The 144,179-nt window shown below is 48.0% G+C and overlaps 6 protein-coding genes and 4 long non-coding RNA genes across 12 annotated transcripts in view; 5 read left to right on the top strand and 5 right to left on the bottom strand.

Moving 5' to 3' along the window:
• dhx36 (DEAH (Asp-Glu-Ala-His) box polypeptide 36) overlaps nt 1–138 on the top strand; it is a 10,536-nt gene extending 10,398 nt beyond the window's left edge. The window contains exon 25 of the mRNA XM_048980215.1: nt 1–138. This exon is cut by the window's left edge and continues 362 nt beyond it. The gene's annotated coding sequence lies outside the window, so the exon portion shown is untranslated.
• On the bottom strand, nt 87–15,512 carry LOC125711384 (rho guanine nucleotide exchange factor 26-like). 2 transcript variants are annotated; one of them, XM_048980218.1, is made up of 15 exons: nt 15,199–15,512; nt 13,655–14,939; nt 13,311–13,362; nt 12,815–12,960; nt 11,865–11,921; nt 11,325–11,485; nt 8,489–8,641; nt 8,260–8,389; nt 7,532–7,606; nt 7,205–7,294; nt 4,894–5,048; nt 4,073–4,282; nt 2,071–2,141; nt 1,165–1,269; nt 87–862 (listed from the first exon to the last, which is right to left on the bottom strand). In XM_048980218.1, exons 2-15 carry the CDS (start codon nt 14,789–14,791, stop codon nt 720–722), a joined length of 2,685 nt encoding a protein of 894 aa, XP_048836175.1. In that variant the 5' UTR covers nt 14,792–14,939; nt 15,199–15,512; the 3' UTR covers nt 87–719. The 2 variants fall into 2 exon arrangements, with proteins under 2 accessions (XP_048836175.1, XP_048836173.1); XM_048980216.1 differs by having other exon boundaries at nt 13,655–15,512.
• A 19,598-nt stretch (nt 15,513–35,110) lies between these two features.
• LOC125711539 (ras-related protein Rap-2b) lies at nt 35,111–40,749 on the bottom strand. The gene has a single exon (XM_048980529.1). It carries the CDS (start codon nt 40,473–40,475, stop codon nt 39,924–39,926), a length of 552 nt encoding a protein of 183 aa, XP_048836486.1. The 5' UTR covers nt 40,476–40,749; the 3' UTR covers nt 35,111–39,923.
• A 1,930-nt stretch (nt 40,750–42,679) lies between these two features.
• Nucleotides 42,680–49,268, top strand: LOC125711540 (uncharacterized). Of its 2 annotated transcripts, XR_007383033.1 has the most exons (4): nt 42,680–45,895; nt 46,932–47,050; nt 47,444–48,058; nt 48,473–49,268. It is a non-coding gene; the product is annotated as an uncharacterized LOC125711540 (long non-coding RNA). The 2 variants fall into 2 exon arrangements; XR_007383032.1 differs by having other exon boundaries at nt 42,680–47,050; nt 48,473–49,266.
• Nucleotides 49,269–55,158: 5,890 nt separating this feature from the next.
• Nucleotides 55,159–57,046, bottom strand: p2ry1 (purinergic receptor P2Y1). Its single transcript, XM_048980528.1, has one exon. It carries the CDS (start codon nt 56,811–56,813, stop codon nt 55,761–55,763), a length of 1,053 nt encoding a protein of 350 aa, XP_048836485.1. The 5' UTR covers nt 56,814–57,046; the 3' UTR covers nt 55,159–55,760.
• Nucleotides 57,047–57,157: 111 nt separating this feature from the next.
• Nucleotides 57,158–65,093, top strand: LOC125711541 (uncharacterized). Its single transcript, XR_007383034.1, has 4 exons — nt 57,158–57,231; nt 61,753–61,807; nt 62,788–62,895; nt 63,561–65,093. It is a non-coding gene; the product is annotated as an uncharacterized LOC125711541 (long non-coding RNA).
• A 2,277-nt stretch (nt 65,094–67,370) lies between these two features.
• On the bottom strand, nt 67,371–100,146 carry LOC125711482 (muscleblind-like protein 1). The gene is given in 12 exon segments (XM_048980389.1): nt 67,371–70,639; nt 70,801–70,873; nt 71,848–71,939; nt 72,632–72,667; nt 73,441–73,594; nt 74,561–74,614; nt 75,267–75,506; nt 77,814–77,920; nt 77,923–78,016; nt 79,811–79,981; nt 93,206–94,003; nt 99,909–100,146. Coding segments are annotated over 10 exon segments (1,179 nt in total). The 5' UTR covers nt 93,380–94,003; nt 99,909–100,146; the 3' UTR covers nt 67,371–70,639; nt 70,801–70,816.
• A 15,511-nt stretch (nt 100,147–115,657) lies between these two features.
• On the top strand, nt 115,658–117,544 carry LOC125711490 (uncharacterized). The gene is made up of 3 exons (XR_007383027.1): nt 115,658–116,024; nt 116,692–116,811; nt 117,058–117,544. It is a non-coding gene; the product is annotated as an uncharacterized LOC125711490 (long non-coding RNA).
• Nucleotides 117,545–118,311: 767 nt separating this feature from the next.
• On the bottom strand, nt 118,312–124,729 carry aadac (arylacetamide deacetylase). The gene is made up of 5 exons (XM_048980388.1): nt 124,499–124,729; nt 122,234–122,462; nt 121,860–121,929; nt 119,928–120,099; nt 118,312–119,770 (listed from the first exon to the last, which is right to left on the bottom strand). The coding sequence occupies exons 1-5, from the start codon at nt 124,631–124,633 to the stop codon at nt 119,162–119,164; spliced, it is 1,215 nt and encodes a 404-aa protein (XP_048836345.1). The 5' UTR covers nt 124,634–124,729; the 3' UTR covers nt 118,312–119,161.
• LOC125711489 (uncharacterized) lies at nt 123,059–125,446 on the top strand. The gene is made up of 4 exons (XR_007383026.1): nt 123,059–123,445; nt 123,586–123,754; nt 124,493–124,572; nt 124,824–125,446. It is a non-coding gene; the product is annotated as an uncharacterized LOC125711489 (long non-coding RNA).
• The last annotated feature ends 18,733 nt before the right edge of the window (nt 125,447–144,179 follow it).

The raw sequence follows: 144,179 nt of genomic DNA, 5'->3' as shown, positions 1-144,179 counted from the left end.
CCCAGTGGGAGAGTCTCTCTCTCCATGCATGAGCAATCGGTAGGATTATTAATTTCTTTTTTTGTACAGACTGTTTGTCTTGTGAGCCACCATCCCCCCCCCCCCCTCCAATTAAAGCTGCACATTATCTTAACCAGATTAGAAGAGAGCTGGCTTCCTGTCCAGAGTGGTTATGGTTTACGCAGCAGTCCAGTGCGGCCTGACATCATCCTCTTCCGTGATGGTGGTCTGAGGAATCGTACTTGGGCGTGTTGCTGTTTGAGAAACACTAGAGTCAACGCTGTTTAAATGCGCCCGTCAAATCTGTAGGTTTAAAACACATTGCCGGGTTTACAGTAATGATACATATTTCTCCCTGAGTAAATACGACCTTAAAGCCAGATTGCCGTGGTAAATGGTCAGTCCTTCCTTCTCAATATGACCCGTTGTGTTGGTTAAATAACAGCCTTCAGTTTTTTTTTGATTGGTTGATTAAAGATTCACTCTTTAGGGGGCTTCAAGGTTGACCAGAAAAACACACAAAACTGCAAAACGTTGCCTCGCATATCAGCAACCATGAGGGAAACTTCATATGGTTGTATCCTTCTTGAGAGCCGACAGAGGGGGAAGCCCCCTATGTGGCGACCATAGCTACAGGTGTTCCTGTAGACAAAGCAGAGTCTGGCAGCCGGGGTGGTGGTCTTGGCGTCAGCCCAGACCCCCACCCCTAGTCGCTAGCTTCACACGTTGGTCTCCAGCCGCTGCAGGCGGTCCATTCGCTGCACGTTGCGCTGGATGGTGGCCTGACAGGTGATGACCTCCGCGCACTCCGCTGGGAACCAGCCGCACTCCCCATCGCGGAGCCGCTGGCCTTCGTACCAACCTGGGGGGGGGGGGCACACACTGGGCATCATACACACACACCGTCACAACAGGAAGCGGCAAGTAAAAGTGGCTCCATGGGAATAACTTAAGTGAGGCCCACAGCGTGTTCAACTCCCTTCTCTCCAGAAGCTTCTAAGCGGACCGTGCGCTCGGCTCTGTTGTATTTTTAATGGCCCATACAGGACCGAGAGGCCTTTTGATTGGCTATTCTGGTGGCGCTGGCCTTTCCACAGGAAGCGAAGGCCTCTCCCCACGCATGGGGGGGGGGGGGGGGGGCGGAGTCTCCTCGCGGTCTCTCACCGTCGTCCACAGTCTGCCACAGCAGCACCACGTCGGCCACCTGCAGCGAGAGCTCGTCGGGCTGCTTGGCCGTGTACGTCCTCGTCACCTCCACCTGGGCCAGCTCTGGGGGGCAGACAGACACACAGACGGTCAGACACACACAGACGGTCAGACACACAGACAGACACACAGACGGTCAGACACACACAGACGGTCAGACACACAGACAGACACACACACACAGACGGTCAGACACACACACACAGACGGTCAGACACACACACACAGACGGTCAGACACACACACAGACAGACACACAGACGGTCGGCTCTTTCACTCCAAATGCAGACGTTGGATTATAGGCAAAAAAAAAAACTAAGCAAGGATTGTGTAGAGATGCAGGGTTAATAAGCTGCTCAGTATTTTTTTACAAAGAGTGAAAACCCTAATAGTAGTAAAGATGCTACAAGACACATTGTTACCCCCATTTTAACCCCTCCCCCCCCCCCCAAAGGGAAAACAGTAATTAAATTAAATTAATGTACTTTTATATTTAGGCAGCTAGTCGAGCTGAAGGTTCGTGGAGTCATGAGCGCTGTTGTGCTTGTGGTTTGGCTGTTTTTGCTTGGTGGCAGTAGCACAGGACAGGTGATGATGTAATGCTGAAAGCTCGGTACAGCAGTTTGCTCTGTGTGCATCTGTGTGAACTAAAGGCCCTATTTTCAGCATCTTGCACGTTACTGTAATTACATTTTTCACAATTTCCACTCCATCCTAGATGCAGGTGAGCCTTGCTGAAAATGCTGAACATACTGTCCTGTGTAGTAGGAATGAAGTCTGGGGCTCATTTTAAGGTGCGACTGTGCTGTGTGGCCAGTAGGGGGCAGCATGTCGCCAAATATAATCACAGTCGACTGCACTCACCGGTTTTATCCATGTTCTTCCTGTCATTGGTGCTTTGTCCGAGGGCAGTGACCCAGCGGGCTCGCTCATTCCTATTACGAACAATGAGGGCAACACACACACAAAGCTGTCAGCGGGCCAGTCGGCATGGAGGACAAAGCCACAGGTGTGAAAGCACTGCCCCCAGTAGGCCCCATGAAGAGGGCTGCCCCCAGGAACGGGGAAAAATTCTAGGTGGGGTTGTGAAGCACCACAATCTCCTCTCTCAGAGGTGCCCACTCTCCAGAGACACCTCCCTCCTCAGGTATGGTTTCCGTGGAAGCTGATCCCAGAGATACAAACCCTTTCATGGAAAGGAAACCTTGTTGTGTCGGTTTTTCTGAATTCCTCCTTTGTTTCACTTTTTGCTGGGTAACATGCTTGGCGGTCAGGAAATCCTACAAGCCTACAGCCATGTATTTCTTTTTCACTAATCGGCTGGCACTGTCGTCGGATACTTACGGACGCGCGGCCATCCTTCTTACGGTCAGGTGTCCGCCTCACTGTCACTAGCAGGATTTGGTGAAGGACTTTTGCTGTTGTTCAGCCTCTGAACAGATTGTGCAAATCATGCTCAGTAACTGGAGACTGAAGACCGGGGCTCCGGTTTCACGGCCCAATGAAAGCCAATCGGCTCCAGCAAGCGCAAAGAATAGCAAAATACCAGAGTGTTCCAGGCGGCGGAGGCCAGCCGCTTCCTCCAAACGAAATACCTTAAATACTGCGCATTCAAAACCATTTCCCAAGCCACTGAAGTAATCCTGTAGCAGTGATAGCAGTAATACCACACTGTGCAGCAGAAACCAGCTCAGACTCTCGAGTCGGAAAAACACCGTAAGCCTCAGTACACCAAAGTGACACCATATCAGATGAATGCATCAAAGGCGGCATTCTGCTAATGCAAAACAAGGGTCACAACCGGCTACTCGATGAGAGCCGCCTCCATCTGGCCTACAGATAAACTCGGTGAAAGTTCCTAAGAGTGTCAGTTACGCAGAGAGGAGTTTCAGAGAAAGTGTGGAGCGGGTGGATATTGTGATAGCGTCACCGCCCGTCTCATTGAGCTGGAGAATGTCCGGCTCACAGACAGGGCAGAATCCCTCGTGTCCCGATTCACACGCAGGAAAATTCCTGCAATAACGACGGGCCCACAGGGTTCCAGCCAGCGGGATGACGGATCTTTATCACGCTGATCTGACGTCCCATGATATTTAAATAGCTGCAGTCTTGTTGACTTCCTGATTGTCTTTGAGGGAGGAGTCATGAACCTGTATATTTAGACTGGAGCAAAACCCAGAGGATAAATTCTGGGCCTGGACCCAGCAAGTTAAAAACCGCAGACCACCTTCCATGGCATGTAAACAAACAGGGCATCACACTGATGCAGACTGACAGAATCCCTGTGACTGAGAGGCTACAGGCTGGGCCTAGACAGCACACAAGGGACCATGACCCAGCCGAGAGATGAACCCCGATTTCAACAGCCTTTGCAACCACCCAGCCTCACCCCCCCACTGACTAGAAAGATGTACTGCTCCAATTAACAGGAGGTTGCCTAGCAACAGACAAATAAACCTGCTCCCTACCAAAGAGGTCTGTAGCAGGGAGTGCTTGTTTTTGGGTGCAGGGAGGGAGTCTGGATCTATGACAAGAATCACAGAACTGTAAATTGTGCGCAGGGCTTCGCGTTGGTGGGATTTTCAATTACAGTGGTGTTTTATGAGAGAGAACAATACTGCATGGCATGAAGAGACCAAGCACTGCATCCCCAAAGAGTCACTGCACCCAAGCCCCTGCAGGCGCACAGGCACTGGAAAGGGTACCCCCCCCTAACCCCACAGGGTGAGATCGAGCACAGAACCAGCTGCACAGACGCCCACAATCGTGTCCCACCACATTGACACCGACTCGTTTCTCACAGCTACCCCACATACTGTCAAACATTCAGAGTACACTCTGGGGGCCTCTCCCATTGGTTACTCACAGTTGCTCCGCCCCCAGCACTCTGGACACCATCTCCTGCGAGTGGTTGCTGCAGAATCGCATTTTGAACAGGTGGCAGGCGACCGGCTGGCGGGACGTCAGCATGGAGGTCGGCGATCGCACGGGGGACAGGTTCAGCTCGTCCGCTTGGCACAACTCCACCTTTATCTGGTCCCGCAGGGCGTAGTCCATCACGGTGTAACTCTCCTCACTGCAGGCAGCAGGAGGTGCACAGCGGTTAGGGGAGGCTGGACTCGCAACCAATGATAAGCAGCAGACAGTAACTGGACTGTAAGGGTCACGCACGCAAATCCGATGTCAGAGGAGGAAGATTTACTCACACCCACAGTCTCGTAGGACCTGAAATCTTAGAGGACCTCGTGCTCTAAGGCAGTGTTTTCCAATCCAGTCCTTGTGGAGCCCCAGACGATAAATACTTTTGCTCCCTACTCGAGGCCCAGTATGAGAAAGACTGCTCTAAGGTTGGGGAGTGAGGCTCTCAAACAAAAGTGGGGGGGGGGGAGCTTATCCAAGAACAACAGCTTATTACTCATCTTATATAACTGCCCCCAACTCAGGAAATGCAGCAGAAAGAACGTCATTATTTTCTCCAAGATGCCGAAGAGAGAATGAGCTTCCAGGCACAGAGTGGGAGACTCTGAATGAGGGATACTGTCCTACAACCACATCGCTTCTGCTAAACAGTCTCAACAAACCATCAAACACATTTTGGGGTCTGTCCCCGTACCTCCACTCAAGAAGAGGGGGAACAGAGACCAAAGCCCCCCAACGGAAAGCAGAACGGGCCAGACACACACCCACCTCTTCTTGCGGGTGACTATGAGGACGTCATTGAAGAGGAAGAGGTACACAGGCAGCCGGGACACCCGCTTTATGAACCGGCTGTTGTCTTCCACAACGGTGGTGAGTTCTCCACGTTTCACTAGCCAGCGGGATGAGGAGACCAGCGGGAAGGGCTGGGGGGGCACCAAGCAACAGATTTAGGGTCAGTCCTCACAGACTCCAAAGCTGGTACATCTCACAGTATCGACACCCATCCCTGTATGGGGCGTCATGTCAGGGAACAGCCCCTCCTGCCATAAAGGAATCAATGGAGCCACAAAACTTAGCACCAGTGTCACAGTCTAGAGGGACATTCAGACACCATATTTAGCTTAATGCAGTAAGTCAACAATCCTCCACTCGCAGGAGATGGTGTCCAGAGTGCTGGGGGCGGAGCAACTGTGAGTAACCAATGGGAGAGCCTCCAGAGTGTACTCTGGTCTCCCTCAGTGCCTGCCTGCTGGAGTACTTCCGCGTTAACTCCCACCTTGCATTTCCTCAGCTGTGGTATGTGTGTTTGTGCGTGGGGGGGGGGGCTATCTATATATTACATTTATGATGTTTGGTCCCCACCATGTCATAAAATCCTGTTATTTTGATGTTGCAGGGACTATTTTTTGGTCCCCATAAGGGCAAACTCAATTTTCTAAAAATCTGTGACTGCGGTCAAAAAACTAAAAATGCCAAAACTCTTGTATTTTGTTTGGTTATTTATGATTGAGGTTAGGGCTGGGTAGGGGTTAGGGTCATCATTGCTGGGATTAGGGTTTTTCCCATAGAAATGAATCCCCACAAAGATATGAATACAAACATTCTTTTGTCTGTGTGTGTGTGTAATCTCACTATGCTCCAACTGCCCTATAAAGACGCGGACCCATGCACACAGCACAGGCAGAAGAAGCATTTCAGCAGGTCCTGCTCTGAGCTCCTCCCTTGTTGATATAATTCCACTGCTGCTCTGTGTGTGTTTGCGAGGGAGCGAGAGGTGGGGGTGGGGGGGGGGGGGCACTAGTGCCAGCTCATTCAGGGCGTAGAGCACTAATCCCACGCTCAGTGTTACCCTCCCTGGTACTGACACACAGCCCGGGTTCACAGGGTGGCCTCACCCCTGCAGACACCGTTACTGCCCTGAACTCCAGCTCTCGGGAACCCGGCCGAGGACACAGCCCAAGATCTGTGTGGTAGCTGGCACTGGGTAACAAAGGCGGCATTAACAGAACTTACTGCCTACTGCTCAGAACCATGTCTTTGGGTCTGAAGGAACAGATAATTAGACCCATATTGCAGGTGAACAGGTGCGTCAGCAGACTAGATAATCCATTTGAAGCTAAGCAGGATTGGGCCTGGCCAGTGCCTGGATGGGAGACCAACTAGGAAAGCAGGCTTGCTGCTGGTGTGGCCAACAGGTTAGCCCACCCTGCTGTCTGTCTGAATCCCAGTGCAGTGATGGGGACACTGTGCTGTAGAAATGGTGCTGTCCTTCTGGATGACGTGTAAACCCGAGGTCCTGACTCTCTAAGACCCCTGTGCGTCTTTAGAAGGCGTAAGGCTGGTACCCTGATGTTCTGGCTAAAACCACCCACTGTGGCCATTTCAAATCCAGCCCCCTAATCATGCCCTGTATCTCATTGGTGAGTTCTCTCCTGCCCTTTCTCCACCTTAGCTACTGTGTGGTGAGTGTACTGGTGCAGAATGGCTGCCGCTGCATCATCCAGGTGGGGGCTGCACAGTGGTGGGGGCTGAAGTGGCTCCCCATTGGTTCTGTGAAGGACTTTGGGTATCTTGAAAAGTGCTATATAATTGCAACATACATTCATTCAGAATTCCATGCCAAATCTTGCACAACCACCCTGTATTTTAATTGTCTATGCCTTGATATCATGTTTAAATAAATATAAATATTGAGATGTATACTTTTCATTTACACTGTGACCACCAGAATATTATTTCGCCTTAATGTATATCCCACGCACCATAAAAATACAAAGACGACAAAGGTATTTTAACTTTGACTTGAGAAGCCACTTTGGAGGACAATGACGAAAAAGTTTGGGCATGTTGTAGTGAGATCATACCCAGGACAGGACACATTTCACAAGAGAAACCAGCTGTAGTTTGAGGAAAAATCCTCCTTTCTCTGCCTTCCTCTAACCATCACGTGAAGCACAGGAAGGACGGCAGCTTCAGAAGCTTCAGAGAGCAAACAGCTCCATGTGACACAAGAAGCACGGCGAGACCTGCACGTGCTCAGACGGGCAGAGACGTCAGCATGGGCGCCCGAGGTCCTCACCTTGATCTTGAAGCCCAGCTGAGAGTTGATGGTGTACATCATCTCAGTCCTCTCCATGCGTCTGGCTCCCTCATTACACTGACGCACAAGCTGGTCACACACAGAGGAAACAGCTGTTAGGATCTGACACACACGGGTAAGGTTTTGGTCTCCAGCAGTTTCCCAACGCGGCCCTCGAGGACCTACAGACAGTCCACATCTTTGCTCCCTCCCAGCTCCCTGTAACAAAAATGCGGACTGTCTGCGGGTCCCCAGGGACCGGACTGGGTAACACTGGTCTCCAGGACCAGCTCTCAGGGCCCCTGAGCGTGAAGGCAGGTCTCTCACCTTGCTGACTGCTTGCAGGGCTTTCTTACACGTGCTGTAACAGGCAGAGTCCTGGGCCGTCTTCTGACAGATGGTCTGCAGGGGAAGCAGCGTAGCCATCGAGAGTCAGATCCCTACACAGCACACGCAGACGCGCAATACATGCACGCACGCAATACATGCACGCACGCAATACATACACGCACGCACTACACGCACGCACGCGGGCAGATAGCATTTGGTGCCATAAAAAAAAATAAAAAAAAAAAAGTCTGCTGTGGGAGCCAAGAGGTGGAGAAGCAACCAGGAGAGGGGGGAATTTCTCAGGATCTGACGTGCTTCCCAACATAGCCGGAAGCCTTAGCAAGCCTCCAGGGGGCCAGCGCAGGCGTGCATGTGTGTGCGTGACAGCGAGATGTGCATGTGTGTGCGTGACAGCGAGATGTGCACGCCGGTGTGGTGTCGCCTGAAAAACCGCACGGACTCCCAACTCCTCAACAGCTGTGGGGAAATAACGGAGAAGGCGGAGACAAGGAGAAAGAAAGAGGAACACAGGAACAGGATCGCTGGCAGACGACCGACGGATAAGGTCATGTGACCGAGGTGCTGTTTGTGTGGGAGAGGGCAACAGGCACTTATGTAACCGTTATTTTCCACTCGTAACCAACAGGATGAGAACATTACTGCTTTTTTTATTGCCTGTGTGTAACAGAAGCCGACCGGCGATCGGAAAGCAGGCAGATGCTCACGTCCAACAGCAGGGGGAGCCGTGTAACTCGCTGCATGGGCAGGATGAGGAAGGAGTGCATGGGCAGGTTCCGGCAGTCCTGGTGGGCCTCAATGCCGGACAGAACCTCCTTGAAAGTGGGGTTCTTGGTGCTGCACAGGCGGTAAAGTTAAATGACACAGGAGATTCAAATGCTGCCCGAATGGCCCTGTGTGTTTGTGTACCTCCTGGACAAACGGCACGAGACTCACAGGAGCTTCTGCAGCGTGCGCTGCTGGTAAACCTCGTTGGAGCAGTAAGTCACGTAGGGGTCAAAGGTGTAGCGGGCGTGCTTCTCCACGATGTCGCTGATGTCGTCCATGACAAAGTTCTGCTGGTGCCGGTCCTCGAGCTCCTTGAAGAACCTGTCAGGGGAGTGGGGCTGAATCACATTCACGATGACGGGTCGTGACCAGCAAGCTGCTCTGCTGCAGAATAACACAGATGTACGGGTAGCTAATGGAGGCTCAACACTGGTCCATCACCTCCCTTCGCTATTTGAACACGGACAAAGAGAGGCCTGATCTCAAGTCAAATCTACTCCTGGAAACTCCCTTGTCACCACTTGAGTCATCAGGCGTCAGTGCATTGCTGAAGGTGCTGAGAGCCCGTTTAATCGGTTAATCTGTCAACACACACCACACTGCTTTCATCCACACGCAGAAATTAGTACATAAAGCCAAGTCGGCTTACCACTTTTATTTTCTGGAATATAAATGCTAAGGATTGCTAATCTCTGTGAAGCAGAAGACCAAACAAAATATGTTTAGCTTTCTTCGGGAGAAAAAAAAAGATCAAGGATTAAACAATGAACCCATCTCTGAACACAAGAACAAACTTGCTGGCTGTAATTGCACAACATAAAGCGTTTCCCAACACTATCCAACGGCTACAGAGAATAAACGTGCATGGGGTGGGAGGTGCTCCTGTGCCTATAGGTGGATTTTTCCTTGAAATGGTGTTACGAGGACAGACTGAAAACAGGGATTAAATGCTCCCACACCACACCCGTGACCTTGTGGGCATCGCAGCAGAGCGCAGGCTGTAAAAAAAACCGTGCAAACGATCTCCACAAAGCGATCACTAAAAACATCCCATCTGCTACATCACAGGCCCTGAGGACAGCGGATGAAACTGCTTCTGTTGCGACTCGACTTGCCCACGGGGAGCAGAGGAACCTCAGATCTGGCCTGGGATACTCAGTGTGGACGGCATAAACTGGAAATGGCAGCATCCCAAACCAGAGGAATGAAAATACAACAGTGTCGATACTGGGAGAGTCGGCCAGACGGCTCAAACGCATCATTGTTCTCAGTAAGTGACATCCCATAATAGCTGAGTGAAGAGAGAGGCCAGATGACTGGGGGCAGGAGGATGATCTATGCTTGCAGTACGCCTAGTGTAAACTAGCTGCTTTCCCACAATGCACCCATGTGACAAAGCGGTGAGCCGCAGCCAGTGGTCAACAGCGGCTTCTACGCGGAAACCATGGTAACAGACTAAAGTTCCTTTCTCATCATCAGGTTCACCGTCTTGCCACGCCACCCAAATACATCTCAGACATCGTCGCCAGTGTTAGGAGGCAGTGTATTGCGTAGTGTCCCTGTGACTGGAAGGTTGCTAGTTCAAATCCCAGGGCTAAAGCTCCCCCAAGCAAGACCCAATAAATGTAAACATCTGAGTGGATTCATAACAGGACAGGACTTGCTGTGGCATTCTCACAGCACTGCGTACGTCAGTATATCATACTTATTTTGAACGTCATATAACAAGAGCTGGCTGTGAGCAGATCACCCAGCCTCCAAACTGAATCATGTGACCACCCTGAGGCTAAAGCCACCACACCAGTGCCACGGCACACTCCAGAACATTCTTAGCCCAAAACAATCAGGGGGGGGGACTCTGCTCCCCATACTGGACTTCCAGCTTTTCCTAACTATCAAACTGGAACGCTGAACCTTAACACACAGCACATCGGCAAGGACAAACGGAACCAGCCAAGTGGGTGGGTGTCTAGCTGCGCGATTCTGCAAAATAAACACCACTTGTGTTACAATCCTGTTCTTAGTCATTTACGTACTTCGTACTATTAGTCCTCAGTAAACGTTTGTTCTACAGTGAAACAAAGAGCGAAAAAAGCCTGAAGAAGATGCCAGTCAAAGTGCCCTATTGACTCATTTGTTTTTAAAAAGTTTTAAAAAGAGATAAAGATCGTGAGCGACGTTGGCAGAAACGTGCCACTTTCACCGACACGCAGCTACACCCAAATCTGCGCGATTACAGGAAACCCAGAGCCTAATCTTCTGGGCTGGATCTGCATTTAATGGCACATGCCAGTTTAGAGGATGAGTCACGGGCTGGTGACCCAGCTTGCCCTTCTCCGCCGTCCCCGTGGGAACACAGGGGGGCGGGAGAACAATCAATATTATCAATGGTGGTACCGATGTGAATCGAAACGCTCGAGTTCGTGGAGGCAATCAAGTAACAATACTTTACAATGAACGTATCAAATGTAGTTGGCACGGAAACTGATCAGGTGACTTGGCATCAAGCCAATCCCAGAGGAATAAGCGCTCAGCTGAGCCCATCCCATACCGACAGACACCTGACTGGAGTCACTCCCCCTCCGGACTCCCTCACGCACTTCCCTGGCCAGGTATTCCTGACTCTCCCAGGGCGGCTCCCTGGTCAGCATACACAGGCCCAGCCCAGGGTGCGAGCCCATACCCACCTGGCACCCGACGAGAGAGAGCCTGTCAGAGCAGATTATTTTGCTGGGGTCCCTGTGGACCCCACAGACAAGATGTTTCAGATCCAGCACAGAAGATAAGGCAACAAAAACAATGGTATTATATTATCTTCCCTAAAGCACATGGTCTTAGGTTTCCTACCGAAAGCAGCATCACCCGCCGAGGGCGGCGGGTGATGCTGGACACCAGGGGGAGCTCAGTCTGCATTTTTAAATAATGACCACATTCATTGGTCGGGGGTAGAAACCAAACTGTGTGTTTCTCCAGCAGTGGACACGCAAAGCCTCACAGAACTCACTTTGTGCTGGCTTCACAGACATCGGTGATGTTGGAGAAGAGGTGGTGGTTCTCCGTCTTGGTCATGGTGTCTCTCAGCTCTGCGGAGTTCTTGAACATGCGAATGAGGACCTGCAGACTGCGCAGGTAGGAGTGCTCTGAGGAGATGACCTCAAAGATGGCCTGAGAAGACAAGGAGGCCATCAGGGCATCATCGGCGAACTCAGGTCCCTGTTTCTTTAAGATCCTTTGTCTCCTCCTTCGTTCAGTCCCACCCATAATGTATTTATGGCACAAACATGGTCACTAAGCTACCACCCTCAAGCTCAGACAGCTTGGCTGTTCCCATGCTGCCTTGCTGCACTACATTATGGGACAGTTCCCACACTGAAGATGCCAGTGCGACTCTGGGAAAAGCCCACACGCTACCCCCCCCCCCCATACCCATCAGCTCTGACAGACAGAGAAACATTCCACCGCATATCCCAGCAGCCCCTGGTGGCGGCTGTAATCCGGCAGGAAGTGACATAGGCAGCAGCATGCAGGTGAGAAGACTTTTTACCTCCTGCCTCTTCCTCTCCTCGGGTGTCATTTTCTCACACACCCCACTCTTTTTGACCTGGAAGGAAAAGAGGGAAACATAGCAGCCTGTATTATTCCAGCTGTGTGTGTGTGTGTGTGTGTGTGTGTGTGTGTGTGTGTGTGTATTTGTGCCGGCACATTTCAGCACTGACACCTTGGCAGCCCTTTGGAACATTCCATTATTCTTTAACCAGAAAAGCAGGACAATCAGACCTGTCTACACAGAAACATAGAATCACTGGCCTGGATGCAGGTCATGTTCTGGTCTTGGCTCTAATTTTAACCCCCCCCCCCCCGGGCACACCCACCCGTCACCTGACAGGCCACACTCTCAGCTCCCACACCTGGTGCCGGCTTTTGGGAAGAGCGCCACATGCCCACGGGCACGCCACTGGGGAATTCCACGCAAGAAGCGAAAAGACCCGGAATCTGATAACGGCCCATTTCTTAGAAAACTTGTCACCCAGACAGGGGGGCAGATTCACGGAACAGGGCCGCGCCCTTTACGGCGGGAACGGCGGCCGTCACCAGCAGCGAGAAACACCTCAGCCACCCCCCCCGGCCCCGCCCTCTCCCCCCCCCCCCCAAACCATCTGGACCCAATCACAGAAGATAAAATGAAAGCATCCAGCATCTGTTAAGGATAAACCACCGCTAGTGCATTGCACTCTCCCTGCAAACCAGCTCTGTCAGCACTAATCCTGGTGCTACTGTGTCGAAAGTACAGCAGCTACCCCGACCCGGTCCGGCCCACGCAGGCTTCAATGGGGCACAAACGGGGAAGAGCGAGACAGGCAGCAAACAACAGTGCATTCCTCAGTGTAACATTGCGCAATAGCGTAATCGGAGGCAGAGGGCGGGGCCACGATACAAACATGGGAGAAGGAAGCCTGTGTGTGTGTGTGTGAGGACCCCAGCCCATCCCCTCACCACACTCAGCCTGCTCCAGCACGTCTGTATGGATCGGTACTGAACCACAATGCCAGGGTCCGGTTCGGGCATCCTGGACTCCGCTTCCTCATCCGAGTCATTATGCAGGGCCTTCTCCTGGTAGTTCTGGTACATAACCTCATCCCCTGACACACACACACAAAGGTCACACCGGTGTAAAGAATGAAGTCAAGTGTTTCGTGAAATCTGACGACATTTCTAAGCAGAGTTATTCCCAAATCCTTCTAAGAGGGTGCAAAGGTGAAGTCAGCAGAAATGAAAGTGAATGTGAACAGAACAGACAGAGTGTGACGGAGAAGCTGGAAAAGCTCCATTCCAGCACGAAACCTCTGCTAAATCACACGCAATAAGCAGACACCCAGGAGTAGATAAAGGTGACCCCCCCCCCAGTCAGAATCGCCTCCCACATGTCGTGCTGAATTCCAGATTGAACTCAGTGGACACGACGCAGGCAAATATCAAAAGGTCTGCTCACCCTCACTGTCGAAGGTCTTCTGGGTCGGCAGACCCTTCTTCCTCTCCAGGGTCTGGGAGGGACATGGGGAGGGCAATTCATTTTTCAGACACGGGGCAGTGTTTTTAGACAAGCAGCTTTACTGGTCAAGTGTTGCGGAAAGCAGAAATGCCAGGCACTCTGACGCGCAAGGTTTCTAAGCAACCCAGAAGCAGGCAGCCCAGCGGACCCCATCGGGCAGCCCAGCGGACCCCATCGGGCAGCCCAGCGGACCCCATCGGGCAGCGTCACTGTCTCTGGGCACTGGCATTGTCTGTCACCAAAGTAGCAAACGTATTGCAAAAGGTGCCCTGCATGTCACCCACCTTGTTCTTGGCTGGACTTGGGGGCCACCCCCTGCCATCTGGCAGGATCAGCGGAGGCTGGCACAGGACGTCGGTGACATCCAGGTCGATCCCGCTGACCACGGCGCGCCGGTAGGACGTGGATCGCGTCGCCCGTCTCAGTGAGCCGGGACTGCAGTCAGCGCCATCGCCGGCCTCCTCCGCGCCGTCCCCGCTGGTGGAGAAAAAGGCTCCCGCCTCCACCATGCTCCGCACCCGCGGGGCCCGCCTGGGCGCCTCCAGCAGGCCCGCGCTGCCCTGGTTGCCATGGTTACCGGGGGCCGCTTTGCCGGACCGCATGCAGGACGCCAGGCCCTTGGGGATCAGCTGCTGGGTGCCGAGTTTCAGCGCCGCCGGACTGTTGGTGCTCAGAACAATGTTGGACGGGGCTCTGTTTTCAGAGGCCTGGCGGAGAAGCACGCCTCTCTCCCCCGGGGAGGGACTCTGCGGCGTGGGCGGGTCCGAGGTGCTGCAGGACATGGGCGAGGGGCAGGACGTGCTAGGGGTGGGGGGATCAGACGCTGATCCGGACGCCGAGGGGGCCCCGAAGTCTGAGGGGGGCGAATGGCTGCAGTTTCTAATGGCAGAGGGTGACCCCTGTTTCTGCCAGATGTGGTCCGGTGAGTCCAGGCTGGACCCAAAAACAATCTGGTCTTTCCTGGAGGTCAAAGCCACAGGGGTGGAAATGTAGTCCAGGGTGTCACTGTGCTGCTCATTGGGACGGGAGCTGCCCGACCAACGTGGGCAGTTTTTGTTAGCCTGGGTCCTGCTCACCGTGTGGTACGTCTGGTTCTCCACAATGGCTGCTTCATTTTCCAACTTGGTCTTGGGTTGAGGGGGCTGATCACCGTTTTCATCATTTTCCCCAATGCTAATTACTTTCACCATCCTGGGCTTGTAGTAAGTAGGTTTCTTCAAAATGTGCTTCAGGACCAGTGTCTCAGTCGCTGAACACAAAATATTTTCTGGAGACTGGGAGCAGGCGATAGTCCTCCTGTCATCCACTCCGTCAGTCTTATAGCTGCGAGACCTGGGTTCGCCCATATCGCTGGGGCACCGCCTCATCCATTGCGGAGTGATGTTGTTGTTGGAAAGATCCACCTCGTTTGCTTCTTCCATATCAAGTCTTGCAGGTTTAGGGTTCAAGGGAGTTCAATTTGCGAACACTACGATCCGGCAGATGCGCTTAATCCATGTAGCGGGATAATCCATATTGAAAAGCTTAAAATGTTAATCATTTATTAGAGTGGTTCAAAGTTTGCGGGCGCTGCGTATTTGCAAAAAAAGAAAAGAGAAAGTTTTTGATTGCACACTTACACGCGGACCTTCATCGGAATTCAGGTTTCCCGCAAAGCGGAGATTAAAGCCGCAAAACCGCAAACTAGACTCAGACTTTCAGATCAAGATGCGTTAAGGTTTGTCCATTTTACTGCGAAGACATGCCGCGATATATTAGGGAAAAGCTGTACACGGGGTACACGGCAGCCCCAAACTTGCGAAGATAACAAAGTCAGCGCGGAAATTACCTTTCAGAAGGTGGCCGAGCTCAGTCGATAACTATCCGCCCACGCTTCTGTGTTCATTGGTAAAACCTCCGTTAAACCCCCAAGTTTCGGTGTCGAGCTTCCTTCTATGCCTCCGCTAAGCGCGCCGCACTCCAGCTGAATGAGCGCACCCGCGGTCAAGCGAAAGATATCGCCTCCCCCACCGGTGAGCTGACGTCATGCGCGTTCATGGCGAAGTACACTGGCTCTGGGAGGTCAAGACCCCCTACAAAGCCTGGTGGTCTGCAGTTAGCTGATCAGAAACCGTCAGGTATTCTAGTTAAGAATCTAGGTGCGGTGTAGCGCCGCCGTGTGGCCGTCAGCGGGGAATCGCCGGGTGTTGAGTCTTAATGAAATAAGTTCAATGTAAGTTTAATCAAGATTTGCGTGTAATAACTGCTACACGTAATCTCACAATTCATTTTAATAATCAAATACATGACTAAATACATGACTATAAAATAGTAGAAAGAAATAAAATTAACAAAAGGGAGAAAATATCCAAGAAGTCAAACAAAACCAAGGAAAATTAAAAGCGTTTTTTTTGGCAGGTGCGTGGACGCGTATTTGACTATGCGGCAAAACAGGCAAATGTATTTTATCTTTACAAAATGCAAACTATCCGCCAACTATTCTAATACATGTCAACATAATTGCATTGAAAACAGCGAGTTGGGCGACGGAACCTTGTACATTTCGGTGAAAACTGTCAGCTCACAAAAATGCTAATATCCAATGCTCATAACATTAGCTTTTATTGTTATTGTTACTACAAAATAACGCTTGTAGACTCGCCGACACACCTTACAAAACGTGTAACTTCGCCTTTGCTTTTTCGATACTATGATATTGAAGTTTCCACTGGTCTGACACTTTAACAAATAATGCCAGGAGGTTTCGCATCTAGATGGCGCCTCAGCCATTTTAGGTGCAACTGACAGCAGTGTCACAAAACTACTTTATTACCTGGAGTCGCGACAGATACCCACCGGGACATTCATTTATAGCCCAGAAATGAATGTAGTGAAGTTTAAAAAATGGTGACATTTTTATGTGTATTCAGATAAGCCTCTGCAGTAAATCATTTCTGGTAACTTTTTTGTTTGGTTTAAACGCACGGCCGTGAGATAGTAGCAAAGACAAAACACCGGTGAGTCTCGGGAGTAAAACGTGAGACCCGACACCTTTGTGTCTTGAAACTCTAGGCTAAATACCAATTTATGGACATTCCCCAATTGCACCAGCAGAGGGTGCTGTTGCTCAATAATATCTGAAGCTATATCCTCGAAGTGTGTTGTAAGCTAGAATTCGTTCTAGATATTTTAAACTTTGAATTCACCATGTATTAAGCAGTAAGGTCTACCCTAAAAAAGCTTTAAGACTTAGGATTTGACCAAAAGATTGCAGGGTATAGTTCCACTGGACTCTCGGTTGTTATAGTCAAGCAGAAAGTTCAACGAAGAACGCGATATCGAGGCAAGTCCAAAGGCTGCACGGTGAGATGTTACTACATAAATAGCCACCAAAAGAGCCCTGATAAGATACACAGTCAGTCACACCTCCTAGCTCTGACCACTAAATTCATTTGTGTAATCTCAATTTTCCTTATGAATCACGTCAAGCCTAAACTATCCTCGGCTACAGTTCCAGACAGTACCACTAGATGGCTACATTTCTTCATCTGCTAGCTATTATACCTCAGCAAGTGTACTAGCTATCAACTTTTGTAAATGTATAAATGTTAAGGATGATTAAGAACTGCACAGTCGCTCCCCTTTAACAGTAACTTCAGCGATTTTTGGGACCTTGTAAATGTCTGTATTTTTCTGTGCGAATCGTGCTCTGCCTCACATTTTCCTCCATATCCTCCAGCTTCCCTCTCCCAGCCACAAGACCTTGTTGCCTGCATCTCCCACGGGTTCCACTGCACTCAGCGACCGGCTGGTCCACTTGCAGTGAGAGCAGGGCCCAGCACTGGACCAGCATGATCTTCAGCGTGAGAGTGCTCTCCAGCCCGCCTGCCACCAGCGTTTGCTGAAAGGATTCGATGAGAGGTTGTTGAAGGCCTATGCGTTCTACCTGTGGTTCAGCTGAAGCCGGTCTAGTCAGGGGTATATAATCAGCCAGGTGGTGACTCACAGCCAACTGCACCCCCGACTCTGATACAATCACAGTAAATGATGCGTGGGCGTACTGTCTTGTAGGTACATCGATGCAGTAAAAAAAAAAAGCCCACAGTCCAGAACACATTTGTGTACCCAGTCAAGACTGACTGGCAAATCAGACAAGAATTGTACAGCAGAAGGCAGCCCAGTGCAGTACAAAGCGAGCCCCCTAACCAGTGTCATTTCTATCACCTGCATTCGTTCTCTGATGTATACCTTCAGTATGGTGCATCTGAGCTGTGAGTCACCCACAGGATGACATAATCGCTGGCAAGGCGCAGGAATTCATCCACCCTATGACCCCAAAGTAAGGCATCGTGGGTAATGATGCCATGTACCGCTACCGCTGCAGAGTTGCTCACCTGTTCTGCCCACGGCTGAAAGTCTTATGACAGACACCCAGATCAGTAACCACAGGAGCATTGTGGGACATTGTGTTTCTCGGCTCCGTCTGTGTCCATCATGTTTATCGGGCTCGGAGCAAGATCATGGTGAAATCTGGGCTACCTTGGCGTGTGACGGTGTGCCTGGCAGGGGCATTTTGGTGTTTGTGGGGCCCCGTTCAAAAAGTCCCCCTCCCACTTCTAGTGTAGTAACTGCTTGTGCCCTACGGGGGGGACAGACCTTGTGGGGGGCCATGCATATAGATGTGTGTTTTGAGTGGTGGTGATCACTACCAGTCTTGCCTCGATCTCATCCAATTCATCAGCGTCTACCTATGGTTTTGTTGGGGTTAGAATTAATTTACTGTGGTGTCAAGGTGCCCTCAGACATACAGAATCACCGCATGCGAGTGTGTTTGCGTATCTAAATGTATTTCCACATTTTCTCATTACTATTCCCAAGGTTATACATGTTGCATTTCAAAGGCACATCCAGCCGCCTTTATAGCACCAGGGAACAAAGGCTGGGTGGCACAATGCTGGGAGCCTGTGAAAGAGACTCCAGGTTCCCTTCATATGCTGCAATGTTCGCTCTGTTCCGCTTCAGCCGCCAAACGCGGGGCTCTGAATCACAGGGAATATAATGTAAATACATCTAATTTCATCAGAGAAGGCAGCCGTTTGGATGGAAATGCCCCTTTATGCTTGCTGATTGCGCAGATGCCGGGGAGTTGGGTCCTATTACTCCATCTCCCATCTCCGGTCTCCAGTGAACTTCTGCATCTCTCCAGACGCAGCACTTAGCATCGCTTTCTGCGCATCATACGCGTACGACGAAAAGCTCCAAGGAACAGTTTCATAACATATCCAGGTATTTGGTGGTCATATTGTGAAACACTGAGCCAGAGACGCAGTTCAGGACACAACATGAGCAGGGCTGTTCTGCGAAAAACAGCAGCTTCAACCGAACTGACTAGTCTAAGCTGAGGTCAAAGGTCATGCTGAAGTTTATACCAAAGTTAAAGCCCTTGATATAGTGAAAGCCTTTTTTTAACGCTAACACTCCTTTATGTATGAAAGAATGGGACAGGCTAACCTGATGCAGGCCGACACACATGCTGCCAGTATTGAACAACTGTATGCTAATATATTTGTTCCAGATTGACAGGCCTGCTGCATGCTAATATGTTTATTCCAGGATAACAAGCCTGCTAATAGGTTTATTTCAGGATGACAGGCCTGCTCTACGCTCATATGCCTATTCCACACTAACAGGCCTGCTCTACGCTCATATGCCTATTCAACACTAACAGGCCTGCCCTACGCTCATATGCCTATTCAACACTAACAGGCCTGCTCTATGCTAATGTACCTAATAGACACTAACAGACCTGTTCTATGCTAAAATGTCTATTCCACACAAACAGGCCTGCTCCATACCAACATGTCTATTCCACAGTAACAGGCCTACTCTATGTTACCATGTCTATTCTGCGCTATCAGGCCTACTTCATGTGTGTCCTTCTTCCTGCTATCATCCTCACCCTAGTGATGTGAGTTAAGATATTTATATCACAGGTTAAGATTTCACCTTTACCCTCGATTCCTCTTCAGCTAGCGACCTCCCTGTCTGAAGCTCGTGATGATGAGGCCGCTTAGTCACGATAACATGGCAACACGAATGCTCTGCAGACGAGCGTTTCCGCCTCTCTGGTCCCCCAGTTAGAGCTCTGCTGAAGCTCTCCTTCCTTCCTCTTCTCTTCTTTCCTGTCCCCCTTTTCTCGGACGACATTTCACTTCCGATTTGGCAGCAACAATTTAGCAGAACAAATGGGCAGTTAGCAAGCGAGTGGTGGAGATAATTAAAAGTGGCAGCTGTCAAAGTCAGAGTCTCTTCTGCGGCATATAAATAAAATCATTTACAAGACTATTAATGACTCATCGCTGATATCAATATTCATTATGTAAAAACTTGTGATATATCGCACATTTCAAGCAGACTAAACTCCTCTTCATTCTGACTGAAATTTACAGCTTGGACCATGAGCTTAAAGTCTCCTCAGGCTAGAAACTAGTCTCTTGAGCGTGACTGAAATATTTCCATCTGCCAACAGTTTTACCTTGAACGTTTGACCTAAAATGATTTTTGTTCATCTAGATAGACTTACGCCCTAAGACTTTCCCCTGTGTGATGTCCCAGACCTGGAGGTCAAACCAAACAGGTGTGAGGGGAGATTGAGTATCACTCACCTGGTGAGGTAAGTGCAGGTGGAGCACTTTAAAGCTCCAGGTTCAGCCAGGAGGTGACCTTTGACCTCGTGTGATGTTTGTTTGAGACAGTGGGAGCTGAACTCACTGGAAGGGATGAGAAGCCCAGAATATCTTCAACTGGACCGAACTTAATGTTTTATTGCCTTCACCCATCACTAAAGTCTCAGCCCCCCACCCTCCACCCACAGTAACCCAGTGCTTCACCTCCTGACCTCCCATGGTGATCCAGTGCTTCACCCCCTGACCTACCCCTTCACTCATGTGTCAGTAGCTGGAATGTGAGATGTTGTTGGGAGCTGTTTGCTGAATATAAATGAGCTCATACCTTGGTTTCTGGTCAGTAAATCCCTGAGCAGAAACTGGACAAACTGAACACGCAATAGAAAGACCAAAAGTCTACTGGGAAAGGACGGGGCCTGCCCCACAACGTTCAGGTCACATGGGTGTCCCCCAACGTACTGCAGAAAAAGCACCTTCACCTACAGATATCCCCTGTCACTCGACAGAGGGCCGGCAGAAACCTTTGTGGTTGCTAAGCAATCGGGTCCGGCGCCTCTCTTTGGAGTTTCAGTGCTGCCCAAGTCTTTTAACAAAAAAAAAACAAAGCAAGATAAGAAAAAGAGAGACAGAAGAGAAATGCAGAACTACCCAAGCAGAAGACATAATAGAGCAGGAGATAAGAGGGTGTTGCATAAAGTCAAAATTCAAACTCTGTCCCTGGTGGTACACGACCCTTCACTATGGTATGTGCTCGTTGTGTAATGAGCTGGTTTCAATCCACCTTAACTGCTTGATAATACTGTATATAACTAAGGTGATATATGCCTGTTAATGGATAGTGAATGACTATTATTTCCTTTATACTTGTGAAAGGATTTGCAGCATAGAGTTAGGACTGTCGATATATGACATTAGCATCATGATCATGAGGTGCTGGACGTCTAAGTCTGTGGTTTTTCACGGAATGAATCTGATGTGCTTGAGGTCTGGGCATAGACACAGGCACAATGCATACTGGGTATCAGACCACTGGTATGTGATTGGTGACATGTGTAGGTGGAGTTATGTAACGTTAGCGTAAACTGCAGCACGGATCACTTGTCTGAGGAACAGGAAGCCTGCATTCCAATGGCTGTAATTTTCGTCGTCATGGTGAGGAGATAATGGGGCCACCCAAGAACTTGTCCAGGGGCTCAGCACGTAACTACCCTAACGTCTGGGTGGAGCTGGTTCCTCTTCACCCCAAGCCCACAAACTCGAAAGATGTTTCCGGCTGCAGGGTTACCGTAAATGAGGTTGTTGATGGCTTGGGATGAATGGTACCAACCACCTGCGGGGTATCTGCCCTGAAGGGAACTTTGTGGTTCCCCTAGCAATGTTTCTGTCACCGGTGAGCTCAGAAACGCATCAGAAAAGCTTAAATGATGAAGCGCGCCAGTGAGACTGACTAAGTCACTGCTAATTACACAACACGGTCTGTCTGCTTTCACTGTCTTAAGGCAGGAACATTTACACAAGAGTGTCCCTGCAAGGATGGAAGAACCTGAGCGAAAGGCTGCGTGGAGCTTCTCAGCGAAATGCCAGCTCTTTTGCAAAAACAACAGCAATAGTAAAACATTTATCACCAGTTTTCATCACTCCGTGGTAGTTTGGGTTTGTTACCCAGCTGATTGCCTTTCCATCCGAGATAGGAGTTTGCAGTCAAAGTCAGACTTAGCTCTGCATCCAAAACACACACTCCTCGCAGTTTTCCAGAGACTTAGCATTAGCTAATGGCTAAAGGGTAACAGAGAGGAAGACTCCATGTCGAGATTCCCCCAAGAGCTCTTCATTCTTTGCTTAAGACTTGGCCTGCCTGAATGCAGTGCCGGCTCACAGCCAGTAGGGGGCATGGGGCACTTCGCGATGACTGGTCATTGTGGGCGTTCGTGTGTATTCAAAAACACCCTCAGACAGTTACTCAGATGATGGTTACCGGAAGTGATTTTGAGATTTGACTGCAGATGTGCATGTGCAGAGCAAGTGCATGTAGTTACACACATAAATGAGTTACTCCTTAGAATTTTGAGGTTTCACTGCATTCACGGTGTCCAGTGACAGTGCAGCTGCCTCACCTTGCCCCGCCCCCATCCAGGGCCAGTGTCCGTGTGTGCAGGCTGTTGTCCCTGTATGTGTGTGTGAGTCTTCACCTCAACCCTGGTTTCTGCTCCTCGTCAGAACATGCCGAAATGTCCAAGATGCCCCAGGCTTCTGTCCTGCGCCATGGTGTCCATGAGATTTAGCCACTCTCATAGTCTGGCAGGACTCTACATGTGTACATGTGACAACGCTACAAAGAATGCATCTACCACATGAAGAACCGCTTCATTCCACAGTTATATTTTGTAATAATTTTCCTGAATGTCTGAGAAAACTTACAATTACAGGCTTTGAAAAATTATTTCTGTTTCTCCTTCACAGCTAAGATCATAAACTGCGGCAAGTTCTCAGTTTCCTGGATCCAGAAATAACTGCGGGCTGGAGGAATCCCACGTCTCCACACCACCCTGTGGTCAAGGATAGCACACGTTTCGGTTACAGGAAAAGGGAACAAGCCGTGGAAGTATACAGGCGGCCGTAAGTGTCAGTTACTACTGCACTGTTCAGCACAACCCTCTCATGTTTACATTTGATTTATTTAGCAGGTGCTTATATCAAAAGCCACGTACGACTGAGAAAGGGGGAGCAACCTGTCCCTGCAGCAGTCGGGGGTCTTGCTCAAGAGCTCAATGGTGATATTACTCAGGTGACCCTAGGATTTGAACCAGCAACCTTCTGACCAGCATCCTAACATTTAAACTTAATATATAAAAAGAGCCTCACTCCAAAGTGAACAACAGTTACACGTAACTCCTCTGACATCGCCAACAGGATTTTCTTTTCTTTTTTTTACTCCTAGAGTCCTAAAACACATCCTCATTTAACATGCCCTAAAGAGAAGTCCACCAAAATGGCTGACAAGGCCTCACACAAAATGTCTCCACCAATATGGCTGAAAGACACCCATGTCGGGATTGCTGGAACTCGTTGGCAGTCATGTTCAACACTGAGCATTCTTAGCGCATGACACAACCCCAGTGATGTAAGCTCTAAATGATAATCATAAAAGGATGTTTTGTGGTTTTATTTTCAATTCTTTAACGTACTATGATGAATCCCCAAAATACATATTGTGAAACTTTACAATATAATTTTCTGACAGTCACTGAACAAAGTCTCGTCCTCACATTCTGGTTGGCTCATTCGGGTTTTCCTTTTTCCCTCCTGGAACCACTTCCTCTTCCATTGTATAAAGGGACAGAGTCCATCCCAAACCCGTGAACATGAGCCTGGTGTGAGAGTCACATGACTAAATGTATCCAATGGCACATGACTGTCAGAAATGAATTAAGAGGTAAGAATGCATCTCTGGAGATGGCCAGGCGTTTGGTATACTGTCAAATGAGGCCTAACCCTGACAGAGCTGAGTGCGCGGAGGTTACGCAGGGACAGGCAGGCACGGCAGGGATGATTAGGGATGTGATGTGATTACTCAGACCTTTTATAGAGGAACAAAAAACTGCACAGCAGTGCATAATTTCAACTCAGATGAGGAAGTGCGGAGAAAATCACCTCAAAGGCAAAGCGACAAGCCGTAAGATTCACTCGAGAGAGAGCAGCTGTCCACAGCCAGGGCAAGACAGGCAGGCAACAGTTGGTACAGTTGTTCGGTGCTCAGATGGGTAGTGCGTTCAAGCCCTGACGGGTCCCTGCTGTTGCACTGTTGATTTGGGTCCATAAGCATAATTGGGCTGTGTATAGTTTTAAGTGTTACCTTGGATACAAGAGGACAGTTATGTAACAACATAGAAACAGGAAAAGGAGTAATAGGGAAAAGCGGAGATAAAGCCTCACAGCCATTTATTAGAGATGATATTTCGGAGCCCTTCCTGAACTCTCTGGGATGGACATGCATCGAAACTCTCCACAAGGTGGGATGCAGTTACTCCCTGGGCGATTTCCTTGTCAACACTGATGCATTCTGTGGACCATTCTTGTTGTTCTTCTCCTAGAAAACAAAGATCTTTTATCACAGCGGGCTTTTGGTGAGGGACACTCCCAGCCATCTTCCCACGCCGCTCTACGTCTAAACAAGCCAAGCGAAAAAAAAAGAAGAAAAAAAAAAACGAAAAAAACAACACGTTAGATGTCTGTCTACATCCGGCTGTTATCTAAGCTGCATTGGGGGAGACTGACCGACGTGTGAAGACCAATCAGAGCGGAGAACCACCATAATGGGGGTGGGAGGGGCTGAGATGGCCTGTCAGCCGTAAACCTGACTTCCTGTTACAGGACCACACTGTGGCTGAGCAGAAGCTAATATGTCACCCTACTGGCTGAAGACCACGGACCCCAAAGCATGTCACCACACTGTCCTGTGGGGACGGACCCACTAGGAGGAACTACGCCACTTCAAAGTCAGTGGTCAGCCACGAAACAATTCAATATAACCTATAAGTAAGTTACATGGGTTGTTACGTACTCCCACCCCCCTTCCTCCATACTTGATGTACCAATAGAATCGCATCCCCTAAGACTCTTACAGGGGCTGGAGCACTGGGGGGCCCTTGGGAAATAGCTGATCTCACATTTCAGTAATGATGCCAAGCTGAAGATGGAAAGATCAGATCCAGGCTGACTGATATATCATGGGTGCACCCTGGAGTGAAGTCGCAACCCCACGTGGGCGTATTGATACGAACGAGCATGTGTTTATAAATCTGCGTCTGCAGTTGCCATTATGTGAGATAACTGTTGCCTCGATTTGCCCAGATGAAAGTCCTGAACAGGACTTGGGGGACAGCAGGCCGGATGGGGCCCATTATAACTAATTCTGCCTCAAAGGACCGTTTGCTTGAGGCCCTTTCCGGGAAGGCCAGGAAACAAGAACCTCCTTAGGCCAGCAGGGGGTGTAGTGGTCACAGAACACATTCTAGAAAGTGTAGAGATCGGGTGCGGTCTGCCATGACGAGAATTAGGGAACTCCCTGCCCTGCGGTCCACAGCTCTGGGCTTCAGGGCAGCACAACCATAACAACACACTGATTTCCAGCCGAAACCTGTTTGACATACTGCCCGAGTTGGAAGCAAAACGGAGTTTGCTCCACTGCTGAGCATTTTGCTTTTTTTTGCTGTTACCGTCAGTTATGCCAGAGAGAGGGCCGTAACAACAGAAGATGTGAAATGAGGAAGTACACACCAGGTCTGTAATTATTCAGGTGACGGGGAGCAGGCGGCACGCACCGCTCTGGGTGAAACTCAATGGCATGGGAGGTTTCTACGGTGGGCGATTCCCGGATTCTTAACAGCGTGTCCCTCAAACACTCCCTGACGAACGCAAAACAGGCTGACAGGAACATCCAATGACTTGAGGGAGGCCACGTCCTGAATTACTCCCGTTGATCACTCGTGACTTCACGGTGCTGACCGCGTTACGAGGGGGAGGAGACTCGGGGAACACGTGGCCACGTCGAGGCATTTGTCATGCGGTATTTCCCCACCTGGGGAGTCCGCTGGTGCCGAAACTTCCCAGATTCCCCGCGGCTGTAGGTGCAGGTGCCGCCCAAGGGCACGGCACAACCACCGCGGCTGGGCTACCGACAACAGCGCGTCCGTAGCCAATCGGCAGCCAATCGGCAGACTTCCAGACTGCTTTGTGCTCTCAGTGGCAGTTTATTTATGTTTATTTATATTTTACTTGCATATGCATTACTTTACAGAATTTCCCCATGGATATAAATAAGGTATCCATCCCTCCATCCAGTACAAAGTAGGTTTGGTGGAGGGGGGGGGGGGGGGAGTGGGATGAGGGTTTTGCTCACAGATCCACTCTGTCAACCACAGGAATTAAACCTGCAGCTTTCTGATCACAAGCACAGAATAAGCCATGGAACCCCCCCCCCAGTTTACCTCAGATTTGTCCTCCAGGTCCAGGAAGTAAAGCCAACAGCAGTAGAAATGGCAAAGGGGGGGGTGGGGGGCAACTAACCAGAACATGAAAAATAAAAAGCTGCTCGCCGCCGTCCTTCCCGCGGTGCGTCACAAAGCCCACCTCTGTAATTAGCATGTTAGTCACACAGTCGCAGGCTCTATTTCTGTCTCGGGGGAGGGGGCCCGGGCCCAGGGCTCCAGGGACAAGCACCCAGAGGGTCTACGGCCTGTGGAGGGTTCACACTCCATTTTCAGATGTTAACGTGTAACGTGTGGGCGAAGATGACGCACGTCAGCAGAGCCCGACCGGAATAAGAGAGGGGGGATAGCAGGGGAGACAGGAGGCTCGGTGAAGGTGGATGGAGTGCAGATGGAGAGGCACCTTGCAGGCAGCTCTGTCGAGGGACAAATGGACAAACTGACTGACTGACAAATGGACAAACTGACAGGTGGACAGACTGACAGATGCACAGATTGACAGGTGGACAGACTGACAGATGGACAAATTGACAGGTGGACAGACTGACAGATTGACAGGTGGAGAGACTGACAGATGGACAGATTGACAGGTGGACAGACTGACAGATGGACAGATTGACAGGTGGACAGACAGGCAGGTAGACAGAGAGACAGGTGGACAGGCTGGCAGATTGACAGGTGGACAGACAGGCAGGTAGACAGAGAGACAGGTGGACAGACAGGCAGAGGAGGCGACATAGGAACCATCACTATCCTTGGAACGCCCGTATTCTCTCAGGGCACGTAGCGCAGGGGATGTCACAATGGCTGGTCCCACTTCCTCCTGCTGTAACTGGGAAATTCAGTCCCAGAGTGAGCATGGCAGATGAGTCCAGCGACAGGCTGGGGACAAAGTGCGACACAGGGACAATTGCAGACTGGGTGGCTGCATTGTCACTCCATGTCCCCAACACATGTCCCTCCATGCTCACATGACCATTCCAGGCCACACCTTCCCCGATTCGCCATGGAACTCGAGAGGCCCAGACTCTCCTCCTTGACTTTTGATCTCAGAGACAGTCACACCTAGAGCAATGGCTCAGAGGAGAAGTGGTTTGTTATGAAACAGCACTTCCAGGAAGTGGGTTGCTCAATAAAGCCTGAAATCACGTAGAGGGCTTTTCTAAGTTTGTCAGGTATAAGGTTTTACTTCATCTTGATTCCCGAAATCACATTTACGTACTCAGGGGCCATTTTAACCTGCTCCTTTAAGAGACCTGAGATACTAAGAGCTCATTGCCGCAGCCCTGGGTCAGTTTGGCTGAGGTGTGACATGGGGAGATGCATCAGACTGCGATCAAGCACAGCCGCTCACTGCTTTCCTCATGTCATCTCATGTAAAGTACCGTGTGAAAGAGGAAAAACATCCTGCATCCCTGTCATCGTCACAGGAGGGCAGCCTGTGCTTCTCAGGCCCCGAGGGTCAGGTACTCCTGCATGTGCCAGTCCTCCATCGAAACAGAGACCTGATGGGCGGCAAATACCACATGACCTTCTGAAAGGAAAGCGGCATTTCAGTCACATGACCAATGACTGGAACATGTGATCGTCTCAGGCTGTGATACCATCAAGTTTCAACAAAGACAATAAAAGCCAGACAATGCTCCTGAGTGCAAAACCCTTCTGAGACACTCTGATCTCCACATACACACAATCAAGGCCAAAGAAGATCTGGCCAGGGATTCCTTCAAGGGCTTCCTGGCATGTACCATCACTCGCTTTGGAACCACGGCCAGCCAAACACAATGCACTGAGCAGACTGCAGACCAGCACAGAGTAATATACTTTTCTCTATCCTGTTCAATGTCACGTGACAATTTTGGTGCAGTTTCAGTATGAATGAAGAATAGTAGATAAACAACACGCCCGCATGAGGTCAGCAGGAATGCCGTCACCTCAGATGAGACTGCTGAGCCTAGCTGGTTCTATTTGCTTTGCTCAAAACGTCTTTTTGGGTGAGATGAGAATTGCCCTTCAAGTTAAACAAGGTGTCAAACGTAATCCTACAGTATGCATGAGGTGACACTTGTTCTGCTCATTAACCCATGGTTTCAAAGAGAAATATTTGTACTAATTATGTTTATGCTCGATGACTCCATCCTCAAGGGCCCAGTAGAATTTCCCAATCGACAGGGTGACCCAGCAGCCTTATGGGCCAAATCCCAGCTTCCCGCAGGCACATTAGCGCAGGTGAATGATACCGGAAGATGCGACATGTTGAGCTGTTTTCCACACCCACGTAGGGCCCCTGACAGGGAAGTGTGTGATGACAATAACAATAAGTATTGACGATCCGTCTTCCTTGAACCAATCCCACGCCCCAGCCTCCCAGTAACCAGATCCGTGGCTACCTGACAGCAAGGGTGCATCCGCTGTTATCCCGCTGAGGAATTTGCTGACAGTTTTGCGTCATAACCAGCACTTTCACTTTCTCTTTGTTTTGCTTGCCGTTTGAGTGCAGAGGTTTCCTGTGTGTGTGTGTGTGTGTGTGTGTGTGTGTGTGGCAGGCAGGCCGATGACAGGCAGAGTCTCCATCCTTTGAGTTTGTTTTACTGTCCGCTTATTTGCCGACTTGTTACCGGCAATCGGAGCAGGAGAGAATGCGACTGCTGCTCTGCATCCGCCGGCCCTCACACAGACCTTCGGTGGACAGTCCCTCGTTTCCGCTCATTCACACGCCCACGTGGCGATGGGGGGCCCGCTGCTGTTGCTACCGGCGATCTCACAGCTGCCGTTATAAGCTGCAGGAGTTTGCTGGGGAGGGGGTGCACACACTCAGACACATGCCGATGCTGTAGCTGGGCATCTGTGTGTCACCCCCCACACACACGGAGGTCCAGCGCACGCCGATTCTGTGTCATTCCGCTCCCACCTGATTCCAGGCTCCCCGTGATCAGACAAGTCAGTCGTAACTGCTTAACAGAGTCTTCATTCTGCTGCCTTGGGGCCATTAAATCAAACTGACTTTTATTTCAGTTCTGAAAGAATTAGACTCCTGTTTTATGACATATAAGTCCCTCGCCACCTTGTAAAGTGTTAGGAGGAAGAGGGTCTTTAGTGAGTTCATCCATCCAGTGGGAAGCAAAATGGAGCTTGACCTTGACCATGCTGACAGAGACCTCATGACCACAACCGTGCATCCCGTATAGAGACCTCCTGACTGCTTCCGTGCATGCCGTATAGAGACCTGACCGCGACCGGGCGTCCCATGCAGAAACCACCTGACCGCAACTGTGTGTCCCGTATAGAGACCTGACTGCGACCGGGTGTCCCATGCAGAGACCTCCTGACCGCGACCGGGCGTCCCATGCAGAGAGCTCCTGACCGCGACCATGAGTCCCACGCAGAGACCTCCTGACCGCGACTGTGCATGCAGACGTCATTCTCTTAAGCCGCCATTGTGCTTTGTGAAGCCTCTGAGTATCATATAGTATCAGACTGGATGGCCCCTGTGTTAGCCCCCCTCCCCTGTAGGCCCCTAAGCCTGGCACAAGGTCTGATTCTCGTGACAAATAGGCCACTGTGTGTCCCACGGCCCTGGGGACTAGTAGAGCACTGCCCTGGTGGCACGGGAGGAGTGCGGGGGCACTGGGCAAACTGCTCCTTTTATCTGCCCGAGGACAATAGTGCTGAGCTGTTCTGTGTGGCCCCCACACCAGTTCATTCATTCTCCACATACAGGCTGCACCAGGGACAGGGGAGACAGAAACACAGGCAAGCACAGCTAACGCAGGAATGACCGGCAACGTGGCAGATATCGCTAATACAGGGAACAAAGGCAACATGCAGATACATCTACAGCAGGGAACAAAGGCAATATGGCAGACACAGATAATGCAGAAAACAGAGGTAAAATGACAGGCACAGTTAACATAGGGGACATGAGCAGTATGACGAAACACAGCAAACTCAGAGTTCACCCACATGGATCCGCTCAGACTTGTACGCGAACACAGGCACATGAAGAGAGCGAGCGAGTGAAGGCATGTCAGCCGACTTCCTCTGTGCTGCCATTAGTATCCGCAGCACTGTGAAGGTCTTATCTGCAGAGAGTGGGGCAGCTCCAGGCGTGCGTGTGTGTGTGCGTGTGTGTGTCGGCGCGTGAGGAACCTACTGCTCAGCAAGATGGGATCACCCAGTATTTCACCGTGATCCTCGGGGGTCCAAAACAGTTACTAAAATCACAGGTCTGCATCCAAACATAAATCTACAAAGAAATTTCACTACACCACACGGTTACCAGTCTGTGAAGAAATGAGTAGTGCTTTGTTTCTTAAAATAAACAAAAGACACACTTTATATAAATGTGTTACTACAGTATACTCTATTATAAATAAGTTATACCAAGCAGACCTGACAAAAAGGCAAGAACACAATAAATACCAGTAAGCAGGACTAAATAAAAACAGAGAATGGTCATGAATGAAGGGTTCAAACTCAGACGTGAATTTTTTGTCAAAGCCACTTCCTGTGTGTACACCAGGACAGGAAGTGAGGAGGCCGGCGATCAGCTGCCGTCTCCATGGCGACACAGTGGGCTCGTAAGCAGCTCCTGAGGAAATCCGTCCCGGTAACCCATTACATGAGAGGGTGCTGCTGTTTCGTGGCCGGCGGACTGGATGTGTCACAAAGATGTGTCAGAAATTTAGAGTAAAAAAATTAAGCTCCTCTTGAAACGTTTCGGACTCAAAGCGACCACACGCTATTCGGCCGGACATGTGGATAACGCTGACTTGCGCAACTTAAAAATGTGGTGAAGGTGGTGGTACAGGCTCAGCAGCAGACCTGAAAGGCTCTGAGGTCAAAGGTCAAACCACAGGAGGCAGAATTAAGCAGCAGCCTCGTAAAAACAGCTAACAGGAAAGCTGTGTGAAGAACTATGAAGATAAATGTAGCATACTGTGTACTTATTCAGCTGGTCAGCCAAATTAAACCAAGACAGAAGACTGCGATGACGTCCGATATCATTGTCTGGCATGCAAGCACGAGGACACCCAGCTTACTTGGAGGTCATTTCGTTCAGTAGCTGCCTGACAGGTTCAAACCATCCATATAGTTTGTTAGAACCTTCTAGAAGGACCATTTGTGGCCGGTACAGTTTACTCGCAGCGCCAATGTGAGCCAGTAACTTCCTGTACACATCATGAGAAGCAGACACTCCGTATGCCAGCTCGCATCAGGTTCAAGTCATCTACTCGGCCCAGTCAGCTGACTGCTGTGGGCTGAGACAGCCCCACCATCGCGGGCCAAGACTGAATCACAGGGGCGCAGTAGACCCCGGCAACTCATGTCAACCAGTCTGATCCGGCAGACAAATCACCCAGCCTACATGTTCTTATAACTGTGCTGTTGCCATGGCAACTGTCCTGCCAGTACTTCCAGATTGCTATTTTGTGTCGAAAACGCTATACTGTTATATTCCCCCCACCCCCCTCCACCTCCCACTTCCGACAGCTGAAAGCCAAGAGTACTGCTGGACTGCAGCTCATTTTCAAAACGGCTCATTGTGAAGACCCTACAGACCTTACCTCACATCATTCCGATAGCAGGACCAAACACAGGGCAGGACCAAGGAGAGAACTGCCCCCTGCTGGAATGTTCCCAGGTTTGAAGCATATCATTGGCTAATGGTGAGGTTTGCCCCTCTATATGAATTACGGCTGCTCTTATGTCTCTAACCTTAATCCCAGAATGGCCATTACTCTATGGGCGAGCGGTCGCTTGCCACCAGTCTGGGTGAACTGTTCAAGAGGAATTCCCGAGGAATCTGGGACACCGATAGACACACGGTAACTACAAGGGTCAGAAGCCAGGCCATGGCAAGAAGCTCAAAGCTATACACAATCTCAACTGCTTCGGAGTGGCAGCCTGCTGTGTGGATAGATACAGCACAGAGCTGCTTTGGTGCAAAGTCATACAGACAGAGGAGGATTCACTCTCCCTCTGCCCCACCTTGCTTGAAAGTATGTGCGACAATTAATGTAAATGAGCTCATGGAATCCCACAATCCTCCTGGTTCTCTGTGTCTGTCACCCAGCCTGCGTGGCAAACAATGGCCTATTCAAGCATCACGCTGCGGCAGAATCAGGTGAAAGCGGACAGCAGGTCTCCTCTGAAGCTCGTCGGACAAGGCCGGTGACGGCTGCTGTCACGCTGCTCCAGATGCATCCTTCTGCTGCGAGACGTCAAATTTCCAAGAGCTCACCGCCCTGCGCCTTCTCCGAGGCAAGGCGTGTGCAGGACACCCTACCCTACCCAGAGGCCTCGGCGTACGACGTGCAGCATGAGCTGCTCTCCATCCGCTGGTGTTCAGCTGCTCACTGGCACCCTATTCCTGCAGCTGTGGGCTTTTTAAAGACCAAAACCTAGGAGCAATGGAGCTGAAGATCCGTCAACCTTCTCTTCAGCTTCCTCATTCCCAGAATTGTGCTGGGGTACCAAAGGGTGCATGTGCCATTCAACACAGCAGAGGGGCACGGGCCGGGGGCCTCTGAATGTGATTAAACTGAACCCTTACACGTTACTTTTCTGAACAACAAAACACGCAGCTGTCTAATCAAGCTCATTTGAACAAGGCCTCCTTTACAGACTCAGAGGTGGGCACAGCTAAACCCTAGTGTGAGGAAAGCCCCCCTCCCCCAATTTATTTGTTATTTAACTATTTAAGTACTTTTTCTACCCTACACAACCACCCAAAAAAGCTAAATTATCACCAATAAAACCATGTTCTAATTGTATAGAGTATGTTTTTCCAGAGTGGTGCACAGGACTAGGGAGAGGGACGTATAAGCAAAATTCTGCCTTTCCTGGGTGATCAAACTCAGATAAAATCTCAAATTTTAGCAGGACCTGACACATCAACAAAGACCAGTGGTGCAAGTTCATGGTGTGAGTCCGAACACAGACGATGATGCGGACCCAGCTGCGACTGTCTGCGTTAACCACCTCAGTGTTAATTTAACCAAATCGATGCTAACCATGCTAATGCTAACACCATGGACGCTAACAGTGCTAATGCTAACCCTGTCGATACTAACCGCCCTGCCTGACTGGGTCCATTTTCCCCGCTAGAACAGAGACGACACATGGATAACAAGACAAAAGCCCCCCAGACTAGACAGAGCAGCTGACAGGATGGGCCTAACCCCCAGCCCCAGGCTCCTGCTGCCCCTGTCCCTCTGTAAAAGCACTGGATTCACACCGCAGGGGGGTAAAGAAAAGCTCTCTGTCCGTATGGCATGCAGGCTTAATAAAGCACCGAAGCGTTAGAACATGGGGAGGGGAGCGCCTCCTGTTGACTGGATGGCTCTGTGTAAACTGCAGAATGTCAGTCACATGACCTGTAAGGGCCCTGAATCGCCACTCCAGGGCCTAGACTGATCTGTCCTGCTCCGGACATGCTGGCTGCTTCCTTACAGATGAAGCACCTTATAAACACTTCAATCACATGACAGGCCGGCTGGCAGGGTTACCAAGTAGTCTAATACTCCAGAGGCATCGAAAGGTCATTTACTAAATCGGAGTGTGTCTGTTATACTTCTGCTTTTAAGGTTAAGCCAAGCTGAACTAAAAACTAGTATAGATCTCAGTTTGTAAAATTGTTGAAATAGAAGTCGCCATGCTTTGATGCATTTAGTAAGCCTGACCTTGCGATTTTTCTGCAGCTAGACATGATCAGCCGATTCTTAAGTGGCACGGTGTGTCAGCGTGTGTGACAAGTAGCCGAGCAGCGTGTCGCAATGACTGGCAGCGGGACAGGAAGTCCCAGTGAGATCCACCCTTCCTTCCTGCCTGGCAGCTCGAGTGCCGAGCCCCCCAGGTCGGTCTTGAGAACTCCGGCACCGTTGTGAGTCAGGCAACGGCCAGGAGAGGAGAGGCCACATGCCTTTTGGGGCTTCGTCAGCTGCTCAGACTGCAAGGCCCCACCATCAGAGGCTGTTAGATGTGACATTTCCGAGGCAAATTGAAACTCATGATCGTCACCCGCGTGGAGATGGGGCACAAAGTAACATTCTCACTCACAGCCTCGTAAAGAAAACAGGCAGGTTCCTTCTTCCTGTCTCCATTCTCAGACCACCCCTCCACCCTCCCTCCCTCCTGGGGGATGGGCACACGGCTTTGTGGTGTCACTGCATGACTTGAAAGATGACAGGAAACAAAAGACTCTGTGTCCAACATTAAGGAAGAAGAAAACAACAGGCGTAAAGCACTACGCAGAATTGACTGCTGAAAGAGAAATATTTGGAAACTTCACTGAGTCACCCTTCTCCAATCTCCGATGCTGCCATGGCTGTAAACATTTCAATATCAGGGTGGGTTTTTCTTCTTTTGTTTGCGTTTATGTCCTGCCAAGACGGGCCACAGAGGCCAACGCCATGATCAAGCACAGGCGTGGCCCACCGCAAAGCACCCTGGGTAACTACCTAGCGAACCGGCCCACCATGTCCCCACCGATGGCAGCTCCCAGCTGTATGTGGTGTCGTTCTCCTCCGGCAGGAACGATTAGCGAACCTTGAGGGGCACCTCACCTGATGGTGGCCGCAAGCAATCACCGGCGAGGATGTAGCCGATTCAGCAGTTACCCCTCCGGAGTGAACACATCATTCTAAATGAGTTTTCCTACTGGTGCAGCCCTGAGCCCCTTTGAAATCTTACACCGTGGTGCTAGTGTGCATGTGGCTGCATATGAACCCAATGTGATCTGTCCCGGGTGCCGCTACCAACCGGCTCTGCTCAAACCCATGCCCCCCCCCCCAGAGCAGATACCAGCAGAGCCCCCACCTGAATGATACAAACTCTGCATTAAAACCAAAGCAGGGTCACCTCAGAACAGGTAGCGGTGGACCACCTGAGGGCTGCTTTACAAAGCGTTCATGGTAATATGACCCACACCTAGTATTCACACGAGCACGTGACCCACAATGCACCTGGGCCAAACACCACCAAGCAGAGTGGTAAGAAACAATACTGCCAGTTCGTTAACCTCCATTAGGTCAGTTACTTATTCGCGTGTTGTCCTGTTTTTTTTTTTTTTTTAACTCATAGTGATTAGGCTAAAAGAAACTACGTGAATGTTATAAATTCAACATGTTTTTACCTTCAGTTACGTATAAGAGTAACTTTTCTGTGACTGTGGTTTCCTCATGTGGGCGGGGGGGTCGGGTGGACGGCAATGAACCAGCAGTTTGTCACAAGAAGAGAGAAATCCCCCCTCCCCCTCACATTCTGAGCTGGTGACGTCTGACGTGTGCATTGAAATGGGGAGTTCAGCCCCTGAGGTGGAGCAGCAGAGTCGGGGAAGTTAGCAGATTGTGACTGACATTTGAGCGTTTGTGATGATGCAATAAGGTAAGTCAGACTGGTTCACCGACTGGGGAGAAGTGTGTAGCTCCATGCGCTGCACAGGCATACAGTGTTTCCCTTCCACACTCAGCCCTAAACAAACAATTCACAGAAGTATATGTATGGCAACCTTACTTTTTTGTGAACACAAATTGGGTCATGTGACTCACTTCTACGCCAATGCCAGGACGGTCATGTCAGGTGAGTAAGGAACCATGAGAATGCCTCTGCGACCGCAGCCCCACTAACTCCCAAACACTCTGCGGTTTACATCCGGGCTCTCTGGGGTTCCTCCTGACTCCCTGCCAAACACAACACAGCCCTGACCGGCTGAAAGTGAGCCGCTGCCAGCTAAGCTACAGGAAGACACCGCCAGGTTTGTCGAGTCACATGATCATCCTGAACCTGTTAAGTCTCGCCCGTGAAATGCAATGCCACAAACACATTTCAGCACAAGCCCACATTGGCCTGGTTTCAGATTCAGAACGACTCAGAGTTTGTCAGCCGGTCGGCACGGTTACGGAGGTCACGTGACCAAAAGCGGCAGCCATGCTAGCTGTGCCCTTCAGCACTTCCTGTCAGAGCATTTGAAAGTTGCCCTATTCCTTCCTGTCGCTCCTTAGACCTGCTGCCTCTTGCTCCTGCACACTCGCTTGTGTCTCAGTGATCACATCAATAGGCTCTCCTGGCTGTTACAGCAGATGTCTGCTCCCAGTCCATCTTCCATCACAAACAGTCACTGCAGACCAGGACAGGCAGCACGTACCTCAATGCTCTCCCATTAGCATATCGGTAGCTACACTGACTAGACCCCCCACTAGTTACCATTTAGCAGTGTAACAACCCTTTATAGACAGCTTTATAGTCTTCCTGACACAGCATGTCCAGCCTCTGGTATGCCGATTCGACCCCAGAGAAACATAACTTTAGGCCTTAGAATGTACAAACATTATGCGAGTGCTGAACTGAAAAAAATAGCGATATTTCATTCATGCCTGAGGAGAAATTGTCTTTTCACCGGTCCTATTTAGCTCTCTCTTGTGACATGCAGACACATACACAGCCAAGATCAAGCTTGGGGGGTCATAACCAGGGTGAGTCAGCAAGCAGCACCCTCGGAGCTGGGGATTAAGGACTTTATTCAATGGCCCAAAGATGGTACCAGTCGGCTGGTCCTGGGAATGCCGCAGAGGGTGGTCCTAAGACCCCACAAATACAAAAGCAAACCAGGAAGCACATGCACTCGCTGATGAGTCATAGCTCAAGATCTTGCTGCTAACTGCAGATAAGAACGTTAACCCACAGCGTCTGCTCCAACCTATACGCAGTGAACCAGCTCGTGAGCCAGGCTCAATTCAGAGTTGTGTTTGAACAAATCCACCAAGGCCCAGGCTCGACAGGCCCAGGCAGTCGACTACATGGCATGACAGAAACGCCGGGAATGTGGGGACATTCCCAACACACAGCCACTGCCCAGCCCCAGGCTACAAAACTCCATCACTGGAAAGTCTCTCCCACCATTTTTTCCAAGATATGCTCAGATCTGACGGCCACAGTTTACACTTAAATCAAAATGAAAGTCTTACACTTTCATTTGCCTAGACCCCATCGGTTTCAACATCAGCCACCCACAGATAAGACCAACAAATAAATCCTATGGAATATACCGGTACAAATCCTTCTCCTGGAGCGACAGACATCCCACAGCCTGTCCCGTGCCAGCGTTCGGCACTCCGGCGTTCCTTCATCCGATAACATCGGGGACAGACTGTGTCCAAGAAGAGAGAGGGGAAAAAAAAACAGCAATTCTGTTTGCCAAGAGCATGTATGAGCTCCTTTGAAACCGACGCCAACAACTGAAAGAGAGTGAGCGGGGTCAGCGGGAATCACGGAGCAGAGCAATCCCTAGAAAACCGTGGGGGAGTCGGAGAGAGGCCCCCGGCTGACTCGATGCCAGGCTCTTCCCACCCCACCGTGCCGAACCCCGCCCACCACTGAGGACTGAATCTGTGATCAGAATGATTATAAAACCGATCACCACCCACGTCCATGCTGGTGTGTCGGCTTCCGTCTTTCACAGGCACGGACGTCTGCAGAAGCGCCGTGTCGCACCTCTTCCCGATGTGTCATTAGCGGACTCTAACTGCCCCCCATCTCCCTACCGATGAGCTCCAAACATCGCAGAGATAGAGGCAGGAGCACAGCTGCTGGCAGAATCCTGACCGAGCAGCAACACAGAGATAAGTCAGGCAATAATTGATAATAATCACACCTGCACACACCACACCTGCAAATGACGGGATTAGAGAGACAATACCAGAATGGGTGGGGGGGGGGGGGGCATCACCCGGGGCAGCTGACAAAAATGAGGGAACTGGAAGCAGCTTGTCACAGAGAAAGAGGAACCGTCACAAATCGGTGTGTCACATCTGCGCCTTGCATCACGTCATACCATCGCTCATAAGACGTTGAGCAACAGACTGGTGCTTCCTGTACCCTGTAGGTCCAGCTAGAAGCTCCTAGGGTTTATATTTAAGAGTAGAGTGCAGAAGACACAAAACATGGTCCAACCCAAGGGCAATCCCATAATCCCCACACAAAACAAAAACAAACCTTATGACAGCACAGATCTCAGGCAGAAAAACACCCCCACCAGCAGGGGGCAGCGGCAGTAGTGCCTGCCGGCTTGTAGGGGGCTGCATTCTCATTATGCAGATTTATTCATGCCCGGCTATGTGTTGGAGCACGCAGCAGCATCCTGAGCAATGATTCAGAGCCCATATCTACAAACAGCCAGGACGTTGTTCCAGTGCCCAGAGGGAGACAGATTCCTCAGCACCGGGCGTTTAAAGAGAAACGACGACGGCTTACATTCCAAAATCACGAGACAGCGGACTGACTCCTCATCCAGGCGTTTCTCCTGAAACTTTTAGGGCTGGGACACCTCTTGGCTTTCCATGATTATACAGCTGGTCATCTTCTTGAAGACCACAGCACTGTGTCCCACCAGTAATCTGAACCATTGATCCAGGCCAGCCACATGCCATGCTGACCTTTGGGTTGACATGCCCTTCCTACTTCCACATGCCACTTACAAAAAGCACCGATTCCAACACCAGAATCAGCACGACTACCATAAAACCCACAGGAATATGCCTCGCAGAACAAAGACCGTCACTCACCATCCTGTAAACCCAAGACACCTACTCCAGACCCAGGTCCATAAGACAGTCCTATGCTGTGGTCTGGGGGTGGGTGATCTATATGCTGAAGCAATAGTTTCCCTAAATAAAAGCTTTTCAGCCACTCATAACAAATATGGAAGGAAGTAAAGAGTTAGAAATATCATACAAATAGCAACAGAAGCATCAAAGTTCTATAGAGCAGGTCTTTCTCCAGGCCACGCTGGACACCACAACCCCACCACAGAAACACTAAATGAAGCAAGACCACCAGTGTTTTTTTAAAAATGCAATTTGTATTAAAAGTCTTAAAACAGACAAACAGCTGTTAAAACGCTGGTCTGAAATTAGAATTACAATCGGGTTAGAATTTCAATAATACACCATCCACATTTTGTTAAAAACAAACATGTCAAGGGAAAAAAAAATCTTTGCTTCAACTGGCCGGGGAAGAGGCGTGGTTCGGTGAAGTCAGAGGGTTTCCAAGTACCTGTAAATCTAATTACAATTCAGCCAAACTTCAACCCGTCATAACCTGCATTTCAAAAACCAAAATTAACGAGGGAAAAATGCCTTGTATTAACAAAGAGCTATTTCGTTCTGTCTCCGACGTCCGCGAAATTAACGAAAGTGAAACAGTTAAGTACTTGGAGGATTGCCGTAGATGAGATTGGTGTGGGGGCTCCAGGATTGGCACTGAACGGGAGCTGGGCTCGGAAGGCACTGCATGCGGCCCGGTCCCGGTCGGCGTCCCCGCGTCGTTTCTCGGGGTCCGGGTGGCACTCAAGCTGAAGCGGGCTTAACGCGCTGGGAAGATACAGCCTCCCCCTTCGTCCTCCCAAACGAAACCGTATGCAGAAGTTTAACATTTACATGGCATTTCCCACTTCGGTTCGGGTTGGAGCAGGGATGATCTATCCCACCGCCCCCGGGGTTCGGTGCACGGTCCCGGCACCCTTCCCCTTTAAAAGATCCCTCGACCCGTCCCAGGCCGGAGGGAACGGCGCCGGACCTAACCGAACCCCCCCGCCCCCCCTCCTTGCAATACACTTTCAAAAATTATTATACAACTAAAAGAACCTGATGAAATTAAAACATAACAGCGGCAACATGGGCCGCGCTGTCCCGGGCGACACAACGCGAGCGTCCGCCGAAACTCGTCTTATTTCCCAAATTCCGGGACATTCAAGTATTCAGCGTGTAAACAGCGGGATTGTGGGCTGCGCGTCCCCCCGCCGAAGTGTGCAGGGGCGACGGGACGCCCTCCGACGCCCACGGCGCCGTCTCCGCTCCAAGTCCGGCAAGCCCCTCTGTCTCCGCCGCCAACTTTCCTGGCGTTTATAGCAGGACACAGGCGGCGCAGCAGCGGTCGTCGCCGTTGGGCGTCGAGGCGTAGTTCATCTGCCGGACGATCTCGGCGAACAGCTCGTCGACCGAGCCCTTGTTCTTGGCCGAGGTCTCCATGAAGGGGCAGTTCCACTCGTCCGCCAGGGCTTTGCCTTCGCCCGCCGAGACTTCCCTCTCGCCCTCCAGATCCACCTTGTTCCCCACCAGGATCATGGGCACCCGCTCGTACCTCTTCACCCGTATGATCTGATCCCGCATGGGCTTGATGTCCTGGAAGCTCTGCTGGTTCACCAGGCTGTAGACCAGGATGAAGCCCTGCCCGTTCTTGATATACAGGTCTCGCATGGAGGCGAACTGCTCCGTCCCCGCCGTGTCCAGGATTTCCAGCACGGAAGGCGATGAATCCACCTCGATCTCCTTCCTGTAGAAGTCTTCTATCGTGGGGTCGTATTTCTCGATGAAGGAGCCCGTCACGAACTGAACAGTGAGCGCCGATTTGCCGACTCCGCCGGAGCCCAGCACCACTACTTTGTACTCTCTCATGGCTCCTGCGGCAGCGCTGCGCGTCGCCCCGCTCCCCCGCTGAATGCGCTCGCCACCCGCCGCGACCTTCTCAAAGCGCCAGCAGCTCCGTCCCTCTGGCAGCCGCCTCCGACCCGGCTTTTCGGCTACACAGGCTGATCTTGCGGGATCGCAGGTCAGGATGCGAGTGGAGCGGATCTCCGGTGTGCCCCCGCATTAGAAGTATGACATGCGCGGCCCCGCCGCTCCGCGTGCGGCGCGCTCTTCCTGCTTGTCTGCGCTGTGCCGCTTCCCGTTTTCTTAAAGGCGCAGGCGCCGGCCTTTCCCAGACTCCTCTGCGCCACTGTAAGGTGAGGGCCACGCCCTGCGCAGCTTGCGCCCCTGTCCGGCCGTGTGAGTCACTGCTTTGTCACCCGCCCCGAGCCGCTGGGTCTCTCACGTCGCCGGTCGCGTTTATCACCCCGACACTCATGCGTTAACCGGCGACCTACAGACGTGATAAGCGACGTGCTAATCGAATCTGGCTCACTATTAACAATTTAATTTAAAGTATAATCTAATCTAACTTAATCATTACAATCTACATTTACAAATCTACAGATATGAATGCAACATATGACTCAACTGAGGTTAAGACGAATAAATTTTAAGTATATATTCGTAAGACTTAATTATAGAGCTGTGACAAAGGAATGCTAAGCACTTGCCATATTTTCATTTGTCTAGCTGTCAGAAGTTAAGATTTATGTCACACATCTAAAAAAAATGCATTTAACAGGGCTTCACTGAGAAGAAAATGTCATTTGCAGCTAACATAATATTACCACTTGAAACAAATGCAGTTAGACCTACAAACCAAGAGAACTCAGACTCCCATAGGTTTAGTCACAAGTACAGAACATCCAGGGTCACTCAAATCAAAATTATGTTTGGTCTCTTAGCGTCTTCCGGGGAGTAAAATTTCTAATCCAGTGCAGCAATCTGATTCAGTATCGAAGTTTTCAGTGAAATCTGAAACAGGTGGCAGTGTTTTGGCTACGGAGGGTGGTAGGGGGCAGATAGACTGATTAAAACAGTGTAGTTATGATGAGGATGTGATGATGGACTTTGCAGTCAGTAAAACATTCACTTTGTATGTTATAATTCTCTCTGTAGATCAATGGATGACAATATAGGCAGAAAAATGAAAGCTGACTCATTTCCTCTCGGAAGGACAGCCGCTGGTTAACAGGTCACGGGTAAGGGCCTGTGTGTGCTTCCTGTGTGGTACGTCATTAGACAACAAGAGAACACCGAAGGATTCATGCTTCTCATGAAGGTGAGGAGATTATGCAACATATGCCTGACTTGTATGAACCAGGAAACCAACCAAAGAATTTTTGTGAGCTGGGGGCTCAGCTGTTTATTATAAATGACGGCATCAGCTTATTACCCTGTCATAAATGACACATTATGGAAAATCCTAGTTTGTTGTTTCCGGTCTCAGCGTGGCCTGGAGCAAACGGGTGGATGCACATGTATCCATGCAGACAACCAGCTGTAAAGGGAAGAAGTCTCACGTTTCACATCTGAGTGGGTTTTGAAGAGCAGTGTTACAATAACAGACGCACACTGGGTGAAACCCGCTGTGTCATGGAGGTTCATCGAAGTGGTTTCTACTGAAATGAGAAAACTTCCCATTAAACGAGAACATCAGGTTTCAACGTCTAGGCTGCTGAACAACCGAAAATTACTCACTTACCTGTTCATCTGAATCAGAGTGTTGGAAACGTGCATTTTAAAAGCATCCATTAGATTTAGATGCAAGACAGAAGACGGACGCCTCGTCCAGGTAGTCAATACTTCTGCAATATCAGGGTTGTATTTGTAAGATATTAGGGTGAATATAATACCCTAGTTTACATCATAGGAAACTGACAACAGAGGACTGGAGGTAGACAGTGATCGTTCCAGGAGGGAGAAAACTTCACACCCTGCCTGGCCTTGGATAATCCACTCCCAGCCATTCAAAGACCTTGTGCTTTCATTTAACCGTGATGTAATGAATGGCCAGTGGCCCCCCCTTGCTGACCGGCTCGCGAGTGTCACGCTCACACCATTCCGAAAGCCTGCTTTGCAGATTGAATAGTGGATAGGCCGCTCTGGAAAGCAACCCTGGCTCTTTGATTGGAAAAGGAATGTCACACGTTTGGGGGGGGGGGGGGGGGGGGGGGACTGGAAGGGCCCTCACGTAGCATGTCCCTTGAACCTGGGGGCTTCACTACAAGGGTGCAAATGTCACACAATAAGCCCTTTTCAACACTCAGTTAGCTACATCTTCTCAGAAGGAGATCATGTGAGTAGTAGGAGTAGAAACTTTACTTAATACCCCTCCCACCCCTGTGTTGCCAAGAGAGGCTGCTGGCCTCACCATGACACGCAGGGCCTTTTTAGGGTGACCTTACTGAAACACCCGCATAAACTTTCACCATGTGGCAGGACAGCGGCTTCATGCTGCGGTCTTTGACTCGTTTCCACTGCAAAACAGTTGCCCACTGTAAGCTGGTTGGAGATTTCAATCAGTAGGTGTGGAAATGGGGTGTAATTGTGATGCGTGAAAAGATCTAAGCTCAGCAGACCAAACTTCCTTTGTTTGTGGGTGTCGTTTTTAGGAAACACTGAAAATCACTTTTTTGAGACCCACATTTTAGTTTCGTAAAGACTCCAAGAAAGTCTTTCGTCCGCTGTAAGATTTAGACCCTTGGATTTGCATGTGCAATTCAGGAACGCAAATCCAGTAATTCTGTGCTTTTGGGCACAGAACCAAAAACCCACACAGTTAAAAATGTCTTTGGATCTTTTTACTGTCTGATTATAATCTCGTCGAGCTAATCTCTCCCGCGCTTTTCACCTAAATAATATGAGATCCAGGCGTCCTGCAGTTTTTCTTCTTATTGGACGCTGCAAGATATTTTCTTGGTGCTCTGAGGGTAAACATTTGCTCCTGAAAAATTAACAAAAAATAATGGGGAATATGTATCATCGCTGACACTTTCAAATTGAACTGGGGCCTTGAATCATATCTGAGTTAACTGAAGAAGCCATTCCTCAGTGCTGATAATGGAGGGTAGAGCCCAGGGACTCTGTAATTACCATGTCTGTGAGGTAACAGCACATTCATTATGGCACAGAGAGCTTCTTCAGGCTCAGTCCTTGGGGACAGAGGTGAGAAGCTTCCCAAAGACATGCTGGGAAATACTGCAGCATCTAGTCTATGTTATACGGTAATTTGCAGTAGGGTCTCAGTTATGAATCTGCCTGTTCTCGATTAAAATAACACACAAAGTCGCACAAATAGCTGAGCTACATTTCACTCGTGAAATAAAAAAACACAAAAATATGTACATTACCCCACAAACCTGTACAGGATAACCAGTAGGAAGATGGATGAGCAAGTTTATTAATGAAAGGTGAACGCAGAGCTCTTACATTCTTTATGTGATATACGCTGATATCCTGAAGTTGTTCCAGGAGGTTTGGCGATATTATGTTGTTTTGCGGGTGTCGATGATTCACTTTTTAAGAACATTTGACATTCCAATAAATGAGCACATCTGTTTTAAACATCCAGGCTTCTGAACAATATAACATCTTTGTCCTGTAGATGGAAAGGATTTATTTTACCTACTTATCCCCATCAGGGTGGAGGGAACACGCGTAGCACTTAGCGGTCATGGGTCATGTTTTACAGTCACTCCTTATGTTTGGAGGCGAGAAAGGAGAAGGACAGTGTATCCGCGGGGTCAAACGGGGGGCATGTTTCCCAGTGACGTGCTAACGACACACGCTGCCGTTTCGGTGCTGCTCTCAGACTGGTTGTCGTTAGCAGGTGGGACTGAGAGTAAACATCTGGTGTTGTGAGTGAGAGTTAACATCTGGTCTAGCTTCTGATTTTTTTCTAGACCCTGTGGTAGAAGGAAAGGATGGAGGTCTTCTGCTGGGACCTCATAGCAGTTGTAACTGCTTTTCTTTTTCGGTTTAACTGCTGCCAAGTCTGGGGGGAAATTATCCCAATGAAAACTTGGGTTTCTCTTTATGATAATTTATTGGTAGTTGGACACCATGCTGGACCCAGTACTGGACACTACTATGGACTGCTTTGGGCTGAGGGGTTAACACTGTTAATTTCCTCTTGAATCCAGTTTCTCAGAAAACTGTACTGATTGTACCATGAGCTCCACCGCCGACCCCCACACCAGTTTCAAGGAAGCCTGTAGAAGAGTGTTTCACGCCAGAAACATCTCGCTTTCTGTCATCACTCCTTCTCTCCCTCCCACACAGACAGACACACTCTAAGTCTATATCCAACGATGGAGAATCTCACATTCACATCATTACACCAGTGCTTTCAAAAAGAAACATCACTATATTTAAACTTCAAAAAATATAAAGTGATGTGAGCTCAGATTAAACTGTATGAATTCTAAGGACATCTTTTAGCAATATCATCTCTCGCTGTTAAGGGAAATTTACTCATAGATCACGGTGACAATTATTGGATTATGGGGCCCTCTTGTGGTAGTTTTCCATTATGACATTCTATTATACCCGTTTCATGACATGCGGGGTCAAAATGTCCCCATTATACTATTTAGTGACTTATGACAGTTCTTTGTGTGATTTTACTATAACATAGCATTATATGGTGGTGGAATTGTGGCCGCACTTCTCTGGAGTTGGGAGTTTGAATCCCACCTCTGCTGTTTGTGTGTGTGTGTGTGTGTGTGGGGGGGGTACTTTGCATGGCCCTCCTTCATCATACAGGTGTCCTCCTGCAGTCTAAGGGCAGGTGGTTAGGCTAATCGATATCTCTAAATGGCCCTTAGTGTGCCGGGCCTGCAAGGCAGCAGCATCCCATCCAGGGTGAACCCCAGTATGACATACACTAAATACCCCTGCAACAATCATAATTTAACGCTCACTCCTTACATAACGCTCACTCCTTACATAACGCTCACTCCTTACATACGCATACGTCACTTTTTCTGATCGATGTCCCACATCTCTGGCTCCTCTTTTTTTCTTGTCTTTTTCAATACAACTTTCTGTTCCTTATTTACACATTTACCATGATTATTTATTAAATAGTTCTCTTAAATTTTTTGTCCTTCGACTGATACTACTATTCTTTTGTTATGGTGAAACTGATCACTTTTCATTTCACTGCATACCTGGCATGTGACAAATAAAAATCATTAGTGTTATAATGCATCGTACCAGAAGGGGGCAGCATGCTAGAATAAAACAACAAAATGCATTATTTTCACCGTAAACACAAACATATCTTCTAGGGTGTTTACGCATCTCCCTACGGCCGGCAGGGTACAAGCTGCTCAAGGACAGGGGGTTTTTTTAATCCAGAGAGTGTCCCAGAATGACTCCCGTGATGCTCCCATTTCCAGGTACTGAATGTGCACTTTACTTATGGAATGGGCGTGTGCCTCTGTGGGTTAGGATGCTATGCCAGTGATCAGAAGGTCATTGGTTCAAATCCCATGGTTGACGGAATGCTTTCACTGTTGGGCCCTTGAACAAGGCCTTTATCGCCTGCTTGCTCCAGGGACTGACTGACCCTGCTTTGTCAGTTGTACGTGGATAAAAGCATCTACTAAATAAACATACCGGGTGGCTCTGTACTATTCAAACCCGAGCTGGTTTCATTCTCGGTCTGGCTGGGAAGCCATCACTCCTCCTCCCAAGCAGATCCAGAATGAGCATCCCTTAAACGGCAGATTCAGTCGCTGCACGGTAAACACGCTGGCGGCTGATGTAAGTGCGCCACGCTGACAAGGCAGCTTGCGGCCTGCCGGCCCTGCGACTCCGCACAAAGCGGCAGTGTTGAGTGGCCCCGGTGCTTCTGAAGGACTCGGGTCAGAGAAGAAGCCGCCAGCACACACAGCCGCGGCATTGTCCCCGCGCTCGCGGGCACGGCCGGCCGGATACCGCTCAATGCTGCCGGCCTCTCACACCCCACAATCCTCTCTTTTCACGCGTGACATTTAACCAACATTAATAACACATCTGTGGGTGGGGGGTGAGGGCCGACAGAAAATCATCGAAAGAGGGACAGAGAGGGAATGTGGTCTTAGGTGAGGGCACTTAGGAACAGGGCTCTGCTGATGTGTAACTACAGATCACAGAGCAGAGAGGAGCTCATAACAGGGGGGTGATGTGTGGCTTAGCGGTCGTGTTGTACCTCTGAACAGAAGGTTGCTGGTTCAACTCCCAGATTTGTCTGAGTGGCTTCTGCTGTTGGGTCTTTGAGCGACGCACACACACATGGAGACAACCGGCTTGAGAGTATCCGTGTGTGAAAGGCAATCCAAATTACCCACACTCTCTGTTAACACCTAGACCTCCAGCAACATAATTAACCTTGTCATGGTGTATTATCTGAAAAAAGCCTTCTAGACCTTTCTACTACTCGTGCTCTTGCAGGTACCAAACAGAAGCAAAGAAAATAAAATGTAAAGTAAACAGCCATCAGAAAGGAGGAAGTTTCACTTTTGTTTTTCGGTTGTGACACTCGAGACGGCTGCCGGCAAAGACAATTCCAGGTAAAATCAGTGTGTAATCAAATCACAAGTTATACCAGTACTGACGCACAAGTGGGTATGTTACAAATGATGTGGTATTTATATTATGGGATATATGTTGTTCGGCCTTGGAGGGGGGAGGGGTTTCCCCTATTTTTACGGAAATCCTCCTGCCACTGTGTATCTGTGAAATGTGCTACAGCACTGCGTACATGTGTGTATGTGGGGGGGGGGGGGGGGGGGTGTTAGAAAGGGGGAGTGGCAGACTCAGTGTTACAGAAGCAGAGTTACATGGATGAGGTGGTAGACAGTATTTATGGGGGGAGGGGAGGTGGAGTCGTATGGCAAACTACATCTGCTTAAATTCTCCATCCCAGGTTATTTTTAGTATAATGAAATTCATTTTTCATACAGCTACTTCCAAGACACTAGAGCGTGTGGCAGAACATCGTTAGTTTACATGTTACCGGAAAAAAATAACAAAAAACCTAGAAAACAAAAGTGGAGGAACCAAAACTGTATAAACCCCCTGCAAACCCCACAGCTACACAGGCTGCTTGCAGAATCCCCCCACCCAGCATTGTCTTGGGGGTACAAAGGAAGGACACACATTAGGCATGAGAAATGGCTCACGTCACTCTCTGCCCTTGTGTGCTGCACCTTGCAAAGACAGGCTGCTTTTAAAAGCCTCCACTGAGCGTGACACAGGTCTAATTATAGCAGGAAATGCAGGGCAGAGGTGTTGACTTTCAATCTAAAGTCCGCAACTTGCCCCCCAGTGGGCCAGTTACCGGGGTTACCCAAAACACACATTCCAGAATGGAGTCCGACAGACTGATCTGGCCCAATGCACCTCAAGATCCATAAAACGGCAAACGCTCTGCAGACCTGTATCGATGAATGATATTACTTAGGGGAAGGTTTCAAAGCTGTTTCAGAGAGTTTACCCTTGAACACAACCTGCTGGACAGGCAGACAACCACCTGATCAGCACTAGAGAATCTGCTGGAAAGAGAAACAGGATCTGAGGTGAGTAAAATGCAAATACCTCGATTGTCATTGACACACTCTTGGAGTAAGACCAGAATACATATGTCAGACTGTCAGGCCTTCCGAGATTAAACCACTGGATTGTCTCCAAACTTTCTACAGATTTGCCTGACATCACTTTATAAAGCAGGCCTTTCTTTAATTAACTGGCTCTGGGGTGGGGGGCAGTCATTTCAGCACTAGCACTTTCTGCATCTTTGCGTCTGTTTACTCAGCTTAAAGTGCTCCGGAAAGCTCTGTGGTCCGCAGAGAGATTCTGTAAGCTGCTGATTCTATCTCCATATTGCACTACAAGCCCATGTAGAAGTTAGGACCCAGGTATACACCATCTTAGACATCAGATCTTCCCTGTCTCTATTTTTCAGCTTCAAAATCCTGTTTTTCTCTCCCCAGAAGCAATTCTGAGAAGTTGTCTTCTCTGTACTGGCTTAACCACGTCACCCAGGACAGCATACAGAGTCTGACACATCCTACACGAGACTCTCAGGCATAATGTCAAGTCCTGGCTTGATCCCGGACAAGCCAGATACAGCCGACAGCCTATCAGAAGGGAGCCTTGCATTCCTAGAGAAGAGGTTCCACCTACACCAGTACTGATCATCAGGCAGTAATCCAGAGCCCGCTTATGTAGATTAGAGTCTCTCCTTCCATAGGTACATCTACATCTCATTGCTCACTGGAGGTGCAAACCCTTCCTATAACCCAGCACCACACAAAGGCCTGGCATGAGCAAAGTGGTGAGAGGTCGGACATCTTCAGTGATTCAAGAAATCTTCAGACCAGGAGCAGAGGTGGATAGTTCAGGTCCAGAGAGTAAAAGTCCAGACCAAGATTTTGATTCAACCGACCAGTTGAGCATTAAGAGTCACAGTCACTTAGCATGTTTTTATATATAATATCATAAATGATGTAAATTATCGATGATGTAAATGTTATAATTGTTATTATTATTGTTCATCAAAATTTGTGCGTATGTATACACGTGTATAATGTATATTAATCACAATTAAAATCAAAGATCATACTGAAACCAAACAAAACATGCAACTGTGCACCAGTTTTAATAACTGAATAATAGAGTGCATGTCTGCACGTGTGTGTTTGTGTGTGTGTTAGTCACCATCAGAATCACAGTGGTAACAGGTGTATTAAACTCCTCATAGGGTCCCACACCGACGCTCCATGGATCAGGTTCCCCACCCCTATGCATTTCACCCCCCCCCCCCCCCCCCCCCCCCCCCACACAAGATGCAGAAGTTTCCTGGGCTTGAGATGTGGCCTGAGGGGCCACTGGAGAATCACTGCTACAGATATCCCAGACTGTGGTAGCCATGAACAAGTTTCCTTGCAGCTAAGAGTAACAATATTAGCACTCGCAACTTGTACAAAAGATATTTACATAGACACATAATAAATATTTCAAGTTTGAATAATGTAAGTTCAAAGCTTGCAGTGCTATCAGAAAACTAAATGAAATAAAAAATGTACTTTCTTACCTCAATTTTTTTTCCCTTACAAATCTGAGCGTGTTTGTTACAGGGTGCTGCTTCTTCACGTGAAATACAGACAGAACTGAGCATGTGCAGAGTGAGTCATGTGATTCGTACCTCATTTCTGATTTGAGAAATAGACTTTGTTACAACTAACCCATGTGACAATCATCCCCGGTCTCCCCTACTCATCTGGCTGGCGCGTCAAACATCAGCTCTCTAGGCCCTTTCGGAGCAGCAGTTTTCACATTCCTCCAAGTTCTATCAGACCGTAGCCATAACCGTCTGTTTCCCACACTGTACGTCAAAGGCACTGGCACCATCCCGCCGATGTTTGTGTGTTTTGGCATGGCAACATGACCAGAGCTTCAGATACACAAAAAATGTGAACGTAATACAAACATTAGCAGAACTAGTCTCCAGACCAGCACAGGCAGGCTGAGCCATTTCATTATCATGGGTTTCTGGTTCTTGAGAAATCGACGGCACTTCTTCCTCTCTCCAAGTCGTCCTGTGGTGAGCTGTAATGTCTGATGCTCTATGGCAGTGCTGCCCAGTTCAGTCCTTGGGGACATACATTTTTGCTCCTAACAGGAACTGAGAGGGAGCAAAAATGTGGACTGTCTGGCAGGGAGCTGGAAGGGAGCAAAAATGTAGACAAGCTGTGGGTCCCGGAAGACCAGATTGGGAAAACATTGCTCTGTAGTATCAAAAGTTGAGAAGCTTAATGCTACTCATCCCTGAGTCCACAACACCACCAGCCGCAATACAAAAATGGCATTATTGGACAAGCAAGAAGGGGGAAAAAGAGTGGATGTATGGGGGATCTATGTGGGGGAGGGCGGGGGGATAAAGGTCTCAGATAAAAAACTGGGTGGAGGATCTGCGTGACTGTGTGTCTGCCAAGTGCACAGGACAAGGACCTTCAGCCAATGAGCTTCATGACCTGCTGGCAGAGTATGCATCTGTACAGCCCTCAATCTGCTAATGGAAGTGAACTGGAGGGGGCAGATAGCGAGAACGGGGAAGAGGAAGACTGTTCGAGGACGAAACTTATTGGCAAAGTCAGAATACGGAATGCGTCATTGAATTGATCATTTGCGGTATTTGTGAGAGGCAGAAATTGGAAATTCCCTGGATTCTGTGTATGCCATCTTGCTCTCTATGACAGAGAGGGTCGTGACCAGCGTGCAGCGCCTCCTGGAGGTGGTGTCAGGGTTCTCTGGGCACAGATCCCAAGCCTGCTAAGACACAAACATCCCCATAGGTGCAACATGTCAACATGTATTTTACCATAACAGCTTTTGAACCTGGTTTCACAAGAGTTGAGTCATTACACAATATGTAAGGCAGAGGGCAACCAGAGGGGGCGCCTCCTCTAGCCCCCTGTAGGTCACACCATTAGGTACGATACCTTAATTTATCCATCTATTCATCGCTTACTCTGGTTAAGGTTGAGGAGGGAGGATGGAGCTTATCTGAGACCGCGCAGGGAACGAGGCTCAAGTAAACCTCAGACAGAATGTACTCAATTTATCCAATAAATAAAAGCCATTATATTCAAGACGATGCACACATCCTGTACAGCTTTCTCCAGTGCACGTTACAAGAGATGAGAGTCGCAGCTTTTCCAAAAAAATCCCGACAGCTTCTTGATTTCTAGCAGTATCTTGGGTCCTCTGATCGAGCAGCCAAGCAGAGGAACATTTCAGCTGCCTAGGGGCCACGCTGACCTGGGGGCTCCCCAGAGTTTTCACGTTCCTCTCAGTTACCTCAGACCGTCCCCAAGACTCTGTCCTCCGTGCTCAGTGCTGTGCATCACACCGCACACAGTGTATTGCGGCATGATTACACTTGTGTAACTGGTCCTCCACCTGAAAAATGACTCATACGGGACAGGAGTACGAGCATAAGCAAGTTCTCACACGTCCTCAGCAGCTCTGTTCAGGACCACTTGCTCCCACAGTAGCAGTAGCCAGAGTTCCTCTCTGCCTGTTTGATTTGATCCTTAATGGTCTTAAAGTCACAGCCACAGAGTTTAGTAGTGGGCATTATCGTTAATTGCGACTGGTCGCAACTTTATCCACAAAAAAGCGTTTCAGAGTTATCGCAAGAATCAGGATAAAGCACAACAAATACATTTACTTTTATTTCGCAATCGATTTTAGTCGTAACTTATGTATAAGTTCAAATAGCACATTACAAGCAAATCGTCTGAGGAGTCGACAAGGCATAAGCTCAGCTTCCAATGCCTGCCCAGCGAAAACTGCCCAACCTCACGCTATTATTATAACGACAGAACGAACCGGAAAGCGCCTGTCACGCATTGCCTGTGTGTTCAGAGGCTGCAACAGTGCTACATGAAAAACAGACCGATGTGAAACAAAGCCGGCACAGCCTCTCAGCCTGCGTAATAACTTCTTATTCAATTATCTGTCTCAGTGACTAGATCATGAACTAAGGACTTAGCTAACTGGTTAGAAAAGTCAATTAACGTAACAAAAATATATCCACAGACACACACACATACACTACAGCCCAGAAGTTTGGGCCCACCCTGGGATTTAACAAAAAATAAAAAAGTAAAACCATGCAAATTTTGAGTAAAGAAGAATTCTCTCAAATAGCCAAAATGTTAGATGTTTCTAAGCATGGAGTGACTTACTGTTTACAGAGAAAAAGGCAGACAGGAAGCAACAGCAATCAGAAATGGTCTGGGGCAGGAAAAGTGACATCAACAGCTGCAAGACTTAGTTGTGACTAGCAAAAGAAATCAGAAGATGACTACACTACCCACCTTGGTGTCATATTTACCCAGTTTACTGTATGTATTTGTGTCAATATTGTTAATGTAAATTAGGAATAACAGTGGTCCTAAAATTGAACCTTGCGGTACCCCACTATGACTTTGTGCCTCTAATAACTACTCACTGCTTCCTGTCCGTTAACCAGTTTTCAATCCAAATACATATATACATTCTATACACATGCAAACACACACACACACACACACACCAGACTGCTACAATTTTTGCATGTGGCAGCTGGCTATGCTGTCAAACAGTATGCAGAATGGATGACGAGGAAGAATTGGATCCAACAAAAGATTCTATTTCGACTATAGATTTGCGAAGTCCAACGTGGACCAATCTACAGTAATTTGGAAACTTACTAAGAATACAGTTTGTATGACAGGTGACAACACAACCAATTTTATATATTAATATTTGTATTTGTTGTAAACAAAGAGTGAGTTCCTTTTATGTACAATATTTTGCAAACCGTAATAATTAAGCTTATTATTATAATGGTACAAGTAGTATTTCTTGTAAGGATAGAATGGCCGATTAAGAGATTAAATAGTTAAATAACATCACTACATACATTCCAATCTGGTTGGGCTGTAAAAAAAAAAAAAAAAAAAGATATCATGGATCATGATTCTACCCAAAAATATTGTGATATGACATTTTGGCCATATTGCCCCCCCCAATTGAGTTTATTGATCAAGTTTAACACCCCAGTACCACATCTTGGGGGAAAAACCAGCAGAAATACAAGACAACCCAGAAACTGCATTTGATCTACATGAAGAGACTCATTACCTGGTAGCAAGCAAAGCATCTCAATCAAACCCAACTCACTGCAGATCCAAGCAGCTGTTTGAGACATCAAGGTCACCTGAAGACAGCTCACACCCTACTGTTTCTTGCTAATTTACTATTTGCAGAGGTAAAGAGGCTTTGTGTCAAGTCAGCAGGGGCACCAAAGGGGTGTGGGGGTGTAGGGAGTTTGGACAATTCTAAGGGCCCTAAAACAGGGAACATAATAGGAGTGGTTTGGGTTGGGGGCCCAATATGATATGCTTTCATGGGACCCAAAATCTCTAGTGGCTCCCCTGCATGTCAGCAACAATGAAAGACAGACAAAGTCATTATAGCAAATCCAAAATCACAACTGGAATGCACAAGAAATAAACACACTGCAAAATTGCTTCCTTGTTGATCTGGCGGGGCACCAATTAAAAATGAAAACGAATGCTGACATTTCCCCCTTTATGTGTGCACACAGCACGCAACACAACTGAATAGACCACATTCACAAGACATGCATAACACACGTCATGAAACACCCATAAAACACAAACGGGCCAATTAAGCATAATTATACACACCTACAACACAGCAGCCCGATGTCCACACAAGCAAACCTGCTTGCTCACTGGTCAAGTCGAGCCTCAAGGTCAAAGGGAAGCAGAATAATCACTGCTTTCTTACTGGAGTTATGCAATAGTTCAGAGCTGACTCATTGGCTTCCCTCTGACCAAAGGAAAGGTTACACCAATCAGGTTAGTTGTTTTTAAGCCAATCGGTTCCACCTGTGGTTCCGCCCTCGTAAATGCCCAGGCTTCTGCTCAAACCAACAGATGCACATTTGCCAATTAAGGGCAGCTCCCCCACCCCCATCACTTCCTTCAAAAATTCTCTGGGCACAAGTAGCAGTATTTTATCTGCGTCTAATAAGATGGTAATTATTTCGACCCTTTGGGGCCCCCAGCCGCCTGGCCAGAGAGGGCTGATACACAGGAACAGTTGTGCGCCTGCTGGCCCAGCCCTTCCCATCACAATGAAGACCTCAATGCAGGAGGGGGGGGGGGGCTTGCCAGACCCCCTCTGTTCATGTCTTAGCGCGTTTACTTTCAAGGCTGAGACTGTCTCCCAAAGCCAGTGACTTTCTTTATGCACAAGTCCACTCTCTCTCACTCTTTCTCACACCCAAAGGAAAAAAAGCCACCAAGAACTATGATGCCATTTAAATCGCTTGCAACAGCAGCAACAATTGAGACAATAAGCACCAGTCAGCAGCCCTGCCACGGAATTAACGCCCGATGAACCAGGAAGTGAGAGACGCTCTGTTTGAACACCGTACCCAAGGGATCGCTGCCAGGTCCGCGGGCGCCAGACTCGGCGACCAGCAGCCAGAGTCTCTGCACCGTCGCTCAATAGGCTTGGCTGCTTTGTTCATGGCACAAAGACAAAACCATAAAGGTAAAAAAAGCAGGAAGAGGCTCCTCCAATCACCCTTGGCTAAGCGTGACACCCCAAGCTGAGCAACGCTGTTGTATAAAGAAGAGGCGAAGTCCCAGGCGAATTTGGAGCTGAATGGCCATTAAATTGCACTAATTCACAGGGTTACGTGTGAAACCAAGGGAGAACAGACCCGGCCCAATCCCCGGAGACGTAGCTCTGCAGTCACCTAAAATCAAAGGGTGCTAACGAATTTATTACTGCCTTCGCAAGCTGCTCACAAAGTCGGAATGTTCACATTAACTATTAGTGAAATCTATGAAAATGCAATGAGCAACAGAGAATCGTCCGGTTCGTTGGGCTCATCCGTCTGCAGTGTTCTTGTGCAGCACAGCCCGGAAATTGGAGGCTTTCTATTACCATGCAATAAAAGGGTCGTCACTGACTTCCCTGAAAACAGCCATGACGAAATTAAAGCAAACCCTCACCTTCGTCGGATGAATGACGGAGCTGGACTCGGAGCCAAAGTCCAGCCGCCAAGCAAACACAAAACTCAAAAAAGTGAGGGAACGACATTTATTGTTAATTGTCCCCAGTTTCCAAGGTTTCATACTAGTCACATGCAATAACTGAACAGCTAATGTTTCTTCTCTCAGTGGCTCCCGTGACTCAAAGAGTTAAAACTTGAGAATGACATCTACATTATTACACTGACATATTCAGAATTGATATATATTCTCTTTCCCTTCATATTTCACATACAGTAAGTTTCAAGAATTCACAATGGATCTAATCAGCCACCGTAGTGGAATCAATAGAATTCATATTCATAAGTAAACTGGACTAAAACTGATCACAGAACATACTAAATAAAAATGCATTAATCACGTTTGTACCACGATGTGATGATCTTAAGCGAAAGCGGTTAGTTACTTAATATGTTAATGAGCGCAATGCTATGGCCGTGTTGCACTGCCTGCTCCTACAAACAGGGGGCAGTCTCATCTTTCACCCACAGTCACAACATATCACAAGACTTAATGAAAATAATACAGTAACAGGGTGTATTTTGAAGGTTCACAGGAAGAATGAATGGCCATGTTCCTTCACCAAAGAGAGCATGCATGTCGGCCATGCCCTAACCTCAGCGACCCCCTCTTGGAGTCACATACTGCCGTCATTGATGCTCTCCGGAAGGCTGTTGAGTGCAGTCTCCTCACTTTTGGACTGGGTCCCCTCTACCTTTTTCGAGGGTTTCTTTGTGGCCCGGGATAGCTTCCGCCGGAACGTGTCCCCTGCCAAGAAGTAGAGAATGGGATCCACGCAGCTGTTGAGGCTGGCCAAGCCACGGGTCACCTGGTAGGTGGCGTAGACCTTGTCGTTGAAGTCGCACATCTCCGGGCTCTGGAAGTGCAACCTGGCACGCATGTTCAAGTTCTTCATGACATGGAAAGGCAAGTAGGAGACGGAGAAGACGACCAGCACAATGATGACCAGGTGGATGGACTTGCGGCGCAGAGGTGAGTCTGTCATGTTGTTGAAGATGAGCGCTTTGACTATGAGCCCGTAACATCCGAAGATGATCATGAAAGGGATGCAGAAGCCAAGCACAGTGGTACACATGCTGTAGTAGAAGTAGCCCTGCAGCTCATCCTCCGTCGTGGTGTCGTAGCATGTGGTTGTGTTCCTCTTCAAGCCTGTCCGGGAGTAGTAGAGGATGGGGGAGATCCCTACCACCACCACCACCCACACCAGGGCGCTGGTGTATATTGCAGTTGTCTTTTTCAGTCTGCCCAGTGACTTCAGCGGATGCACCACCCCTGTGTACCGGTGCATGCTGATGCACGTCAGGAACAGAATGCTTCCATAGAGGTTAACATGGAAAATAAACCTCTGCAGTTTGCACAGTATGTCGCCAAATATCCAGTCAGTTTTGTTAAAGTAGTAAAAAATTAGGAAGGGCAATGACAGAACGTAGAAAAAATCAGCCAGAGCCAAATTGAACATGTATACGGAGATGCCACTCCAGGGCCTCATGTGAAAGATGAACATCCATATAGCTAAACTGTTACCTATTAATCCAGTGATGAAAACGATTATGTAAACTGTGGGAAGGTAATAAAACTGAAACGCAGTTCTGGTAAGGTGACATCCTTTTGTCTGATTGGTCAGCTCAGAGACATTCAGCAATGAGGTGAAGTTTAAGTCAGTTGGCATGTTGTCTTTAAAACGCCGGTAAACTGCACGTGGAATCACTGCCCTAAGAGGATCGACCAGTGCGCGCAGACTGCACTAACCAGCATGCCCTTGCTGCATTAAAAAGTCACTTCGGCGACTGTCCGTCCATCTCCCCATTGCTATCTGGCCACCGAAAGCATGCACCGCGGCGCGCTGGAGGCGACCTTACCATCGTACGGCGCTTGATCCCAGCATTAACAGACCACACTTCTCGAGCTCGCCCGCTGCATTGGTTGTCGCACGCTGTCCTGCGAGACTGGCGCGAGACAGCTGCGTGCGCTCGCGGAGCTGGGGACTACGGTGCGGGCGGGGCGGGGCGGAACCAGCACTCTTCCTAGCGCTAAGGGCGCCGCTGTGATCCTCCAAACCCGAGAGCACCAGCGGACTGTAAATGCAGGTAACAAAGTTGAACAATTATCACCCAGAATATCCCCAGCATGCCCCATATGTTTGCCAGTGGTTTCTTGTAATGAACACTGGATGTAAGAATTACAACAGGTTATAGCTGCACTCCAAGTTTACTATTTCATGTTCTTGTCATAAAAATTAAAAACTCGTGCATTTAAATACCACCAAACACATTCGCGTTTCACTCGAAATTCGACCGTGTCACGGAAAACAGCAGATCCGGTTTTATTCTATTGTAATTCCGCGTAGACATCGTGGATATCGACATAAACTAGATGTAATTTCCCCATTATTTTCCATGCGAATTAAAAGCCACCTTAGTGCGCCTCTGGATGATCCTACTTGATATTCACATAAAATTTTATAAATCCCGACGCAGCTGCAGCGCAGGAATGTGCAGCGCTTCTGTAAGGAGAATAAAAGTGCCCGAGCCGCTCATCCAGGCAGCCGATAACCACACGAGGTCCCTCTTCGTTTAGCCAAAGCAGCTTTTCACTGGAGCGGGACGGGGAGGCGCAGCACGGGGAAAAACCGCAGCTCCACCCGCCGGCATCAGAAGCTATGGATGGCCGATCCCCGTAGGCGCCTTAGTATGATCAGAAGCCCTTTGGGTTACATTGTTTGAAGTTTCGGAACCCTCCTACTCTTTCCACAATGGTGGGCGTGATAAAAATGTAAACTTTGCCAAATGGGTTAAAATTTGCCCCCCGACGACAAGATTTTAAGAAATGCTGGCACAGGTGGCAACGTCAGCTTTAAAAGAAAATTAACCATGTTTAGTGGATAAAACTGCGCATCCAAGCGCCCCTGGGGCCGATACCATTGCGGCCCAATCCTGACTGCAAAAGTTGTCCGGGGGGTTGGGGGGTGTCGACAATTAACATTTTTTGCCGAGCGAGGGGGATGGGGGAATGTGCCCTTTCCCTAATCCTGGAACCCCTGAAAGTCTTCACCTGCCTCCCCCCCTTCTGGTAGTAACATATATAAGTATGTCCTGCTTCCAGTAATGATGTAAACGTTGAACGATAAAAAACGATATTTTGACATTTGAATCTAGTCTCAAAAATAAAACATTACGATCGAAACCATCGATGTATGACAGTGTTAAAAGTGACAATGCATTTTAGACATGCCTATTGCATGCTGAATCACGCCGACGAATGTAGGAGATTACTAACTACTATTTTTGTTGCCTGGGTGCGTGACTTTGAACCATATAAATTATTTCGCAATATTATGTACATCATTAAGTGATGATTGAGCATTTCAGTGAGCGTAAATTATTTTTTTATATTTTCCAATTTCACAATAAAGAACTTTAAAATTAGTATTTGAAGTAAGTATGTTACAGGGTCGTCAACGCATCCGACCCATGCTTTCAGATTTACACGATTACGCGAGAAATTTTACGGCAAATCTATATTATTCCATTATAAACCTGACATTAGCTACATCAGAAGAGTTGATGTAGTTTGCAAACCCTACAAGGCAATAAAACTTACATGCAAAAAAATCTGACCAAAGTTGGCAACACTGAAGTTAAGGGTAATAGGGTAAATTATGTCTGAGTTCTGAAAAAAGATCATCTGCACTCAGTCGGGAACAGATGGTGATCCTAGAACATTGTGGATTATAGGAGGCTGGAGACGGGCACAAATTAGGCTCATTGTGGAATTAATGATGCATTATGGTCCTGGTGCAGTATCGAAACGTGCAGTGCACAAAGTACACAGAAGTGGCGCTGTGATCCTGGTCAGAGCTGAAGTAGATGTAACTTGAACCGAGCTACCTCCCGTTCTGGGAGAGTCCGCAGGGATGTGTAGCAACGCACTGCACATAATCTGGATTACCTAATCTGATTACACAAATGAAATACTTATAGTTAGACCAATTTGCGTTTTAAAATAATAAGATTACAATTTTAAGGATTATATTTCAATTCATCGTAATTCAGTAAAGGTGTGACGATGTCTTGAGGACACAAGCAAAGATCTCAAATGGCTGAATGACAGTACTGTGGGATTCCTTTGCCCAGAAGTAAATTCTAGCACTCATATGTTTGCAACAAATAGGGTAATTACCTCTATAGCAATGCACAGGTAGTTGCTTGTTAACTGCTAATAACTCACATTGACTCCTAATGTTGAAGTCTGTGCACTTTGGTGTTTGACGTTGGTAATTATTGTTTAATTAAAGCAGTTTACTTAAATGTGCAGTATAGCAACTTTAAAAACAATATATTGTATTGTTGATTGTGAAACGTCCCGTTTTGAGCCGTTGCGGGACACGATTTTTACCGTATTTCACAATTAGCCCCCCCCCCAGCGAAATGTAATGTCAGGAATCGCCACTCCCAGCTCAGAAATTTTTGTCATGAGTGACCACGGTGGGAGGGGGTGGAATCCCAGATTTCTTCAGATTGACTTCTCAGCTGTAGGGCCACCTCCAGTAATGTTAAACACTGAGATGAAGGGAAGCCGACTTGAAGCCCTCAGTGCAGACGGTACAGCTTCAGTCTGAAAATGCAATAGTGCTAAGAGACCGAAACACCGTCGTCTCACATCTCCAGGGCTGGATTTGATTATTCGTCGCCTGTGCTTCATGTCCTGGACAAGCAGTAGAAAGATGGATGGATGGACAAGAGGATGAAAGTGTGAAATCTTAAATTTTATATCAATGATATATGAATGGTGTCAGACTCATTTATTTTGATTTGGGGATTTATATTGAACAGACATAGGGTACTTTGTGATTTACAGTGATTATTATCCATAATGATCTGAAATTTACTTAAGAATTGTTAATTATGGGGGCGGCATGGTGGTGCAGTGGTTAGCACTGTTACCTCACACCTCTGTGACCCGGGTTCAAGTCTCCGCCTGGGTCACATGTGTGCGGAGTTTGCATGTTCTCCCCATGTCGTCGTGGGGTTTCCTCTGGGTACTCCGGTTTCCCTCCACAGTACAAAAACATGCTGAGGCTAATTGGAGTTGCTAAATCCTGGGTTGTTCCCTGCCTCGTGCCCATTGCTTCCGGGATAGGCTCCAGACCCTCCGCCACACAGTAGGATAAGCGGTTTGGAAAATGGATGGATTGTTCATTATAATTAGGTTGTGGGTTATTCATTATAAATGGGGCCACGGGTTAGAAAGTGCTTCTTGGTCTCAGATCCCAGAACTGTGTGAGCGAGGGTCTATTCCAGGAAGTGCACTGCATGCTAGCTGTGGAGGTGATGATGCCACAGAGTCAACCATCCACCCATTCAACCATCCACCCATTTTCTGTAACCGCTTATCCAATTCAGGGTCATGGGGGGTCCGGAGGTTGTCCCAGAGGCTATAGATGCAAGGCAGAGAACAACCCAGGACGGGGCGCCAGCCCATCGCGGGGCGCACTCACACGCCGATCACGCCCACATGCAGATTTATGGACAGTTAACCACTACAGTGGGAATTTGACCACTGCACTCATTATTCTGATGCACACTGTTTGAAACGATAAACAGATCACACCCTAGATTGGTCCGGTGAGATAATGTGCTTCTAGAACCCGCCCCATCCTCCTTCACAGCTGTTCTCCCTTTGCCTTTTGGCGCTTTTCCACTGGCACCAAAAACTGAGTCGTACCTGAGCTGTAAATCAAAGGGATGGTTTTCCATTGTAAATTATGCAAGCCAGACCCACGCAGACAAGGCCCTGCTTACTAGACGCATGACTAAACCGAGCCGGTTGCATCCCCACCGCTGGATTGGTCGAAATGCATAGAGAGATTGGTGATCTGCGTCTGCGTAAAAAACTGCGTATTCTATATATTTTTCATTATTAGTAGTATTGGACATAGCGATCTACTGATGCATTGAACATTTCCAAGACCTGAAAAAGTAGCATGCAACAGCTGAATGGAATGGATTCGTCATGCAAATTCACGAAAGCGAATGCTAATTTTGCCGGAGTTTGATGCAAACATAACACCACGGTCCTCACGGACGTGCTAGCAGGAATCAGCGCGTAGTAAATCACGAGGTACACCATGTGAACAGTAAATAAGTGTTTTAGTCTCGTAGTTTCAGGTTACTGTCGCTCTGCAAAGTTGCCAATGCTTTTACTGGGCTGACCTTTCTGTGGTGGAGAACCAAAGCGAGCTGGACCTGTGCTGTAACTAGCGCCTGTTCACGGTTGGGTGTGGGTCCGGTACAGACTTGTTCCTGTAAGCCAGTGGGAAGCTCCATTTGTCTCCTTCTTCTCCTCCCCTCTCTTTTCATCACCTTCACAGTCTCCCTGTCATTGTCTGGCTCCCCCAGTCACCAGCATCTGGTGCCAGTCCCCAAACTTCACATTTGAGCTTGGCAAACACTCCCCTATTCTGCAGTTCCTTCACGGGGCTGTTGGCTGGTAATTTATTACACTGAGCGGTGGTTGGCCTTGCTTGTTTTGTGTGATTCATTGATATGGAACCAGTATTCCATTACTAAGGTGTTTTCTTTTTGGGGGGGGCGTGGGGGGGACAAAAGAAGAGCCTGAAGCAATGACTCACCCATCTATCCCATCTGAACCCACCACGCACAGGTCAGTGAATTGGTCAGATTTTATGCAACATGGTGGAATTTTATGATGATTATCAGGAAGTGGTCTACAGTACTCAGTAGCGCTATTTGAAAAGCAGGAAAAAACACCCAAAATACCATTACTGGAAAAAATAACAATGATTCTATGAACCCTTAAAAAAAAATAAGGTGATGAAGGACCCGAGGAATGTAGAGTCTATGAAAAGGACAAATGCAGTTGTGAATTATACAGAAAAATGGCTTCATTCATTCTTCGTCCCTATAAACCCACTATGCCCCATGGACTCGGCTGTTATCAGCCATGTGGCCGAACGTTCAATGTTGTGTCAAGTGTTAGCCTGTTTTAACCTAAATCCCAGAGCTCCCAGCAAGCTGAACACAGATTCATTTAAAAGAAAACACTCATTTTGGGTTCCACTAGGGTTCCTAAAGAGGAAATAGCTTATCGTTAACACATGGGGTGGGACAGAGCCCGTTCCCCAAGCTGAGCATAGAGTCAGTCCCTTCTGTTTGGGTGGGTTAGGGTGTGACCCCCACCGCACCAGCATTTCCCTTCCAAGATTATCAGATACACCAGTAATGAGTGAAATGTAAGCAACAGAGCTCGACGAAACAATGTGACGCATGCAAATGATAAGACATTGTCCTCTTTCTGACTCGCACAGAAAGACTTGGCTTTACTGCAGCTGATAGTTACGCACCAAGGCGCAGTGACCGTGCAGCCAATTCCACGACACAGAGAGCCACGCTTTCCAAAACCCATTCATCTCTTTCAATTGTTACACCAATGAGTTCTATAAGACACTGATGTCTTTTTAGTATTCAGTCAGCGAACACAAGCTTGATCTCGCCCGAGCATCGCCATGGGAACAGAAAAGTTATTCCGAATCCCTTAACCTCTGGACGCGAGTTATCTCGCAGTTAATCTTCATAGAGTAAATAGTGATGCACTGACCCATTTGTCATGCGCGGCCTTTCTAGGACTCGTGTCATCCTCCTCACGCATGGCCTACAACATCAGATGCAAGAGGACAAGGGACAAAGTTACAGATTAAACATTCACTGATGCATTATGGAAAGTAGAAGCAGGTAAGGAGACCAGCTACGGTGCTCAGAGCAGCAGAACCGAGGATCTAGAGATTGCACTCCTGCAACATACCAGCTTCAGGGCCTCCAAGGTCAGTGGACCTTCCTGTGCCGAGCAGGGATGTGTGCTTAACCTGATATCTCCTTCCCATTTCTTGGTTCTCCTGGTAGTTAATTTTTTGCCCCAAATTTCCCTTAAATTAGAACCATATGGAAGTAATGTGAAGATGTTGGAACGCCGTACGTTTTTATGTATGTGTGTGTCTGTCCCTATTATACAACACACACACACATTTGCATCATGTGCATTCCAGATGGCGACCTTCGGAACAGTTTTTGGAGTGCAGTGTGTGTTGTGTGTTTATTATAAGAGCCTGTGTGTGTGCACACATGGGTGAAGAGTGGGTCATGCACCTAACCCTCCCCCATCTAGTTCACACGGGCCGGCAGGCATCTGGGCTGTCGCTTTTACACAGGCCGTTATGCCTACAGGGCTGTTACTCAGAGCCTAACAGGCTTATAGGGCTGTCAGTTCTACATAGTCCAATAACATTGTAGGACTGTTACTCAGTCAGTCCTATAGGCTTATAGGGTTGTTACTCAACATAATCTACAGTCAAGTCTTAATTTTCTGAATTTATTTATCTCTATGTCTTCCATTTCTACAGTGGTCCTCTTAGTGGAAGTCTGAGATAAAACCAGTTCCTCAACCCACAAACTCATAGAAGATCAGACATCAAGCCATTTATGTCAATGAAGTTAATTCAATGCTGATTTCATGCAGGACGTCCAATTGTCAATGAACCATGTTCCATCACAAGCCAGTAACCAGTTGCCAGAGGTGGTCTCAGCCAGTCGAGAAAGGAAGCCCTACTTGTTTCATCTCAAAGAGTTGATATCTGAGATGCTGAAAAGCATAATTCTCTACCTCAATCGTACACGTCCTCACAGTTCATTAATGACCACCAATGGACAAGTATCGCTTTTCCACACACCAGTTACAAACCAAAGCTCCATCAGTCACACACCCAGTCAATTATCGGTCAATTATCTGAGGCCATTGAATTTTTTTCCTATAAGAAGCTCTGGAAGATGCCTGCTGGTTCAATCTGAAAGACACGAGCATAGTATTAAAGCTTAACAGCACCATTTTGGAACACAAGACTTAAGTGGACAGGAGTAGGCCCCTTATTACAATGGTTCACTGGGTTTTGGGTCTGCAATAATAAAAAGCCAGGAGCTCAGCATTATTGGCTCACAATACGCTCCGGAGTGTGGATGGAGAAGTGCTGAGTTCCCACATTGCAGGAAGTGCTGTAATAAGCGTACCAGTGGCACCGCCCCGCAAAGGCCCTGATCGATTGGTCATTTGGTGCTGGACTTTGCTTGATGTGACTCTGTGTTGATGAGAGCAGAAATGATTAAGAATCTTTCTGGGATCCCTTCACACGTGCGAAATTAGGTCTGGAGATGTTGGCTGGTGTTGAAGACACCGTCCACGTACATGTGTTCATGGAATTTCAGCAAGTTCTTTGCATGGTAAATGTAAAAGAGAAACAATTGATCAATCTTTTGAAAACCCAATATTATTGCACTGTGATTGCAGCTATTTTTGTATTGCTCCCTTCTTATTCAGTTGTGTGAATAGCACAGCGGAAAGGCAGCCAAAGGCATGATGTCATTGTCTTCCTGGCAAAAAAACTAAGCCTACTAATTGAAGAAAAAGGCAAGCCAGAAGCTATAAAGAGCAGAGCTGAGGCACAGAGCCTAATCTTCACTGCAAGCCATGTGTTTTGCTTCCTGGATCCTGGCACTTCTGACACATTAAAACAGGGACCTCACAGACATGATTAGATATCACATGACTGCCTTTCCTGCTTTTGTTGAAAGGGAACAAAAAACGGCAGAATGAAGTGCAGGGAGTGAAGTCGCTTGAGGTTTCAACAGAGTATTTGGGTCATTGTATGTTTGCTAGTCCAAATAAAGTGTGAATTATCAGAGTGCAACATTTTCCCATGGGACCGAGGCACGACAAGCTACTGATCACAGGGCCACACACATATCTGCTATCGAGGGGAAATTATAAATGTTTTTTTCTTTTTTCCCATCGGAATTCCTGCAAGCATGTGATTGTTTGTCTGAATAGGACATTCAGAGGCTGACCTCTACATACAGGATTGAAATAGCAGAGAATTCACAGAAGCAGGGTTCAAAGGCAACATGCACAGGCATAAATATCCATAAAGACAGTGTCTCCACACAAACAAATAGTTATATTTTTGGTATCTGGGTTGTCTGCAATTCCTGCAGGATGGACAGCTGCATATGTATCTGCACCAAAACTCCTTATACAGTAAACTGTTGAAAATCAGCCTGCAGTGAGTCATTATGTCATAATTGAGCCTGCAGTAATGGACAGCTGAAGATTAGACAGGCTGCAGGTACAATGGTTTCATGGCCACACGACTTCTTCCATTCGGAATTTTTCTCCAGTTCGTATTTATGGCCTGACGAAGAGCACGGCGGCACTGTTTTATGGACGGGTGCCAGTAAATGAGGTCATAAAAATGCAACAAACGTATAGCCAACTCACTCATGCGTGACTAGTCTCCGTCATGCCACTCAGACAACAGCAGCAGTATCCAGCGGGGACAGCTGGTTTGCTTCTTCGTTCGTAAAATGAAGTGTCAAATATGCAGGTAGGTGAGTATTTGGCCCAAAGTGAGCTGAAGCACCATCTTCTGACACTTCAGTAAGCTGACCAGGATGGATGGCTGTCACCCACCAGTGCTCAGGCTGACCCTTTCCCTTGAACCCCTCTCTTCCTGTTTACCATCGCTCTCCATATCAAATGCTGCTTTCGCCTTTAAAGAGGCTTCCTGTTTGTTAAACCACACCATAGATCTCACTCCCCACACCCCAGAGCCAGAAATGTCACCTGGGTTAGGGGAGATTCGCTCACATCATTAAACAGCACCAAGGGCTATATATATATATTTTTTATTAACCTGAACACTCTCTAATCTGTTCGGAGGCAGCAGCTCAACATGAAGGCACTGATGCAGAACAAGTATGTCTGGCTACGACCTGTGGGAAGGCGGGCGTCACATATCCTCACCAGCCTGTCAATCATGCTGGTCGTTCTAGAAGCATTTTGTGCTGCAAAAAAATGCCACTATACTTGTATATTGTTTGGTTAGTTATGGTTAAGGTTAGGGTTGGGTAGGGGCTAGCGGTTAGGTTAGGTTAGAATAGGATAGGTTAGGTTAGGTTAGGATAGGATAGGATAGGATAGGATAGGATAGGTTAGGTTAGGTTAGGTTAGGATAGGATAGGTTAGGTTAGGTTAGGTTAGGCGAGCTCCCCTTAGCTCCCCTGTAATTTGAACTATGGGCTGTACTTCATGATGACTTGACAAGGATTCCTTTTCCTTTTTATTATTTGAAAATACTGTAAAATGGGTATAAACACAGTATGTCATATACACAAACCAGTAAGATAATTATCCCCATTTGTGCGCGCGGGGTAGAAACGCACCCTCCCGAGGACGGTTTTCCTCTTGTGGACGCTGTTCCGTGTGCTCATGTCACATACACACGCCTGGTTTTTATGCACCTGGGATTTCAGGCTGATTAAACGCCACAGTTCAGTGAGTTTGCTTCGGCTCTCGCTTCCGCTTGAAGATGCGTAAAACATAGGCGTGGCTTTTCAGGGTATAAAAGGGCCAGGTCGTCCAGCCCCGCCTTCCCGTAGATCGAAGCCAGAGCTTCTTGTGCAGAAGGGCACATATTGTGAGAATGATGTGTATACTGCCACCTAGTGTACTGATGTGTGCTATACAAGGCACCAATCTCAGTGTGACGGAGCCTGGCTTCCCAGTCCCAGTTATACTGGCCTGCCATTTACCGTCCTCATTACCGTAATGTTCGTTAGGGGCCTCTGACACATCTGACAACACCTTAACTGAGATCATTTGTTTGAAACATCAAATCAGCGCTTATTTCACTTTATACTGTAGCACAGGTCAGCGGTAGTACAGGTCAGTGGTAAACACTGGAGTGGACTGTAACTGGGGCATCCTATTTTTACAAAGATCCATCACTTATTCCCTTCACAGCTTACAGCTAAAGCTCACATAGTATCACACCTGCCCCCTGCTGTTCGGCCTTCGTTTTGCTTTCTCATATAGGCTCATCCTCTGCCTCACGCTTGTTGACTTTGCCGTTTCGGAGGGGAAAGGCCTCCACCTAGTGGCGAGACGGAGAGAGTACAACTTGTACTTGGCCTTTTAACCGCAAACACTTGCGTAAAGAATGGAAAATGCACTCACAAAAAAGAATAATGCGGAAATAAATAAATTTCATCTCCAGGAAATATAACACAGATTTTGACTCAATAGTGTGCAGTTTTCACAATAATATTTTAAGCAGTTCAGTCCACCACTTTTATTTTAAAAAAAATGAAGAAAACAGCCACAATTTAAAGCAAATCCACTTTATTTTTATTTATATATTTTTATTTTTTTTTATTCATAACAGCAAGAACCAAATATAGCATTGATAATAAAATTAGCATAAAACAAATCGCAGCAGAGGACAGAATACATCGTCTTTTTTTAGCAACTACAAGCATAAGAATGAGAGTCTGGTGACAGAGTGTTATAAACCCAGATGTGTGGACTTTGAGCAGATAAAGGGGTGATCTTTGGGCCTCTTCCTGCCAGGACGAACCAGTGGGAGTAAGTCACTGGCTCCACTGGGATAAAAACAATTTTTATTCTATCCATTCTCAGCGCTTGTCCACCTAGACCACAGGCAAAGTGTCACTTGGTCAAATACTGAATACATGCACTGTTAGCTATTGATTTTGCTCTGCTTGTTTCATCTGCTGAAAGTTCCACTGAGAAAAGAATGAACTGTGTTAGCAGTACTGTATCTCTGTGTGTGTCTCTCTGTTAATACTCCTCAAGTTGTAAAATTTATGAAAGTTTTTTTTCTTATTTTCTTAAACCACTGTCTGTTTTTGTAATCTGTTTTTTCTTAGTTCTTTATCTTGATGTTATACTGTATACCTTAAATATGTTTGTTCTATAATTCTTTTATTGACTTATTCTGTTATGTTATTTTGCTTCGATAATAACTCCTTGAGCATGCAATCCTCCCTGACTAAGTAAGCAACAGAAATTGTTACATGGCTGAACCTGGACGGGCACGGTCGGGCCACACCTGTGTTAAGGCAGGTACGGCAGCCGGACGATACCTGTCGGGTTTTCTCCGGAGGGCAGAGCTGATCTCCACCTGAAGGTTTCCTGACGCACTACAAGCCACCGTCTTTAAAGCAGAGTGAAGTCTGGCTTCTTTTGGCAGGCAGGAAACCCTGCGCCACCTTTGCAAGCAATTATTTGTTCAGCCTGTCTTTAGTTAAATTTTTTCTTTTTATTAACCTAACAAAATTCCTCATTATTATAGACATTTTTAATCAAAATAAGATCTCCATATAATACATGTTTTCTTTCCTTTTTTAACTATGTACAGAAGTGCAAAAAGTCACCCTTCACCTCTCAGGTTCGGACCCGCTAGCCTGGGATCTGCTACACTCCGTCCGCTTCCTTTCCCATAAGCCTCTACCCTCACGCCCCGGAGAGCGAACTGATCGCCAGCTTTTTAAAAATGAGACATCCAGGGTTTTAAAAATATTCAAACAATAATTCACTATTTGAAATGGATACAGTAGAAAATAACTTTTACTCTAACACCTAAGAGCTAGGATTTTTTATTATTATTTTTTTTTTACTTATAATAGTGACTAATTACAAACCATAAATCATTAAAATATTACGCAATTGTCCACCAGAGTTGTTGCCACAGCAACTACTCCTTCCTCAGGAACAGTTTCCTCATTGTAAGATATCGATATAAAAGATCTTTGTTCAAAGAATTTAAACAGACAATGAAAAATGACTGACATTCTTACATTTCACTAAAAATAAAAATCATTTAGTTTACAATAATACTAATACTTAAACTGACACTACATGTAAATTTAAAACTATGAGTATGGTATGAAGAACAATTTCTAATACTTTATTTTCTACAAAAGTTATCAGGAACATCTAATAAGACAAAAATCCACTAACTAAATATTAGAACAGTATCCAACCTTTAAGTAATATAAAACAAAAATATCCTAATGTTCAAAATGTAAGAAAACAAACAAAAAATATATGAATGCAATGAGAGAAATTAAAAATGGGAATAAAATGTAATAAAGCCTAAACTCTACATGTATGACAATAACATGTTTGTGGTTATATCACGATTGAAACTCCATTAGAATGGCATTGAACCCGTGGTGAATTCTAAGGCTTTAGTAGATGATACAATCAGTAATTCATGAGTGCAGCCTGTACCACCACATCACTCCAACTGCCAGTGAAAATTCCATGATGCACTTGGAGGTACACAGGCTCTGGAGCGTGGGCGTCAACTCATCTGAGCTGATGCTTAAGCCCCCCCCCTTCCCCCAAGCGGAGCCCCAGCTCAGCATGCGGCACACAGGCCGGGCTGAGCTCCACTAATCATCTTGAGCCGTGAAAAAGGCCTTTAGGGGGAACAACCTTTGGCTGAACCCAGGGAGAAGAACAGAACACTAAGAAAACGCGTGTTGCCATGGCAGCCCCTTACAAGGGTTGCCACGTACCCCTTAAATGTAAAATGTAAAAAAAAAAATTCAATAATAACAATAAAGTCAGATTAGTAAGAATGAAGGATTCAAATCGCATACAATATGAATCAAAGTCACGCCCCGATGTGTAACTACATTTTGGTTTCATGCAACAGTTGCTTGTGCTTCCTCAACTTTGCGGGGTGCGAGGGGGGGGCAGACGGAACCTCGGCCCTCAGACCCTCAGGCCACCACCCCTTAAAAATGGCACCCGAGCCCAGGACGATGGAGGTCGGGAAAAATACGAGCGTTAGCGAACTGAAGAAGAGAGCTAACCCAAAGTAAGGCAGTGGAGTTATTGGGGCCATCTTTGACAGAATGGAAAATGGCATCCAGGGTAAAGGCCTCTGAGGAAGATCTAAGCAGTCAAAGGAAAGCAAGGCGACGAAGCAGGAAGGAGACCTAGGAGGAGGTGGAGAGTAACACTGGTGGAGTAACACTAGTTTGGGCTGTACAGACGGTGGCACTTGGGTTGTGCAGCCAAGTCATTAAAGCTTCAAAGTGCTTGACGAAGGACACGTTTGTGTTTCGTACCCAGAACATTCATCTGTCTCTTCACCTCCTTTTGTCATACAATCTAGATCGCCTACAAAACAGAATCCTTACAAATACTTAAGAACACTGTGCATGCACAACAAAATGAATCTTATATGGCATTTTATATTCGACCTCCTTCTCGTTTTAAATACAAGGTGCACCTTTGTCTTTATATTTTCTGTAAACCATGAAAGAAATATTTCAATTCAAAACAAAGAAAAAATAATAAAAATGAAAAGAAGCATTTCTTGGTCTATCGATGTACCAACCACAGTGTGAGTTTCCCGGTTATGTGTGCAGGGAAGGGGAAGGGGTGCGCATGACCAGCTCCAGTGGTCCAGCCGTCCCCAACGCCGGCTTGCCTGGCCAGGGAGGGGCTCCCACTGGGCATTGAGGGTCTTCCTGTCCTTCAGGCACATGCTTTTCGCAGTGTGACGTACATGGGGGGGGGGGTCACCATTGGGAACCCTGCACACTTTAACACGATCTGAAGGGAAACCATGCAGAAAGAAGAGGGACAGTCAGCAAGACGTCCAGTCCGGGGGCTTAGCCTCCGGGACGGCAGGGAGGGGGCGGTCTCGGACGGCAGGGAGGGGGCGGTCTCGGACGGCAGGCTCGCCACCGCTCTCGAGCCACACGCTCACTTACTGTTTCGATGGTTCCTCTACATCTGGGTTACGTATTTGTGGCTAGTCAGATGATCCGCAGATATTATTGGAATCTGGAGACAGAGAGTCAGAGGTGTGTAAGAGCTTAGGCACGGGCGGGGGAGCCAAAGAGCAGGCGAGTCCAGGTCTGCTAGCGAATTCAAGAGTTCAAATAAACACGGGAGGAGATTTCAGTGAAAACGTTTAGTCAGATACAGCAGGTATTTAAAGTTGAGAATTTTGTGCTACATAATGCCTTTCTGCGCAGAGAATAGATATCCTCACGCCGTCATGGGGAATGAAATCATATAAACACACTTATTTGCTTTAATTCTGATGACAACTTTTAGCCTCATTTATGCATATTCAAATTCAAACTGCTCACAGTATTATACCTACAATTGCATGGAATTTTTTAAACCATTAGAAGATAGCAGTCAGACTCGGGCTGTGGGGGCGTGGAACGGCAGTCGAGAGACTGTTGCGTGTCCCAGCCTGTGCCCTTGTTGGCTTCCACACCCAGGCTGCCCTCCCAAGAGGCCCAGACCCAACAAACTGCTCTCCACCAAACTCAACATCACGGAAGAGCCGTGCCCCTCCAGAGCAAGTAGACACCACCATCCAGAAGGTTCCATACCCACCTCAGGCCAGAGGTCTCTATGGCGATTAAGCCCGGCAGTGACATCAGTTAAGTCCATGATCTTTCATGTATTTAATACAAAAGAAAATCTTACAACTCTAAACCCTGAACGAGCGCTACCATTTAATGTTGCTTTCAGAAATGGAATTAAATTAAAAGCACCAGCAAACACGAGATTATGGAAGACGGTGAAAAGTGTTATTAGCACCAGAGACATTGTTCAGAAGCCAGGCCGTGTTCATGTGTAACAGGAAGAGCAGAACCCAGCAAAACCAATGATGTCATAGAGGGCATTTCTGGCATGCAGGCCTACAAGAGCATGACCTCCACCCTCCCAGGCCCAGGCGCAAAGAGAGGACAGAGGCACCGATTGGTTGTAGGGAGATACGAAGCAGTAAAGGAGCAAACCTGATTGGCTGTGGCGGTTGCGAAGGGAACACTTGTGGCAGATGTGGTTGCTGCAGACACAGTGGCTGGCGTAGCACCGTGCATCATGGGAACTTTTCAGAGGGAAAATCACATAAGCCAACGAACAGGAGAGTGAAGCAATATGGCGATAAATGCAAACGTGAAGTAAGGAGAACTTAGCAGGGAGTGGGGGCTGGGTGAGGTTTGGGGGGAGGGGGGGGAGGGGAGGGGAGGGGTTTACTTCAGCAGGAAGCCACAAGGTGCTTCAGAGAGATTCACACCAGCAGGCAGAGTGACACGCAGCCACAAAAGAGTGACATTCCACAGGACGTCATCACATCTGCAGCTTCGCAGCTTGCAGTGACACACTCATGGTTACATCTCAGTCTGTTTCCAGTACTCGAAAGTAATAAGTTTTTCTTAAATTACTCAGCTAAAAACAAAACAAATCCATGCTCCCACAAGACATGGCCAGACCATTACAATCATGTAGATTAGATTTCAGTGAAACCACCAACAACAACAAGGCCTCTGTCTTGAGGCTCACGCCCCACCATAAGCCACAGGCTGGAGAACGAGGCAACATGGAAGCCATTTTGCTTCAGGCTTTTTTTTTTCTTTTTTTTCAGGATTCAAAATGTCACGTAAATGTCAGATCCCAGATTTAATTGATGGCTGTTAGTGTGGAATGGTGACTTTTGGCCTCATCTAAGCTGTGGATTATGATGGAGTGAGAGCAACTAAAAGGATTTAAAGATAATTAAGAAGGAAAGCTGTCACCTACCAACACTTGTTGCAGGTGTCATGCACAATATTGAGCCTGCCCATCATGCATTGCAACAGGAAGTGGATTGGAAAGGGACAGGGAGAAGAATCGAAACAACCCATCACAAGTGTCATTAGAATGAAAAAAAAAATAAGGAAGAGAACGTTGTTATGGGAACAGCAAGATACACATGTAAGCACGGTCAATCCGTTAAAAAGATGTAAACAATTTCATATGTGCCTCTTAGCCAAGATTTCTGTGTAAATACATTAAAGAAAATGGCATGAGAACCATTATTGCAATTAAAATAATGTCTTCAGTTACACTGGCAATAGCAGGAAAATAACAGAAAGTGTGGTGTGTGTGTGTTATACATAGAGGGTGATACTGGATCTGATGTGAAAACCTTTATCTAAACCTTTCCTGTGGGGAATTAAGGATCCATACAGAAATCCACCAAGCAAGGCGTTTTCTCTCTCTGTGAGTATCCTACATCTGCATCTAGTGGTAAACACCTCTCCCCAGTCATACAAACATAGCAAACATAGAATACGCGCTGATACCCCCAGCTACACACAAGTACTCATAAAAACAAATTGTGTGCCTAAGATGGAGACGCCATTTTGTTTTGGACATTCAGTTGCATGTTATTTCTGGGGTAAATAATGTTTTATCAACCAATGGTGCACATTCTAAGGGGCAAGCAGTGGTTGATTAATGTGGCATGCATGCTGACAGCCCAAAAACACCATTTCTGATTGGCTACAGGAGCTGTGTTCATTATCAAATAGCACATGGGGCAGCATCAGAGCGGCTCAGGGTCCCACCTGAAGGGATAAAGGCAGCCTGCTGCTGGAACTGCATGTTGGCCAGGGCTTGCTGATACTGGAACATGCCGCTGGTGAACATGGTGGGGGCACCGTTGGCTTTCTCCAGCGCTGGTCTCTTTGGTAAAGGAGGCAGGACGCCGGGTGGGATTCCCTGTGAGCAGACGCAGAAGAGAACAGGGGGGGTGGGAAAGGAGGATGAGAAAACGGAGGAGGAGTCACAGCAAAGGAGAGGGAGAGGGAAGAGAAAAGAGAGACACGCCGTTAGAGGACAAAGCACCGGACGACTGGAGCTTGTGCAGCAACCAGCAAGCAGGCGATGGACTGAACTACTCCGAAAAGCAAGACAATGGTGCTGACCGTAGTAATGTCAACTCCAAAAGCAACAACGATTATAACCATCATAACATTACTCTCAACATCAGCAACTCGACTGACAGTACCAACAACAACAGGAACATTACATGAATTAATGCAAAACAGGCAGCAGTGTCCTAACATGTATGCTAACCATGCTAACCATTGTGAATGTTACAACGCTTCTTTTTACACAATAATAATAACAATAATAAGAGTAATAATAATAATAGAAGCTTCAACAGAAATGGCACTGAAAGGAAAGCAGCTTTGCTGGCTTTGTGAGGAACAGTACAGGCATGTTAATCTTCCCTCACTACAGACATTACAAGTCACTAAAAGCCCCCACCTGACCCCCGGATCAGACATGCAAACAATATCTACATGCAAGGTATTTAAAAATGTTACGTTGTGTAGAGAACACAGAGTCATGCCACCACACAAGACTTATTACTACAGTTCTGAAGATCTCTTCATTGACAGTTATCACAAAGTAAATGTGATTAATTGACTGTGGACCTTTTTCAAAAAAGTTCTTTCTTGACAAATGATTTTTTTTTTTTGAGTGGGAACCATGTTCCGACGGAATATTGCAAACTCAATGTATAAATAGGTACTTTCTTTATGCCACAATCAATTTACCACAAAATCAATGAAAATTTAATTGTTGCTGCTAAATTTAAGCTTTTGAATAATGTTTTAGTTAAAACTTATTTCTACAATAAAGCTACATGCCAAGCTAAAAGGTGAAAGGTCATAGTACCAGGTCAAAGGTTGCCTCGAGGGGTCGCTTCAGTGATTTGACAGCCGACTGAGTCTTAATTAGCAGGCAGCGAGCACATGATGGCAATGGGCCAATGGGGTTCAAGCGCATTAACATAAACAGCAAGCAGAGGTGCATCATGGGGGCAGCAGTGCAGTTTGGGTAGGTGAGAAAAAAAACAAATAAAAAACAAATCATCGGAATGCAATATACAACGAATAACAAGACTAGACATGCACTGTAAAGGCACTACTGCAGTTATTGTACAGACCATGAGTCTGACGTCTTTTACAGACAGAATCATCAACATCACAGAGACTGAAACACCTTTAGCTCTCCTTCCATCAGCAAACATTAATTTCAAGGGTATGTTTCACTGTACAAAATCTGTTAATTATCAATACATAGTACCTGCAGGAAGGTAAGTACATTTTTTTTTAACACTTTAACAGCTGATTGGCTGATTCAGGTTCTGTTCTGCTATGAACATACAGACATTACTTTGCCTTTAGCGCTATAGGACTCAAAGCAATAAACAGTCACTGCTCACAGATCTCTGTTATTTTGTAGACATGGTGACAGTTACTGTTTTATTTTTGGAGGGGGGGGGTGGCAGGGTTTCCAGTGACATCACATGGGGCAGTGGGTCAGCAGAGCCTGCGGGGACGGGGGGGGGGGGGGGGGGTTTGGACGGGGGGACACGCACCATTGCAGCTGCAGCGGCAGCCTGGTTGACCTGGTGCTGCGCGGCCTTGATCTTGGCCTGCAGGTGGGCCGGCGGGTGGAAGTACTTGCACTTCTCCCTGGAGCAGCGGCCCTTGATGTAGTCCATGCAGACGGTGACTGTGTTGTCATTGGTATCGATCATGGTGCTGTCTGCCGGGTGGGCGAAGCGGCAGTCGTTCTCCCCCCGAGTGCAGTTACCTCTCTGGTACTCCCGACACACCTGCGGAGACACACACACACACACACACACACACACACACACACAAAAGCTGGTGACTCAGTGTGTGTGGGAGGGAGTAGAAAGACAAATACCAGCGGACAGTGAGTCCTAATGGCACATCATACATCAGCAGCCTACCTACACAACTGCAGTGGGGGAAAGGAGATTCACACACACACACACAGATTTTTTATTATGTCTTTGTGGGGACTCTCCATTCATTTCTAAGGGGAAAACTCTAAACCCAACATGAGAACCTTAACCCCTACCTGGCCCTAACCATAAGTAACCAAACAAAATACTATACTTTTGGCATTTTTACGTTATTGATTGCATGCACACATCTTGAAAAATAGTCCCCACGTCATCATAATAACAGTTTATTTTTTTTACATTGTGGGAACATTTGGTCCCCAAAGTGTAATATAAACATAATCCACACACACACACACACACACACACACACAGAAACACACACGCGGTGTGTGGCCATGTCACGCCACCCACTACAGCTGCTTTTCGTAGTGCTGCCTTGTCATTGCCTCGTGAATATTCACCAACAGGTGGCAGAGTCCTGAGTCTGATGATTCTGATTAAATGACTGTTTAGTCAGCAGTGGGCAGGTTCCAGACCAGCTTTACTGGCAGTCTCTCTCTCTCTCTCTCTCTCTCTCTCCCTCCCTCTCTCTCTCTCTCACACACACACACACACACACACGCACACAACTTTGTGGGGACTCTCCATTAATTTCTATGGGCAAAATCCCTAATAAAAACAATGACAACCTTACCCCCCACACAGCCCTGAATTTAAGTCACCAAAACAAAATACGAGACTTTTGGTATCTTTAATTTTTTGATTGCATTCAGGAGTTTTTAAATAAAAATTAGGTTATGCTTGTGGGGACCGAAAAAATGTCCCCACAAGGTAAAAAGTTACAGGTTTTTATCACACTGTGCGGAAATCTGGTCATCCACAACGTAATCATTTCAAACACACACACACACAAAATATGCAAATAAATGACACTCAAAATTTCACACAAGAATTATTTTTACTGGGGATTCTTATGGAAGATTTCATAGGACAGCAAATCAAAAAGACAGCATTGCACCGCGCATGGCTAAACAGTAGGGGGCAGCCTTCCCCTTATTACATGGGCTCTGGTCTCAGCAGATTCAGCTCTGGTGCTGCTTGATCTCCAAATCATCAAGGGCAGATGGACCAAGTCTGTGACAAAATGTCTCCGCACTCATTTTCACATTTCACTGCACACTACTTACAGAGGCCAGCACATACCACAAACTAGCAGACTCCTCTCAGCCATGTGGTAAAATACAGCCGAATAAAGCAGTTGGCCACACCCATCTGGGTCCAGGAGAACATTCCTAACAGCTACGATCACCTCCATGCCACACCCCTGGACTTCATTAGAGGAATCCACTTTTTCCTCCTCCCTGGGAGCATAACAACCTCACTCTCCATCACTTTCTGTTCATCTTTCTGCTTTACCTGTCACTGACCTCTGCCTTCCTCTTCATCATCGCTCAGGCACCCCCCCCCCCCCCCCCCCCAGGGTGCCCCCCAGTTAACCTCTAATCGATCTTCCCATTTTCCCTCTGCTGCTGACATGGGCCGTCTTGCATGATTCATGAGGTCACCTCACTGACCAATTAATATTTATTGACGGGGAGGGGGGGGGGGGGGTGTGTCAGAAAAGTACGAGTCAGAATATGAGACAGCATGTTCCTAATACTGTAGCCCAGATTTAGTATGAAAAACGTCTGCCAATTCACTGTTTGACACGAGATAAAAGTGAAGTAACTATGGATACTGTTGTCTTAAGTTTTGAAAAACACACTGGGGTAAAATGCAGTGCATTAACATGTCATGGTGTTTAGCTGGTACATGCTGCTTCCAGTAACTGTGCTATGCCACCCTTAAACTTCCAGGATCCAGAAGCTGAGCTATGCTAACTATAACCCTCCAAGAGCTGTGCAATGCTAACGCTAACCTTAACCCACCAGGAGCTGTGCAGTGCTAACGCTAACCTTAACCCACCAGGAGCTGTGTGGTGCTAACGCTAATCCAGGAGCTGTGCAGTGCTAACAGTAACCCTCTGTGAGCTGTGCAGTGTTTTATGTTAACCCTAACCCACAAGGAGCCGTGCAGTGCTAATGCTAACCCTAACCCACAAGGAGCCGTGCCATGCTAACAGTAACCCCCTGTGAGCTGTGCAGTGTTTATGTTAACCCTAACCCACAAGGAGCCGTGCAGTGCTAATGCTAACCCATGCAGGCGTCTTACCTCCAGGCGGTCAGTCCTCATCAGTTTCTGGGCGGCGGCGGCAGCAGCCGGCACAGGCACGCTGGGGCTGCTGGTGACCAGCACAGGGGCGCTGGGCAGAATCTCTGCTGCATGAGGCCAGGCGATACAGGGCCCAGGTACGGGCTGAACGCCGCTGCTGCCGTGGCATTCGTGGCCAGACTCGGTGTCACCGAGAACATGGGCTGTGGAGAGATAGCAGTCATGGCTCAGGACGTAGGGAGTTTCTGTATCTAATATCCTGTGTGCTATTGATAATCAATGAACACTGTTCCAGAATGTATACGCTAGGGAAAAGCACATATACTGTGTGTGTGTGTGTGTGTGTGTGTGTGTGTGTGTGTGTGTGTATATATATATATATAATCTCTAAAAACAGCTTAGATACATAATGATTTCTGAGATACGAACATGTGACATAGTCTGGGAGGAGCAGCTATGTGTGTCTTTCTGGGTCAGTGTGTGTGTGTGTGTGTGTGTGTGTGGTTGTACTCTCTGCTCTCACAGCGGCATTGGTATCAGCACAACATGCTAATCTGGCTAATCTACACTTTCTGTTATTTTGCAATAATGACCTCTGACCTCTGTGGTAACAGATTTTTTTAGGGGGGGGGGGGGGTTTTCCGCAGGTTTTGGCAAGTCTATTCCTAGCAGCAGGAGGCTCGTAGCCCAGATCTAGTGCCTGCAGTCTGGGAAGTTGGGAAATATGTCATAAATGATTCCCTGTTGATGGAAACTACCAGAAACCTTTCTGAGAACCGTGAAGTAATGGCGAGTGTGAGGAAGTGAGCAGCACATGGAGAATGGGGGAGACGACGGCCTTTCAGCCGCACGTGACTCATCTTCATCATCCACTTCTTGTTTTTTTAGAGAGAGACAGTGGCACAAGTTAGTCCTGCGCTCACACCACGGCCTGCATGCTGCATGCTGCAGGCTCAGAGCAGTGCTAGCACCCTTTGTCCAAGATTAATGGCAGTGGTGCACAGCTGTGAAGCCCAGTCTGTGCCAATCCCTGCAATAATGTCCCTCTCAAGCACCCTACTGGATGACTGGTCGCACGTAAATCATCCCTTATTTTGGCACGGATCCCACAGTTGGACACCTAGATGGCCTCGGAACTGTGGATAAACTTCACAAAAACACCGCAAAGCCTACGGTAATCCGTGCAGCTGGGTCGCCCCTCTCCATCCCATAATGTCCCCCGAGACAGAAAGATGCTGCAAGGTTGGGGCTGCTTTCTGCCTTTTACTGAATGGCTTGTCATTTTAATCTAAACCACCGTCGCGCAGTCAGGGATATTAATGGCCCAAATTAGATCACCTTCAATGCCATATCATGCATGAAATTAAAATCAGCCCTGATTTCATCTAAAGGGAGCAGTACTCCTGTGTTATTTCCCTGCCTTTTTTCCCACCCTTATTTCCCTGTCGTAATTCTCTGCTGCCCCCCCCCCCCCCCTCTGCCTCTCCTCTCGGCCTTATTATTCTACTTTATTTCCCTGCCGTGCTTCTCTGCCTTACATCCTAACCAATTATTCCTTCTCAGTCTTATGTCCCTGCCACATAAGCTTCTTTCTGATGTGTTACATACTCCCAGCCAGAAGCAGGTTTATTCTATATGGTAGCCTCTCCCCCCCCCCCCCCGTGTAGTGACTGCTTGTGGCCAATAGGGGGCCCCCAAACCTCAGACGCCCCATGCAAATGTACGGCGTGGGTGGTGGTGAACAGTGCCGCCTCTGGCCCCAGGCCATCTCTGTGTCCCACCTTCAGCTCTACATGATGAAATCTCAGATTCCTGGTGGCCCATTCACTCCTCCTTCATTTGCCATGACGGAAAGGGAGCCGTCGACAATGGGAAGGTTAGGAAGCGTCAAGCGGACCGCCTGTTTGTGTGACAGTGTGCTGCCTTGTGTTACCGCTGTGTGTGTGTGTGTGTGTGTGTGTGTGTGTGTGTGTGGGTGGGGGGTGGGCGGGGCTTACTACAGGCTGCAGCTGTGTTCCAGGGATCATGGCATTGGCCAGCTGCATTTGCTGGGCCAGCATGGCCATGTTCTTCTGCTGGATCAGGTTGTTCCTCCCATTGATCTCCAGCTGGGTCTTCAGGTGAGGTGGGGGGTGCAGGTATTTGCAGTTCTCCCTGGAGCAGCGGCCCTGCAGAGGACAAGGTGCACAGGTCAGGAAAGTGACCATGCTAACACATGTTAAGCACACGACTCTGTCCGACTCTCTCACTGCTCACAGGCGCATGTGCGTCTCTTCACAGTGTCACACCAGTGAGTTATGAAGTTACAGCTGATGTCGTGTTTAAGTCAGTGTGTCACAGCCTCTACGGCCTGTGAACAGACCACTTAGTGGTGGGGTACTGACTCGCCATGCAAACTGGCCCCTGTGTCATTAATAAGTGAGGACATCACTAAGCGCATAACGGACAGGAAGTAAGCATCGTTTCATCATTGTGCTTCTCTGGGATGTGGTTTTTGTAAGATAGTGTTATACAGAGCTGTGACATCACATGAGTGAAATTTAAAAAATGGGAAAGGGAGGGAATGGCAGAGCAGGATAGAGGGAAAATGGGAGAGAAGAAAAGAGCGAGAGAGGGGAGAGCAGAGAAAGAGAGAACGGAAAAGCAGGGAAGGGAGCATGTTTTAGCGCATGACTTGTCATTGATCACCTTGGCCTCATTACAGGACATCTTGTGGAAACACTGAAACTGTAACTGAAGGATTCTGAAAAGATCATCTCCCCAAAACACCAGCTTTTTCCTGTACCGATCAGCATCCATCCATCCATCCATCTTCAAAAACCGATTGTACAGCAGTGGACCAAGCAATAAGAGGAAGCAGACACGCTTCAGACCTTCCAACGTGCCTGTTCTCACTGCTCCACCTTTATGGGGATTTTACTTAAAATTTTCACAGAATAACAAATAGTGAGAACGTTCCCCCGCACGGCATGCGAGGGGAAGGCCGCTCCCACGCGATGCTCATACAGTCGCTCCAGACTGTAAACACGATTGTCCTTGAGACCTGATCTTGCCTTGTGTCGGGGGGGGGAGGGGGGTGGATCTGAACTGAGCTGCTTCACTGCTTCCTGCAAATGAACAAATGACTTATTGGGTGGGGGTAGGGCGCTGACCAGGGTCGTATTTCTCTCCCTCAGCTGACCCCATGCAGCTTACGCTGTAATCACCACTGTAATGCTGGCTGGGACACAGGGGTATTCAGTGCTGGGACAGCTCTGCCTGCAAAGGCACTCCCCCAGTGCGGGCAACAGCAACACACACCTCACTCTGCTACTATCTTATTATCACATTACCTAGATGCCACTTACTGCCCTGTACTTTTACCTATTTATACTGCTGGAAAAATGCCAACAGAAACACAATATATACATGGTGGCAAAGTCATTATGTTCAAAAAGTGTTCAAATATAAATCGGTTAACAAGAATAATTGTTAACCAGCTAACTCATACCAGCACTCCTCTTAGCCAAGGCTAACGAGACATACCAAAGCTCCTCTTAACCAGCTATCGGGGCCCACGCCAAAGCTCCTCTTAACCAGCTATCGGGGCCCACGCCAAAGCTCCTCTTAACCAGCTATCGGGGCCCACGCCAAAGCTCCTCTTAACCAGCTATCGGGGCCCACGCCAAAGCTCCTCTTAACCAGCTAACGGGGCCCACGCCAAAGCTCCTCTTAACCAGCTATCGGGGCCCACGCCAAAGCTCCTCTTAACCAGCTATCGGGGCCCACGCCAAAGCTCCTCTTAACCAGCTAACGGGGCCCACGCCAAAGCTCCTCTTAACCAGCTAACAGGGCCCACGCCAAAGCTCCTCTTAACCAGCTAACGGGGCCCACGCCAAAGCTCCTCTTAACCAGCTAACGGGGCCCACGCCAAAGCTCCTCTTAACCAGCTATCGGGGCCCACGCCAAAGCTCCTCTTAACCAGCTAACGGGGCCCACGCCAAAGCTCCTCTTAACCAGCTATCGGGGCCCACGCCAAAGCTCCTCTTAACCAGCTAACGGGGCCCACGCCAAAGCTCCTCTTAACCAGCTATCGGGGCCCACGCCAAAGCTCCTCTTAACCAGCTAACGGGGCCCACGCCAAAGCTCCTCTTAACCAGCTATCGGGGCCCACGCCAAAGCTCCTCTTAACCAGCTAACGGGGCCCACGCCAAAGCTCCTCTTAACCAGCTAACGGGGCCCACGCCAAAGCTCCTCTTAACCAGCTATCGGGGCCCACGCCAAAGCTCCTCTTAACCAGCTAACGGGGCCCACGCCAAAGCTCCTCTTAACCAGCTAACGGGGCCCACGCCAAAGCTCCTCTTAACCAGCTATCGGGGCCCACGCCAAGGCTCCTCTTAACCAGCTATCGGGGCCCACGCCAAAGCTCCTCTTAACCAGCTATCGGGGCCCACGCCAAAGCTCCTCTTAACCAGCTATCGGGGCCCACGCCAAGGCTCCTCTTAACCAGCTAACGGGGCCCACGCCAAAGCTCCTCTTAACCAGCTATCGGGGCCCACGCCAAAGCTCCTCTTAACCAGCTATCGGGGCCCACGCCAAGGCTCCTCTTAACCAGCTAACGGGGCCCACGCCAAAGCTCCTCTTAACCAGCTATCGGGGCCCACGCCAAAGCTCCTCTTAACCAGCTATCGGGGCCCACGCCAAGGCTCCTCTTAACCAGCTAACGGGGCCCACGCCAAGGCTCCTCTTAACCAGCTAACGGGGCCCACGCCAAAGCTCCTCTTAACCAGCTATCGGGGCCCACGCCAAAGCTCCTCTTAACCAGCTATCGGGGCCCACGCCAAGGCTCCTGGAATGTAAACCCTGGGCTGAAAGTGCAGCGCTTAGTCACATGATGTTTATCTGCCAACTCTATATGGGGGGGGCAGTCTGAGACTCTGCTCTGTTTGTGTCTCTCCCCATCTGTCTCCCCCCCACTCTATCTGTCTCTCACTCTCTCTCTGTCTCCCCACCTCTGTCTCTTTTCCTCTCTATCCCTCCCCTCCTCTGTTTCTCTCTCTGTTTCTCTCTCTATACCTCTCTCTCCTCTGTCTATCCCCTTTTTCCCCATCTGTCTCTCTTTCCCTATCTATCCTCCTCCTGTCTCTCTTTTCACTCCATCTCCCCCACCTCTCTCCTCTATTTTCCTTTCCTCTGTGTCTCTTTCCATTTCTATTCCTCCCCTCCTCTCTCTCTCTCTCTCCATCTCCCCACCTCTCTCTCTCTGTCCTCTATCTGTCCCCTCATTCCTCCATCTCCCTTTCTCTCTCTATCCCTCCCCCTACTCTCTCTCTGTCTCCTTACCTCTTTCACTCTGTCCTCTATCTAGCCCTTTTCCCTCCATCTGTCTCTCTTTCATTCTCTATCCATCCCCCTCCTCTGTCTCTCTTCACTTGCAGCCCCAAACAAGGACAGCATTTAAACACAAGTCAGGCTTAATATGGAATGGTAGCTACAAGACACACACGCATAGACACACACACACACACACACACACACATTTTTGTATTCATATCTTTGTGAGGAACATCCAATCATTTCTATGGGAAAATTCCTAATCCCAGCAATGACAACCTTAACCATAAGTAACCAAACAAAATACAAGTCATTTGGCATTTTCAGTTTTTTGATTGCATTCACAAATTTTTTATAAAATCGAATTTCCCCTAGTGGGGACAGAAAAAATAGCCCCCACAATGTAAAAATAACATAATTTTATTAGAATGTGGGAACATTTGGTCCTCACAAAGTAATATAATCATGACCCCCCCACACACACACACACACACACACACACACACACACAGTGCATCCAGAATCAAGTGCTGTGATTTACTCATTATCAGTTCCTGAAATGGACCAAGCATCGGTTTGTTTGCCTCTATAATTCATGAAATTCATAAAGTTTTTCATTCATTTTAAATGATCCTGCAAACGTAAACTTTGATGGTGGCACGTGATCTCCTCCGTCCTGCGGCCTAAAGACCTGCATCGCTCTATTAGTTTTTTTCTTTCAGGGATTGCAAACAGGAAGACGGCTCGGTGACAGTGGAATTCCTGGGTCAGGGGTCTCGCAGCGGAGGAAGGTTCAGATGAACGGGACAGGTGACATGCCAGTGCGGAGTGAGTTTATATTTGGCCATCATATTTGCATGCCCTTACTGTCCAATTAGGTGATGCTGGCTGTATTAAAGAGATAATTGTAACAATCCCGGGTGGAGATGGGATCACAGCCCCGTTCGTACTGCAGATTGGTAATGAAAACGCATCAGATCCTGGCTTTTTTCCACTGAAGGGATGGAGAGGTGAGAATGCCTGTTTACGAGAAGAGACGAGCACGTTTTTTTCCCCAAGCCATGACCGCTAGGCTGTGACTCAGCTGCACCATCTGACACAAAACAACACCAGGACTCGAAATCTGACACACACCAGGACTCGAGCTAATATATGCCAAATGTGCACTAGCGTTCATAATAATGATAAATCAACCGGCTGCACTAAAATTGCACTAGGAAACTTTACTAAATAGTGATCAATCATTAGGAATACTGATTTGCAAAGGAGTTGAATCTGGGTTTAGCGTCCGGGGGGGGGGGGGGGGGGGGGGGCGGCGCAGGGCCTTCACTGCGGTGACCCGCCGGCAATGCCAAAGGCACCTGGCAGGGCTGGTGCTCACATGTACTCGCCGCAGGCTGGCTGGATTGTGCGGAATGCCTCATGGCCCTGGGGTATGTGCTGAGAGGGCGCTTTGTGCCGCGCTTGCAGTGGGACCCTCTGACACACCACGCACCCCTGCCGTGCACTGCACTCACACTGAGAGCCCCAGGGCCCAACCTCCACATCCCTGGCTCCATGCCTGAGCCCCCAGACCCCAGGATCCGGGCTCCAAGGCCCAGGCCAGTCCCCTCCCCCCGCCCGGTTGCACTTTCCCACCATGAGGGAATATACTGGCCAGCACTGTCGTTACACTGCATTGATTTGTGTGGAGAGACAGACATGCACACACTGACACCATCATGCACACAAACGCAGCCCTGCAGACAGATACTCTCATTCAGATAGCACTTGGCCCTCTGCTGTCCCATGCCTGACCGAGCCGTACACCGTGCCCATGTCGTTACGCCAAACCTGAGCTGCTGCACACACCCCCCAATCCCCCCCCCCCCCCGCTATATCCGGTGGTCGCTGACAGGCCCAGACAGTGGCGCTCAATGACAGTGGCTCCTCCCTCCCAATGCATGCTGACACTCACGCACACAAACTCTCATCATTACTACAGGGTCACTGGAAAAGGCACCAGGACCAATCAGACGAAGGGAAATCGGGGTGTGGGAGCACGAGGGGGGCGGGATGATACTCTGGAGTTGGCTTCCTGTAACTCTTAATAATCAGGTCTGAACTGAGATGGTTTTCCTCCTTACCTATTAAAAATCCATCATGAGGCACAGCACCGGCTACTGGCCACTGAACCTTCATCACACTTAAGCCACCCGATTGCCGTTTATCTGGCTGTGTTGGACGGTCGATAAACTGATGGTCTTCATCATCTGAGAAGGTGGAGCGTGGTGTTTCACAGACATCTCCTGCACATTCCCTTCCAGTACCTCCAGCCACAGGTGAGCTTTAATTTTCACTTTCATTCCCTCTCATCAGAGATCATGCTAACGTCCTCGCTCTGAAAGGCTGATTGAAACACTGAAGGATATTTAAGAGACACACGGGCATGCAGTTCAGTAGCTCGGCCCGGCCGTGACTTAGCCAATGGTATGAGAGATACCACGGCCCCCATATCCACGAGCCCAGCGCTCGCTGCTGATTGGGTAATGGCTGGTGTCGGTAAATTTCTCTGTAAATGTGTTTCTCATCTGTCTTTTCAGAAGAGTTTTTATGAAATCCTGCCTTTGACTCAGTTTCCACTGCGACACCTTGAATGTGAACAGAATAGCGCTAACTGAAAGAATGGGGACAGTCTGGAGTCCCCCCCCCCCCCCCTCAGCTTTAACACCCACACGCAGGCATACATACGAAACAGACCAACTGCACTTATCCTGACAGCAGGTACAGCTGTTAAGGAGCTGAACCTAGTCAATTTAGCCTGCAAGGATTCTGCTTAAGTGACTTATTCATACACACACACACACACACACACAGTCAAAAAAAACCCTTCTCCACACACACAAGACATAAAATTCTCTGATTTGCTTAAAAATGGATTCTCGAGAAAAATAACACAATCAGTCAATGGCAGTGACACACTGAACAGCCAATAGCGTGGACACAGGGTGACATCGGGAACCTGAAGTGTGACAGGCAGCCGCCTGCCGGCCAGCGCAGCCCTTTTAAAGGGCGTCATGCTGGAGACAGTGTGCTGGCCTTCAGTCTGGCCGTGTGGAATTTCCTCATCCCAGCCACAGGCCTCGCATCTGAGCCGCTGCTTTCACACGTTTCCAAATTTAAGTGAAGCTGTTAATACATGATTACTTCATCCCACCACGACTAAGCATCGCTCTGTTCAGAGCAGCCTGATAAAGGACAGAAAAGTGATTCTGCATCCCTGCGTGACGCGTTTTTGGAAGCCGGGGAGCAGACCCGCGTTTCCTGCGTGTCTCATCGGAAGTTTTAAACTCTAGCAGACAAACAGCCAGCCTCCATATTTTTGTCTGGACTTGCAGGGAGGCGCCAAAGTCTTACAATAACGTGTGTATGTGTGTGTGTGTATGTGTGTGTGTATATACATTCATACATATATATCTTTGTTTAAACTCTGTCACTATGCCTATGGTAGCCTAGCAACAGGCCCCCTGGACTCGTAAGTGGAAAGAACAGCATCTGAATCTGGCATGTCGGCTCGTGGCCCACGCCACACACACACACACACACACACATACACACACACACACACCTCTCCCGCCGGCCGCTGTTTACTGTGCACAAGGGAACGGCACCCAAAAAAGGTGGCCTGCTCGCTCCTACTGCCACTCGGAATGCAAACACCCGCCCGCTCGGGCTCCGCCCTCCCCTGCCCGCCCCCAGCGAGGCCTCTCCGCCCGCTCTAACGGCGTTGGCGTGACGGTAGTGCAGCCGTAATGACAGGCGGCCATGTTTTTGGGTGCCGATTGGTTTTTGGACTCGGGTGGGTGTCTGTAACCTGACCGGCGGCTATCGGCGTCATCCCACAGCTCTAACAGCGGGCAGCAGAAGTTTGCTTGGCTAAACGTTCATCACAGGCCAAACTATCAAGCCCAGATGGCCCTTGTCTCTGTTTTCTTCACTTTGCGACTCTACACAAACAATTAATAACGGAAAAGCCCCCAGAATATCTCATTTCCAAAGCTCCACTCTCATATCATCCATTCAGACGAACCATTCTGGTATAAACACTTTTCACATAATATAACGGTGCTGCTGCCCCAAAGCACGCAGCAAAATGACATGAAACCTCATCGGCTTCAGGATCCCAAAGCGCTGGTATCCAGTGCGGTGAGTCTGAGAGACAGCAGCTCGTGGAATCCTTGTCTCCTCTGAGGACATGGCCCTTGGCTAGCATGCGATATGAATGGAGGAGAGTGTTCCTGGTGGGACAGACCAACACACCTCCATGTAACCCAAACAAAGACCAAAACACCCCTTTGAAGCTCAAACATGCGCCAAAATATACCCATGTACCTCAAACGCTGGCCAAAACACCTACATGAATTGAAACATTGGCTAAACGACCCCCATGTACCATAAACAGCCACAGAAATTGCTCTGTGTAGCTCAGAAACAGACCAAAACAAATCAAAACACCTCCACGTAACTGAAATATCGGCCAAAACACCTTCATGTAACCCAAACCGGGCCAAAATCATTGAGAGAGGAGCAACTCAAAATGATCCTCTTCTGTCCTTATATCCATCCATGTTTCATTCACAGCTGGGGTCCTGACCCCCGACCTGCCAAAGAGGGGTCCACAGTCTGACTTGGAGCCCCTGCTGCCCCCCTCTTTGCTGCGGTAGCACAGAATCCAATATGTTAACTGGGGGTAATTCGAGCTTCTGAAAGTGCTTGTTAGTGAGAAATAAGGCTACCCTTCAATAGTGGGGGAAGGGTGAGAGGTAGAGGTCCTCTGGGCTCCATTAGCATCACCTGACCTCAAGAGAGCAAGGACAGTAGAGTGGCCAACATTGATGAGGCCAGTGAGTGACAGGTCCCATCTCCCGCCTGACAACAGTGCCCTTACTCATCAGGCTCACCAGACCAGAGCAAACGCACAAAGATAGGGAGATTGGTAACAGAGTTGGTGCGAGGATTCGAGCAGGGGAGACGAAAGCAGGGGCCAACTGGTACTGTGGGGGGGCTCTGGGTTTTGGCGCGTGGGGGCTGGCAGAGAATCAGAAAGAGCGCCATTGTGTCCCCGGGGTGAGAGCCTATAAAGACACAGTGTGTCCAGGCAGCGGCTGACACAGCGTACAAAGACACCTTTTAATCCGACGCCCTGGCTCCATGCACACACGCACACTGAGACACGCCACAGGAGCGATGCTGTAACTGTACTCTCAGCATGTCGCAAACGGGCCTGTACACTTGTTCACTGTGATCAGCATGCGTTCACAAACCGGGGTTATGATGCTGAGAAGGTGTCACTCAGGACATGGGCTGTCCGATGTGGAGGCAGGTAAAATCACACGACTGTACCGGTAAGTCAAATAACCCCTTCTGCTCACTGGTGTGTACCAATCCCCTCTCGTCCCACCTCCATCCTCTGCTGCTCTTCTGTTATGCTTCCATCTTCCTCTCTGTTCCTCTTCTCTCCAAACCCACCTCTCCTTCTCAGTCCATCCCTCTCTCTCCTACAGTATCCCTCGCTCCATCCTTCCCTGCCCCTACCCACGCCCTCTCAGTCCACTTTCTGCCTCTCCCTCTCCTCCCCCCATCTATTCCCAGCCCTCGCCCCCTACCTCCATCCCTCTCGCGCTGCCTCCAGCAGACGGAAAAGCAGATTCACGGCCTCTGGCTCCTGGCCAGGTCCTCCAGCACAGCGCCAGCCGTTTGGTAATCGATGAAAAGTGGAGACATGGTGTCGCCACGGCGACGCACAACAGCGGCCGCGAGGGCATGACGGCGCCCCGCGCATCAGCCGCAAAATTAGTAAACGGCCAAATTAGCGAAGTGGCTCAGAACTTGTGAATCTGACAGGGGGCCATGAAAGAATCTGATATCCTGAATTCCAGAGCCCCCCCCACAGAAAGCCAGGCTGTGCGAACTGGGACCCCTGACTGCATAATTATCTATGGGATTTGTCAGCACAGGTGGAATTTAATGTATCTCCAGGGTGCAAAGCCATGTTGTTCCTTCAGCGCGTGATGATCGCTGTCACGCATTTCTGTCTGTTCCCTTCGCATATGAAGGTGAAACCTTTGGTTCCCTTTAACGGTAACAGGGACGCCATCGCCACGTTGGAGCGGAAAATCGAATATAAGGCGGGATGCACACTCTGCGGGTCAGCTGTTCCAGCACACACACACACACACACACACACACACACACACACACACACACACACACACGCGCGCATCTGCCTAATCATTGCCCAATCACCCCTGTGCTTAGAGTCACCAGCTTCCTTCATGCGTCCCCCCATGAGGATGTGGTTGTGTGACCCTGGGTAATGACTTGCATTTCTGCAAGCGCTGAGTGTAAGAGAAGTTTCTTTAAATGGGCTTGACGGCATGCAGCTGCAATGTGGCGGGGCAGTGATATTAGGACACTGGGGGAAAGCAACGGAGGAGGCTGTATCGTCAGGCTAACACCCGCTAAATCCCCGACTAAGACCCTGAGTTCAATAGGAGTGTGTGTGAGAGCATGTGTACTGCTCTCATGTAAAACTCTGAGTTTCCTGTTTACCTGGCAAGGGCTGTCGGCGTGCGCTGTCTGTGACACCCTCCATCGGCATGAGGATTATGGGAGGAGAACATAAGCAATAAATATTAGCATGGCTTCTAGTCTGCTTCCCTCATCCACGTTTAAACAAAAAGGTCAACGAGAGGCTAGCAGAGAGAGAGCCAGGCCTAGCAGACCTGCCACGGGGGAACAACTAAGTCTGTGTCAATCCCACAATGCAATGCACCGATGTTTGGAGTACCTACATCGAAGATAGACCTGGATAACTTCTGGGTTATGTAACCTCCGGTATCCGAGAAGGTTCGGTTTGGGTCCATGATAGTGTGAGGAACATTCCTGGCCTTATATACATCATGCCCCATTGCGCGCAATGATGACCAAGGCTTTAGATGTCGAGCGTAGACGTTTCTCCAGGAGCTGGTTTTTCGGTACCATATGAAAATTTGCTTACGCCCACAGTTTGGTAAGCAAATTAGTAATACACGTAAAATATTAATGAGCTGTGTATTGTGATGTCCGTAAGTTAGTAATCTGTATAAAGTTGGCATACTTGTGTTTAATAAATGTGTCGGACTTCAAACTGTAAAAGGTGTTGTGGCTGTTGAGCCGTTCCTGTCTTCACTGTGTTCCATCTTGTTGCTTCTTGATATGCTAAAACAGAACTGACCAAATTTATTAAACATAAGGATACTCTGAATTTATACAGATTACTAGTTTTTGGGTGTCTCTCATTAATATTTTAGGGATACTACTCGTCCTCTTACCAAATTATGGGCCTAAGTAAACGTCCATATAGTACCAACAAACCGATGTCCGGATAAATGTTTTGCCTGTTATCTAAAGCCCTGCTGATTATTACACACATGCCATACAATCGCGATTATATCGTGATGTGATATCGTGCAGCCCTAATCATATCCGTCACACACACCGCTAACCTCGGCCCATTCTGTAAATACCGTGCTTCCCTGAAGAGGCTTGACGCCGTTCTTCATCATCCTCTAACCCCACAGCCGGCACCCTTAGCCCCTTTGGAATCCTTGGGGGTGTGAGTGAGCCCCACATTAGCCATGCTGGGAGCTCTGGGTTTATGTGGGGCCTCGGCTTTCTGTCTGAAATGTGTTTGGTTCCTTCTGCTGATCAAACAACCAATAAAGCGGCTGCCTGAAGTGATAACGAAAGGCTTCTAGCTTCATAGGCTACTGGTTCTGATCCATGGGGACCCTGAGCAGAGCCCTGAGCAGCACCAGCCACGGTCAGCATGTCCCCCGCCAGGTTCCTGCTCTCCCACTGGTATTACTGAATCGATAAGTCATGAACTTTGACCTCAATCGCAGCAAAAGCTCCATCAGGAAGCAGGTCTGATCCAAAGTAGAGGAAAGGCTCACGTCATGCCCAGTCCCGCTACAGGTGCCGTCCACAGCCGGCAGTAAGTAAACTTCTACCACATTCCCATTCCTCCTCATGCCTTGCACAAAGGAAGGTCTGATAGAGTTGGGGCAAAAATCCCGTCAGGATTTCTGAACAAACTTTATAAAATTGGAAACACAGGTGACTTCAGTGTCTCGTTTATAGGTGGCGTGTAATGTGTGGGTCCTCAAGCTGGAAGATGACCAAACGTCGCCCTGCTCACTGTGCAGAATTATTTTTAGAGAGCGCCTTGGAGCACCTCCAGCATCAGGGTAGGACGTCCCCTCTGGAGCCCGGCCCCCAGGGCGCGGCTGAGTCACGAGCCTTTTGGGATCCCGAGCGAGTGAAGGAAAAGTGGGAATGGTTCAGATCCTGTTATGGCACCAGAAGCTTCTGAAGAACAAGGTCCTGCTTCATGAAACTGCATTTTGGGTGTGTGTGTGTGTGTGTGACACACAGCCCCATGGACAAGGTGAGTCTGTCACTGACGTATAAATGCTTTGAATTCTGGGAAACCTGCCACTTAACCCCTCACCTGACAAACCCATTTATTCAGCGGCAACAGTGAGGGAAGGAGGGTGTATGAACAGAACGGAAATCCCCTCCGTGGCATCTGACCTTTCAGCCCACCCATAATGCATTGCGAGGAATCAGCCAATGTGTCGAGGCACACCACACTGCCAGTATGAGTAGGCATTTATGAAGTCTTCTTGAAGCCAGGGAACACTCTCTGCCTGCAGGATTCACATGTTTCAAAATAACGGCGCGACAGGTCACATTAAAGAGGCATATATTAAAGACATCTATCCAGAGGTCCCCATGGAGCCGTCCGTCCCACATGCCCTAATTACGGAATCAGAAAGCAGAGCACACAAAGGCCCCGCCCATTCCTCCGCGGCGATGCGAGCGAGGTGTCCGTGTGTCAGGATGGAGGATGACGCAGCACTATTTTCACATTAGGAATGCAGAGGGCGCCCCCCCGCAATGACAGCGTCTCGCAGCTGTGCACTTTCGCATGGCCAGATGTTCGGGGGGGGAAAATCCAGCTGATCTGTTCTCAGCTGAATAGAGGGGGATGCAGATGAAGCCTCTTAAATGCTGGGGGGCACTGCAGTGCAGGGGGGGGGGGGGAATCCACCTGGACCATCAGGGCTCATAATCCATGGGTGTGTGTGTGGGTGTTTGTATTAAGATTATATTAATTTGTTGGGACTAAATGTCCCGCACAATGTAATGCAAACCTGTTTTATGTTATTTTATCTGTGAATACAATCAAAAAAGTAAAAATGCCACAAAGTTGTTTTGGTTGCTTACTTATGGTTAAAGTTAGGGATGGGTGGGGGCTTAAGGTTGTCATGTTGTGATTAGAGTCTTCCCCATACAAATGAATGGAGAGTCCCCACAAAGATATAATTACAAACTTGTGTGTGTGTGGGTTTGCATTGATCACATCTGAGGACCAAATTGTCCCCAAAGTGCAGTAAAACCTGACATTTCCCTACTTTTGGGGACATATTTTGAGGTCCCCAATTGGTTAACCTCAGTTTTATAAAAATCTGTAAATGCAATCAAAAAAGTAAAACTGCCAAAAGTCTTGTATTTGAGTTGGTTACTTATGGTTAAGGTTAGGGATGGGTAGAGGTTAAGGATGATTGGAATTAGGGTTTTTCCCACAGAAATGAATGGATGGTCCCCATTTAGATAGGTACACCGACATGTGTGTGTGTGTGTGTGTGTGTGTGTGTGTGTGTGTGTGCACGTGTGTGTGTTTCACCATATTGGTGTTAAACATTGATTAATTAAACAATCTGTGTACCTGAAGTCTACATTCTTACATTTTACAAACTTTAAACAGCCACACAACCTACTAAAGCTTCATTGAGTCTTACACTACATATCCCATCATGCATCTATCCCGGCCAAACTAAACCTCCATGGTATACAAACCAAATGTGACACACTGCAAGCTGTCAACAAGCTCCAAAATGAGATAAGACCAGCAGTGAGGTGGACCCACCCTTGAGGGTGAGATAAGGTTTCCAGCAAAGTCACACACAGGGGGGCGGGGGGGGGGTACTCACTTTCAGGGAGTCGAAGCAGGCGATCACCCTCCCATTCTCCACCTGACAGCTCTTGGCAGGGTGCGCAAATTTACATTCGCTGTCAGGCCGGGAGCACGTGCCCCTCTGGAACTCTCGGCACACTTCCAGCGTCAGCCACTTGGTGTCCCGCATGGGGGGCACGTTTACCGCCATGGTAATGGGGAGCTGAAATCCACGGGCCTCAGCTACACGCTTGCCTGCCTCCGCTCACAGTTTCAGGACCAAAACTTTGAAAAATGGCACTCGAATTAAAAAAAAAAAAAGAAAACAAAAATGCTTGTCCGGGTTTGGGAAAGCGGCTCCGGAGGGAACGAGGCCTCCTCAGGCAGAAAGAGAGAGTGGGATTGCTAAGCCTGGGACTCGCCTACGGGCAGTGTCCCATCCTCCAGCTTTGTCTGCTGGGTTACACGCGGACGGGGTCTGGGCAGCCTCTCCTCAGCTGGACTGCTCCAGTGGCCTGACGGTGCCGCTCATTATTGACAGACGAGCTCAGGGGCTGGGGGAGGGGAGCGTACGGTTCTGCCCTTTTAGTGGGTGGATATACTCCTCTATGTCCGTGTGCGGTGCCCCAGGCTGGCGGACAGGCTGGGCGGGTGGTGGCTGTAGCGGCAGCAGCGGGGTTGGCAGGCGGGCAGGGGGCCAGGTGGGCTCGCGTGGGGGTGGCGGGCCGTCCTGGAGGTGGGGGTCGCAGCAAGCGGGGCAGTAAGCGAAAAGGCTGCCGTAGGCGCAGCTCCAAGCAGCAGCGGACGTCAGGAAAGGCACAACTTTAGTAGCAACCTGTAGAGGAGAGGGACAGTTAGCCTTCACCCCAGCACAGTCCGACACACACAGAGAGTGCCTCCAACACAGCACCCCGCACACACAATCCCTCCAACATAACCCAACACACATACGCAGAGTCACCCCAACACCACCCAAACCACACACAGTCAGCCCAACGCACAGTCGCCCCAACAAAGCCCAACAATCACACAGAGTCAGCCCAAGATCACCCAACACACACTCAGTCAGCCCAACACACACAGTCACCCCAACACAGCCCACATTCACACAGCGTCACCCTCCAGCACTGCTGACAGCAGAGCAGCACGTCATCTTACAGCCACTGCCGTTTAAGTCGGGGGGGGGGGGGGGGGGAGGAGGGGAAGGTGCACGGCTGGACTGATCAGCGCAGGAATATTCGTGAATGTCAGGTGGGGGGGGGGGGTGACAGGGGGGGGGCCTGCGTGAATGTTATTAATATGCAAGGGAGATGGAGAAATAGAGAGCCACAGTGAGGAGGGAGGGAGAGGGAGAAGTATAGAAGGAGAGATAGAGAAGAGGGATAGAGGGATTGTGAGGGACAGAAGGAGATAGAGAGAAGGACAGAGAAGGGGAAGACAGAGAAAGAGGGAGATATGGGCAGAAAATGGACAGAGAGAGGCAGAGAGAGGGAGAGATGGACAGGCAAAGGGAAAGAGAGAGAGAGACAGAGAGAGGGAAAGATGGACAAAGGGACAGAGAGAGAGACAGAAAGAGGGAGAGATGGACAAAGGGACAGAGAGAGAGGGAGAGAGAGGGAGAGATGGACAAAGGGACAGAGAGAGAGGGAGAGATGGCCAAAGGGACACAGAGAGAGAGAGACAGAGAGAGGGAGAGATGGACAAAGGGACAGAGAGAGAGACAGAGAGAGGGAGAGATGGACAAAGGGACAGAGAGAGAGACAGAGAGAGGGAGAGATGGACAAAGGGACAGAGAGAGAGACAGAGAGAGGGAGAGATGGACAAAGGGACAGAGAGAGAGACAGAGAGAGGGAGAGAGAGGGAGAGATGGTCAGCATGGTCTAGTCCATCCCTTGACTGACAGTGCCAGTATGTTAAAGCAGAGACTCACTCTCAGCATCCTGTGCTGGAATCTGGCAGCATCTGTACATGGTGCTTTTGCCTCCGCCTGCCTGTCCCTGTGTGTTAAACAGGCAGCACGCTCAAGCAGAAGGGGGCCATGACAGCGATCTGCGCCCCCCCCCCCCCCCCCCATGGCAATGCTCTACCCCCTCTCAGAATGTTCACATCAGCGTTCGTTACCCTGTGGCTGAGCCTGAGCGCCAAAGCGCCTTTTCGGTGGCCGATCGCGGTTTCAGACCCTCAGCGCACAGCGGCTCAGCACTTTCACCAAGGAAAGAAGAGAACTACAGACCCCTCATCCACCGAATCAGGACGCAGAGGGACTCCAGACAGGGGCCCGGCGACGGGAACGCCTACCCAGCTGGGACTGGCGAAAATCAAAGCTCAGCTGAGCTCTGACATGATCGTCATACGGCAGAGGGACTCCATGTCATGTGATCAGGGACTGACCAGGTCTCAGTGAGGATCGACGTGAAGGACCTGCAACTCCACACGGAATCCAGCAGACCCCGCTGCCTGGAAACGGTCCTGTACGCCAGAGCATCAATAATACGAAATGAATGAAAAACACCAGCATTTCTCATAGCCCAAGGCGTGCGGATCTTATTAAACCGCCAGACGGCTTCCTGAATGTTAATTATTTTTACTGGCCCCACACTCCATGGAATGTCCCGGAAACAGCGGCTGCACCACAGCTTAGGAGGTGGCCGTCTCTGCTCCCTCGCCAGGGGGTGGGGCTTAGCGCCCAGTAACTCACAACACTCCAGACCAGCTCACCAACCTGGGCCAGTGTCTCCATTCTGATATTAACATTCATATTAATGGTGAATGTATCTATTCAGTATATTGTTCAGTGTAACATACACATAATGGAAATGCGGCAGTGATGCATTTTGGGTAGAAGGAGAGAATCCGCTTTCATTGGGTTGGGCTTGGAATGACCACAGCTGTGTAGCTATGACAACCATACCAGATGTTTGACACATCTCTGAAGGTCACGTCAGAGTTTGAATAATGAAACAGGTGAAAGGCTGCTCCCGATTAAACTGCCTGACAAACTGTGAGATATGCGGGACTTGGTACCGCCCCCACCAGCACATTTTAAAACTTTAACAAAAATTAATCAATCGATTAAGACTTAATCAGTAAATCTCACAGAGTGGGGGAGCTTGGATATTAACACATCAACACATTCCAGAAACAAGTGAAAAATAACTCCTATTGGTGTAAATCTGCAGGCTGTACAGCCCCGGCTGTCTGGTCCTCTGGGTCAGAATAACAGTCCTTCTGCCCGAATGCGACCAGACCAGCATGTGACAGGATAAAGCAGGCAGTCATAAAACTCACTGTCCTGTTTGCGGAGCTGTTACCAATCTTGTACCAGGGACAATTGGGAGGGAAAGATTTCAACATTCAAATCTCACATTTACTGTAAGATCTACTGTCGCACAGGCCACACCGAATAGGGGGGGTTGAGACACATGCCATCATCCTGGAAGCGGTGACACACGCTGGTAAACGAGGGTGGCGGCTTCTCTAGCATCATATGGAGATGGGAGGAGCTAAGCGCCATGAAATCTCCATATGCGCACAGACACGCCGTCTCTTCCTGGCGAGGCGGTTCCCCTTCCCTGTGTCTAAAAGACTTCACTCTGGCTGTCTGCTGGCCTGCACATTCTGATCCGTCTGTGGGGCATCAGTTAGGCGCTTCATGCCCACCTGCAGACCTCCCGCCCCATGCTGAGCCGACCCAGCTGAGGAGGAGCCTCTGATAATGGCCTCAGACAGCAGCTAACGCTCTGGTGTGTGTCGGCAGTCTGTTCTCCTGTCAGCCGTCCTTGTCTCTCACATCTTCTCCTGCCTGCACCACTCAGCTCACCGACACGTGCTCTCCCGCTCCCCATCTCCTGGCACGTTGCATGGCACCGCAGGCTGTGGTCTCCATGGTAACAGGCACCGCAACGTGTCGGAGTTCAGGCTCGACGCTCCGATCCTGGGTAGGGGAGTCCGCATCCAGGAGCACCCTGCCTCCTTTAGCGCTAGCTAAAGCGCACGCGTGTGTCTGTGTGTGCCCTCCCATCACTGACTCAAGCGTGGGGGTTTGCACTGACGAACCGCAAATTAAAAGTAGTTTCTTAAGAGGCAGCTAATTGAGTGTGGGGGTGTGAATGCTCAGCATGGCTCTCATTAGTATCACGATCTCGCTGGCACACATCCTGCCAGCCTGTTAATGCACCTCCCCCATGCACACACACACACACACACACACACACACACACACTATACCCCTATGAGTGCCCCCAGCTGCAGAGTGCAGAAACACAATAATCAAAGTATGTGTCTCTCAGGCACCAACAGAGGGCATATTGTCCCCCCCCGCCCACATTGTCACATGTGGGACGCCCCCGAAGCCTTACATACCTGAGAACCACCCCCCACCCCCCCAGATGAATATACATGTGTGTGTTCTGCTGCATATGCATGACTGTATATGAATGAATAAGTATTAGTGTATTTGCATGTGTTTGTCCATGTGCAAAAAATGCATCATGGGATATCACCAGTAGGCTCTGTTTCAGACTGGCAAAGGTAAGGAGGGTCATTGCCCAGGATCCCCTGTGGCACAGCAGGGTGCCAGGCTGCTCTGTCGCGGGGAAGTTCAAGGGGAATCACCTTCTGCATTGTTTTTGCATAAATTACATAAATTGCAGCTTTTCTGTGCAGACACATGGTCCCTTGCTGCAGTAGGAACCAGGGTTGAATCACCATTTACTTTCACTTTCAGAATGTCGCATGGTACAGGTGTACTCTCCAGAGAGAAAGGTAGTAAGTGGGGTGGTAAACTGAATATAAGACGTCTGTGAGACCGACAGGAATGTAAGACACTGTGAGACTTACAGTAATCTGACTCTGTGACATTAACAGGAATCTGACTTTCTGTGAGACATACAAGAATCCGACTCTGTCTGTGAGCCCTAACGGCTCTGACTCTCTCTGTGAGACCTACAGGAATCTGACTTTCTGTGAGACATACAGGAATCTGACTTTCTGTGAGACATACAGGAATCTGATTCTGTTTGTGAGACCTCAGGGCTCTGACTCTCTCTGTGAGAACTACAGGGATGTAAGACACTGTCTGTGAGAACTACAGGAATCTGACTTTCTGTGAAACATACAGGAATTTGACTCTGTCTGTGAGACATACGGGACTCTGACTCTGTCTGTGAGAGCCACAGGACTCTGAAACCGACGTGCAGATAAGACACAATGAGCCCCACCTGCCTGCTTGTTTCTACAGCCCATGATCCGCCCTGCTGCTGTGCCCCACCCTAACCTCAAGCCACACTCCCTTACTTCATCACGGCATACTTGGCAACATCCCAAACTTCTTCCACCTCACCCTGGGTGAGGGTTGGGGATGTCCGACCTCTGGCTCTGCTGTCTGTCTAGGAGGGGTCTGGAGGCCCTCTAGTGGTGCAGTTCTCCACCCCCCCACCCCCACCTCCCAGGTAAGGAGGCCTTGGTAACAGAGGGAAAGGGTGTGGTTCACACTGGGACCGCTAGCCAGCCCTTCCCTGGGTGGGGCGGGAGGGGGCCCACATGGGAGACTCTGGTAGCACGCGCTGTAGCAGTCGTGTTGTCAGACCACAGCCTTGGAAGGTTAATCATTTCCTGAGGGCAGCTCCAGTGTAAACACTGGGGATTCTGTCATTACGGGAGAAAACAGGGCAGGCAGAAACACTCCTAATGTCCCCGACTCCCCCAAAGACAAACAAACAACGCATGCCCCCCGAAAACACAAGAAATGTATGGCCCGCATGGTACTTACGGCGCAAGCCAGCACTGGACGGCACGGGGAAAAAAGTCGGCAGTCCGACCCAACGCTCCACGGAAAAAACTTTCCCCCTGTTTCTGAAAATAAGCGGCGCGCTCCTGTAAACGAGCTCCCGCCTGCTCACTCGCTAGCGGCCTGCCTCACTCGCTAGCGGCCTGCCTCACCTTGGTGCGTCGACACAAAGAGCCACGTTTGTGCACAGGCGTGCTGCCCTTGACGGCCGCGCACTCACGCAGTCAGCAGGAACAGAGCGCGTTTCCGCGCCGCCGCCACCGCCGTCCTGCCTGCCGCCAACTGACGCGCAGTGGAAAGTGAAAACCCCGCCGCTTGCCGGGCCCGCGCTGAAATCCTGCGCTCACCATATAAGGAAGTGCAGCGAAACATGTCACGCATAATTTACATGCAGTCAGAGTTCACCTTTCACAGAACATATTTGGGCCCCACGCTAAACAGAGCACTTCCTCATTTTATTATCATGTTTTCCTGTGCAAAAAGAAGGAGGAGAGAAGCGTAAGTGAAACTAAACTCGAAAAACAGCCCAAGTGAGAGGCCCAGCTGCAAGGGAGAACATGTTTATACTGCATGCGCGTGTGTGCGCGTGTGCGTGTGTGCTGATGCAGATGCTGTAAAGATGCCTGGCTTTGCTAACGATCCACCTGTTCCTGTCCCCTGTCCTTCTCCTTCTTGGGGGGGTCCGGCTAACATGTTCTCAGGTCCCGGGACGGCCGCCCTCACAGGCAGAGGCTGCGTGACCTTCCGATTCCTCCCCCCCCCCCCCCCCCCCGCACTCGTCTGTGTGTGCGACCGCGATAACAACACCGTAACCCCCTGGTTAGTAAGACATGCAGACACAGACACACACACACACACACATGCGCGCACGCACACACGCAGCTGCCGAGCCACTGCGCGCAACCCCGGCCTCCCGTCGCTCTGTGTGCGGGGCACAGACAGGCACCCTTACCTCTTACATCGCTGGGAGTGCGCCTGCGTGTGTGCCTGTGCCTCTGCGTGTGCGTGCGCTCGGACCCGGCCCCCGGCGCCGAGCAACTCATTCTGCGGGCTCTCAGAGACTCTGTCTGGCTGCTGTCACACCCGGAGCATTCCTCCTGCTGGCTGGCTGGCGGTGCGGCGCACTCCGTCGCTCTCTCTCTTCCTCTCTCCCTCTCTCGCACGCAGCAACACTGCTGCTGCCGCCAAGTGCCACTCACTGGCAGAGCCCTGCCTCCCTGGCCCGCCTCTGGGCCCCGCCTCTAGGCCCGCCTACCGGCCCGCCTCACCAGGAAGAGCTCGGTTACAGCGTTTGAGTTTTTTTCTGCTCTGCACCACTGGGGAAGGGTGGGGGGGGGGGGGGGGGGGGCTGGGCAGGGAGGAACCACGTGAGGGAGAAAAAAGCGCGAGAGAAAAAGAGGAGGAGGAGAAAAAGATCGAGAGGACAGGAAGGAAAGCCTGACTTTCAGTTAAAGCAGTCCTCCCGTAGTCCACGTTGTAGACAGTACTTTCTTAATGCCTTACTCTTCATGGGAGCACGGCTCAGTGTTTTGTAGCACTCCGGCAGTGATATCCTGGGTATAAATGCTGTGTCACACTGGAACCAAACTGCACAGCCTGCCTCGTGTCTCCTGCAGATCCCCCTAACGGCACTCCCCCCTGCTGAGCTGCACTTGGTTCGTTCCACCAGTAAAACTGGAGCTGTGTGTGCCTGCAGGCTCTCCCACTCTTGGGAGACGCGGGGGAGCAGGGTGGGTGGCTAACCGAACTGAATACGCAGAGTGAATGTGTAGCCAGTGTAACCTACAGTGGGCCTCGTGCTCTCTGGAGACTTGAGCCTGACCATACAGGAGGGCAACACTGGCCTCAGGCAAATGCTACGCAGTGGGGGGAGGGGGGATATGGGAGCCACAGGCAGGTGCAGTGCATGATCAAGCAGCTCTAACGTGGAGGGAAGTGCAGGATGTCACAATGGCAGTCAAAATGCTTTATCTCACACCCCCCACCCCAATGTGTGTGCGTGCAGGACTGACGTTCCTAAACGAGCCCCACGGACCCCCTGTGTGACCTCGTGGCTCACGGCTGCTCACTTCAAGAACCGCACGGCCCTCTCCGTGCAACAGACGCTGGAGGTGTAACTGAAACAGAGCAGGAAGTCAGATAAAAAGACGCCACTACCACTGCGCTGAAGAGCGGGGCCTCGCCGCCTGGACACCGAGGGCAGTGGGGGCTGCTTATCACAGAGGTGCCTGTGACTCCCTTTGCAGCGACACCCCCCCACCCCCATTTTCCTCTCCACCTTTTCTCACATTTCTTTCCGCCAGAAGTTTGAGGGACTCGCCTGAATCCCAGCACACGCGCTTCATGCGCATTTTGGGCCGCCCGTTTTAGGAAGAGTAAAACAACACAGGCATATTTATGCTTGTTTCACACACACCCCCCCCCTCTCATCCCAGCCTCCTCCTCACTTAACCCAGACCTGCCGGAACATTCCACATTCATCGATTCCCGGCAAATCCCTACAAGCGCGGATGCGAGTTAGTGCTTGGCCGCGCGAATCCGAAACCTTCATATCGGCATTAGATTCCCCATCACAGGGTACGTCCAACATCTCATCAGTGCCGCTTAGAAACAATTTGTAGAAAAGGTAGATGAGTTTAAAAACCACGTGTGTATGAGTGACTATCAAACCCTGCGTCTAAAACACAGACATACACACACGGAGTCTTTAAAAAAACCCAGAAAATTTGCCACTTGTCGTACAGAAATGCGCCTTTTGCTTATGTAGCCTCGTGAAAACATTTTACCTGCTACAGATGCCCCCCACCCATGTCGCATTCTGATATCACCAAAATTACCCCTGTAATAGTTAGGGTTTATATAGTGATAGCCCCCTCGCCCACCAACAGCTGAGCATCTGCTATCTAGTTTTACACAAAAAGTACACTGGCCGCTGCGACAGTAGGATAATTACTGGCAGATAAAGTGACGGAGCCGAACCTACCGCTCCACGCCGTCCGTCCTCAGCAGGTCGCAGGTCCCTCCCTGAACCCGGAACAGCATGGACACCCAGATAAGGCAGTGCCACGTTTGTCTGAGCCAAGCAGCAAACTCATTGGCCCCCTCAACGCAAAACGCAACAACGCTCCACCAAACGTCTCCTTTTCTGCACCCCCCCCCCCCCACCCCCCCCGTTCTTCCGGAGTCTTCTCTAGCTGCTCCACAAGCAAGTCGAGCACCCAGAAGTCAAAGGAGCTGGACTCCCTGTTAAAAATGGAGAAGTTCCACCAGACACGCGCACACACACACGCACTGCACAAAGGGCACACGCATGTCCGTGTTCTAAGCGTGGAACAGCGGAGTGAGGGAGACGGGCAAGAGATGGACAGGGCCATCGCCACTGGGGGATGTTCAGCCCGTTCAGAATCCCCACACAGAATCGCTATTCTCGTGCTTGTATTTGCTTATTGCAGCATTCGAAAAATCGGCCAGCGGTTTCAGATCCTGCTTGCAGTTCCAGTGAGTTCCTCTATTTGTAACGGATGTCAAACTACACAGAAAACCAAAATCGCCGGCATCCCAAACAGACACTCCATGACTGTCGTGCCACTGTCAGCCCCCCATGGTTGGCGTGCTCCTTACCTGCCTGTCTCCCAGGTGCCGCTGGGTCTTCCGGAGCACTGGGACTGGGCTGAACTACCGGACGCCAGTGTCACGTGCTGCAGTGCATTGTGGGAGTTTACCACACACACCTTTTCGGTCTGAACGCCTGAGAGGTCTGACTGACCACTAGACGCACTCCCTTTGCAGAGCTTCACAGAGCAGGAAATGATCTGCTTGACGACCACTGCTCAGGTTACTATAGCAACAGGCTGTTTTTTTTTTTTATCTCCTCTTGCTTTGCGTGTATTTGCTGAAAATGGTAACGCCCCTCGGTTCCGGCACCTTCTGCAGCTCCCTCAGATTGAGCGACAGCCGCACTGAGGGGGTCATGTGACGCATGGAAGCTGAGGTGGCGCCCTCTGTCCTGGGCGAAAGCAGCAGACAGGCAGTCCCGGGTGAAGAGGGCAGGTGAAGGGTTTCGTACCCGGGGGTCTACGACAAGGAGACCACTACAGACCACTGGGGCCAAGCTGGATTTCCTGGAATCGGCTTGTGGTTTCTCTCACTGGCTTCGGGGGACCAGCTTCCTGCTTCCTCCCTGCACAGAGGGCCTGCTGCTGGCTGATTAAAACGGCTGCAACAAGAAGATACCAAATTAAAAAAAAAAGAAACAACACCGGAAGAGGGATGTTGTGAACGTGAAGCAGGCGTGGCGTTCACACCGGCCCAGGCGCACAAGCATGCACACTTTTGTTGAGTCCCAGGGGACTGATAACGGCCCATGAGAGGCACTGTCCCCAACGTGTGACACGAGAGGGCAGCAGATCGGTGTGACGGGACCCTAAGGTGTGACGTCAACTCCGCTCTGATTATTGCGCGCCACCTGCCCTCTGCAGCAAAATGGAAATAGATGCAGTATGACATGATGAACTGTTTACCAGCCAGTCACCATGGTAACGGATTCCATTACCCATAATCCCGTTTAATCATGCGGCTGGTGGCCTCAGAGGGAACCTCGCCCTCCCGGCTCCGTGCGTCTGCTCCCGAGTCGAGAACAGCACAACAAAGTTTAGAAGAGACTCAGGCATTAATCAGCCTTAAAGAGGCATAGCAACACCAGGGTAAGGCCTGCCTCCGCCGGCGTTTCCCAGGGCAACTGACTCAGTTGCCTCGAGATTCGGCTTGTCAGTCCCCCCCCTGCCCCTGCAGACTCGTCCATCCACCCATCACCCTCAATCGCTCGTCCTGTCCCCTCATCCCTTCCCAGTCTACTACATGGACCCCGTGAAAAGAAACTGAGAGACCTCAGCACCAGCCACCATACTCATCGCTTCTCGTTGTTCAGTTTTGACCATGAGGCCAGAAACAGTGGGACTCCATGAAGAATTAGCGGCATTAGCTGGCATAAACACAGCTTTGCTGTTTGATTACACGGGAGCTGAAGAAGGGAGTTTAGTGCAGATTACAGGAAGTCAAAGAGGATTGTGAGTGTTTAGCTCCACAGCAGGTGTCCCTGGGCCAGGCCTCCACCACGCCCCCCCTGTTACAGTCTTGTCAATGTGAAAGAACCCACCGCATTTCCCCCTGGAATCAAGCTAGGAAGATACCCTCCTCCTTTTTGGTGACTGCAGTGACAGTCAGTGGCCATGAGGTGCCGGCTTCCTTTGTGCAGATGTAGCATGAGGCTGCAGGGCAGGTGTGCTGTCCGTCATGAAAACGGCCTTAACCAATCAGCTCACAGCGATCCCTGGGCAGCTGCGTCAGCACCAGCATGGGATCGGAGGAGGGGGTCAATTCTGAATCATCAACAGCCCCCTCTTTACCCTGGGATCACACAGCAACAAGGTCCACTGAAACATCCCACATGCTATTATTTAGACACATTCTCAGATACATACTCAGTCGGTCACACACACACAGTGATTTAAACACAGGTACGTGCAAAATAGATCACAATTTATTGATAGGGGTGCGCCGGTAACTTCCCGGTGAACCCGTGTAGCACTGGGACCTACATTCAGAGCAATGCCACAGTCAGCGGTCATAGCTGAGCTCAGCATCGCTCCTGTTAAGTTCATCTAGCATCTCCAGCAGGAACAGCAGCCAAACCCCTCTGAAGGTGCCCCCCCCCCCCAAAGGATGGAAGATGATTCGGCAGGAACCCCCCCCCCCCCCCCCCCCACTGCCGCTGAAGGTGTCAGGAAGGTGTGGGGTCTCTGTGACAATCTCTCTCGGATTCCCATCATTCGTTGTGTGGAAACAGCAAAAGGAAGAGCACCCCCCACCTCCCAACACATACAGACATACACACCAATTCTTTGAATTTCTGAGTCACCCACTACTGATTTTCTTTATAAGTAGGTGTTTTTTTTATGCATAATTCATAAGACGGAGTCAACGGGCAAATGAGAGGAGAGCCTGTGCACACGCTCACATCTCACCCGCTTGACAAGTAAGATTTATTTATGCACTGGTCTGCCTCTTTCTTTGTGTGCATGTGGCTGTTGGTGCCCCCTCTGGCCTCCGGCAGAATGCCGACGACCGCCTGCCCCATGCAGGGCACGGCAGTGGTCTCTCCCCATAGGTTCTGCTATCCATCCATCCATGGAAGTTGTTATCCTCACTCAGACATTCCTACAGATTGATGTTTGCTGATGATGCTGGTAAAAAAAAAAACTTTGTTGGGAGTGTCAGAGCAACCAGTATGGTTCCATCCATCCATCCATCCATTTTCCAAACCGCTTATCCTACTGGGTCGCGGGGGGTCCGGAGCCTATCCTGGAATCAATGGGCACGAGGCAGGGAACAACCCAGGATGGGGGGCCAGCCCATCGCAGGGCACACACACACATACCTTTCAGTCATGCATGCACACCTACGGGCAATTTTAGCAATTCCAATTAGCCTCAGCATGTTTTTTGGACTGTGGGGGGAAACCGGAGTACCCGGAGGAAACCCCACGACGACATGGGGAGAACATGCAAACTCCGCACACATGTGACCCAGTTGGAGACTCGAACCCGGGTCGCAGAGGTGTGAGGCAACAGTGCTAATCACTGCACCACCATGCCGCCCCTCCCGTATGGTTCCCTTGCCCCCCAAACACACAACTGCCAAAACAGATTTGCCCACAAACACGATTTTATTTCATATTATATGAAATACACAGAATATCTCCAGCTCAGAGGACCATCCCAGTGTTCAGTACCACGAGCCCAGCTTTCGACATCCTCAGATCTGCTATGGACTCCAAAAGACCTGCTATCTCCCCCATGTGCCATCTTTGACCCCCACATCCAAAAGGTACCTCTTGGCTGTTTCTGCATTTAGTTTTTTTCTGTCATATTGTTCCCCAAACCCAATACTTTAAAAAAAAAAAACATGTCAGATCTGCCTCCTGGTTCAGCCCACACAAAGTGCCGCCGGAAATCCAGTAAAGTCATTCATCATCTTGCCCTGTGTCGGCTGAATCGCCCAAGGGTCTGACCATGTCAGCCTTACACCTACGCAGCCAGCTTGGCCAAAGAAACCTTAAGAATCATTCTCTAACTGCTCAAAACAAAACACTTTCGAGGCAAAAAGCAGCACCAAGCACCTCTGCGATACACTGATAAAGCAGCACCGAATCAGCAATACTACAGTGTGTCCTGCAGAGCAGAGCCCTGCTGCAGTGTGTCCCGCAGAGCAGAACACCACTGCAATGTCTTCTGCGGAGCATAGTCCAATTGCAGTGTGTTCTGCGGAACAGAGCAGAGCTCCGCTGCAGTGTATCCTGTGGAGTACAGTGCCACTGCAGTGTGTCCTGCGGAGCAGAACCCTGCTGCACCCAGATATTATGCTTAGATATAATTCTGAATAATAAACCTCACTTGAAGAACTAGAGAACTCGGTGAACCTCAGCACGTTTAAAATGGCAGTGACAAAATTTTAACAGGCCTAATTACCAAGGCGGATTCCCAACACCTGCAGGTGAACTGCGAAAACGGAGGCCTCACCAAATCCGATCTAATAACGTCATTTCTTAAAGCATCTGTCACCCACATTTGCAGAAAACCTCAAACACATATTTTTACGACAGCGATAAATAAAGCTGCTAAACAGAAAGGCTTTCCGAGGCGTGACATCTCAGGACAAAAATGGTGAAGCACAACGCTGCTACTCAGCTTGTACTTCCTTATTCTGCTTGGAGTGCATCAGTAGCTAAATAAAAAAAGGGTAACACCATGTTTGAGGGGGAAAGGGTGCCACACCCAGGCCTGACGCGATACCATCTGGGTCATTCGAATGGTGCAGGTGTCAACAGAACTAATGAAACCAGGAAGTCTCAGGTTCAGAGGCGGACCCTGGAGCGAGCAGCATTACCGGGAAACCTAAAAATAAAACCTGTGCACCGCTAGGATTCAGCAACTCGTGGCATGGATAATGAAGTCCACCAAGCAGTAAAGTGATGTCATCAACATTTCAGGCAGTGGGGAGGGTGGGGGGGGGGGGGGGGGTGCGGGGGCTACTGACCCCTGTGGAGAGGGGTTGTGTGACAGCATTCAGGCTCTGCTTACCAGCAGTAGAAGGCTTGTTTGCCTGTTGAGAAACGCACAATCCTTATCTTGCTACCATCAAGCCATCATTCTAACCCTGACCTAGTCCAGCTTACCAGGGCACATCCCAAATCATGCTGGTCCCTGGTGACATTCTATCCCAGACTCATAGTCCCTTATCCCTCATCTGGTCACTAAGTGCTTCTTCTGCCTAGTTGCAGAGCGGCGGCCAATGGCAGTGGGCCTGGGTGGGAATCATGGGAGCTGACCTGGAAGACTGCTGCCAAAGACTGAGACCTGAGCACTGGAATATCTTGGCCTTCATGAAATGTAGGGGGGGGGGGCTTAGGGCTGGGATCCTCAGTCTGAACTTCATAAACACCTTAATTCAGTTAAGAAAGTCCCACGTTACACATATGGATTGAAGAATGCCGGGAGTGTGCCGAGTTCAGATGGTAAATTTTAACGAGGCAAGCTTTGCTAATTAGGTGCCTGTGTGTTGCTAATAGGATGCATATGATTGCTTGACTTGTCTTGTAACAACTATTGCTCTCACCAAGATTCCGGCTGGACTGATGCGCATACAGTAGACAGAGAAGTCATGGCAGTAGGATATGATTGGGGCGGCGCAAAAATGCTTAAGAGCCGAGAGTCCCCATCGCACGGTCACAGCCAAAAAGGAGGGAGCAGAGGAATGCAAGGAGGGGGGGTCTATACATTCTTCCCAGGACAGGAGAGGTCAGGGTGGCGGCCGAAGGAGCAGAATCCAGAGTTGGCACTGCCCCATCCTCTCCCCGAAGACGTCTCTCTCACAATGACGTCCTGGCTGTTTGGAGGAAATGATCTCGCTCACAGGAAGGCACAGCTATATTGGGCATTTCCGTCACGCAGAAGAAAACACCCCACAAAAACATGACACGCGAGACACACACTCCATACTGGTACTTCACACGGGAAGCTCATCAGAAACACAATCTAGGGCGACCGCTCAGCATCTGGTAAACGCACTACCCTTTGCCCTTTGCGACCCGACCCCACAGACACACACACACACTGCTCTGGAACCTGCACTGACATTACACATCCTTATACGTGATAGGCAGGAGAGTAGGGCCGTGTAAACCACAAGCCACACCAGTGGACACCCACTGGGGGATGTTTGTACAATCGATGGCTGATGCTGGGCCAGGTTGACATGCAAGCTGCAGGCTCTGGGGGCAGGGGCACGAGTGGAGGGTAAGCGTGCAACAGGGCTGGGGCCAAGAGCAGAATGCAACCATGGATGAGAAAAGAAGGCAAGGAAACGTGACCAATCACCTGCAAGAAATGGTAGATGCAAAGCCTTTCCACCAATCATGTAACTCCAACACAACAAACCACATTTCCCATAACACCTCTGTCGCATTAAAAAAAAAACAAAAAAAAACAAAACAGAGAACTAGGAAGAGGATAGATGTATGGCATCCATAACACACTGCAACATACTGTAAGGTGACTGTAACACTGCTAGTGTGTCCAGAGTATTTAGAGCCAACACCCCGCGGTACAGCTGAGGATGTCCGTCGCAGAAGTACAAGCACACCTGGGGGCCAAAGGGCATCACCATGGGAGTTTCTGGCTCATTATGGGATGGATCACAAAGGGGAGAAGACTGAAAAAAGACTAAGTTCCCTGCAGGTGTTAAAGCCCCCCTGTGTCTCTGCTCTTGGGGACACAGCAGGACTGGTCTTCTTCTTCATTAGGGGATAACGTGACACAGACTTTCTGCTTCCTCTACAGTGATTAAAAATGTCAACATGTTTTCCTACTGATACTGTGTTCCTGTGTGATAACGCCAGCGTGTGGCCAGCCGCTGGAGTACGGCAGTTACACTTTGTCCTGCATCTTCGCCCTTCTACCCCCCAGTCTCATCTATTCAGATTAAAGATGGCGTCGCACCCCTCAGCAAGGCACTGAAACGTGGGAGATAAACGATAGAACGTGTGGGACCTCCAGACACAGATGAATGGTAATGATCCACCTCCCAGCTTTTAATGCCGATGTTGTCAGAATGTGGGACACATTTCGCGGTGTTGGAGACCAGGAGATAAAGCACTTTTAAAGTGGCACAAGGCACAGGATGTGTCATAACATCTCTCTCTCTATCTAACACACACACACACACACACACAGACCTGTACTCTTATCTTTGTGGGGACCATCCATTTATTTCTGTGGGTAAAACCCTAATCCCAACTATTACAACCTTAACCCCTATCCAGCCCTAACCTTAACCTTAAGTAACCAAACAAAATTCAAGTCTTTTGGCATTTTTAGTTTTTTGATTGTAGTTGCAGATTTTATATAAAAACGATTCCCCACGACTTATAAAATAACATTGTGAGGGCCCCCACAATGTAATGTACAGCTGGACCACACACACACACGCGCGCGCGCGCGCGCACACACACACACACACACATTTTCACAACTTCCCGTTGATGTCACTCAAGTTCCACAACTTCAATCCTCAAAAAACTCAACGCTGATAACTGAAAAAACTGCCAACAAACAAAATGTTGTTACACCATCGAAACAGACAATAAGGGAAGGACCTTAAACTTATTTCTGTGGTTTTCCATCTTGTTCCTTTGTACACACACTTCCTCTTCTCCCACACACATGTACAGCCTTTGTTGAAACAGAAGCGGAAATTTTCATTCTGTTTAATAGGACCATAGCAGGGCACGTAGCCACATAGGAAAATGAAGTTTGCTCCCGTACCTCGGCTGCTGAAATCTACCTAGGGGACCCCTGCCCCTTCCGGTTGGTGAAATGTATTTTTGGCTACAGGCCTGGTCCGTACTTTAATTTAAAAAGGTAGAATTAAATATGACCAAGAGAAAAAACACACTTTTTCATGTATAAATTGCGGCTGTCCAAAGTAGCGTGTTATTATCAGGGGGGAGGGGGGTAGGGTGGGGGACCCCCCTGGTCGGCAAAATTGACCCAATCCCAGTCGACCACCTGCCCCTTGAAAATGTCTTGAATCGTACTCATATTTATTGCATAATTCCAACATGTGCATGTGTTTCGCATACATAACTGATCGCTTCAGAGAGCCAACAACAGTCGTATCGATGACTAACAACATACTACTTAATGATTTCGCTGTAAACGGAACTGGATGAAACCGAAGATGTATGCATACTGTACACTTATTGCCACTAAGAGCTAGAGTTATCATCTGAGCGCAAAGCACACCTTTTCCGGTGATGCCGACCACAGAGAATCTGCTGATGTAGCACCTTAGGCTAAGCTAAATGCTACCACTACCTAGGCAGCTCTATACAGCGATGGACTGCCACAGCGCACATTTCCGATTTGCCGATATAGCATTCGGCAAACTTCTCTTGCAGCTTATTATTTTATTTCATATTCCATGAAAGTACATGTATAATTTTAATAAAGAATCTATGCGTTACTGTCGTCTGCTGTATGTTGACAGCGGCACCCTGACTGTTAGGGACGTGATTTGAAATAAAAAAAACTGCTGGTTCACACCCCCAAGCAGCAGGGTACTGCTGAGGTACCCAGAGCAAGGTACCGCCCCTAAGCACTGCTCCCGGGCACTAAAGTAACGACCCCTGCTATCTCACATAGGCCTACGGGTTAAATGTAGAGGAGACATTTAGTTGTTGTGCACTGTGTGCTATGGGGTGTCAACAACGAAACTAATAACTTCCCCCCTTACAAACTGATTTGAATTGAAATCGAATACATACATGATCATTGTCATTATACCCAAATGCGCAATGACACGTGATTAGAAAAATAATCGACTGACAGCATTAGTCTAAATATAGACGTATCTTACACTAAACGTCATTAGACATCAGAGGTTTGTGCACTTTAAAATGTGCTAAACTGTCTTTGAAGCAAACTGCTTCCTGCCCCGTCAGGAAATCTGCCCCAGTCAGACTGTCGCTTGTCAATCAGCCCAGTCCCTCTTGGGCTGGGAGTTCTGGCTTGTTAGTCCTGGTGTCACTTATGTGCTGAAGCAGCTTAGCGGCGTGCAGCAGCGATGCCTGACGCCAGCCACCCCAGTCCTGCGCTTCCAGAGGAGACGGGGGGGGGGGGGGGCATTTAGGTTGGGATGGCGTCTGCAGCATTTTCAGAGGTTCTCTTGAGGTTACCTGCCAGTGCTGAATGATTGAAAGACTCATGCGTGTGTGGTTCTCCTTGACGAAGCACAATGATGGTGTGTGTGTGTGAGAGAGAGAGTTTGCATAGATTAGATTCAAGGACATTTTTCAAGCCCCCGTTTGGAAAACCTCAATTTATAAAAATCTGTGAATGCAATCAAATAAGTAAAAATGCCATAAAGTCTTGTATTTAATTTTGTTACTTACGGTTAAGGTCAGGGCTGGGTAGGGGTTAAGGTCGTCGTGATGGGATTAGAGTTTTCCCCACAGAAATGAATGGAGAGTCCCCACAAAGACATAATTACATACTTGTGTGTGTGTGTGTGTGTGTGTGTGTGTGTGTGTGTGCGTGTGTGTGTGTGTGGTTGGTCGCTGGGCTTTGGCTGGCTGTTCCAGCACCCCTGCACTTCGCCCCGTTCTTCTGCACAGTCCACACCGAGGGAGTGTGTCAGAGCATTGAAGGCTCAGTACGGGACACGTGCCGTTCTTCATTCACTGGCAAAGCGCTTTCCTAGCAACGGACACAGCAACCGTTTCCGTAGCGAAGGGAACCAAATTACCCGAGATGGGGCCTCCGTCGGATCCCCCGAGGAACCCTAACCTGACGCAGCAGCATTTTGGCATGGACGCTTGGGCCGGGGGTCACCTCCCTGCTGACGACATGTGGCTTCACTAACGAGCAGGCCTGCTAATGGGTGATGTGCAACGAGTGTTAAGTAACGCTATATAAGGAGCTATTTAAGGTCCTTCCTATCTTTGGTCACAAGTCACCGTCTAGCTAGGGATAACCACAGCGGCTCCGTCACAGAACATTCATGCAATACATTCTTTGCTTTGCTACTGTTTACTGTTGTCTGCATATGTATTATTGTTACTATACATACTGAAGCAACCCACAATTCAGGCAAACAGCACCTTACAAATATCTGGAAACCTGAATACCTAAGTATCGAATGTGCATTTAACACTTTTAAAATTTAGTGGAAATGTGGGTGGTTTTTGTGCTTCAGGTACTTAGTGACTCACCTGTGAACCCAGGTGGGAGGCTAGGAGCTGTACTGGACTGTGTGTTGACTGCTGTAATAATATCCCCTGCAGCAAGGTGTGCTAACGTGCCAACACGCTACCGGCAGGTCAAGATACCCTGACATCCCAGAACGGCTTTCACACACTGACGTTGCACCAGCAGGCCGAGGCTGTCCGAATGCACCTCGCACAATGCGTGCCACTGAGCGGCGCATTTCTGCTTAAAAATAACAGCCACGCTAAAAACCAAAACAAGAAACTGTTAACCTCAGGCACTGAAGCGAACAGCCCCGCCCTAGTATTTGCCTTGCTGGGTCCTTGTTTCACCATTTCCTCCTTCAGAGAGACGACGAAATGGAACAATGGGCATTTCAAAGGCGCACAGAAAGCTTCTCCCTTTTCCGTACTCGAAAACCGCACGGCGTGATCTGCTGCGGCTAACCAAATAGGCCATCACGGCTAACTGTCCCGACACCTTTAAACGCAGATAAAAGATAGGTACGCGCTGTCAGAACTCTAGTGCGCCGTGTCGACCGGTGTCTCTGTGGCTATTATGCTGCAGAGAGAGTGGAAAGGATTGAGCATAATCACAAGAGAATCGTCCACGTTGTCACTGTAGGCGGAAGTTACACTTCAGCACAGTTTTCCATGCAACTTTTCAGCAATGCCTTAGTAGTGTTGCAGCAATCGTTTCTCTGATGAACCTGTGTCCCCGGCCCCCCCCACCCACAGCTCACAGGCCTCTGCTGCTCCCTCCCCCCACCTCCCCCCTCCTCACCAAGTGCCTGCCTGCTTCCTGCAGTTCTAACTGTTGCTGAGCACCTGTCACCTGCAAACAGACGCCGTTTGCCGCTTCTTCTGCTTCCTCCCGCCATTTCAACACAGCTGTGAAATTCTCTCCGGGGGGGGGGGGGGGGCTGACTTATGGCCCCTTCCTTCCCCATGAAGAAGAGACCGGGTCCCTCCACAAGGACAGCACTCAGTGAAAGTCGAGGCCTTTTCACGCGTCTGTTCTCCAGCACATCCTTCCTGTACTATTCTGGCTCATTAACGTCCATGTTAAGTCTCTGTCACAAACACCTGGTCGATTCTTAACTGCTTCAAGCTGAAGGTGTGGGCCTTTTTTTGCCTTAAAACTGCTACTCTTTGGACGGCGACCCGCCCCTTCAAAACCACAACAGCTGCTGTGCTCTGCCCTCAGTGCGCCGTGACGATGAATGGGGCAACCTAACAGAGTGACCTGATCAGCCGGGACGAGGTGAGAATTGTCTTCCGCGTCCACAGTGCCGCCCTGCCGCTCCCACGCACTCCTACATGGAGAGTAGTGTCCCCTCCATCCTGTCACACTTTGCCAAAAAAGCAGCCCTTAATCAAGCAGTCAGACTCTACCCCGATTGCTTATTGGTAAATGATTCATCATGTGACTCCGGCAGAATCAGCCTGGCATAACTGACTGACTGTGTCATCCCATAAGTAGGGCGAAAGAAATGGCTAAAATAGGCTTTCTTTTACAAGGCGGGAAAACGGGCTGGCGATCTCTTTCCCGACGAGAGCCGTCTCAGGCCTGTCGGAATAGCACACGCATGTCACGTGCTAAAACATTTCCCCTGTGAAAAAGCCAGATTTCAGTTGCCGCCACTTCACGCACTCTGCGGAATTGGGGGTCTCGTTTCCAGCCTGCAGCTGAACTGCAGCCACAGTACCAACTCTATTTATAGATTTAATAAGCACCCAAATTCCAGTGCTGGTGTGGTGCTGGCCCAGGGGGGCGTGGCCCGCGTCTCTCACCACAAGGGGGGACCGGAGGCACCGTGGTGTCAGGTGAACTAGGCAGCAGGTGGTGTATCACTTAGTCCACAACCAGGACACTGCAGTTGTACCTTTGAGCCAGAACGGCTCAAGTAACAGCGTCGCGCAGTATGAAACCTGCAGCTTAAAGCTGTACTGAAACGAGCAGCCAGTATAGACAGAGTGGGATGTTCTGACCTCACAGGAAGGTCCAGCCTGTTCCTCCTACTCAGTGGACCCAGCTGCCAGCCTCTCTGAGCCTCGGTCAAGCTAGCAAACAGGCATTGTAGCACCCAAGTGCAGTACAACGCTGATAGATACATAAATCAGGAACGTAGGAGTCATTCCGTACATGTCTGTCATCTTCACAAATCGGAGGGAACATAACTCAGGTGTAGGTGCTCAGTTGGATGGAGGAACTCAAACTGAAAAGACTCCGCCCCTTCTGTAGCCGTCACCACGGAAGGCCACGCCCACATCAGCATTTTTTCACGTCTTGGGCCTGTAGATCCATTACCTGATTTGCTCAGGCCTCCAGTGCCGTCGCAACTGGGCCTTCAGCGGAACTGTCGCATCTCCCATCTTGCTTCTTGTCCGTTGGCCTCCCGCATGGCGCCCAGAAGCCCTTCCTCTCCATCCGCCGGAATTCGGCACCGCGGCAGCTCCTGGGGTTCCGGCGTCTTCTGCACTCATCGTGACGGCCGGGTTTCCGCCACAGGCCGTGGCGCACGGGGCTTCGGAAGGAGAAACGATGACCGCTCACCGCAGGAACACACGGCCGCAGTTTCCGAGGAACCGGAGCTTGCACTGCTGCTGGAGAAATCCATAGGGAACGCAGACGCAGCACAACTGCATCCTACTGTCTCGCTTCTAATTACTACCTTTACCAGCGGCCCCTTCAAGCGCACAGAACAGATCGCGTGACCTGAGGAGGTTACTTTTGGTGTTGCCTCTGAAATCAATCAGCAGGTAGACCAAAAAAGCACCCTATACACCTAAAGGTTTGAAAATATATATAATATTGGAAATAATACAAGAGCACAATGTAAACAAGTAGCAAGAGTCATCTGATTGTCTGAACCATACTGCCCTCTACTGGCCAGAGCCTACATTACATTTGCATCCAAAGTGTTTTTTCAGTTAAATTAAGAATTAAGAGTTTATGATTGAAACTAGAGATCCCCTTTCTTGGGTGTGGAAAGCTGTGCATGTTGAGGCAAACAGTGAAAATAAAACGGCAGAAAATAATTCGGTAGAGCGGTAGTACACATGCCAGGGGAGTGACACGTCGTCTGCACACGCGTGTGCGTTTGCACCTGTCTGAGGCTGCACCTGTCAGGCCCAGGGACCCCCCTGAGCCCAGCCCATGCCCCATGGGAATCAGGTGGCCAGCTGCACCTGTCGGATGTTTACAGACCCTGTCAAAAGTGCGCGGCCAAAGGTGGTGGCTGGGTCACTTTCACTGAAACCTGAGCTGAGCCCACAGTGCCGGGGGGGGGGGGCGGGGTGGGGGGCAGGGGGGGAGTGCTATTTTAAGGATTTCAAGGCGGAGGAAGAGGCCACTAACTATTTAATTATCAGAACCTCACTGAGGATGGTGGATCCAGCTCCACCAGTAAACATCCTTACTGGTGTAACGGAAGATCAAACTGGAAGGATTTAGAACTGTTGCCCTACACGTTAAAGAGAAGAAAAGGAACAAGTTCAATTTGTTTAAAAGGCCAGTTCGTCTGACTGCTTGTGCTCAACTTTTGGAACATGAAATGTTATTTAAGAATTTCACCACATATAAATAACACAAACCGACAGACAGTTTCATTTATAAAATGGGACCGATTTTGATACGGGAAAACTGCATCGTGCAGCAGCAGAGGGCGGCAAAGCTGCAGCATTCAGGCTGCATGTGTACCTGGGCGCAGAGCTGGATGAGAGGACAACTTAACCATAACGAGGGTGAGGCGACTGGAGAATGAAAAAAACAACTGACCCGTGTTCCAAGAAAGACCCTGCCGTTGTCGAAGTGGCAAGCGAACCACGGTTGTTGTCGCAGATATATTTCTAAAGCATCATGTGTCTTTCGGGTATTAAAGGGCAAATTTCTCAGAAGCAGTGCATCCAAAATGGCCAACAGTCAACACAGTGGAGAGCCCACTGCACAAAGCACTGCACAAAGCACACTGCCATTTAAATAATAAGCCCCTATTAGTGCTGCCAGTGCAGAGAAGTTAATTAATTAAGGAATTAAGGAGAGCTTAATTAATATTGATAAAGGAAAATTGAGGGTATCATTTTCTGTACTCTTGAGGAGCACCAGTCTGGGAACGAATGAACAAATGTTACATTTATGTACCACTGTATTTACAAAATATACAAAATTGCCTATACAATTGCACTGACTATACAAATTGTGTGGATATATAATCGCACTTATTAATATAAAAATGAATAGTTCTGTTTTGAGTTCATGATTGCTTTTGTATAGTTGGTTTGTCCTGATTTTCATTGTTCTGTATCTCTTTCCTGATGGCAAAAGCCGAAAGAGACAATGACCGGGATGTGATGAATCATGTGAAATGTCCGTAGCTTTTTTTCGGCATCAGGAGGTGTAACTTTGTTACAGTGTGGGGAGAGGGCACCTGAATGTTTTCTCTGCTGCCCTGATGAGCCAATGGAGAGCTTTCGCGTCTGAGGACATCTCTGCTGCACCTTCTTCAGCAGCTCCTTGGTGTTCACACTCCAGGTCAGGTCATCCTCCAATTCAGTTACCAAACAATTACCTGTCTTTTGGTGTTGTTAATACTCAAAGCAATCTTCCTATTTATTCTCTATCGACGTCTTACTTCAGATTAAAGGAATGGTTTGTCATTTTTCTACAAATAATTTCATTTAATTCTGACTGCTGGACATCCTTTCTGATGCAATACGTATGAAAAAGTCAAGAGTTTTGTCTGTCCAGAGTGACTATCCAGCTTTCCTGCTCTTTCAGGGCCCGGAGCATTCTGGGAGATTCGGGAATTAATCACACCTGACATGGGCGTGTCTTGATGTTCTCTTTTCCGGTTTCCCAGGAAACCTAAAGCACTGCAGGTACCAAGGTATGTGGAACGAGAAAGTGTGTATCTTATGCTAAGATCTGGCCCAGATCTGAGCTCCTTTGGGGCTCATCACAGTGCCCTGGGCCCCTACATGATGGAGGCTCATAACCAGTTCCCTATTGCAGGCATTTTAGGAAGCGATTGCATTACTTACGGATGTTTCCAGCTATTTACAAAATGGAGACAAAGTTCCTGGATCTGAACTGGAATCACAATGCATGACAGCACCGCAGAATCTGAGACCTTGTCTCCATTGAGACTCTGTCTGTAACAGCAACAGCAGAGGATTATTGTCACGCATTTCTAATTTAAGGAGCTTCTTATTGGCTTGAGCTCACAGACACACAGACCTATGTAATGTGTTCACGCACATGCACACAGCCACACATTGCACTGCCTAAAGGTCGTGGGCAGGGCATCTTTCAGGAGATTTGGTCGTAATCTTTCAATATGCACAGCTATTTCCTGCTTGGTGTGGAGGCTATAGCACAATTACTTTATCATTTCCTGTCAGAGATAGGAGACATGGCTTTGGTATTTTCTTTATGCTTTACAAGAAAAATAACCCTCATCTCCAACTCAGTGCTCCTGAGAGACCAGATCTATCTCAGTGGTCCTCACCCACCATCTCAAATCCAGTGTTCCTCAATCACCATCACTATTTCAGTATTTTGTTTCTTTCATTTTATGTTAAGATTTTGTTTATTTTGTCTGCGGCACACGTGTGTGTGTGTGTGTGTGTGTGTGTATGTACCTATATAAGCAGGTATGTGTGTATATATGTATGTGTATATATTGGTTGTGTCGAAATAAAAGGTTATCATTAGCATCATCATGAATATCAGTGCCCCTCAGAGACCATCTCTATCTCAGTGCTCCTCAGCCACCATCTGGCAGCATCTCCATCCCAGTGCTCCTCAACAGAGAGACACAAACGTGCCGTACAATGATTAAACCCAAAGCCTCTGGGACCATATCTGATCTCCTATCCGTTTTGTCTTAATTTGAAGCAGCCCATTAAAGTCATTAAAAGTTAATACTACACAACAAACATCAGCAGAGATCCTGGCAGCTATCCTGGCTCCGACTGGATCTCTGCTGCTGCTCTCGGCCTTCCAGGACAAACATCGCCAAACCACAGAAAGTGATGAAAGCAGCCAGAATTTATTACCTCCGAATGTCACATGTCGCCATTGAATAAAGAGGAACAGAAGGATGGAGAGCTGCGCTTTAAGTGTGACTGAGGAGTGAACGGAGTGACTTGGCGCCGATTGCTGGCCAACAGCTTTTGCTCGATTTGGGGCTGATTCATGACTAGTGCATTCCTGGCCTCCAGGGATCAGTGGCTCTCCTCCTCAGGTCGGCCTCACTGTCCCTCGCAGCCTCTTCCGTAGTGCCAGGCAAACCGGAAATCTCGTGGTGAGGAAGGTATAACCGTAGCTGGTCCCGTGCAAGTTTAACACACGTGATCTGTTAACCAACAACACCCCCGTCCCCCCAAAAACATGCACATTCTGCAGGCTGCAGGGACCCCCCCCCGCCTGCCATCATCTCGCATTGCACGAGTCCACAGCTTTACTGCAGATATACCGACGCACTGCCTGTCTTCCAAAGTGTGAAAATATGAAGAATCGATGTCCCACAACTTCCTATATTCCCTTGAGGTAAAAGACATTCGATCAGAAACGGACTTAAAGCTGACGATACAAAGTTACAAAGACGCTCTCCGTCCCTGAAATCTATAAGTGCAGCTGCTTCTAGACATTTCTGTAGAAGAGGAGCCTTATAAACAAATCTCATCCCTTCCCAATTCCATCACTCCCATTGTTCTTTGGTTAATTAAAATGGTGCCTCCATACGATTCACTGGGTCCTTCGTAGTGCTTCGGTCCTACGTGCTGAAACAGGCCATGGTCTGAGTGACATTCCTTCCCTCAAAGCCTGAAACCCAAATGTAAGAAAGCTTTGAGGACAGGAGCAGGAGTGACTTCCGGGCCTACAGGTTCTCTTTAAGCCAGCGGATGTAGTTCCACACCATGCGCCGTCCGATCTGGAAGTCGGTGGGCCAGACGGTGAACATGAAGGCACCGTGGAAACCTGAGGCGTAGTGCTGATGCGTGACGTCCACCCCGGCCTGTCGCAACCGCGTGACGTACATGACGCCGTCGTCCCGCAGGACGTCATACTCGGAGGTCAGTACGTAGGCCTTGGGCAGCGGCCGCAGGGCCGCGTCGGGCACCAGAAGGGGCGACGCCCACGGGTCGGTGAGGGCGGTCCCCATGTAGGACGGCCCCCTGTTCACCAGAGACGGGGCACTGTAGCTGTAGGGCCTGTGGAAACCTTCCGGCAGTAAGACGGTCCAGTTAACGTACTTGAGCACCCGGCCAGACTGCAGGCTGTTGTGCGAGTTTGCCAGCATGGCCTGCAGCAGCGTACGGTCGCTGGTGAAGTATTCGCTCCAGAAACGCACCATCAGCTTCTTAGGCAGAATGGGCATGTGCTCGTTCTGCTGGTAGGAGGGTGTGTTGAGGTCCAGCACCTGCAGCACAGGGTAGAGCAGGGCCTGCGCCTTCAACTGCACCGGCTGCTCCGCATCCTGCTGCAGCTGCAACCGTATACACGTGCATGCACGTGCACAAATGCCATCAGCAGGGTGAACTTCTTGCCAGAAGAGGAAGTGGCTGAAGAGGAGGATGAAGAGGGCAGAGGAGGCCGAATATGAGCAAAGGGAAGGGCTTGAAAGTGGATGGAAGCGGCAGTACCTGCTGTGTGATGGCCGCCGCCAAGTTACCACCAGCGCTGTCCCCTGACACGGCCACGCGTCCTGCGTCTACCCTGTAGTGGGCCAAGACGGGTCCCTGGAGGAAGTGCTTCACCACCCGGTACACATCCAGGAAGGGGATGGGGAAATGGTATGGGGGCGCCAGTCGATACCTGCAGGGGGGCGGGGGGACGACACTGATTTTAGCACATGACAGTAAGTGAAGGGGAGTGCCCCCCAAAGATCAAACAGAGTAACTGCACTGGCACTGAAAGGACCTCTGAGCTTCTACACTGTCCACCGGCATGTTCATTAGGGTTTTTTTTTTTTTTTTCAAAACTGAGCACAGATGAACTATGATATTTTGTCACAACATAAAACAGAGCCTAAGAGACCCAATTTCAGTCATAACTCAGTTTTAATAAAATGCATTTTGAGATGAGGACACTGTGCCTGACATCAGAATGACACCAGCTGAAATAACCAACGTCAGCAGAGTGAGCCATATCTGCCGGAGCTTGCAGATTGCACTTCATATTGTACTCACCTAGCTTTTAGCACTGCCAATAGCCTCCTCTACTATGCCTAATTGTACATTTTATTTCCCCTACTCCTCCTGGGGGTGATGCCTGGAGACCTCAATCTATCAAGATATCCAGCACACCCGACCACCACCAGTGACGTCCCTGCATCCAGCTCGCCGTTCTGATCTTCCATGTATGACCCGCTGCCTTACCTCTAGTTGCCTGGCAATTGGAAGAAGACTCGGCTTCGGCATTGGCTTATCTTCCTTGCTCTCCTCTCTCTATTTGACTATCCCTGCCGGCCCCTGGAGGATGGGCTTCCCCTTTGAGTCTAGTCCCTCTCAAGGTTTCTTCCTTCTAGGGAGTTTTTCCTTGCCACTGACGCCTATGGCTTACTCACTGGGGGCTTTGGGTGAGGATACTGTAAAGCGCTTTGAGACAATGTAATGTTGTGATAATGCGCTATATAAAAATAAATTTGTTGTTGTTGTTGTTGTTGATTTCTGCACTGGGCCCTTGAGGAAGGGACTGATTGTCCCTGTTCCAAACAATGTCAACGATCCGTTCCTTTGTCATGCATGCTGCGAACCAAACACACACCTAACACGGGCTAAAGCACTGAGCTGGACCACAGCAGACTCCTGTATGCCAGATCTGCCCTCAAACGGTGAGTAATTAATGCCAAACATCTCTGTCACGCAGAATTTACTTTTTATAATCTGTTTACTTAGCAAATGTTTCTGTATAAAGCAACGTACCAAGCAGGGTCAGCCAGACATCGAGCAATTGAGGGTTAAAGGTCTAGCTCAGGGGCCCAACAAAGAAATCACTATGCCAACCCTGGGATTTGAACAGGCAACATTCTGATAATGGGCATGGCATCCTGACTCACGAAGTCACACACCACCCTCCTGACATGTGGGTCTCCTGTGCACTGCAGGGCTTTTACCGAAAGTCAGCAGCTGTTCCGAAAACATTACGCAAGAAACACAAGTATTCAAAGCAGAAGAGTGGGGACGGGTCACTCCCCCCCCCCAGTGTCCTCCGCAGTGGAAACACACTGGACCCGTTTGACTGGCTGCCCAACTCAAAGCCAGCATCGTTAGCATTAGCAGGGCGGCTAGCTGAAACTCACACACAAAGAGAAAGGCTCTGTAATGAAGGCCAGCCGAGACTATCTCCGTGCTGAGATATACCGCGTGGGAGGGGTCACTGCATCGGGGGGGGGGGCGCTCCCTCAGACCCAGGATGCGATTACTGCTGCAGCTACTCGCTTCCAGCCTAGACGACCCCCTGCTTTAAAACCAAACTAAAACACACCTTTATGCTATTGACTCCATTTGAGTTACACCTCACAGCGTTTAGTGGATCAGTGCATTTTCAAGGTGAAAGACTGTGAGAAATCTTACTCCACGGAAACCACGACGGCGTTGAGCTCCTGGACCGTCTGCCTCGAGAGAAGATCATAGGGTCCCATCCCTGCAGAAGGGGACAGAGCAGTAACCAAGCACGTACTCAGTCTGTCCTGCTCTCTGTGTCACACACACACACACACGAGCTTTGCATTAACTCTCACTTTGACACAATTCCCAACTGAACTTGAAGCATTTCATTTTTAAAAGGATGTTTTCAATAGAACAGTTTTCGATTAAACAGGAAGTCACTTAGTGACAAACAGAGGGACAGACTGACAGACACACACATGCACACAAATAATCTCTCATATAGGAAAAATGCCCCCCTCCATTCCTCCACACAGTAGCAAGGTAGAGGGGGTACTCACTGGCACTACCCAGACACCAGCCTCCCCCATGTAAGTAGATCACTGCTCTCCTCAGCTCTCCATTGCCGCTCTGCTGGCTTGGCTCATATACAATCACCTGCACCCCATCAAATACCTCCTCTGTAACACGTACATGCTTGTCGGACACAGGCACCGTCTGTTCCAGCACAGTAATGAGCATCATCACCCTCATATAGTCTGTCAAACCTAGAAGTTCACTCAATTCTGCCTGGACGGAGAAAAATGAGACAAGAGAGAAAATTAGTATATGATCTCAGCTATACAGCTACATGGCAGAAGTGGTGTCCCCATAAAGTGATAAATATCCATTTTTTCCCTTATGGGGACCAGGAAACTGCAAATAAGAGAAAAGTCTATTTTATAAAAATCTGTGACTGCTATGAAAAAAACTAAAAACTCTTGTATTTTGCTTGGTTACTTGTGGTTATTGTTAGAGCAGGGTGGGGGTTAAGGTTGTCATAGTTAGCGTTAGCATTTTTCCCATAGAAATGAATGAACGGGCCCCATAAGGATATGTATACCCTACATGTGTGTGTGTGTGTGTGTGTGTGTGTGTGTGTGTGTGTGTGTGTGTGTGTGTGTGTGTGTGTGTGTGTGCAGTACCGGTTGTAACCGATATGGCGCAATAGGCGAGCATCACCGACGGCTCCCTGCGTCCAAGACAAAGTAAAATTGGCTGCCAGGTCGGCACCCCTTCAGATGTTGGCGCTCTAGGCGCTCGCCTATGTCAATTATTGAATTGACCGGCCTTGTTGACACATCAAAAAATGACCGTAAAGGTAAAGGCTAATTAGACGGAGGAGGGGTGTAACTGCCATTAGGGTCAGTTATGCTGCTTTAAATTTATTTAATGAATTTAAATAGACGAATAATTTAAACATAACTGAAATCGCAGCATTATTTGATTTAAACGAAGAATTTAGTAATTAACATAATTATAATTAAAGGCATGTGTTTGTAAGGATCTTTCTAGTATTTCTATAGCGGAACTAATCTTGCGTGTTGCTTGGGGTCTGGTCAGTTTTGTTGGTAACATTTTCGTTCCGCTCAGTTAAGTGTATCACTGGTTATGCGGCTGAGAAAGTGTTTTAATTTACAAGTGTCAATATTCATGCGGATAGGAGTTATTGTATAAGCTACAGTCATACGTTTTCTTTCTTTAACTCCTCTTGAATTAACGCGGCCAATGAGGTACGAGATTTTATGTCCATTTTGCAAGTTAATCATTAATGACGTGAGCGAACTGTATTTATTTTTGTATTTGGTTATTTTTAGGGAAATGCCTGTTTTTACTGATTAATTTTATGATTTATGTGCTTTATTTTATCTAGTTCTCACGGCATGCTCGACCGGATGGATACGCGAATAAATGCTCGTGATCAGAGATCAACTTGTGTTCGTTATTGAGAGGACTTACAAGGGGGGCTGCGGTGGCCTCATAGGAAAGATACGTATCATCATCATCATCATTATTACTACTTGATATGCTTTGCTAAGCAGGTAAATTTATGTGGGGTTCGTTTCATATTAGACACATTAATACCAATTATTTTTAAGAATAGTGGAATGTTACACTTTTTTCTTCCTCCGTTTGTGGCGCCCCCTGGATGGATAGCGCCCTTAGCATTTGCCTATATTGCCTATGCCACGGGCCGGCCCTGTGTGTGTGTGTGTGTGTGTGTGTGTGAGAGAGAGAGAGATCACATTCATTGAGAAAAAATAACTCCCTCAAAGTTGACGTGTTGAGTTGAAGCTTTGGTTTTTAAATGGAAAATTGAATAGATACATATTTTTCTTAAGTCGAGTATAATCTATTGAACTAATTAATTACTAATTATTTATTCATACAAGCTTCTTGTACCCTAACTCTGGTTTCCTCTTTATTTAATCGGCTACATGCTTATTTATTAATTGCGCATTTTTATTTCTACTTCTGTCTAATTCATTAATTTATATGTTCTAAAAATAAAGCGTCGGTTTCCCTAATACCGTCTATTAATAGGTTACAGTGTTCGGCGTAAGATCTATAGCATGTTGCTGTCACAGTAAAGTGTCCGCGCCCGTGACCACGGCGCCGGTGTTGCACCTCTGCAACTGCTTGTCATTCACATTAAATGTGAAAAAAACATTACAACTCTAACAGCATTAAACATTTCCGTTTTAAAATTACATCCATTCAAAGTCAGGGGGACTTGTCAACCCGACACACAAACTTGTACATTTACTGTATATCTGTAGACCTACCAGATGCATGAGGCTTCTGAAGAAACAATCTGTGATCATCAATTTCCATTTTTCTTCAATTTCATCCGGAATAGGTATGTAAACGTAGTAGGCAATTAACGGTCCAGCTAGTAGGATTATGTCTTTTGATCTCATTTTGCATATAAACACCGCAGCTATATACGAAGGCAAAGAAGCGCTCTATCAGCGCAATTTATTAACAAGCCATTAAAGCCTGCAAAGTGTAATCTGGTGTTAATTTTGGCGTGGAGCCAATGAAATAGGCCTATATAAGCATGTGTTAATGTCAGCTGATCGTAGTGAAAATCATCGGAACTCTTTTAAGCCGCGGTGATCGGCGGAAGACGTTATGTCGAAGAGAGCGACTTTTTCGCAGTTTAGGGTTTTTCCTGTCCGACGTCTCTCCTCTCCTCTCCCCTCTGCGTTCAAACGGAGGTAAGCCCGCCTTCTGAAAACATAATTTTAACAGGTAGAACGGGATTTTTAAAATTTAGTAACAGTGATGTTAACTCTGCAGGTTTTGGTACACTCCGTCGTCCTAAAACATACAGGATGCCATCGCACAGACAATATACCGAGATCACACCTGCAAGAAATACCACACAGACCTTGGCTTTCAAAGCAGCCTGCCGAGGGGGCTGCATCGTTTCGTTACTGTGAACTCTATGTCTGTTTTTGAGTGTTATTTATTAGTGTAATTTCATCGAAAGGGACACTTTAAAAACATCACCCCCCCCCCCAGGCTAGTTCCACCGCAAACAATTATGTTCGGCAGGTCTGCATACGGCTGATTTCTGATGTCACTCCTCCCTTACTGCCAGAGAGCACAATTACTGTAGAAAAAACGAAACATTAAAGCCTAACTCTGTGTTAACAAGAATGATTAAAAAAAAAAAAAAAAAAAAAACACGCGTAGACATTCAGGGAGTCCAGCTAAAAGTCTAATGTGATTAAAGCTAATCCATCATCATTAAAATTGAATTGGGTGGTAAATCCTTACAGGGAAGTTTGCTTGTTCTGTTGCTCTCTTCTGTAGTAGCAGATGAGGCAGCGCATATAGGTCAGAAAGTGGATCAGAGGTACAGGTATCGGGTCACGCGCATCTCCAAGGACGTGCACATTGTCACCACACTTCCATCATACAGGGACATGTGCTTTCAAATGAAGATGAGGAAGGCGGCTTTTTTTGCGTGAAGAATCAAACAAGAAGAATCATTCGTTAAGATGTGGACAGCCGGTAAAAACCTTGAGGAGTATGCTGACTCTGAAATCGCCTCCGGGCAAGGCAGGGCTGAAGGAGCCGCATTAGTGAAGTTATTTAGCTCTTTGTTAGTCTCGCATACTGTGGGTTTCTTCCTTGATTCGCGTAATCTTTTTGGTTTGTAAAACGAGGAGGGTTTGCCGCTTTGTTTGCTATTTTTCCTCTCAAATTAAAAATATATGCAGATTCTGACTCCGTTAGACGCTGCGATGGAAATAACTGGAAAGATACAAGCGATCTACGCGACCACATCTGTGGTCTGCGTTTGTCGCAGTGTCAATTTTGACAGCAAATTTTAATTTAGTTTTAGTCAGTCTTTTGACTAAAATGTAATTTAGTTTGTCATAATTTAGTCATCTAAATTGTTTTAGTCTAGGGTTTAGTTGACTAAATATCAAGATTACAGTCGACTAAACCTACAGTTGATTTAGTCCACTAAAATCAAAAGTGTAGTGTTTAACGTTTCCCTTCGATTTCTGAAAGTCATTATGTTCACCAAGATGAAATGTAACCCATGCTAAGGAATGGTGTTAAGGTCTGACTGTGCAGTACACACAGACACAGATTTCACTCTTATTTGAACACAAACATGTGTTTATTTACCCGGAAACTGAGTGCTGTAAAATCAGTAGTGCTATTAATGCAAAAATAAAATCCCCTCAAGGAAAAAGAGCATCAGCTATAATGCCACCAGGCCTGCTCTCACTGAATATTAAAATAGTAATATAAAAATAAATATTTAACATTTTTATTTGCTATTGTTCGCTGTTAAATGTTTCACCTGAAATTCTCAAATATGTTCAAAGAAAAAGACCAATAATGGGATCAGGGATTTATACCCATTATCAAGAAAAAAAATTCCAAACATTGAACATTCTTCTCAACTCGTTATCAGTAGTAGAAGGTGCAACCATTTTAGCATTTCCAGCATCAAAATAATTACCCCAAGGCTACAATTCCATTAGAGTATAGAGCCAAAAATCAACTCTCCGCTCATTCAGGCGATTTCATGTTCGTTTAAGTTTCCGCTTTTTAACAACTGTATAAAGCACGGGTCTCCAACCTTTCTGAAACTGAGAGCTACTTCATGGTATACTGAGCCATACGAGAGGCTACCAGTTTGATACACTCTTCTTAAATCATGTATAATACACACGTTTTAAATGTTGTTTTTTTTAGATATTTCAATTTTTTAAATCTATATAAATGCAAATATGATTAAAAAAGAATAGCAACAGGATAAAATTAAGTGTTGGACGCTGCTGACTGGTGAGTTATGCTATTTTTAGTCCGCGGGCGACTCATGTGGTGCTTGGGGGCGTCCTGGTGTCCGCGCGCACCATGTTGGTGACCCCTGGTATAAAGTATGTTATTTGTTATATAAATCAACTCAGGTGAAACTAAGGTGACTAGATAATCCATGTCAGGGAGGACACTTTGAGCTAGGATAGGATTTGTAAACTACCATTTAAATTAAAGCACATAGATTTCACTTAATCACCGAGTTCATGCTGTTTGCTGATTGGTCAGTCTCCAATAATCATGCACGTATTACTAATGTTAATGTGAAACAGCTGCATGAATCTTTCAATCAAGGAAACAAACCAGTCAAAGCACAAGAACTGAACGATTTAGTCAAGCACAGGAGCCTTTCGATTTTAATGCAGTTTGTAAAATCTGAAGTAGCTCAGTGTCCCCCCCTAACGTGGATTATCTTGGCGTTTTTATTGTAGTTCGTTTTTAGGGTTGCCAAATCTCAATCATCTGGCATGACACTCACGCTTTCAGACTCACGCAGGAAATCTTACGGCAAATCTATATTGTTCCATTATAAACTAAAAATTAGCTACATCACCAGTGTATTTACACAGTTAAATACAAAAGCAGACTATTTACAAGGTAAGAACTGTTACATACGTGTGCAGACATCTTGAATTGGAAATCTCCGCTTCCAGCTGGCCGAAGTTGGCAACCCCTCGTTTTATTTGAAATGAAAAGTAAAATGCGCTGTTTTCGCCCGAAACGGCTCGTCATTCCGTTTGCGTTTTTACTCCGACAAATAGAAAGCTAATATGAGAAAAACATGTCACATTTTCGAAATAATAAGACCGCCCATATCCTACTCTAATAGCGATCGAAGTGATAAGTTTGTATGTATTTATATTAAAACGAGACTTTAATTTTATTACCTGTGTGGGATTATCGAAACCAATAATTAGTAGGGTTTTACGGCTTAAGCACTTTATTTAAACGTGCACAATTATCAGGTTTTATTTTCTCTTATTTTGAAATGCAGCCCTACTTTTAAAATGTCCCTTTAAAACTAGTAAATGAGAACATCCATATCGGGACATTATAAAACGCGCTTAATGTGAAAAGGCTTAACGTAACTCAATGTACCAAAACAGGCACCAAAAATCACCAAATTTCTCACACATATATCTGGTCATAAATACTTTCACCTGACAAAAAATAAAATCGAAATTGTTACGAAAATGGACTTTATCTTAAGCATTTTCCCCTCCATTGACGCCCATTATAAGGAAAGGGCTTAAGGTGAAAAGTGAAGATTTGAAACGTAGGATAAAGTCCATATTCGTAGCATTTTCGATTTGATTTTTTTTTTTTGGTCAGGTGAAAGTCTTTATGACGAAATGTATGTGTGAGAAATTTGGTGATTATTGGTCGCTATTTTGGTACATTAAACCATATTAAGCCTTTTCACATTAAGCATTTTAGAATGTCCCATTGCACTGAATTATTTAATTTTACAGTCAGGTTTTGATTACATGCAATGTCGATACAACTTGTATATCACACTAAATAGTTAGACATTACGATCTTCCGGACCTTTGCTTCGAGACATTTTCTCTAACTGGATCTCTTTAATTGTAGTTGAATACCCCTTTATATACATTAGGTCTGATTATATCTCGTCTCCGGCAAACATTTTCGTCTCGTTTTTATTCTTTGATGAAAGTGTCATTGTACTTCGTCATAGTCTTAGGCCTCGCGAAATCATTTTTATTTAGTTATCGTCTCGTTTTAGTCTGAAAATAAAGGTCGTTGATAAACATGACGCAAAATTTCGTTAACGAAAATAACACTGGTTTGTGGTCACTAGGCAGTGCGCAATGTTTATGAGATGAATAAGGGCCAATTATCGTATTTACTCTGGGCACAGAAAACATTAACACATACCGCCATCTGTCGTGCAGTATGGGGGACGCGGAGCGGAGACAGAGGCGCGGCATTCAGGAAATCGGGGAACACGGGGTTTAATCAAAAGGGTAGGAATACATAAGCAAAGACGTATTGACTTTACAATGACCGGACTGGGGAGACACACTTAAACACGGAGGTAAATACACTGAACCAATGACAGCAACAGGAAACAGCTGGTAAACACGGGGAATCCACACGAGGTTAACGAGGGGGCAGGTAACAAAGGCACAAATGGGTCCACTGTCAGTGGGACACCAAGTACACAACTGAACGTGTGATGGAGAGTTCAGCACCAGGCCAAAGAGAGTATGGAACGGTTTGTGCAAACCTAACAATCCACCCAATATGGTCACATGATCAGTCTGGATCTACATTTTATATATGCATTTACACATATATGCATTTTAGATTTTACAGTAGGCAAGTTGTGCTTATTTGTATTGGATTTACAAAGCGCCCAATGACAATAACCCAAAAACCGAAATCAACAAGTATGCAGTTACAACATTTGCCAAAAGATGGCACTGTAATACTGTGAATTCGCACGCGCGCTACTTTTATTGCCTTTTTCGTTTTTGCATGTTTTTAATACGAATAATTTAGTGTTTTTCTCTGACTTTTTCTGGAAAAAAAATATCAAATTTTACGTGTTTTTTAAAAGTTGGTATTTTAGTAGTCCTAAGAACCTAATTTAGTGACAAAAACAAACAGTAGACCTAAAGAATGTGTTTTTCCTGTTAGCTAGAATATATAATCTATAGGTTGTATATAAATATATAGTTGTGTTTTTCTATATAAACACAAAAACCGTTTTTGCCGCTGTACTACACTTTGTAAAAAATGAATGGGCAGAAAAAGTTTTAACTTAAAAATGTTTAATTATCCATCCATCCATATTCCATACCCACATGCCCTATGCGGGGTCACGTATACATGTATAAATATCATTCCTTCTATTTATTTATGAATCTATACGAACAGTATTTTTTTACTGTTGATTAAAGATTCTGGTCGGTGAATGTCGGCGAAATACGTATCAAACCGAAGAAATGACGTGTAGTTTACCTCGCTGCCCTCTTTTGCCTAATGTTCCGCATTACCACGGCGTGGTTTACGGCTGCTGGAGAGATGTCGTACACGTTCGTGCGGAGTTACCAAGCTTACTGAGGTATTTTACCGCTGGGTCCAGGGATTAATGTATTTATTGATTAACTGCATATTCGAACTGCGTGATTGACTAGTTGATTAATTTGCATTGGTATGTCTTACTTATGGAGACTGAGAGCAGACTGTATAGAATATGAGTGCTGCCTGATGTGTGTAATAATGTAAGTGGGAAAAGTTGACAAGCCGATTCATGTTTACACTGAAACAATCTACCAGAACTGCCAGTTTTCTTATGCTGAGAGCAGAACAAGAAATGGTGTTCATGGGAACCTGATTAGTCTGGGCCAGTAAGACAGGACTGGACAAAGTAGAAATTCTTCAGTATATTAGGTGGAGCCATCGTAATTCTGTCCAATAAACAAATTACAGCTTATTAATAGAACACGGGGTTCTCAGAACTTCCTTAAAGAGTTCTGTACATTATCTCTGCTGTGGAGCCCATGTTCTCCACGTCAGCTATCTGTGAGAAGCTCTGCTGTGAAGCTGTTCTCCACATCAGCTCTCTTGAGGAGCTCTGTCATGGAGCTCATGCTCTCTGTGAGAAGCTCTGTCGTGGAGCCCATGTTCTCCACATCAGCTCTCTTGAGGAGCTCTGTCGTGGAGCCCATGTTCTCCACATCAGGTCTCTGTGACGAGCTCTGCTGTGGAACCTATACATCACTGCTTTATCTGTTCTTAGTGAAGTTATTGGTATGAGGCTTATAAAGATAAGGATTTTGGGAAAGAAGTCAAACTATTGTACACCTATCATGTTAATTACTCTAAAAGTACATTCATATACAATGTAATTGATAAATTACCCTTTGTTTGTTTTTTTGTATATTGAAAAATAGCAATAACGTCAATGCAGATGCTGTTCCTCTCATGACAGGCAGAGGGCACTGTAGCTATGCATTGCTTGTAGTGGAGATTCTCAAGCTGCAAGATCCTCGAGGTGTCTCGCACCACCTGGAACCTCATATAGAGGCTTTACAGAACCTGTTTTTTTTAATGGAGGGGATCAACATACTGGATTGAAAATGGTAAAAAAAAAAAATAAAATAAAATATATGATTCTGGGAACCATGCTTGGCAATAAGTTATTCAATGCCCACAGAACGATTTTACAAACAACATTAGGGCTTCTATTAAAAACAGATCAATCATGTGTTGTTTCTGTAAATACATTTTTTTACAGTGTCCTTTCTTTAGCATTGTAGACTTGTGTTTGTACGCCTTAAAAAATCGAAAGGCTGAGTTTCATTCAGTTCCATAGCGCCTCACACACCACTGCAGAGAACTTAAGGTAGCTGTCAAGATCAGCAAAATAGCCAGATCCCCAAAATTTCCCTCCTCCATCACATCCCAGTCCATACTGGGAGGGCGGACGGGAGAACACGAGGCTCTACAAATAAACAGTCTGAAATATCCCCCGTGGGGCCAGTAGATGGCGGTAGAAAGGCAAGAAATAAATTCAGCTTAAATTTGCATGAAGCCAAGTTAAGTCATTTAATAGGAGTTGACCCAAAGTGACATAGTAACACAGTCAAATATAATATATATGTTAAATAACATGAAAAAGTGCATGCAACAAATAGGAACATTGAAATGAAAGGGAATGTGATAATATAAGCAACAGATTAAAAAGATGAGGGTGATTAAAATGCATTAAGAGTGATTGAAATGAAATGTAACGTAACTTTAATAACGGACTTGACAAAACCCTAGGAGACCCTTAAACTGAGCTGATGGCAAGAGAGAAAAGGTGGGTCTTTAATTTAGATTTAACGTCATCAATAGCAGAGCAGGACTTTATGGTGGACGGGAGACTGTACCAAAGTGTGGGGAACAGCTGCAGAGAGCGGGTCACATAGCCTGTCCAAACCACCCTGAACCACTGATTCGGGGGGGTAATTAAGGCCTCATGGGAACCCCCTCTGTAGCCCTCAGCATGTCAGACTCATTCACAGAGCTCAAAAACCGAAGGGCCTGTGAGCAGGAAGGAGCAATGCTGGTCTGCATATCTCACCCGGGTGTGACTTAATGAAAGAAAACGAACATCACAAGAGCGACAAGGTGGGAGCCAGATTAAACCTGCAGCTGCTGTATCTTCCTCCGGGAGGCGCCACTGTGACCATGACAGAGAAAAGCCTTTAGAATGGTGATGGACTGAAGGGAAATGACATCTCCAGGACGCGAATGCCGTGAACAATCTCAGATTCCTCTTCCCAAATAAAGAATAAAAAAGCTTCCTGCAAACCAGAGCCTGTGTTAGAGGGAATTCCATCCTGGATTTTTCCATGAAGACTCTGCCAGCGTTAGCGCTACTGAATTCTCCCATGAGGCCCTGCTGCCAAGACGGCGTGTCTTACAGCTTTGGGATGTGGAATTTCATTTCGGCTTCTTTACCTTGCTGTTTTGTTGATTGAAACTGAAAACACTCTTGCACCTTCTTCCACATCCCCAATCACGACACCACTGGTTTCCAGTAACGGCCGGAGTCGCAGCCACGGTCGCCAATGGCTTACTCACTGGGGGCTTTGGGTGAGGATGCTGTAAAGCACTTCGAGACAATGTAATGTTGTGATAATGCGCTATATAAAAATAAATTTGTTGTTTGTTGGGGAAACGCACCTGGATGATGCTGAATTTGAATATAGCGCTTTTCTACTCCTACTCAAAGCGCTTTACATTTCATGCCTCACATTCACCCGTCAACACACTCATTCACACACCGGTGGCGGAGGCTGCCATGCAAGGTGCCAACCTGCTCACCGGGAGCAATTTGGGGTTCAGTGTCTTGCTCACGGACACTTTGATGGGGTCAGGAGGAACCAGGGCTCGAACCTGCAACCCGCCGGTTGCCGAACGAGAGCACTACCTCCTGTGCCACCATCTTCCAAATATGTTCCTTTTCCTTCCCTGCTTTCTCCTTCCCCAGTGTCCATGTCTCTCTTCCTGAAATCCAACGTGAGCCAAGGTGGCCCTGATCAGCACAGCAAGGGCACAGAGTCTAAACCGAAAGTAGTGTCTTTATTTCAGCCGTCTGACCTGACACGCTTTAGTGTTTTCTCAAGCCACAATGATCTGACCTTCCACTCCAGGCCGACGTATTTCTTTGACAACAACGCCTGCCGGTCTTCTAGTCTAAGGACTCCCAAAGGAGGGAAGCGATGCCGTTAAGCAGCAAACCGTTTTGGGTTTGTTATCCATTCCTCTGACCAACATTTGGAAAGAGATTTCACGCATGAATCAAATAATCTTTTAAACAAGCAAAATTTCTAAAAAAAAGAGTGATTTGTAATAGATGCTCTTACAAAGCTACAGATGTCGCGTTGTACAGAGCTGTTGAAGAGTGTGTATAGACAGCCATTATTTTAATGACTCAAGGCTGGGGCAATTAAAACCTTCAACCGCATCCAGCCTGGCCCTCAGTGCACCGCAGACTGGAATTTTTCGTGTAATTATTCTTCCTCAGCTAAAGACCTCAGAGTCATTGCTCTACTGAGAAAAGGATTTCATGTTTCTTGGATAATTATAGTGCTCTCTAAGGCAAGCATTCTCAGGACTCACCCGGTGACAATAACCGTATTTATAATCCATCTAAACACTTGGGCACTTACCCCAACTTCCAGTTGAAGGAGAGCCATGGAATGAAAGGCCAATTCGAAGTTCTGCAGAACGCATTAACCAGGGAGACGTGCAGAAATGTCTTTAAAAAGCAAGCAGCCATTGGACCAACACAGGAGTTGTGCTCCAGACCTAGTGGTCAGAAACCCAAATAAAATCAGCACCGAACTTCCCATTCATCACCATCAATATACAGCAGCCATGTGGGAGAGAAAATTGGAATTCTGGTGTGACTGCACTTACAATCAGTCACAATTACATCAAGCGACAGTGAAGACATTGTTGGTAAAAGATATGTTTAATGTTTTTTTAGCAGATGGGTTTTATCCAATGGTACATACTTGTTTGAGAAATAGGGTTAATCAGCTCCTGGTTAAGGGCCTTGCTCGAGGGTCCACACACCTCCCAGTCTACAGGTCACCAGCCAGAAAGAATCACACCTTTCAGCCAGGTCCACATGTCACACACTGGAAGCCCCTAAACAGGCCGAGGAAAATCCCAGTGGACGTTTCATTATTGTTATAAACACGCCTCGCGAAAAATGCTGACCCAGCTCAGGGGGGGTTACTTTTTAAACATCTGGATCCCTGATTTAAGTCTGCTACGGTTTACTGCTCCTGCTAGGACTGACCTTTTGGTCAAACCCAGGTCTTTAACAGGTCTTGTGTCATTAACTGCCCACTTATTCTGCGATTGAAGTTGGAAATATAGCAGCTTCTAACATCCAATATTAATCGGCTGGGCCGTTAAGGGGTCATGAGAACGGAAATAATGGCTAAAAGCTCTGGACCCCGCAGCTAAGTCTTGTTAATGCACAGAACGGCCTAATTTACATGCCCCATAGGCAGAGAAAGTGACATTCGGCATTTATGCCACTGATCGTTTTGCAGGACCATCCTGCTGATTCTGTTCCCCTCCAAAAACCCCACAGCGTTCCGCTCCCTACAGGTGAAACTCCGGCGCTTAGCGGAATTAATATAAATTATAGGCTCTCTTTGCACATACGGTTTGAACAGAGAGACTGAGAGGAGATTAAAGCGAGAAGAATCTTCCCGTGGGTCAGCTGAGCAGAACCTGATCTAATTATGACTCACAACTTCCACAAGGCAATAAAATGGAGAACAGAAGAAAACAGTCCAAGACTTGCAGGTTTTTTCTATATAAACTCTACGGATTCCAGCGGCGTGTGAGCGTGTGCCCTTGGAGACGCGTTACGCTGCTCAAAGCTCGGCTGTATTTATAGAACGCATGTACACTGTGGCTCGCAGGAGCTGGGAGACGAGGTCACATGAGCATGTTTGAAGAATGCCGAAATATGAAAATGTACATAAAGGAGGCCTGAGGGACGCACGTGTTCACACAGGCCCACAGCGCATAATTCCAAGGCCCAAAATTCACTGCAACCGGGCCCCCATGACAGGTAACCCACCCAACAACCCCCCGCCCCCCCATAGATGTCTCCCCCAGACGGCAGGGCTGCACACATACTGCTGTTCCACACTGACACATCCCTGCATGACACAAACCCCGTTTAACACAATTACAACATCCTGTTTTGCTAGGCTTGTAAAATGTGTTTTGCTATAAGGAATGAGCATGAAATGGTAAAATGTTAGGCAATCTGAGGTTTTGGACAATCTAACACCTCAGCTCCACTGACAGAGCTTAGAAGACCGACTCCTAAGAATATTTAGGATCAGAACCAAGACAGGTGGATCTCATGCAGTTACACTATGTCACTGCATTTATCTCTGTATTTACGCTCCATCACTGCACACAGCTGTGCTTACACTCTGTTGCTGCATGTTCACATGCACACTAAGAAAATAGAATTATTGCGTCAGTCCGACTAAAACCATACTTTTAAAGAAAATGTAAACATGTTAGGCCTAATCGTACTTAAAGGAATTTCTCGATGTCGGACTGACACACCCAGACAACGCAACCGGGAGTCGATTTACTCCTGCATGTATACGTTCATTTGGACTCAAACTGGACTAGGTGCCCTGCACATGTCCCACAGTTAAAAATCTGTTTAAAGTTTACCTCTGCTGCTTTTGCATTAGCGCTGCATGTGATCTCCGAGACCATCATAATCATCTTCATCCTTGCTGTTTAAATCACTCCAAGTCTGGTTTGTGAGACGGGTTATATATGAAATATATGAAACATTTCCAAGATCGTGCTGCCATAGTATATTATATTATAAAATGCTTTATTTCTTGTTATGCTAACCTGATCTTCTTGTTTCTGTACTTCCAACCAGACTTAAAGCTTTCCGTAACTTCATTTGTCCACTCGTCCATTATGTGTGTTTACACTATCATTGTACATATAGCTGTGCTTGCAGTCCATCACTGCATCTATCTATCTGTATTTGCACTCTGTCACTGCATTTATCTGTCGGTATTTACACTCTATCACTGCGCACGGATGTGATGATACTGTCACTGCACACATTTCTGTTTACACTGTCACTGCGCACGGCCATGTTGACACTGTCACTGGAGGCCTCTGCTGGGTTCTCTGGCCTTGATGTTGTCCTACTCTGACCCTGACATCTGGCTGCTGAAGGGCTGTGTTTGGGGTTTCACCCCTAAAGAGGTTGTGGGTTCCAGGCAGAGATTCCCTGGGACTGGATCCCTAAATTGTTCCCAGCTGTGCCAGAAGTAAAAATGTAAACACTGGAAATCCTGGTTCCCTGTAAAAGCCCCATACAAGTTATTTTATGTTCTGTATAAAAATACCACCAGTGCCATTAATGTACAATTACAGCAATATTACCCAATGTCTCTCAACAGTGACGCAGCAGCTACAATTTTGAAACAAGCCAGATCAATCTAAGAAAGAAGACCGGAAGGTTCCGCAACGAGCTGCAAATGCGGATGGTACCCTACAGAATAACATAGTGACATACCAACTCAACAACCCCAAACCCCATCAGACGGGTCGCTGAGACCCATTCTCTTAGCGATGCAGTGGTTAGCATCGGCTGCTACTAATTTATGTGCCGTGTAACATGAACGGCATGCCATAAATCCCACAAGCACACCCCGACGGGGGCTCTCTGTGACTCGGGGGACCTCCCCCACGTTGGGGTAAGGGAAGGTATGCTGTGGTTCAAAACCACAAGCCCATGTTTAAAAAAGCCCGCACTACTGAACAGGACCTGAAACACCAACAACAACAGGACCAAGAATTCATTACAATGCCGGTTTTTGGAGACGGGTGAGTGTCATCTGTCTTATCGGAGTACCTGGTGCATCTAGCCCTGTCTGTCCCCCCTGAAAATAAGCTACAGCCTCCAGCATCTCCAAGCTGGGTGCGCAAAGCGCCACTCCAGCCCTTGCTGTCCACATCCTGAAGGCAAAGCCTGGTGATGATTGGACCCATCTGGGGCTCAGCCTGGTCCAGGATGCAGGGCCCGAGTATAAGCCTCAAGCTTCAGAAAAAAACTTGAAACGACTGTGAAAACAGCACGGCCATCCAAACGCATCCCATATGTCTTTCTCTGGATTTTCCTGGTTCCAGTTCCTTTTTTTTTTTTTTGGTTTTTCCATCGCATTTGGAAAAGGCACATGGCCGGCAGGAGCCACTCCGCAGCAAGAACTTCGCTCCGCTTGTAAAACATGACTCTTCCACCGCAGGAAAGCAGAATCCGCCAGAGAATTTGAGCGATTCCCGGCCTCTTAAATCATGCTTTACAGTATCCTCCATTGTTCCTTCTTCTGCAGTGATGTCCCCATTAAGAAAGCATAAGCTATCAGAAGAGCGGTGCTCATGAAGATCACATATATAGATCCCCAATTCCTGCAGCCACCTTTAGCTTGGTGTGTGGAGCACAGGATCTAAGGGTCTGCAGTAAATGATCCACAGTGAATAAAAGACCTATAAATGCCAGTTACAACTGGCAGAACAGCTGGATGTCAGCAAGACGTTAGTAGGCGTTAACAGTGTGCTAAGCGCTTATTTCAGACCACATTACCCGCATGAAGGCAGCAGTCAGGTTTCCTGTACGTATCGTAAACTAAATGTTCCCGTATCTCACTGGAGAAGCACTTTAAAATGAATGGAGCAAAAACGGGCCGAATGTTCACCTCGGCAAAGGGCTGTGCAATCTGCCCATCAGCCGCATCTAAAAGCTGCATCTCTGCTCAGCATTTAGCCGTCCTCTAAAGCAACCCAATACCGGGCTGACAAGGCAGTTCTCTGAAGGTGAGCCACGGCGTACAGCATCCAGCTCCCTGTGGATTCTAAAAGCCACAAGTAACGACACAAATCTGTTCTGACGAGAGCAAGACAGGCAGCAGACAGCCCTCATGGAATGACATTCTCATTCCCAAAGGCACGCCGTCGAGGAAACCGGATATACAGCGAAACTGACATGAAGGTATTCCACCAATCCAGAGGAACGAGATACACATCAAAAGCTGACTGGAAGGTATCCCACCAATCAACAGGAGCGAGACATACCACACGGTGGACCAGAAAGTATCCTGTCAATCAACAGGAGCAAGTTATACAGCAAGGCTGAGTGGAAGGTATCCCACCAATCAACAGGAGCGAGACATACCACACGGCGGACCAGAAAGTATCCTGTCAATCAACAGGAGCAAGTTATACAGCAAGGCTGAGTGGAAGGTATCCCACCAATCCAGACTAAATGAATCTAGATTTAGGCAGGATTGAGGACACAGCCTCTCACTCCCGAGGCAGGTGACTGGTGACTTTTTTTGCCTGATGATGTCACATACTGAGGACAGCTGACTGACCTTCAGACCTCACTATGTCTGCCCGTCTGTCAACACGCCGTCCTCCTGTGATGGACGTGACCTATTCGGGACACATTCTGATCTGGACAAAAAGCACCAGGCTGCCTTGTTTGGGTGGCATCAAATTCAACAGTCATATTGGTACTACCAATGTAGCTGAAGTTTCTATCCAAATGGCTACAAGTTATGGAGAGTAACCGGAGGTAAATAAAATGATTCAAACCTGTGACCGCAGGACAACCCCATCGTAAATAGAAAAGGCACCTAGAGACAGTAACTTCTTGAGAGCTGTTCCCCCCCCCAAACGAAAAGCCACACATGTACTGTTTGTCCATAGCGAGGGCTCGGCTAACATGTTTGGGTTTCCAAAGCCCACGTGTGTCTGTCTTTGCTGTCTGCTCTCCTCTCGCTGGAATAAATGACAAAACCCTCAGCCACTGCTGCGATTCTGGCTTCCGCAGTCATTTCCCTGCGATTGCTTTCATATGCTACACTTTCCATCTGAAACTCTCCTGTTTTACAGACGTTTTCCTTTCACTCGTGTTATGATTGTACCAGTGTGCTTATCATAATGTGCTATGATTGTGTTGTCTGGACTTTCCACGACCTCCTTATCAGATTGTCACCGCATCAGCCCCCCCCACCCTGACCCCACTATACGATTTAGCACCCAGTCAATATACACCAACCCCCCCCCCCCCCCCCCCCCCACTACCCAACACCACTACACCATTTGACTTTCTTGTAGTGTACAAAGCAGCCCGGGCCATGAGTTGTTTACATCAGTGTCTAACCCCCTAAAATACCTGTGGACTGGCATCGCACACACACATATTTTTATGCTACAGACAGGAACCATGGAAACTTCCAGAAACTGCTGAACTGTAGCAGGGAGGGAATTTGACCCCCGCCACACAATAAGGCAGGGTGCCCTTCTACTGACAGCAACCTATGAACATCTGAGACAGGGAGGCGGCGGGGGGGGGGGGGGGGGGTCAGATGTCAGGTCAAAATGTGACATACTTTATGCTTACAACCTCCAGGTTACTACAGGAACACGTTGTGTGTTTCTAAGCACTATACTTACAGAGGGATGTGTACGATACTCACAGGCAGATGTGTACCATTCTCACAAATGGAGGAGTGCCATTCTAACAGACGGATCTGTTCCATACTCTCAAATTAAAGAGTCCGACACTCATAGGCCGACGTGTGCCATGCTCCCAGATGAAGGGGAGTCCATCCTTAGCTGAGCATTTCTCCATACTCCGGTCTCAGGCTGTGAACGGCAATATGCCAAAATTTTGGGTCTCGTCAGCAAAGGCAAGTTTGTAGAAAGAGCCCATTTTATTCACAGATGCTGGTGTTACAAGAATTCAGTTGCTCTTTTGATATAGGACATTACCGTTGGCCTGTCCCAGTCCACCCTTAGCTGAGGCACTTGTCTGGGATCATTCCTTCAGGCGCCAGTCTCAGGCCGCGGGTATAAACCTCCATCATTTTCAGCCTTGTCAGGCTGTTTAAAGACAAGGAAAGTTTGTAACCCATTTTGCATGAATATGCAGGTGTTTTTTTTTTTTAAAAGCTCAGCAGCCCTTTTAGTACAGGGCATTACCTTTGGCATGTCGGACACCTTCAGTGGGGAGACGGATTTGCCCTTTTCATTCCTCCTCTCTCCCAATCGCTTTTCACTTTTGTTGCCTCCACCACGTTCCTCTTGCCATTGTCTTCTAGCGACTCATTATTCTTTAATATTGTGTCAGTGCTGTTGGATGTTATTTTTACTGTAATTGTAATTTTGATTTTAATCTTGATTTAATTTTGGGGTCATTGCTCAGAAATATAAAATGGTACGTAAAACTGAAAACCTTGTATGCCATTTACAACCTCAAAATAGCACTTACCATTGTCAGAGTGTTGGTTCTCTGCTGCCCTGATGTGACTTTGTAGTTCTGCTGTGAAAGTGTGAGACTCTGCTTCTTTGATGACTTTCAGCTTGAATGCTGTCTCCACTGCTCAAGCAATTTTGCGGATGTTTCAGAATTAAACAGCAAAACAAAGTCTTGATTTACCTAATGAAATTGCATACAGCAAAACATGCCAATCATGATTGAATCACACTTAATTGCTTAAACCTAGAAATAAATAGTAAAACAATGTTTATCCTTACCAAACCTTTTCCATCTAAAAATCTTGGAAAGGTTTTAAAGATGTCGGTTGACCTTTCTGGGTTGTGAACAAGCTCTTGCCGATGCTTAAAGGTTTGCTTCATCATTTGCCTAACTTTAGCTTCATCGGCTGTGTGAAGAAGGAATGAAATGGTAATCTTTCAATTATTTTATTCTCTTCTGGGCATGTGGGATCTTAAGAGTGGCAAGGCTTGAAAATAACGAATTGTTCTGTGCATGCGTGAACCTGATAGGTCCTGAGCTGCAGCACCTGAGAAGGGTCACTGCAGGTGTATATTACTGGAACCCATCCATCCATCCATCCATCTTCCAAACTGCTTATCCTACTGGGTCGCGGGGGGTCCGGAGACTATCCCAGAAGCAATGGGCACGAGGCAGGGAACAACCCAGGATGGGGGGCCAGCCCATCGCAGGGCACACTCACACACCATTCACACACACAGGCACTCCTACGGGCAATTTAGCAAGTCCAATTAGCCTCAGCATGTCTTTGAACTGTGGGGGGAAACTGGAGAACCCGGAGGAAACTTACTGGAACCCACTGAACAAAAATGAAGTGCTGTTCTAGTGCCGGAAATCAAATCCACTCTTTGGAGATGTAATGTATACGCACTCCCGAAAATAACACTCAATCCAAACACTGGGTAAATGTTCATATCCTCAAATCAACAGAAAAAAATGAACACTGAAAGAACAACACAACTCAACACTGAAGATTTCGCTGTGTAGGGCAAGTGAATTACCTTTGGTGCTTGGCCCTTGATAATAATAATAATAGCAGTGAAAAATACTAGCAAAACCATTGGTGAAAATCGAGAGGTTGGGGGTGTGGGAGGAGTAGGGATTAGATGGAGGGAAGAGGTGACAGGGCAGTCCAGGGAATATATTTTGTTTTGATTAACATTAAGTTTCTTAACATATTTGTTCGCTTCTGTGTTCCTGTAGCTGGACTTGGTGATCACACTCTGACTTGTTTCTGTAAGTACTTAAGGTCCATTATTCCTCATCTTAAACCTTCCACCCCTCAGCAGACGGTGGTGGCCAGTTCCATTGATTCACCACAATTGCATTCAATACCGGTGCAACTCTAGCGTGGCGTGTATAGAAGAGAGGGCTGAGCACGCATCCCTGAGGAGCTCCTGTGTTGAGTGTGATGGTGGTGGAGACCAGCCACCTACTCTCACCACCTGTGGTCTGCTTGTGAGGGAGTTGAAGGCACACAGGTGGCTGGTCAGTCCCAGCTCCCTCAGCTTGGTGTACAGTCTGGGCGGGATCTATTGTACCGAACGCAGAACTGTAATCGATGAACAACAGTCTCACATAGTTCCACTGCTTCTTGTCCACGTGGCTGAGGGTGGTATGCAGAACGTGGGAGATGGCATCCTCTGCTGATCTGTTCGGGCCATACTAACAGGCGGATGTGTAACATACTCACACATGGATGAGTCCCATACTAACAGGGAGATGTGTATTACACTCACAGATGGATGTGAACCATACTCACAGATAGGTTGAGTATATAGTAAAGATACTCTTGTTTCAATAATAATGTGTAGGTTCTGAGTTATGTTACAAATATACTTCTCCAAGCAGAGAACTGAACTTGGACCCAGGAGTAAGATGCCAGAAGCTCATTTTCCTCCACTGGTCACCTCAGGACCAAAATACTAACCAGCATCTTGTGAAGGCCCTTTCACATCACATGGAATTTGATGAAGGCCAGAGATTCTGGAAAAAGGAAACCTAGTGATTAAGGACATGGACTTGTGAGCTGATAATCCCTAATCCTGCATGTTTAACAACAATAACCTACCTAGTGCCTTAGTACCTTTTGCTACGTCACCAATAAAAACATCAATAACCGAACATCATTTGTGAGACGGTGTCAGAACAAAACCACAGTATGTCCTGTGAATCAGAAAGAGACAGCAGGTGATCATTCTGTCCGTCAGACGTTTTCTCGCATATTTCCATGCTTTCCCTGCCCCGGAGCCCCCCTGGCACCCAGTGTGTGCTAACAGATTCCTCAAACACTGCCACGGAGCTGCGACTTTCGGCGTTCGGATCCCTGGACTCTGCAGGGTGGTGGCAGGGGGCATTCCGACACTGCGGTACGGCTGTTTCACATGGTACATACATCTGAACAGAGATAAGCTCCTCCTACTGCATTTCACCACAACAGTGAGCAGCGACCAATAGCAGCAGTTTATAACTTCTGGGGTGGAAGGTACATGTGAAGTATTTCCACGATATGGACAGAGTTGCAGCCACAAGCGAAATTCTCCGCATGAATAAAATGCTGTGAAGAAATGAATTGGTTCTGAAAAAAAAAATCTGTTTTCCTGCCTTTTTTGAGTAATAAATCACTAGTTTAAAAGAGATTTGAGGAGATGCTACAATTATGTGGAAAAATAAGCCAATTAAGACCTCGCACCTGAGTTTCGTTGCACACACCTGTAACCTGCATTCATGTATTCTTCTCCTTACTAGATTATACTGGTCATTGTGTTTTTAAGAAAATTCGTATTTTATCAAGTCATTGATGTAAGTTGAATATGAGGAAACACTGGCGGACAAAATGCATTTCATTCAGGTGTTTTTTGACTTCCAAGTGAACTATTCCCTAACACATATCTGGCTTCACGTAAACTGAATTGCTCCATCATTTCATTTCCCCAGACTGGACCATATTGCACTTCCTATTTACAAACTCTCTGTCGCTATCCAAAATATTTTGTATAAACGAAGTCGATATGATTTTGCGAGCCCACAAACACGCCTAATATCTTTTCGAGCTAAATAAATAAACAGTTGCCGATAGTTTGTGAAGCCGTGCTAAATTGCGTGTGCGTAAATATATCTGACTTACACAGCCTGAATGAATTACTGGCGCGCAGACAATAAAAGCGGAGCCAAGGTTAACCCCCAGGTCCTAGATGCAGCTGTTACACAGTAACAGAGCACCTCAAAGCTCCCAAGTTCACAGAAAACCAAAAAGGGACGTTATCCTGCAGTCTTACAAAACGATTTCCCTGCGTACATGATTCACTACCCGAGAGTGAAGCCGTTTTCCATCGTTTTAATAAAACCATAAACAGCAGAAGTGAGCCCAAAGTCGGTCAGTTGCCGATCTTCTGATGGAACACAGAGCGCAGAGCTCACTGTAAAGCACCACAGTTAATTAGACTCGACTAACAAATGCCATGTGTGTCCGCTGTCAGCGATGCTTTATCACAAATCACATACGTGTCTAGTAAAGATGAAAGCAACTCCCTGAAGTGGAAAGTTATAACACCATAGACAGAATTATACTGCACCAAAACCCGCTGCAAACCTCAGTGGGCGCTTTCTTATTCATTATATCGACGGACCATTGTTAATTAAAAGCCGCTAATTTAAAGCTGCGTCACTATGAAAAAAATACATAAAACAGTACAATTGATTACTACAACAAAAAG

This window comes from Brienomyrus brachyistius, chromosome 17 (assembly GCF_023856365.1).
Source record: "Brienomyrus brachyistius isolate T26 chromosome 17, BBRACH_0.4, whole genome shotgun sequence".
Taxonomy (NCBI): Eukaryota; Metazoa; Chordata; class Actinopteri; order Osteoglossiformes; family Mormyridae; genus Brienomyrus; species Brienomyrus brachyistius.
This window is presented reverse-complemented; position numbering and strand designations above follow the sequence as displayed.

Excerpts from the sequence above, each read along its gene's own strand:
- p2ry1 (XM_048980528.1), bottom strand. The coding sequence starts at position 56,813 with ATGCCAACTGACTTAAACTTCACCTCATTGCTGAATGTCTCTGAGCTG.
- aadac (XM_048980388.1), bottom strand. The coding sequence starts at position 124,633 with ATGAGATCAAAAGACATAATCCTACTAGCTGGACCGTTAATTGCCTAC. Across the intron at positions 122,463-124,498 it reads TCAGAAGCCTCATGCATCTG|GCAGAATTGAGTGAACTTCT; the intron begins GTAGGTCTACAG and ends TTCTCCGTCCAG. Across the intron at positions 119,771-119,927 it reads CGGCGGCCATCACACAGCAG|CTGCAGCAGGATGCGGAGCA; the intron begins GTACTGCCGCTT and ends ATACGGTTGCAG.
- LOC125711384 (XM_048980216.1), bottom strand. The coding sequence starts at position 14,791 with ATGGAAGAAGCAAACGAGGTGGATCTTTCCAACAACAACATCACTCCG. Across the intron at positions 13,363-13,654 it reads CAAGTCCAGCCAAGAACAAG|ACCCTGGAGAGGAAGAAGGG; the intron begins GTGGGTGACATG and ends TGTCCCTCCCAG. Across the intron at positions 2,142-4,072 it reads GTGCTGGGGGCGGAGCAACT|GAATGAGCGAGCCCGCTGGG; the intron begins GTGAGTAACCAA and ends TGTTCGTAATAG.
- LOC125711539 (XM_048980529.1), bottom strand. The coding sequence starts at position 40,475 with ATGAGAGAGTACAAAGTAGTGGTGCTGGGCTCCGGCGGAGTCGGCAAA.